A 144,179-nucleotide genomic window follows, 5' to 3' on the forward strand; every position below is an offset into this window, starting at 1 on the left:
CTAGTGACGATAGATTGAAGATAATGGGTATATATATGGAAACCCCTTTGGTTGACGATTAAACTGAGTTGGAATGAAGGTTTCCCCTTTCCTCCCCCCCCTTTTTTTTTTTTTTTTTGAAGGTAAAATTCTAAGATCAATAATTTTATTGCAACATTTTATGTTGATTATTCTTTTTTGTTTTTTTGTAAATGTGTATTGTTTTGTGGAAAATTACAATAAAAAGATATTGAAAGAGAAAAAAAGAAAAAACTGAAAAATAGGGCGTGCAAAATTATTCAGCCCCTTTACTTTCAGTGCAGCAAACTCTCTCCAGAAGTTCAGTGAGGATCTCTGAATGATCCAATGTTGACCTAAACGACTAATGATGATGATAAATAGAATCCACCTGTGTGTAATCAAGTCTCCGTATAAATGCACCTGCACTGATAGTCTCAGAGGTCCGTTTAAAGCGCAGAGAGCATCATGAAGAACAAGGAACACACCAGGCAGGTACGAGATACTGTTGTGGAGAAGTTTAAAGCCGGATTTGGATACAAAAAGATTTCCCAAGCTTTAAACATCCCAAGGAGCACTGTGCAAGCAATAATATTGAAATGGGAGTATCAGTCCACTGCAAATCTACGAAGACCTGGCCGTCCCTCTAAACTTTCAGCTCATACAAAGGAGAAGACTGATCAGAGATGCAGCCAAGAGGCCCATGATCACTCTGGATGAACTGCAGAGATCTACAGCTGAGGTGGGAGACTCTGTCCATAGGACAACAATCAGTCGTATACTGCACAAATCTGGCCTTTATGGAAGAGTGGCAAGAAGAAAGCCATTTCTTAAAGATATCCATAAAAAGTGTTGTTTAAAGTTGGCCACAAGCCACCTGGGAAACACACCAACCATATGGAAGAAGGTGCTCTGGTCAGATGAAACCAAAAGCGAACTTTTTGGCAACAATGCAAAACGTTATGTTTGGCATAAAAGCAACACCGCTCATCACCCTGAACACACCATCCCCACTGTCAAACATGGTGGTGGCAGCATCATGGTTTGGGCCTGCTTTTCTTCAGCAGGGACAGGGAAGATGGTTAAAATTGATGGGAAGATGGATGGAGCCAAATACAGGACCATTCTGGAAGAAAACCTGATGGAGTCTGCAAAAGACCTGAGACTGGGACGGAGATTTGTCTTCCAACAAGACAATGATCCAAAACATAAAGCAAAATCTACAATGGAATGGGTCACAAATAAACATATCCAGGTGTTAGAATGGCCAAGTCAAAGTCCAGACCTGAATCCAATTGAGAATCTGTGGAAAGAACTGAAAACTGCTGTTCACAAACGCTCTCCATCCAACCTCACTGAGCTCGAGTTGTTTTGCAAGGAGGAATGGGCAAAAATTTCAGTCTCTCGATGTGTAAAACGGATAGAGACATACCCCAAGCAACTTGAGCATGTGCACTCAACTTCTTTGTTCGACCATGGTGAGGCCTTTGAGTGAAACCTGTCCTGTTAAACCACTGTATGGTCGTGGTCACAGTGCTGCAGCTTAGTTTCAGGGTCTTGGCAATCTTCTTATAGCCTAGGGCCCTAGGCCATCTTTATGTAGAGCAATAATTCTTTTTTTCAGATCCTTAGAGAGTTCTTTGCCACAAGGTGCCATGTTGAACTTCCAGTAACCAGTATGAGAGAGTGAGAGCAATAACACCAAATCTAACACACCTGCTCCTTATTCACACCTGAGACCTTCTAACACTAACAAGTCACATGACACTGGGGAGGAAAAATGGCTAATTGGGCCCAATTTGGACATTTTAACTTAGGGGTGTACTCACTTTTGTTGCCAGCGGTTAAGTCATTATTGGCTGTGTGTCAAGTTATTTTGAGGGGACAGCAAATTTACACTGTTCTACAAGCTGTGCACTCACTACTTTACATTGTAGCAAAGTGTCATTTCTTCAGTGTTGTCACATGAAAAGATATAAAAAATATTTACAAAAATGTGAGGGGTGTACTGTAATCGCAGCAAAAGGTGGCACTACAAAGTATTAACTTAAGGGGGCTGAATAATTTTGCACGCCCAATTTTTCAGTTTTTTTTTTTTTTGTTAGAAAAGTTTGAAATATCCAATAAATTTCGTTCCACTTCATGATTGTGTCCAACTTGTTGATTCTTCACAAAAAATTAGTTTTAGATCTTTAGGTTTGAAGCCTGAAATGTGGCAAAAGGTTGAAAAGTTCAAGGGGGCCAAATACTATCGCAAAGCACTGTGTGTGTGTATATATATATATATATATATATATATATATATATATATATATATATATATATATATATATATATATATATATATATATATATATATATATATATATATATATATATATATATATATATATATATGTATGTATGTATGTATGTATGTATGTATGTATATATATATATATATATATATATATATATATACACACATATACATATACATATATACATACACACACACACATACTGATTTTTAATTAGTGAGCAACAAGTGTCAGAAAAAGGCTTAGTCTTTCGGTGGTTAACCTGGCCTAATTTACAGACCGAAGTTCATCCCTTTGATCTAAAAGAAAGAAAAAATGATAACTTTCTTAGTCCCCGTTCACACTGGGGCGACCTGTGAGGCGACCTGGTCGCCTCACAGGTCGCCTTCCATAGGGAAGCTGCGGACCCGTTCTAATAGGAGCGACACAAGTCGCTCCGACTTGGAAAAAGGGTCCGGAGCTTCTTTGGGGCGACCCGGAGCGACCGTCATAGACTTCAATGTTATGAAGTCCGTGCCGGCCGCTCAGAGGTCGCGGCGCGCTGCTCGCACCGCGACCTCGGAGGTCGCCCCCCCAAGTCGGATCGCCCCTGTGTGAACGGGGCTTAAATCCTCTCAGTACTGAGCAATGTTGTGATAAACTTTGCTGGCTGTTTTTTTTTTTTTTCCTTTGACAGCTGTGAGCAGAGAACGGCTCTGCACTGTTCCATGAATCGTGGAAATACCGAATTAAGATTGTGAGGGGGGGTTAAAACGAGATTGCGATTTTTATAATGATTAATCGTGCAGCTCTAATAGCAATGTTGTTCACTTTCTTATTACAGGGAACATAAGAGCCTTTTTGAGTAAAATAGTCTTTATTTTCTTCCAATATATACATTGCATTAAAAGTCAATGATGACCTCTTTCAGTAATGCACACACAGTGTACATATCGAGAACAAAAAACAAACAAACCAAGATATGCCTAGAGCTGAACTCCAGCTGACAACCATTTAATACAATAGTGTATGTACAAGAACCGGTCTTTATATAAGGTTCCTGTAGCCTTCTTCAAAGCAGGACTCAGGAGAGCCAATATTGTGAAAATAAAGATCCAATACTGGGAACTTCAGTTGCCACACCAACTGGTGTGGCAATGCTTCTGCATTGTCCAAGTAGCAGTCTTGGGTGCAGGTCGATGACCATGCTTCTAGCTTATCAGTAGTGGAGAAAAAAGGGAGGTCAATGACCTGTCTATGCGGTCAGTGTCCGGATCAAAAGATGGGCTGATTAGAATTACAAATCTTTTCTCCAAAAAGCATTTTTTGCCTACATGTGTGTGGCTGGAGGTCAGCATTAGGCTTGGATGAGACAAAAACACAGCAATATGTGAAACATACACTACGTTAAATTGTATACAATACAGATGTGGAAGACAATTTATTGACCTAAAGCAAATATATATATACATATATGTGTGTGTAATTCTGATAACAATATCAACCAACATTTCTGACCACATCTGCAAGTGTAGCGTGATCATATTTGGCCAAAAGGAATTGTTTTGTATAAAAATATATTTGTGAATAAAACCACAGGGAAAAAATAAATAAAAAAGTGCATTTTTATGGGGATATCAAAATCCCATTCAGTTGCAAATCACCTTCCTCACGTACAGAAACATGGTCAGCATAGCTTTTATTATTCATCCAAGCACATGACAGCCCAATATATACGGAAATTAAAGGAAAAGAAAATTTAAGTTTTGCCCAAATAATTTAATGCTCATTTTTATTACCAAACATGCAAACCTGGGGAGAAAAAAAAAAAAAAAAAAGATATAATAAAGTAGAATAATGGTTGGTTTTTATGGGCAACATATCTCTTTTCTTTTAAAACCCTTACTAGTCTCCTGTATAACTGTTGGCAAACAAATCTGGTCTACATCAAAGGTTGTAGTCACATAGTAAGAAGAATATACAAGCTTGGGAATTTATACAAATGCTCTTGAAACACATCACCATCCAACATGACACAATGGAACAAAACAACAAAAAAAAGAAAACACAATAACCTTAGCATGAACATAGTAGCAAGAAGAGGTAAAGACGCATGCAGAAAAATTGCCATGCACAATCATTGACTCTTTACTTTAAAAAAAAAAAAAAAAAAGAAGAAGACTAAGTGACCAGGTACCCCTCACATCTTTATTGGTGCATTTCCCTGCAGGAAGCCCAATTGTTTCCCAGTGGAGATTTCTCCTCTCTTTGTCTTTAGTTTTCCTTCGTACAAAAAGATCTCCATTGAGTAAAACTTTACCACCATTGCCAGGTCATCTCTGAAAAACATTGAAATAAACAAAAAGAATAGTTTACTAACAGATTAGGATATGCCAACTATATATAGTACAAGGAACTTGCAAAGATGCAAACTCCAGGGGTGTCCTGAGTCCCACAACCTTATGGCCTGTATGGAAGCTTCCGAGACCTTTCAGAATTTTTTGATAGGTGCATTTTGACTGGTTTGACCTGCATTAAGCAAATTTTACATTCCCACAGATTTGCAGGAGAATTCAAAAGTCATTAGAAACAAACAAAAGCCTGTCAATCTAGGCCTATAACCACTTGCCCACTGGGCACTTCTACCCCCTTCCTAACCAAGCCAATTTTCATCTTTCAGTGCGAACACACTTTGAACGACAATTACACAGTCATGCAACACTGTACCCATATAAAATGTGTCCTTTTTTTCCACACAAATACACTCCTTTTGATGATATTTAATCACCACTGGGTTTTGTTTTTTTTTGCGCAAAAAATAAATAAATAAAAGACCGAAAATTTTGTAAAAAAAAAAAATGCATTTTTTTTGTTTCGGTCATGATATTTAGCAAATTCGTAATTTTATAAATGTTGACCAAAATTTATACTGCTACATATCTTTGGTAAAAATAACCTAAATCAGTGTATATTTGATCCTTGTGAAGGGTAGAGAGTCTACAAGCTATAGAGCAATCCTTGAAAATTGATCGCACCTGATGTAATGACAGCCTATCATTTCTTGAGAAACTTATGCCTCATACAAATGATCAGATAAATCAGACGACTTATCGTTCACATTTTGTTACATGATACTAGTATCGAATTCAACAATGCATACTAAAAAAAAAAAAAAAAAAAACATGATTTTTTTCGTACGATTCTGGAAAAGCTAGATAGTGCAAAACAAAAACAATGGTAGCTTTTTCTGGGTTATTTTCGTGTTTCTGATCATGCATGGTCTTTATCTATTTTTAGCGAACGCATACTGTACTGATTAAATGACTGTCGTTCGCTAGGCTATCGTACAACAAAAGTTTTCGTGTTTGTCCCTTTGGATTTTGTTGGACGAAATATCGTGATTGGCTGTCAAAAGCTGTGTACTAACAATCAGATTATAGTGCGATCAATTCGAAATAAATTTTATTCGTACGATTATCTGATTGTGTGTACGAAGTGTGTAGAAGGGTCCTTTTACACGGCGGACTCAGTTTTGCTCAGCAGGGGATCGATCTGCAGATCCCCGCTGAGCAGGTGGATGACAGGTCCGTCTCTGCTCACTGTGCTGAGTCAGACCTGTCAGCGCCCCTCTCTCCTCTATGGGAGATCAGAGGAAAACTGACTGCCTGTCTGTTTTCATCCGATCCTCCAGGGGTATGGAAAATGGGATTTTTGTATTACCATAAAATCCATTTCTTGGATGTTAATTGACGGAAACAGCTCCTGATCTTCTTAACCATAGGGTTATCCTGCCCCCTACAGTAATAGGACACTAGGCTGGAAAAAAAAAAAAAAAAAAAAAAAAAAGCTTGGCTACACCTATGGGCAGTCCCAGGGGTTATACTCCCACTCTCAGCTACAGGCCCTCAGTTTTGTTACAAGCAGTGTCAGAAGAAAGCCAACTCCACAGAGGGGTGAGTGCTGTGTCTGTCAAAACATCAGAGAAATGGATTTTACGGTAAGTCAAAAATCTAATTTTCCCTTTCGTTCTTTGACTGACACCGCTCCTGATTCTTCTTAACCATTGAGACGTCCCAAAGCAGTGTTAAACATGAGGGGTGGGAAAAAAGCAGAAAAAAAACCATAGCCAACAAGGAGCTCAACAATAAACAACTGGAGCTCACCTGAAAAAAACAAATACACCCTCAAAAGAGGACCAGGTCCTCTCAACGGCAGCCTGCAAAAGCTTGCAGCCAAAAGGAAACATCTGCAGATGCCAAACACATTAAATTTATAAAATTTTGTAAAGGTATGCACAGATGACCAGGTGGCCGCCTCGCAAACCTGCATCACTGACACCTGATGACAGAAGGTTCAGGAGGCACCAAGCGCCCTAGTAGAGTGCGGCTTGACAGGGAAAGGAGGAACCTGACCCCTAATTGAATAGGCTTGAACCACAGTCTGTCTGATCCATCTGGAAATGGTCGCAGCAGAGGCAGACAGCGCTTGCGAGGTCCATCCATGAGGACAAATAGTAAGTCTGACTTCCTAAAAGACGCCGTAGCTGCCAGGTACACCCTAATTGCCCTAACCACATCCAAGAAATGCAAGGCAATTTCCTTAGGATGTTTTGCCCTGGGACACAGGGAAGGCAACACAATGTCTACATTCAAATGAAAATCAGACAACCTTTGGAAGGAACGACCGACAGGGGCATAGAACCACCTTATCTCTGTGAACCACCAAGTAGGATGGACAAGACAATGTCGCCAGCTCAGATACCCTGCACGCAGAAGTGATTGCCACCAAATGCACGCAGAAGTTATTGCCACCAAAAAGGCCACCTTCTGGGATAATGTAAGCAGGGGAACCCCCCTAAGATTTTCAAAAGGAGGATTCTGGAGGACTGAAAGCACCAAATTGAGGTCCCAAGGCAGCAGACCGGACCGGAGGAGCCAAGTGTCTAACAGTCAGGCTAAAATTATGAAGGAAAGTGTGGCCAATGGTCGTTGAAAGAAAACCGCCAAGGCCGAGACCTGGCTCTTGATTGTACTCAAGGACTCCAGGCCACGCACTGCTCAACCCCCCCCCCCCATTACAGGAAGGTCAAGATCCGGGGCCAACGAAAAAGGAGCGAGGATGAACCCCGAGAGACTCACACAATGCAATATACAACTTCCACGTACGGTGGTAGATTTTCCTGGTAGATTTTCTAGCTTTTAAACAGCATAGGAAATCACTGAATCAGACAAACCTCCATCTTTCGGCACCTGCCTTTTAACAGACAAGCCATTAAAGCCTGCGACTGTAAAGCAGGATGGAAGATTGGCCCCTGGGACAGCAGATCTTCCTGAGAGGATGTCTCCAAGGAACATCGGTGACCAACAGTACCAGATCGCCGTACCAAGGCCAGTGAGACCAGTCTGGAGCCACTAAGATGACCGGAATCCCTTCTGCCTCGATCCTGCGCAGAAGTCCTGGCAGAAGCTTGAGAGGGGGAAAGGTGTAAAATCAGATGATACTGGCGCCATGGGGGCCACCAGCGCGTCTGTGGCACCCGCCAGAGGGTCCCGAAAACCATGCCACAAACCTCTGCACCTTCCTGTTAAGACGAGAGGCAAACAGGTCCACATCCGGAGTACCCAACCTGAGGCACAACTGATGAAATGACCATTCCCCTGTTCCAACGCCTGTTGACTGAGGTAATCCGCCTACCAAATTTTCCACCCCCGGAATGTGTACAGCAGAGATGGCTGAATGAAACGTTCTGCCCATCTTAGAATGCCGGCTTCTTCCCGAGCCACCAGGACATTTCTTGTGCCCCCTTGGTGATTGACATAAGCCACAGCCGTGGCATTGTAGGATTGAATTTGCTCCAGACACCCCTGAAGACAATCCGCCCAATGATCCAGGCAAAAAGTCTGATCGCTCGGAGCTCCAGTACTTATCGGCAGTCTGGACTCTTTCAGTGTCCAGACCCCCTGAGCATAATCTTTTCAGAGGACGCCTCCCCACATGGACAGGATGGCATCTGTGGTGACAACTGTCCAGTACAAGGGGAGAAAGGATTTGCCCTGGCAAAGTGCCAGAGAATGAAGCCACCAGATCAGGGACCCTCGAGTACCCTGGCTTAGCCGGATCAGACTGTCTATAGACTGTGGATTCTTGTCCCATTTGACCAGACTCTCTTTGCAGATATCTCGGAACTGTGCAAACGGAACCGCCACGAAGGCAGACACCATCAGGCCCAGCACCCGCATACAAGTCCGAAGGGATGACCACCTGCTGGACAACAGAAGTTGAATTGCTTCCTGCAGTTTCTGGAGATTTTCCAGAGGAAGGAACGCTCTGGCTAAGTCCAGAGTCAGACCCAGATAGTCCAGATTTGTGGATGGAACCAGAGCAGACTTCTGAAGGTTCAGAATCCAACTAAACTCCCTCAGAGTTCACAGGGTAATTGTCCACCAGAGCAGTCAGAGACTCCTCTCACAGCCGAAGATCGTTCAGGTACCCCAGTACCGTAATCCCCCGCTGATGCAACAATGCCAGCACCGGGGCGGAGGCGAGACCAAAGGGTAACACCACAAACTGATAATGCTCCTCTCCCACGGCAAAGCGGAGGAAGAGCTGGTGACCAACACATATTGGAATGTGAAGGTAAGCGTTCTTGATGTTGATAGAAGCAAGAAGATCCCCCTGATGCAGGGATGCCACTACTGTGCGAATGGACTCCCATTCAGAACTTCTGCACCCGCACAAAGCAGTTTAGCGCCTTGAGGTCCAGAATTGGAAACACCTTGCCCTCTGTCCTGGGGAGTGTAAACAAGTTTGAATAAAAACCCATGAAATGTTCCAAAGTCGGAACCTGGACAATTACCCCTTGGCTCAGCAAGGCTTGTACTACCCCAAAGAGACCCTGTAAGCGGTCTGGGGACAGGCGCAAAGTGGAGGGAAAAAACCATTTGAGGGTAAAAATGAAACTTGATCTAGTAGCCGAAACTGTATGACTTCGTGGACCCACTTGTTTGTTCCAGGGAGTTCCACTGGTCCAGAAACCAGTAAAGACGTCCCCCCCCTCCCCACATACTTGCGAGAACGCCCCTTCATACTGAGGGAGCCTTGTCTACAGGTCTGGAGAAGCCCGGTCTTGGCTTGCCAGACTAAGTTAGTTTGGATCTTCCGGAGGCAGCCCTGAAGGGTTTTAATCCCTTGTCTTGAGACCCTAGGGGACAAAAGAAAAATGTATGAGCCGAGAAGGATAGACCACGTCTGCAACGGGGCTCCTTGCCCTTACTAGCCTGCGGAAGAAAAGGTACTCTTCCCCCCCCCCCCCTGTGAGACCCTTAATGATGTTATTCAGGGAAGCTCCAAACAGGCAATCTCCTAGGAGGGGGGGGGGGGGGGGTAGATAAGGCCTTCTTAGAAGTCTGATCCGCAGACCAGCATTTAGGCCAAATAACACGCCTAAGGACCACTGCTGAGACAGACAGCCTCACAATCAGTGGAGCTGCATCCAAAAAGGCATCACAGACACACTGCAGCCCCTGGACCAACTAGTTCGCCAGCTCAGCAAAGGCAGGGGGAAGCAGCTCCCCCTCCAGGTCCCGAACCAGCCACATTGTACATATGGTGGGCGACAGCCTCCACTTTTCTGTCAGCCGGGTCCTTAAAGGCAGGGGACTCCTCAACCGGAATCATGGTTTCTTTGTTTACCCTAGAGTCCATCACAGGTGGGACAGTCCACTCTTTAAGCAGGGAGGCCTCATAAGAGTACCACAAAGCAAAATGCTTAGGGACCACAAGGGGGCGTTTTGGACAACCCCACTGTTTTTCTTTACACATTTTTTTCAGCACTGACGGGCGCTGATGAGGATCCACTAATAGGGTGCCACTGATGAGCACTCACTGATAGGCCTCGATGAGCACTAATATGGCACTGATGAGCACTCACTGATGGGCACTGTTGTGGCGCTAATGGGCACCGATGAGCACTGTAGTGGCAACGTAGGACACTAATGAGCACTGTAGTGGCACTGATGGCCCTGTAGGGCATTAATGAGCACTGTAGGGGCACTGAGGGCACATAGGATCGTGCCAGCTCATGCTGCTGTGGTGTTTTTCTCTCCTCACACCTCTCCTTAAAAATGGGTGGAACATGTAAAATGTTCCCAAAAAGGTGAATCTATTTAACCACTTAAGCCCCGAAAGATTTTACCCCCTTCCTGACCAGGGCCTATTTTGCGATTCGGCACTGCGTGACTTTAACGGACAATTGCGCGGTCGTGCGGCGGTGTACCTAAACTAATTGGACGTCCTTTTTTCCCCACAAACCGAGCTTTCTTTTGGTGGTATTTGATCACTTGTGCGGAGGAATAAAAAAAAAAAAAAAAAAAAAAATCGCAAAAAGCGTATTTTGATTGGTTTGCGCAAAAGTTATTGTGTTTACTAACAAAGGGAAAGACTTTTGTCATAATTTTTGTTTTTTTTTTTAAAAGCGTAATGGCGGCGATCTGCGATTTTTTTGTAGGACTGCGACATTGGGGCGGACAGATCGGACCCTTGACTGACATTTTTGACACTTTTGGGGTTACCAGTGACATTACTACAGTAATCAGTGCTATACATATGCACTGTTACTGTAAAAATTACACTGGCAGTGAAGGGGTTAACTTTTTTTGAGAGGGAGGGGTTAAGTGTGTCCCTAGGGGCGTGTTTCTAACTGATTGGCTGTGGCTTGATGTGTAAGAACAGAGATCAACGGTCCTACATAGCTGAACAGTTTGATCACCATTCTTACACAGGGAAGAATGACAGACGGCTTTGTTTACATTAGCTGCCTTTCTCCCGGGGTAACGGAGATCGGGTCCGCCGGGCACACGCGCAGGAGAGTCCGTAACCGCGTGGGAGCGCGCCTCCGGCGGCGCGCGCTCCCTAGAGCCTCACAGGCTAGCGACGTAGCCCTACGTCGCTTTGCCTGTGAGGGGCTGACCGCCGCCGTAAATAGTCGTGCGGCGGACGGCAAGTGGTTAAGGCTGTCACACATGGCCCAAAATTCAAACTATGGGTACCCCTGTTGGAACCACCTGGCTCGACAAATGTCGAGTGAACAATCATCTTTTGTCAGAAGACAAAGAGTGGAAAATTGGTGGCCAAACAGCATTTGCATCTAGTCAGATGTAGGCACCGTTCAGGTATTCTGAAAGCTGCTGGAGCCTGCTGTTAGAATACAATAGCCAGCAGCAGGAAGTTTGCTCATTCAAGCTGTACAGCCAAGTGAGGCTAAATGAAAGCCCATTTAGGGTAAATAAAAAAGGTCTATAAAATGTAGGGACAACATTAGTTTGCAAGTCACTTTTCAGGAACAAACGTGTTCATATCAGGTGTACCAACAATTTTCCAGTTGCAAGCTTGTTCTGGGGTCCGTGGTTCACTGGTGAAAGAGATAAATAAGGATGAGGGCTCCAGAGCTGGCACTTTCAAGACCAAGTTAGATCTAGCAGATCCTATATTTCTATACTACATATTCCATTAAAAGGTGGACCCACGTCATCCATAGTGGGTGACTGGCCACTGTACTGTGGCATGCAGGGTGAGTGTCAGATGTTACACAGTCTGTTTACCAGGCTCAAAGAGCAAAATCGAGCAGCAAGAGAGCACTGGAAAAGCAAGTACAGGATGCATATGCTACCCCCTATAAAAGAAAACATGTTGTAACATCTAATATGGGCAAACTACAAGTGCCTTCTAAGGCTTTGTTCACATGGGCTTTCCATGGGGGCCTGTCACAAACAAAATGCCTCCTGCGCTTCAGAAAATAGCCCCTCCTGATGGTTATGTTTAAATCTTCATTACACTTGAAAGCGAAAAGCCACAGTCTTGCCGCCCTCAAAGACTTAGGGAAGTCTACAACACTGCATTCATAAAACAAACACACAGAGGGCGCAATGACCTAGAAACAAATAAATTAGTGTATTAAAAACATAGTAAGTATTCTACTCACAAAGTTGCAATTGTTAAAAGCGCATCACAGGTCTCAGCATAGTTCCATCCAATTTGAGACAACGTGTATAACAGATACAACAGAAACTGAAGACCCCCATGGTCTGACACGTTTCAAAGAATTCCTCTTCTTCAGAGCCACACAAAAAGACTACCAACACCCTTCACTTATACAGAGCAAAAATGACAAAAAAAAAAAAAAAAAAAAAAAAAAAAAAGGGTTCTAAATGTCGGTGTTACTGACCTCTTTGGCTACTGACAACAATAACTGGGCAGAAGGAAAAAAAAAAAAAATGAAAAATTATAAAAAAAAAATATATATATATGAATAGATGTGTGTATATACAAGTGCATGTGCACACCCACAGACCCAAACCTCACCCAGAGGTCTTCCCTATATAAAAATCGGTCACCATCTGAATACAGTCTACACAAATACATGCGAGTCCTGGATTCAAACATCAAATCAGCAATTATAGACCATTTGTTTCAATGTCTGAGATACCTCAACTGACGTTTTCCCCATCTAGTCCTGTAGGCCATTAGGCTGTTAAGTTGTGATCGTTCCCCCGCTGTAGCACTCCCCAGACTCGTGACATAAGTACCTCACGATTGCTGCACCCCAAAACTGTTGCAGATTCTTCCTGTTTTTTTTTGCGGCTGGACGCACGCCACGGCCGCCACCTCAGAAATGTGGACGTGCTCTGCATTCCAGCCCTTACTGGGACCGCAAACTCCGACCGACATTCCGGGAAGATGTTCCCTGCCGCATCGGATCTCAACTCCAAGAACACCAGGCAACTGGGATCCACCACACGTATAAACCCAATATTATAGGGGTTTGTACAGTGTGCCAAAAATCCTCCAAGTTCCTCATCTGTCCCATTCCAAACAATCAATATTTCATTGATGTAGCCAGAGTTGCCTGAAAGGGATTTTGTCCATAGAAATTAATCCTCCCAGTATCCCATGAACAAGTTGGCATCGCTCGGAGCAAATCTGGCTCCCAAGGCAGTGCCCCTAGTCTGCATGTAGAAATCTCCTATATAGATGTAACATCCAACGATACCCATTTGTAGGATGAACACCAAGTAAAGGGGGTAAGTATGTCCAACATGTGTGTTGAATCCCTTACATAGGATGTTCATTTTACCACCAAATCTTAGAGAAAATAGTCAATATAGCACCCCAAATTTAGGTTAGTCTGGTCCTTGTGTATTTTTGGTGTAGGATAAAAATGCGGTTTTAGAGGGTGTTCCTTAAAGCGGAGTTCCGGGCACAGAAGTAATTTTTTAACAAACATACCCCCGGGACAGTCAGGGCTAGCACATTCCACAATGGCTAGCCTCTGATCTGTCCCGGTTCGCACTTACCTTTTAGAAGAAATACTTACTTATAAATTTTCTTCCACAGCTTTTCCATCTCTCTTGTGGGCAGCTGAAGCCGGCGCGGTCCTCTTCTGTGTCTTCTTCCGCGTCTTCTTGTCCCAGAATGCGCCTGCACCGGCCCCTCTCGTCACTTCCGGTGCAGCGCCGCATTCCTAAACAGCTTCTGGGCATGCCCAGAAGCTGTTTAGCAGGGGAATGTGGCGTCGCCCGGAAGTGACGAGCGGGGCCGGTGCCGTCGCATTGATTCCTGGGAGCGATGACGTTTAGCTCCCAGGAATCATCGCAGCGCAGGAAGTGACAGCGGAGCCGCGGCGCTGAGGGAGAAAGTACCCTGAGGTAAGCATTTACGATCGTCAATTACAAGGTGAGTTTTTTAAAAAAAAAAAAACCTAACTATCCAATTCCTTTTCAGGTTATGCTGAACTAGCGGACCGGCACACAAAAAAAAAAAAAAAAAAAAAAAAAAAAAAAACTGAATTTTTGTAAAATCTTACCTGTAAAATTCCTTTCTCTGAGTCCTCCGACAGTCGCCGCCTCTTCATATTCGTCACATATGGGGTATTAAACTTTGCTCCGAAGGAGTAGCTAGGCAACAGAATATGTTAACATTAAAGCTTTTAACATATCCCACCCTCAAGGGGTGGTCCCCTCAGTCAATACCCTCCTACTTCCTGCAACCATATCTCAGTTTCAGTGGAATAGCAGTAGAGTATACAACCAAACCCCAAAAGAGGGGCAGGGGCGGCGACTGTCGGAGGACTCAGAGAAAGGAATTTTACAGGTAAGATTTTACAAAAATTCAGTTTTCTCTTACGTCCTCCGACAGTCGCCGCCTCTTCATATTCGTCACATATGGGGACGTCCCAAATCAGTGCAAACATGAGGGGTGGGAAACGCATCCGCGCCGAAAGGCAACCCAGTCTCCGCATCAAAGAAAGGAACCTTACCAAAGGAAGGAACCCAGCTGGGCAACAGGAAAAAACAAGTGCTCAACAGGAGCAACAACCCAGGAAAAGACAAATAACCAGGGGATAAAAAACTTATCCCAACAGCCAGAGGTCCCCAACAAGGGACCCTAGGGAATCGCCGCACTAAGAACCTTGCGGCCAAAGGAAGCATCCGCCGATGCCTGAACATCTACTTTGTAGAATTTTGTGAAAGTGTGCACGGTCGACCAGGTCGCCGCCTTACACACCTGGGCTACAGAAGCCCCATGACGACAGGCCCAAGACGTACTCCGAGATCTAGTAGAGTGCGCCTTCACAGGCACAGGGGGAACCTTCCCCTGCAAAGCATAGGCCTGTTCAATGGTCTGCCTGATCCATTTGGCGATGGTAGAGGCCGACGCCGCCATGCCCTTCCGAGGACCCTCTGGAAGAACAAACAAGGAATCCGTCTTTCGAAAAGACTCCGTCGATTTAAGGTAAACCCTTATCGCCCGAACAACATCCAAAGAATGTAATCTCACCTCCTTTGGATGTTTAGGCTTCGCGCACAGCGAAGGCAAGACAATATCCTCATTAAGATGGAATTCCGAAACTCGCTTCGGAAGAAAAGAAGGATTAGGTCGCAAGACCACCTTATCCAAATGAACAACCAGATACGGAGACTTGCAGGACAAAGCCGCCAGCTCCGAATCTGCGAGCCGAAGTGATCGCAACCAAAAAGGCGACCTTTTTGGACAACATTTGGACGCCCCGACGGCAGGGCGCTGCAGGGGGCCGCTTGCTGACCCACCCGACCTATGCAGCCGACACCTCGCACGGGATCCATCGGACCTCTTTCCCTTTCTATTTCTGCCTGCTCTCCCCCCCTCTTTCCCCTTGCTGCTCTGTGGTAGGCGCCCGGCCAGCTTTGCCTGCTGGCTCCTACTGTCTTCCCCTGAATCTTGCCCTGCCCTTCCTAGTCCCCCTTTCCTGGATACTCCTTTACTCACCTCTTGGCCCCTTTGTCCTCCCCTTATGTGATCCATGTCTTTTCCCAATGTGTTGTAAGCCCCCCCTTTTTTGGGTTTCTTAGTGAGAATAGTTTATTTTCAGTTATCTCCTTGTTTACATTACTCATTATCTAGCATTGCCCTGCTGTGAGATGTTCCATACTGAGTGTGGATCTACTGTAGTCTTCAAACACTTCTGAGGATCGTACTGCTTTTTAAAGAGGAAGTAAACCCTCCTCGGGAAGTTGTACCTATAGGTAAGCCTATGATAAGGCTTACCTATAGGTACTGTAAATATCTCCTAAACTTGTACTGTTTAGGAGATATTTACCTTTAATGCAGCCAGTGACGTCACTGGCGCATGCGCTCTGAAGGAACGGCTGATCGTGCCGTTCCTTCAGAGCCCCGTGCCGTGACCGTCGGCTCCCGCGCGCGGGAGTGACGTCACCGCGGCTCCGGCCAATCAGATGGCCGGATGCCGCGATCCCGGAAGACGGGCGACTGAACATGTCGCTCGTCATACAGGTGAGTGAGCGGCACGGCGAGGGCTCTTTCTAAAGGTAAGTATTGCATAATGAGCTAGTATGCGATGCATACTAGCTCATTATGTCTTTCTCTTGCAGGTTGTAAAAAAAAAAAAAAAAAATTTATACGAGTTTACAACCTCTTTAATGTCCTTTGATGACGAAAGTAGATCTGATGTTTAATGTTTTTACTGTCTGGCATTGTTATATTGCTGCACTGTAATCATCTTTCTCACTAGCCTAATGTATTTTGGTTTTGTACGCTTCAACGCGGCTATGTTTGAATGTATGTATCTTACTTGTACTCTCTTACCTTTAATAAAAACTAATTAAAAAAAAAAAAAAAAAAAAAACACAACATGATCTCCCTGATCTGTAAAAAAGGAGCACGTTGTAACACAGATAGAACGAGATTCAAGTCCCAAGGGGGCAGAGGATCCCTCCTAGGAGGAACCAGATGCCGCACTCCCTGAACAAAAGTGCCAACCAAGGAGTTGGAAGCCACGGGACGTTGAAACAGAACGGCCAGCGCAGACACCTGACCCTTTATCGTAGCCAGCGCCAAACACTGATCGACACCCGTTTGAAGGAAGGACAGCACTCGGGAAACCGAGTACGTGCGGGGTGAAAACCCCCTGGACTCACACCAGGCAAAATAGGCCTTCCAAGTACGGCAATAAACCTTCCCTGAGGAAGACTTCCTCGCGTTGATCAAAGTATGAACGACCTCTGGGGAGAGACCCTTCTCCTTCAGGACCTCGGTCTCAACAGCCAGGCCGTCAAAGCCAGCGACTGTAAAGCAGGATGGTATATCGGCTCTTGAGACAGGAGATCGTCTCGAAGAGGCAGACGCCACGGGGCGTCCGCCAGATTCACGAGGTCTGCGTACCAGGACCGGCGAGGCCAGTCCGGTGCCACAAGAATCACCGTGCTGCGTTCCGAGTGTAACCTGCGAAGGAACCTGGACAGCAACTGAATCGGTGGAAACGCATACATCAGCCTGTACTGATGCCACGGGGCCACTAACGCGTCCGACGCGTCTGCCCGAGGGTCGCGCGTCCTTGCCACGAACCTTCTCACCTGGTTGTTGAGACTAGACGCGAACAGGTCCACATCTGGAAGACCCCACTTCGCGCACAACATCTGGAAGACAGCCGGGTGGAGAGACCATTCCCCCTGATCCAGGGTCTGGCGACTCAGATAGTCCGCCTGCCAGTTCTCCACCCCTGGAATGTGAACCGCCGTTATCGCCGGGACATGAGTCTCGGCCCAAGACAGAATGTCGGCCACTTCTCGAGCCGCTCGGGCACTCCTGGTGCCCCCTTGGTGGTTGATGTAGGCCACCGCCGTGGCATTGTCCGTCTGCACCCGAACCGGGCAGCCCTGCAGCCGGTCCGTCCAGCGATGAAGACAGATTTATCGCACGCAATTCCAGAATGTTGTTTGGAAGGGAGGACTCCCCCTCCGACCAAGTCCCCTGGGCGGACAGAACGCCCAGAACACCACCCCAGCCCGACAGGCTGGCATCCGTAGTGATTACCGTCCACGAGATAGGACGAAACGACTTGCCCCCGGACACAATCGGGGACTGGAGCCACCACAGAAGGTCTCTTCTGGTGTGATGACTCAACGAGATTTGAAGATCCAGAGATTGAGGTGGCCCGTCCCACCTGAACAGGATCTCTGCTTGGAGACCCCGCGTGTGAAACTGGGCGAAGGGAATCGCCTCGAAGGCCGAGACCATCAATCCCAGACATCTCATGCACGTCCGCAGAGACGAGTGCGGAACGTCCCTGAGGGACCTGACTTCCTCCTGAAGAGTTCTGAGTTTGTCTTCCGGCAGGAAGACCTTCGCCTGCACCGAGTCCAGAATCATTCCCAGGTAGGGAAGACGAACCGACGGACTCAGTGTCGACTTTGGAAAATTTATCGTCCAACCAAACTCCTGCAGAGTTTGCATCGTGACAGACAGGTCCTTCTCCAGACCCTGGCTGGTCGCAGACCGAACCAGAATGTCGTCCAGATACCCCAGGACAGAAATGCCCTGGGCCCTCAATAATGCCAGAACCGGTGCAAGCACCTTGGTGAAGACCCGCGGAGCCGAGGCGAGACCAAAAGGCAACGCCACGAACTGGTAGTGATCCTCCGCAATGGCGAATCGAAGGTACCTCTGGTGACCCTCGAAAATGGGGGATGTGAAGATACGCATCCTTCAAATCAAAGGAGGCCATGAATTCCCCCGGAACCAGGGCAGCCACCACCGACGGCAGGGATTCCATGCGGAACTTGCGAACCCGCACAGAGCGGTTCAGAGCCTTCAAGTCCAGAATTGGACGAACCTTGCCCTCCTTTCTGGGCACGGTGAACAGATTGGAATAAAACCCCCGAAATCTGTCCCGATGAGGCACCGGAACTACCACTCCCTGAGCCCTCAGGTCCCGCACCGCCAGGTGCAGGTCCCATAAACGCTCTGGAGACAGTTGAAGATTTGAGGGAAAAAATCTGCTCTCCGGCCGAGAGAGAAACTCGATCTTGTAACCAGATCGAACGATCTCCTGAACCCATCTGTCCCGCACGCGGGCCAACCAGGGCTGAAGAAAACCGAGCAAGCGTCCCCCCACCCCAAAAACTGGGTGAGGGCGCCCCTTCAGGCCGCACTGTTATGGGCTGCGGATCCGGATTGACCGGACTTCTGTTTTCCAGACCAGGGCCTTGACCTTTGAACGGTTTGCCCTTGTAGTGCGACCGAAAGGCACGAAAGGACCCCTGAGGGGGCCGAAAATTAGCATGCTTTTTCCCCAGAAGCCCCCTTAGCCTTGGGGAAATGGGGCAAGAGAGTGCTCTTACCTCCGGTGATCCCCTTAATCAACACATCCAAGGACTCCCCAAAAAGGCGAGACCCATCATAAGGCAGATTGGCTAAGGTCTTACGTGAAGATTGGTCCACCGACCAACATTTCAACCAAACCAGGCGGCGAGACAACACCGCCACGCTGTGCACACGTGCAGCCAACTGGACTAGGTCCAAGTCCGCATCACACAGATACATGACACCCTGGTGGATTTGATCCACCATATCCAGGGTCGCCGGCGAGGCCGAAACGGCCACTAGGACGCGCCTAAGCATCTGCGTCCAACTTGCGACAGCCTGGGCCGCCATGAGAGAGGCAAACAGAGCCTTAAGCATAGAACCCGTAACAGAATAAGTATGACGGGTAAGAGACGCCAATCTCCTATCCGTGGCATCACGGAACACAGGGGAATCCTCTGCAGGAATCGCAGTGGATTTGTTTAAAACCGCAATTGCGTGATCCACTGGGGGTGGCACACACCACCTTTCATCAGTGGAAGGCGAGAAAGGATAACGCAGCTTGAACCTACTTGGTACAGCAAAAGGTTTGCGTAGATTGCGCCATTGTTCCTTAACAGCGCGCTGAAAATCATCATTGCAGGAAAAAACCTGCGGCGTCCTGCGTTTCCTCTGCGTCCCATAAGCCGCCAAGGCAGCGGGGGGGACACACTTCATCCTGCAAACGCAGCGTTTGCTTTATGGAAGCAATCAATTCATCCATGATTGCAAGCTCTTCAGGCGAGCCAGGGGGAGAATTATCAACCCCTTCAACTTCAGCCTCCACCTCGGACCCCACTAGATCCAGGGAGGAGCGGGACCCCGATAAGGAGGCCCCCGCCATAACAGCCCCATCACCTTCACCCTCAGAATCAGAGGAAAGAGAAACTCTGGGTCTTTTAGTAGATTGAGCAGCCACCAGCATCTGCACCTGAGCAGCAAGGCCAGCCACAATAGTGGCTAAATCCCCCCCTGGGGGGGAAACAGCGGTCCCCTGGCTTTCCACCAAGGCGGTAGGAAATTTGCCCTCCAGAGAATCCATTGCCCCTATTACAAATGCCGGATAATAAAGGGTTAACTGCCCCTTTAACAAGCGCGGCGAGCGCAGCCCACCGCACCACACACAAGCACAATGAGACCCCCACAGGGACAATAAAACTGACACAGGCAATGGATAAGAAGGATATAACCTGAGGAGACCCTCGCCGCTGCTGCTGCCTCGATCGGTGTTCCTGGAGAAGAGGAAGTGATGCGGCCAGGGCGCTCTATGAAAGCCTATGGGAGGCTACAAGAAAATGGCCGCCATGCATGTAGAACATGCGGCCGGAGGGAGTGTAGGCAAAATGGCGCCGTTTGGCGCCGAAACCGCCGCTCCTCAGTACAGTAATGCACACGTCATCCATGTATAAAAAAACACGTTAGATCGCCGCAGCGATCGCTGTATAGTGCCCAAACATGCCACAAAACATGCCCCACAGCACACAGCTTCTCACACTGACACACACAGGGTCACACAGCTCCCCCCCCTTGCAGCCCACAGCATGCAGCCGAGTGATAGGGAGACAAACAGTGTGAACAGAGGCAGGTTACACAGTCCCAGACTGACACCCCCCCAGACAGACAGGTCCCCACATAGATACACTTACCTCACAATGGCGTGGGGGACCCGCACAGGCGAACAAGCCGCTGCACATGAGGCAGGGAGAGTCGCATACAAGACGCACAGAATGGGGGTTAAGAAACCGCACAGCGTCCAGTGAGGTAGCCACCTCACCAATCATCCCTGCACCGAACAGGGATGGGTCGTTCACTGTGCCAGGAGCGTTACCTGGCTGAACGCTCGATGGCAGGCTGGGAAGCCACTGACCCACGACCTGCGACCAGGGGGATCAGCCCGAGACCCAGCCCGCATGATCCTCTTCATCCGAAGAACTAACTAATGCTGACAAAAAGAACAGCTAAGTAAAGGTAGAGAGAAAACTCAAACAAAAAATCAAAAAAAGAAGAAAGAGTCTGGGGCACAAAGCCCCAGCACAGAGAGAGCCAGCCACTCCTGACAAGCTAGACATTGAAACTGAGATATGGTTGCAGGAAGTAGGAGGGTATTGACTGAGGGGACCACCCCTTGAGGGTGGGATATGTTAAAAGCTTTAATGTTAACATATTCTGTTGCCTAGCTACTCCTTCGGAGCAAAGTCTAATACCCCATATGTGACGAATATGAAGAGGCGGCGACTGTCGGAGGACGTAAGAGAAATATAGATTCTGTGCCCGGAACTCCGCTTTAAGCAAAAACTGATCTTTTTTAGATCTTACTTGGTTGACCAATGCCTCATTTAGTCGTTTTTTATTACTAATAATTATTTTAACTTTATCAGGTCGCATCTGTATATCAGCCATTCGAGTCAAAAACAAATATTATGTATTGAAAAACAAGTATTAATGAATATAAGTGGCCCCTGTTGAAATCTGCCCTCCTCCATGTTAGGCTTTGTAACAGGCATAGTGAATTTTGTATGTCTGATATAAGGAAAAGCCTTATTAACAGTAGGAACTGCCTATATCTCCGGCCATCAGGGGCAGGGAGGACACGGACCAGGGCTACCATGGTGCGCACCAAGCTGAAGCGCATCACATGACCGGAATGTCGATCGGAGTCTGCGGTCCCAGTAAGGGCTGGAATGCAGAGCAGCCGCAAAAAAATAGGAAGAGAGTCTGCAGTCTTGGGGTGCAGCGGTCGTGAGGTACTTGTGTCTTGAGTCCGGAGTGTGCTACAGCGGGGGATCGATCACAGCCTAACAGCCTACAGGACTAGATGGAAAACATCAGTTGAGGTATCTCAGACATTGAAAACAAATGGTCTAAAATTGCTGATTTGATGTTCGCATCCAAGACTCGCATGTATTTGTATAGACTGTATTTAGGATGGTGACAAATAATATAGGGATGACCTCTGGTTGAGGTTTGTATATATATATATATATATATATATATATATATATATATATATATATTGTATACATACACACACACACACACACACCTATTCATTTATATTTAATAATTGTTTTTTTGTTGTGATGTTACTCGTGCCCAGGGGTTGTTGATGTCAGCAGCTACCCCACCCAAAGAGGGCGGGTCAATAACACCCACATTTAGAACCATTGGTCATTCTGCTCTGTATAAATGAAGGTTGTTAATAGTCTTTTTGCATGGCTTTAAAGAAGAGGAATTCCATTGGGGTCTTCAGTTTCTGTTCTATTCATTATCCATGTTAACACAAATTGGATAGAACTATGCTGAGATCTGGGATGAGTTTTTAAAAATTGCAACTTTGTGAGTAGAATACTATGTTTTTAATACACTAATTTATTTGTCTAAGGATAAGTCAGTTTCACCCTCTGTGTGTTTTTATATGGTTGCTTCCTTGAGGGGTTCTAGATGAAGATGAGGAGCAGCGACAGGGGACCTGAGAAGAGCAGGGTCGGGGCTGCTCAGTGCAAAACTATTGATAGGTTTGTTATTTTAGTGCAAAAAAAAAAAAAGAAAAAAAAAAAAAAAAGAAGGATGAAGGGCGAAGCTTTACAAACACTAACTCATTGCCCAACTTCAAAAGTAAGGAATAATATTTTTCTTCATACATAGAAAATTTTACTATACATACAGCTGCTGCTAAAGTGTCACTTCTGACATTCCGGGTCCATAACCTCCCTTTGATTTCATCTGATCTTGGAATGAACCACCCTATAGGTAAAAAAAATAAAATTTTAGCAAAGAAAAAAATAAACAAACCAATAAATAACAATATACATTCTAAAAATAGCTCTAAGGGCCCTTTCACACTGATCAGTTTTTCTTCCATTCTTGCCTTACAGAAAGCGGTAGCAAAATGCATGACCATTAAATCCTATGGAACTCCTCACGCACAAACCGTTGCGTTTTGTTTTTTTTTTGCATGCTGCAGTTTCGGTACGAGGGGGGGGGGGGGGGGGGGAGGGAAACACCACATACACCAAAAATTGAATGGAGGACGCAGCAAAAACATGACAAAAATGCATTAGAAATGCAGCCACAGTTGCGTTGGAGTCACGTGTCTTTTTTTGCACCAGACACGCAGCGAAAAACGCATTTATGCTTCTTACCGGGTTTTCACAATAGAGCAGTGTGAAAGAGACCCAACAGTCAATATCACCAATCACATACACCCATTTCACACAATTACCTGAATTGTCCACTTGGACTTTAACATTTTGAAGTGTTACAGTACAAAACATGTACTGGAGTAGTGCTAACGGTTCTTACACACACACACACACACACACACACACACACATATATATTACACACACATTTGTATAGTCAATTTTAGTCCAACACAAAATATTGTTTCAAAAATGTCCAGGAGTTATTTTATGCTGTTCTAGGCACAGCCCTCTGTCCCTCTGTACCAGGCAGTATCCTTATGCTAGACTGCAGTCTGTCACGGAAGTATGCATAAAACGGGTGCTGTGGGGCTCCTTGAAATCTTGCAATGCAAAAAAGTCACCCTTACAATGGAAATCAAGACCAGCAGAGAGGGGGCCAGGTGAAATGGGAGGATAAACAGAAGCAAAAGAATATGTATGTCCTACCATCAGCATATAAAATTGTTCTAAAAAGTAGGGTTTAATCTCCCTTTAAAGTGGTTGTAAAGTCTAGACATTTCTTTTACCCTAATGCAGTCGCCACTCGATCCAGCGTTGTGCCCGTATGTAGCGGCTTTCTCCTCTCTCTCTGCATTCACAGGACAGTGGTGTCAGTGGGAGCCATTGGCTGCTGCTATTGTCAACCAAATTCTGTGAAGAGCCTGCGAGGAGGGAACAGGGGGCCGGGCTGGACTGCGCTGTGTGTCTATGGATGCACACAAAAGGCAAATAACATAGAGGCTTCTGATCTCTGTTGGTCTGGATAATTATACTGGGACTCTGGCTCTTCCTGATTCACAGTAGAAGCACAAATACTGAAGGAGTCTTTGGGGGAACCCAATCTGGTCGCTAGTGGGAGGAAGTGTTTGGATGTGATCGGTCCTTCCCTGCTACAGACTTCAATATACTCTGGGCGTGTTTTGACCCTGTGGGGTCTATCAAGTTGGAGTTGTAATAGCCGGTTCCTTACTAGGACATAAGCCTTGTCGATCTCTATTGCTATACAGCATAGGGGTCACCATTGTCCGGTAAGTGAACACCCAAAGGGGGAGGTCCGGCACTGGCTCACTGCACCACAAAAGATTGCATGTTTTGTGCACTTTCTTCCTGGCACCCCAGCACCTTTGTGAGACATTTTTGGGACTGTGTACATCTTATCATCTACTGAGATCTTAAACAACTATTACATCTGGACTGGCACTTTATATTTATATATTTTAATGATATTTATATAGTATATGTTTATATGGTTTCTACACCCCATTTTTTGCACACAATTGCACGGTGCACTTTATGAGTCTTTTAAGTAGAACGTAATCACTTTACTATCATACATTATTGTTTGCGCTGTGATATATTTTTCTCGTATTTATGAATTTTGGGTTACCACTATTTATGAACAGCTGCATTCTAGAAATTTTAAATATTGTTATTAGTTATTTCACTTATCTTTGCGCTGTATTTGCACTGCACTTTATGGATGCACACAGTTAGGCTCGGGAGCAAGCCTGCAGGTGTGTCCACAAAGGAAGCGGATTCCTGTGGAAGCACAGAGAAAAGGCAGAGCTGAAAGCCCGGTGGGAGACCACAAAAAAAGGTGGTCCATTGCACAGAGCAGATAAGTAGAACATGTTTTTTTTATTTATTTTTAACGTTAACATTTACAACCACTGCCACAGCCTATGTTACCAAGGACGATTTGGTGTCGGCATTAGCCGGCCTAGAGGGTAGATTGGTGACACGATTGCAGCACCACATGGAGGAATGAAGCGTATAATGATTGGGGTCATCCTGATAGGATGTTTGTTCCTCCTTGCTGAACCCCCCAAACCTGCTTTCAGTAACTGCCTACCACCTACCGCAGCGACCACCATGGTCAAAAATCGGCTCTCAAGGGACAAAATCGGCCGCGGCCTAGTCCGGGCCACGAGGCCTCCCAAGGAGGCGCCGGACCCTCCTCACAGCCCCTGCACCCACCCGGGGAGAAGTGGGGTCGCACCGGACTGAGCTCCTCGCGGATCCCCACACCATCGGGTAAGCCTGGCACTGCACCCCCGAAACCTGTAATTTTTGATAGTCAAGGGCAGTCATGCTCATCCGCGGACGATATTCTTAGCGCTTTTCACCGGTTTTACTCTATACTTCTAATGCCCCTTATACCCCTCCTGAGCTTTAGGACTATGTGGACTATATTCCATTTCACAGCCTCAGCGCGGCCCAGAGCTTCAGTCTTGATGCACCATTCACTCTGGGAGAGGTGGAATTGGCCCTCAAGACTTTTCCCAAACATAAGACTCCGGGCCCAGACGGCTTCCCCGTGGAATGGTATTTACATCATGGGGAGCTCCTACTGCCCCGGCTTTTATTGCCCTTTAAACAATCTAGGATGGAAGTTCTCTGCCTACTTCGCTGTGCGAAGCCCTTATAGTCTTGATTCCAAAACCTAATAGGACCCGCACTATTGCGACTTCTACCGGCCCATATCGCTTATTAATGTTGAACTTAAAATCCCAACTAAAATCCTTGCGCTACGGCTTAATAAGGTGATTAGCTCTATAGTGGGGATAGATCAGATGGGTTTTATTCCGGGTCGCTTCGCATACACGAATATTCGTTGTTTGTTTACCAACCTGCAGACTCCAAATCCTTCTCCTCTGCCTAGGATGGTCCTCTCACTCGACACGCAGAAGGCTTTCGACTCTGTGGAGTGGCCATATCTGTTCCATGTACTGGAGAAGTTTAGCTTTGGGAAGGTTTTTCTTACCTGGCTTAAGATTTTGTACGATCGGCCGCTGGCCCGTATTCTGGTGAATGAGGTGGTGTCTAATCCCTTGCAAATACATAGCGGAACGCGGCAAGGTTGCCCTTTGTCCCCCCTTCTTTTTGTGCTCGCCCAAGAACCTCTTGCCCAACTGCTGAGAACCACCGGAACTCTTTTTTCCGAATCAACTTCTGTGGTGTAATCCTAGTCTACCTCATTTTTCTGCATCTCAGGATGCTGTTCAATGGGCAGCGAAGGGCCTCAAGTATACTCACCAACTGTTTGAGGAAGGGCTTTTTAAGAGGTTCCAGCAATTTTGGATGGACTCCCGGATACCCGGCTCCTGGCATTACTGTTATCTCCAATTACGGCACGCGGCCATTGCCCAATTCGGGCCTGGCACTCTCTGGAAAAGGAGTTGCTGCAGGATGTGCATACCAAATTAACTAGCTCCTACTATAGTGTTCTGATTAGCAGTGTGCCGTCTAGACTGGATGCTATTCGGATCGGGGGGATGAAAGACATCCCGGATCTCTCGGACGATGACTGGGAGGAGTTGTTGGAAGTGTATTTTAAAACTCCAATATCTGCCCGGGACCGTCTGATACAGCTACGTATTTTTCATAGAACCTACTATACACCTTATAGGTTGTTCTGGATGAAACAGAAACCCATTCCGGAGTGCCATAAATGTTGTGGCGCGCATGGGGATTTGCTTCACATGTTGTTGGGCTGCACGAAAATCAGGCCTTTTTGGTCTTCTGTTAACCACTTCATCTCCGCGTCTCTGGGCCTACCTAATGTTTGTAACCCTAAATGGTGCATATTGGGGATTCTCGGAGAAGTTGATCTTCGGACTCACCAAAAACAGTTCCTTAGACTCCTGTTTTATGCCAGGAAGACCGTGGTGATGGTGGGTACATACGGATAGGATCCCACTTGATATCTGGAAAAATCGAATTAACCAAGTTCTACCCTTATACAAACTGACATATGAGGCCAGGGGCTGCCCGAAGAAATTGACAAAGATTTTGGGTGGATGGGTTGACCAGGCCGACACCTGTAGCTCCGCTTTGGTTTAACTGAGTGGGGCGCGTGGGCACTGAGGGGTCCATTTCTAGTTCTGCACACCGCTTGGGGGAATGAGTACAGTTCTGACCACCATTTGCTATTACTGCGGAGTTTCTTGTATTGAGTTGATTGGGACGAAGATGTTGTATCATGCCACTGTCTTTATTGACTAATGTTGGTTCTCTCTTGTTTTGTTTTGTGTTTTGTTTCCTGTTTTCTACTGTTCATAGATATGCGATTTAGCTTTCATTTCACTTTTGTCATAGATTTGCATGATCTGTGGTGCTTTTTGCAGATACCGTGTACTTTGTTTTATCGTGATATATCTATGCTCCCTTGTTTGTCTGACAAAACTCAATAAAAATGAAGTTTAAAAAAAAAAAAAAAAAAAGAAAGGTGGATAGTGTCCTGTCCTGGGCAGAGAAGTTTGTGCCATGCCTGACAGCAGTGTTCATTTCAGGAATAGAGAACTGGCAGGCAGATTTTTTGAGCCAATGTTTCCGGGAGAATGGTCATTACATCCGAGATTTTTCAATTGATCTTCCTACACTTGGGGGTCCCAGACGTAGATCTGTTGGCATCAAGGTTCAACAACAAGTTGGAGAGATTTGTGTCCAGGACCAGGGATCCACTCACAGTCGGAGTGGATGCCTTGGTGACTCCTTGGGAAGAGTATTCCCTGATCTAGGTCTTTCCTCTGGTACAGCTGATATTGCGTTTGTTGCCCAGGATCCAGCTGGAGGGGAAACCAGTAATTCTGGTAGCTTTGCAGAGGAGGATTTGGTATGCACAAATCCAGAGGTTGGCAGTGATGAGACCTTGGATTCTTCCACTGCGTCCGGACTTGCTCTCTCAAGGTCCGATATTCCACCCTGCTGTAGAGTCTCTAAATTTGACGGCTTGGCTATTGAAGCCAAGGCGTGGTGAAGATGACTTGCAGAAGTTTAAATTAGAATGGGGAAGAAAGGAGATCCAGACTCAGTTCACACTTGTGCGACAGGAACCAGCGCAATTCCAGTGCGGGTTCCCGCATCGCACTCGCAGGCAGTCACACTGCTCTCTGCAAACCGCTGCGGTTGTCAATGTAATGTTAATCGGTTCGCAGAGCAAACTGTAAATGCGGACAAGAATCAAACCGCATAGGTGTGAACACCCATGCGATCCGATTCCAGTGTGGACTAAAAAAAGGGTCCTGCACAGTTTTGGTCTGAATGCGATGAGAATTCAGCCATACAAACTGTATGGCTGAATTCACATTGCACAGACATCGCATACGATCTGCACAGCAATGCAGTGCAAATCACATGCGATGTCTGTCATTACAAATGAGTATTTCAAAAACTTCGGATCTCCCGAGCCTTTCACACACACAACCATCTCTAGGGTTTACAGAGAATGGTCTGAAAAAGAGAAAATATCCAGTGAGCGGTGTTGGGAGGACAAAAAGGACTTGTTCATGTCAGAGATCAGAGGAGAAATGGTCAGACTGGTTTGAGATGATAGAAAGGCAACAATAACTCAAATAACCACTCGTTACAAACAAGGTATGCAGAATACCATCCCTGAACACACAGAACATTGAACCTTAAAGCAGATGGGCTACAGCAGCAGACGACCACACTGGGTACCACTCCTGTCAGCGAAGAACAGGAAACTGAGGCTACGATTCGCACAGGCTCACCAAAGTTGGACAATAGAAGATTAGAAAAACATTGCCTGGTCTAAAGAGTCTCGATTTCAGCTGCGACATTCAGATAGTAAGGTCAGAATTTGGCATAAACAACATGAAAGCGTGGATCCATCCTGCCTTGTATCAACAGTTCAGGCTGATAGTGGTGGTGTAATGGTGTGGGGGATATTTTTTTAGCACACTTTGGGCCCCTTGGTACCAATTGAGCATTTTTTAAATGCCACAACCTACCTGAGTATTGCTGCTGACCATGTTCATCCTTTTAGGAGTACATTGTAACCATTTTCTGGTGGCTCCTTCCGGCAGGATAATGCACTATGTCAAAGTTCAAATTATCTCACCACTGGATTCTTGAACAGGTCACTGTACTCCAATGGCCTCCACAGTCACCAGACCTCAATCCAATAGAGCACCTTTGGGATGTGGTGAAAAGGGAGATTTTCATCATGGATGTGCAGCCAACAAATCTTCAGCAACTGCGTGATGCTATCATGTCAATATAGACCAAAATCTCTGAAGAACGTTTCCAACACCTTGTTGAATTTATGCCACAAAGAATTAAGGCAGTTATGAAGGCAAAATGGGGTCCAACCCGATACTAGCCAGGTGTACTCGATAAAGTGGCCAGTAAGTGTATACTCCTGGAGTAAAAATCTAACAACATGTAGTGGGGATTAGGAAGTAAATGGGAGTCAGGGAGTGCACAGAGAACTGGTCACCACATGGTTTGCAGGGCATTGTTCCAGAACCCCCAGGGAGAGAGAGAGAAGGAGCCTGCATCTCTCAGCCAATACAGCTTGTCAGGGTGCTGAGGCTAACAGACAGGTGGAGCTTTGAGGAAAGCGGAAGTTCAGGTGGGTAAACATCCCTCCCTCACATTTTCGTTATGTTTTTGTTCGTTGGTGAAAAAATGGATTTTTGTAAGATCTTACCGTAAAATCCTTTTCTCTTAAGCTCATTGACAGACGTAGTCTTCTTGATTCTCAAGAGCTGGGTTATGTTGTCTCCGCAGGAGTAGGACTAGGCAGAAAGACAAAACGTTCTGGCTCCACCTTAGGGGCAGTCCCTGAGGGTATATCCTCCCTCTCTCTGCTACAGGGAATCAGTTCTGTTCTAAAGCAGTAACAGAGAATTTAACCCAACCCAACTCAATGATAGAGGGGCGGGTACTACGTCTGTCAATGAGCTTAAGAGAAAAGGATTTTACGGTAAGATCTTACAAAAATCCATTTTTCTCTATCGCTCATTGACAGACGTAGTCTTCTTGATTCTCAAGAGCTGGGACATCCAGAAGCAGTGCCACAAATGAGGGGTGGGATTGACAAAATCAAATCCAATCTAGAAGGCCCAACCGGTGCCAAACTAGAAGTTTTAAAGGCTCATTATAAACAAAGAATGAGACTCAAATAAAAATTCCAAACGGAAAAAACCCTCGAGGTAGACCACTGGTCTCCTCAAATGGCGGCCTGCAAAACCTTGCGGCCAAACGAGGCATCAGACGATGCCATTACATCAACTTAATAATGTTTTGTAAAGGTATGCACCGACGACCAGGTAGCTGCCTTGCACACCTGGACCACTGACGCCTGATGGCGAAAGGCCCATGACGCACTAAGTGCCCGAGTGGAGTGCGCCTTAACAGGGAACGGGGGCTCCCGACCCTTAATAGAATAAGCCTGTACTACCGTCTGTCTGATCCATCTGGAAATGGTCGCGGCAGATGCAGGCAACCCCTTTTTGGGTCCATCTGGGATCACAAAAAGTGAATCCGTCTTGCGAAACGAGTCTGTCGTTTTCAAGTATACCCTGATCGCCCGGACCACATCCAAGGAGTGTAAAGCAAACTCCCGAGGATGACTGGGCTTAGGACACAGGGAAGGTAACACAATTTCTTCATTCAGATGAAATTCTGAAACCACTTTTGGTAGGAAGGATGGATTCGGACGAAGAACCACCTTATCTCTATGAACCACCAGATATGGTGAACGACAAGATAATGCGGCCAGTTCTGACACCCTGCGTGCAGAAGTAATAGCCACCAAGAAGGCCACCTTCTGGGACAACGTAGGTAGAGGAATCTCCCTAATATCTTCAAAGGGAGGTTTCTGAAGAACCGACAACACTAAATTAAGATCCCAGGGGGGTAACGGCGCGTGCACTGGCGGAGCCAGATGTCGCACCCCCTGGATGAAATTCCGCACCAAGGAATGAGTAGCCAAAGGCTTCTGAAAGAAGATAGCTAATGCTGAGACCTGACCCTTGATAGTACTCAAGGCCAGTTTCTGCTCAACCCCTTGTTGCAGAAAAGCTAATATTCGACTAATCGAATAAGACCGAGGACGGAACCCCAAAGGTTCACACCATGCAATGTAGGACTTCCATGTGCGATGATAAATCTTTCTGGAAGTCGCTTTCCTTGCTTCAACTAGAGTAGGAATAACTGAAGCTGACAATCCCTTGTCCTTCAGCACCTGGGTCTCAATAGCCAGGCCGTTAAAGCCAGCGATCGTAAAGCAGGATGGAAGATCGGTCCCTGAGACAGTAGGTCCTCCCTGAGAGGAAGTCTCCACAGGACGTCCGCCCCAAGTCTGACCACGTCGGCGTACCAAGCTCGACGAGGCCAGTCCGGAGCTACCAGAATTACTGGAATTCCTTCCTCCTCTATCCTGCGAAGAAGTCTTGGCAGTAACGCGAGAGGAGGGAAGGCATACATTAGCTGGTATTGCCCCCACGGGGCGATCAGTGCGTCTGCGGTTTCTGCTAGAGGATCGCGGGAGCGAGCCACGAATCTCTGAACTTTCCTGTTGAATCGTGATGCCAACAGATCCACATCCGGGGTGCCCCACCGTAGGCACAACTGGTGGAAAACGTCTGGATGGAGGGACCATTCCCCCTGATCCAGAGTCTGACGGCTGAGATAATCTGCCTGCCAATTCTCCACCCCCGGAATGAACACCGCAGAGATTGCTGGAACAAATCGTTCCGCCCAGCGAAGAATGCAAGCCACTTCTTTGGCCGCTCGGACACTCTTGGTGCCCCCCTGGTGATTGACATAAGCCACGGCCGTGGCATTGTCCGACTGGATCCGAAACGGGCTGCCCTGGAGCTGCTCGGTCCAGTGAATCAGACAAAGTCTGATCGCTCTCAGTTCCAATACATTTATCGGTAACCTGGATTCTTCCGGGGACCAAAAGTCCCTGGACAGATAACTGACCGAGAATTCCTCCCCATCCGGATAGACTGGCATCCGTGGTCACTATCGTCCAATATATTGGCAGAAATGACTTTCCCTGGCTGAGCATCGGAGACCGAAGCCACCAGACCAGAGACTCTCTGGTCTGTTTGCTCAATCGGATCTGATTGTCCAGGGATTCCGGATTCCGATTCCATCTGAGAAGAATCTCTTGCTGAAGAATTCGGGTATGGGACTGGGCAAATGGGACTGCTTCGAACGAAGCCACCATCAACCCCAGAACCCTCATGCAAGTCCGAAGGGAAGACCAGCTGTTGGACAGTAACAACTGGACTGCTGATTGAATCTTTCGGAGTTTCCCTACCGGAAGAAAAACTCTTGTCCTGACTGTGTCTAGAATTAGACCCAGATATTCGAGCCTCTGGGTGGGAACCAGAAATGACTTTTGCTGGTTCACCAGCCACCCGAATTCCTGTAAAGAAATCATAGTAATTTCTATGTTTTGTAGCAAGGTCTGAGGAGACTCTGCATGAAGCAGAAGATCGTCTAGGTAACCAAGGATCGATATGCCTCTTTGGCGCAGAAGTGCCAACATTGGGGCCAACACCTTTGTGAAGACCCGCGGAGCCGTGGCGAGACCGAAAGGTAACGCCACAAACCGATAGTGGTTCTCTTCTACGGAAAAGCGTAGAAACCGCTGATGTCCTGCGAAAATGGGAATGTGAAGATATGCGTCCTTGATGTCTATGGACGCTAGGACATCCCCTGGATGCAGGAAGGCTGCTACTGTGCGAATGGACTCCATTCTGAATCTTCTTATGTTGACAAAAGAATTGAGTGCCCTTAAGTCCAGAATTGGACGCACTTTGCCCTCTTTCCTGGGTATTGTAAATAGGTTTGAATAAAACCCTTGAAACCGTTCTGTCCAAGGAACGTGGACTACCACTCCTTGTTGTAGTAAATCTGTGACTGCTCTCCGCAGATCTTCTAAACGATCCGGGGATAGTCGGATATTGGAAGGGAAGAATCGCGCCGGTGGGAGAGATCGAAACTCGATCTTGTACCCTGACCTTATGACTTCGTAAACCCATTTGTCCGGGATTCTGGAAAGCCATGGATCCGGGAACCGGCGAAGACGTCCCCCCACCCCAGTTATGGGTGGGGGCGCACCTTCAGGCTTTGGACGGTTTATCTTCAGGTCTGGAGGGGGCGGGCTTTTGCTTGCCCGACCAACGACCCCTGACGCCTCCTGCAGGAGCTTTGGAGGACTTAATTTTTTCACCCGCGGGACGAAAAAAACTCTTGTGAGCAGAAAAAGAAGGCCCTCGTCTTTGACGAGTTCCTTTACCTTTAAAATTTTGCGGTAAAAAGTTGCTCTTTCCACCCGTGAGATCCTTAATGATCTCATCTAAGTTGGCTCCAAATAGACGCTCTCCTAAAAAGGGGATATTAGCCAATGCTTTTTTGGAACCTTGGTCGGCTAACCAACCTTTTAGCCACAGTGTACGCCTGAGAACCACTGCTGAGACTGATGCTCGCGCCAAGAATGGAGTGGCGTCTAACGCCGCATCACACACAAACTGTAACCCCTGTATCATTTGTTCCAACAAATCTGATACCGCCTGAGGGACCTCTTCTAAGTCCCGGCGTAACCACTTGGTCCATTCAGTTACAGCCTGCGAAACCAGACCAATAGCTATTATAGGTCTGAAAGCTGATCCAATCAAGGAAAACATGGTGCGAGACATAGCTTCTATCTTGCGATCCACTGGATCTTTAAAAGACGGAGCGTCTTCTAGAGGAATAACCGTGGCTTTATTCAATCTAGCAATAGGTGAATCCACCACAGGTGGTTCTGTCCATTTCCTAATGAGGGTTTCCTCAAACGGATAACGCCTGTTAATGCGTTTAGAAATAGTAAAAGTGCGTTTTGGCAGACGCCATTCTTCTTCGATTGGATTGCCAAAACATTTGGGCAATGGAAAAACCTTCGCCACTTTGATGCGTTTTTTAGTCCCAAAAGGGATTTCAGTTTCAGCTATTTCCGATGGAATACCCTGTAACCTTAAGGTTTCTTGAACAGATACAATGAGTGCGTTTACCACCAACGCTTCCTCTCGGGCTATGGCTGATGCCGAAACATCCTCCTCGCTGTCTGAAGAGACAGGACCCGAGACACCAATCCCAGATGAAGTACCTGCAACTGCAGAAATAGGCTCAGAGTCTGAATCCGAGGTTTCAGATAATAAGGGGTTAGGCGGGGGTCGCTTTCTTGCGCCCTGTCCCTGACAAGCCACTTCCACCCGGGACACAAAAGTTTCCATAATAGCTGACAATGATTCAATTGTCAGTGGGGTGCTGGAGGATCCTGCAGACCCCTCGAGGGGATCCGGAGGAGATACATGAGTGGCAGGGTCCATGTTAATTCAGGACACCTTTGCCAGCAAAAACAAAAAAACTTTTTCTTTTTTTTTTTTTTTTTTTTTTTTTTTTTGTGTGTCTCCCCCTAGCGCAATAGCGCCCCTCAGAGTACCTGCTTCTCCAACTGCAGTCAGCGTCTGTCTTACACAGACTGGAAGGAGCTGTTGCTTTTTCCCGGGTAGAAGGACGTGGCTCCGCCCCCTGTGTACGCCTTCCGGCGTTCCCAGCTCTCCACGAGGTAGCTGGGCTCACGAAACATGGCCGCCCCCATAGAAGAGACATAAGACTCCAAAAACATGGTGGCCGGCGTGACCTGAGGACATACATGCACTTGGTCTACGGCAAAATGGCGGCGGACCGCCGAAATCGTTTTCCCAGCACATCCACCTGCATCTCTGCTAAGAGGCGATATATGGATCTACAGGAGATACACTACAAATAAGGTAGGATTATACCTCCTATGTCTGCTGTAATGTTACAGTCTGCTGGGTAGAGTGTTAGCTCTCAAACCAAGTCCACTTCCCACAAACACATGCTGTATTACAAGGGGGACTTATAAGTATCAGATATATACTGACCATATATGGAGGGGCCCATAATTCATACTGCCTCATAACGAGGAAAGAAAAAAAGGGAACGTTTACTCACCATACCGAACCGACAGGCACCCTCTCTTCACAATACCCTCTCCACCGGGGTGGGGGGTTGTGGACCACTCCGGACGCCTCGACTCTCTGGTTCCTGGCGTCCAAGCGAGACTTTTAACTCGCAAGGTCAGTCCCTCCACTGGGACTCCGTCGCGGCCGACCCAGCGCGGAGCTCTGGTCTGCACGCGCTCGTAGGCAGAAACCGGGGTGACCACTGGATCTCAACATCCAGCCCGTCGCCCGGCCCCGCATACTTACTTGAATGTGTCGCGGCCGACCAAGCGCAATGCCATGGTCTGCGCGCGCTCGTAGGCCGGCTGGGGTGACCACAAGTGTCGCCCAGTCCGGCATTTTTGCTTGAAGATCTCACAGGAAAAACACTGGAGAAAAACTACCTAAAAAATGTCTTTCTAAAGAAAAAAGTCTTGCCAGGACCAAAAGATCCCAGCAAGGAACTTAGGTCCTTACTCCTGACTAGACAGAAAAAAACTGATTCCCTGTAGCAGAGAGAGGGAGGATATACCCTCAGGGACTACCCCTAAGGTGGAGCCAGAACGTTTTGTCTTTCTGCCTAGTCCTACTCCTGCGGAGACAACATAACCCAGCTCTTGAGAATCAAGAAGACTACGTCTGTCAATGAGCGATAGAGAAATTGGAATTTGTGTCATCGTTTTTGTAATCTGACTTAATTCAAATTTTATTTTTGTTTAGTTTTAATCACTTAAAACATGCAGCTGACGAAAAAAAAAAATTATGATGATGAAAAGGCTGATTTTAGACTGACAGGTAACTTATTTTCTGAGAGTCTTCCAGGACAGGAAACATGTTAACCCCACCAGATAAAAGGCGGTCCTCTAGTCCTCCCCCTTCAGTTTTTCGAGAACTGTATGACGTCCCTGGAAAACCTATGCATAATACAAGACATTATCGGGTGGGAATCCGGCTGTCCTGGAAGACTCTCCTAAAAAGAGTTACTGGTAGCTCTAACTCAGCTTTTCTAATGTCATCTTCCAGGACAGCCCATGAGACGATGTACCAGAACCTACCAGTCTAGGGAGGGACAACTGCCTGGAGAACCTTTCGACCAAACGCCTGCTCCTGGGAAGAGAGGGGGTCCAGGGGGTAATGTTTAACAAAGGTTGAAAAATTAGACCAGGTGGCCGCATTACATATTGGTTCCAGTGAGGCTCCAGCCCTTTCAGCCCAGGAAGTGGACAGGGCTCTTGTTGAATGCGCATTGAAAAATGGCGGAGAAACATTCCTAAAGCTATAGGCTTCAGCAATTGTCTGCTTTAGCCACCTGGCCATGGTGGCCTTAGCCTCGATTCACACTAGCGCGACTTGTCAGCCTGACAAGTCTCGCTCCCTCGCGGTCCATTGACTGCTACAGAACCCGTTCTAATAGGAGCGACACAAGTCGCTCCAACTTAGAAAAATGGTCCTGTACTACTTCGGGGCGACCTTGGAGCGACTTGCATAGACTTCCCATTATGTGAAGTCCATGCAAGTCGCTCCGAAGTCGTGGTGCATGGGAATGCACAAGTCGCCCCCGAAGTAGTACAGAGTCGTGCCGCCCCAATGTGAACCGACTGAGAGGCTCCATTACCCTTGTGTGTCCCAGAAAAAAAAAAAAAAAAAAAAACACAAATAAGGCATCAGATTTCCTAAATGTTTTGGTAACCTCTAGGTATGCGAGAAGAAACCTTCTGACATCCAAAAAACTAAAATCCCTCTCTCTCATTTTTAGGAAAATTACTAAAGGTTGGTAGCACAATATCCTGTGATCTATAAAAAGAAGGGGCTACCTTTGGAAAAAATCCCGGGACGGTTTTTAACACCACGCTATCATCCAAAATTGAGGAAAGGCTCCCTAACTAAAAGAATACACAAAAAGGCGCAACTGTTTAGAACATTGAGTAACCCAAAAACACTATCTGCAATAGCAAGAATATGTGGGAGAAATAAAGACAAATATATACATGTCCAGTATATAAGGTTTGTTACATCTAAGGGCAGCCATCCATCCATAGGGACCAGAAGTAAAATCCCAAGAAAACTGCAGAGAAAACGGAACAGGAGGCGCCTCGAAGTGTAATCCGTAGGGTAAATGTATTACAACTGGTAATAAACTCACAGAATGTAAGAAATGGTAGGCCTATAGACTAGAAATCCTCAGTGGGTCATCTATGTACATCCAGGGGAGGCAGGCGCTATAAGGGGGGTCCGAAACCGTGATGTGTGGAGCCGGTGTAACGTGAGAATTACCTACCCAGTGAGAAAAACCTACCCCTCGTCACTTCCGGCCAGGAACAGCTGAGCAGCGCAGCAGTGCGCATGCTCACAGCCCCGGATACCTAATGGAAGAGCTGAGGATCAGACTAGTGCGCATGCGCAGTAGTCTGAAACGATCTCGGTGTCCGTTAAAAAAAACCTACCGACGCAGCGGTGACATAAAATAGCTGTGCTGCACTATGAGTCATCTCCGCTCCTGTCCCGGTCACTTCTCTGATCTTGGCTAGTAAATATAAAAGCGGCTGGCGGCTCCGTGATTTATCTTTTCATACAGCCGCCGCCGCTTTTATATTTAGTAGCCGAGAGCAGGGAAGTGACCGGGACAGGAGCGGAGATGACTCATAGTGCAGCACAGCTGTTTTAATGTAACTGCTCGCGTTACACAGACTGCCGTGAACCGGAAGTGACGGGGGTAGGTTTTTCTCACGGGTAGGCAATTCTCACGGAACACCGGCTGTACGGTGTGATAGGACGCCTGAATCGATACTTCAGATGAAATCTGAAAACGAGGCCTGAAGCGCAGAGGGCCGTCCAGGGAAGGAAGATGACATCACTGTCACGCGCCGGGTTTCCGAGCTTGCTGGCTGCGATGTGTAAACGCGTAGCGTGACAGTGACTGAAAAAAAGGTCCACCTCTGGGGAACCCCACCTAATGGCAATTTCCGCAAAAATTTTCGGGTTGAGGGACCAATTGTCCCGACACACCTGGTAGCGGCTGAGGTAATCTGCCAAACAATTCGGAGTCCCTTTCAGATGAAGTGCTGAAATGGAGGCTAGATTCACCTCGGACCAAGATAGAATCTTTTGGGCTGTGAATTGAAAAGTCTGACTTCTTGTACCCCCTTGTTTGTTGAGGTACGCCGCTGTTGCATTGTTGTCAGATGGAATCTACAGATGGGGACTGCTAATCTCTGCCTGAAAAACCTCTAAGGCCCTCTGCTCTGCCAGAAGCTTCCTTTGATTTGATGATGCTCTTGCTTCCACCAGGGGCCATTCTCCCCATGCTCTCTAGTTTTGTAGATGGGCACCCCCATCTCAGATATTGGAAACACCCATTCCAGCCCTCTGGTCAGATGAAGTTGCAACCTCCACCACCACAAGTCTAAAGCACTTGGAGACCCGTCCCAGTTCCTTAATAGAAACAACGGAAGAGGACGTTGGTGTAACCGTGCCCAAGGCACAGTCGGAAAGCAAGAGGTCATAAGTCCTATAGCTCTTGAGACATCTGAACGAGATCCACTGGTTGGTTTTCAAGGATGCCATCGTTTTGAGTCATTTTTGAAACTTTTTACCCTGGAAGGAAAATCTTTTGAGCCAGTGAGGAAATCTCATACCTGAGATATGTCACTCTTTGATAAGGCTTCAGAGAAGACTTCTTTGTTGACTATCAAGCCTAGTGACTGGAGGAACTCCTGAACTGTCTGGAGATCGCTCTCCAGTTTATGACACGACTCTGCCACCACTAGGAGGTCATCCAGGTAGGGGATGATCAGAATTCATTTTTGTCAGGATCTTTGCAAAGAAGCGTGGGGCCAATGACAACCCTAAGGTCAGCGCAGGGAACTGAAAATGCCAGATCTATTATCCCAATTTTACTGCTAGTCGTAAAAGCTTTTGGTACGCTGGGGTAATAGGGATGTACAAGCAGGCATCCGTTAAGTCCAGCGTTGCCATAAAAGCACCCTGGGTAAAGCAGATTCCTTATGGAAAATATTGATTCCATGCAAAAGCATTTGATCGAGAGATTTAGAGAACGAGGGTTCAATATCAGGCGGTATTTCCCCAGAGTGCTTTTTTATGACAAAGATATGGGAGTAAAGACCCCTGCTCTGCCCTGCCCTCGGAACCGGGACCAGAACGTTCTGATCTACCAAGTCTCCTATCTGGCAACAAAAGGCAGTTGCTTTACTCGATCTCTGGGCAGCCTGGCGACTAGGAGAAAAGACAGACAAAAAAAAAAAAAAAAGAAGAAGAGGGCGCACCAACCTAGTGCATCACTGCTAAAACCATTTATTAAAATATTAAAAAGTATACAAAATACTCACAAGGCAGGTGTGATAATACACACATCAACATTGCATATACAATCTCTAAGGTAGCCAAGGTCCCATATGTAGCAAATAGGCATGCAGAGTGTCGCATGGGGCTGCTGTTGCTGGGCTGACGCGTTTCAGGGGTGAACCCCCTTCCTCAGAGCCAGAAAAATTGCTGATCCTGAGGGGGCAGCAAGACCATTGGCTCTTTTACCATCTGAGTCTGAAGTGCACCTCTCTCTACTCCGTCAGATTCTACTTGAGCGCAGGAGATTTGCATTACAGCCTGGTGACTAACAAGCTCTCTGGCGGCTGGGAATCGATTTCCAGTCTGTGCCCCCTGGTCACCAGATCCAAAATGAAAGGGCTTGAAGTGATCCCCACTGTGGGAGGAAGGCCCCTAATCTTCCTCCCACTCTGCGGCAGGAGTCGTAGTTTGGCAGGCTGTTGAGGAGGGTTAACAAACCCCCCCCCCCCACCTCTGCGCCCAGTACAATGCTGCTTGGGTCTGGTCTCCTTCTCTTGCAGACCTGTTGTCTGCCCCCTGCCCTCAAAAAACTTTTGGGGAGTCAGATTATTTTTCTTTTCTGGGAACGACTTTTCTGTCAGCCATACGCTCCAGAGCATCTTGTAACCCAGGGCCAAAGAAATGGTCGCCTGTTAGAAGTCATCTCCTGACCAGGTCTTAAGTCAGAGACTTCTTCTGGTCGAATTGATCAAAGCCAAGGTCCTAGCTGCCATCCTAACCAGCTTAGCGAGGAATCAGCCAGAAAACCTACCACCCAGAAGAGAAGTGGGAAAGATTTAATGAGCTGATCCCTTGGTATCCCGGCAGACAAGCGAGTCTATCGGTGAAAGCCATAACTCAAGGTTCCTGGCTACACAAGTAGACGCTAAGGCCGGTTTAAGACTAATAATGGATGCCTCCCAGGCCCCACGCAACAGGATATCCCCTCTCTTATCTATGGGGTCTATAAGTGAACCCATGTCATCAAAGGCTAGATCCATATTCTTGGAAATTTTTGAAAGAGGCGCATCCAACTTAGGATACTTATTCTAAGGCTGCGCCGTGTCATCAAAAGGAAACCACCTTTTCAGGTTGCTGGAAAAAAAGGTTTCCTCTCAGAATTCTCCCATTCTAATCGAATTGTATCTAGAAGGGAGCTGTGCAAAAGAAAAACCTTGGCCGCCTTCTAATGCATTCCTTCATACACAAGATGATGTTTTAATTAATTGAACCTTCTGCTCTTCAATTTCAAGCGTGACAGACAGCTTTTAAACAAATCAATATTTTCCAGCGACAATTTGTACCTAGAGCCCCTGACGGATTCCCTATTCTCAGGCTCTTCCCCCCCCCCCCCCCCCCCGATCCCTCCTGTGAGGAATGGGGAGACCTAGTCTCTTCTTGTGGATCCTCACTTTCGCACTCGGCGGCAGAGCTCCAGCCTCGGTCCTATCTTAGGCCTGACTGAGTGGGAATCTGCATCTTGCCAATCAGGGTCTTGAAGGAACTAAAGGTAGAGGAAAGCTCATCTCTAACTGAAGTGAGCATCTTTTGAGAGGATATAGTTGGGTCATCCTTCACTAAACTGTCTATGCATGTGTGGCGGACAACACTACTGCCCGCAAACTGCACATTTCCTCTTGGGTGGTTGCGCCTGGACATTGTCCAGAGCCTTGGTCTGCAAACAGAACATAAAAGAAAACCTAGTTTGAGAATCAGGCCACTCAGATCTCCAAACACACCCCAGTGAAGGATAGGGGAAAGGTGCTCCTTCACCATGCCCCACAAAGCTTAAGATGGAGAAGAAAAAAAAAGCCCCACAAGATATGCAAGAGGGAAGAGTCCCCAGGCTTAACTGAGAGGTGTTGGTGCCAGAGCCTGCATCTGCTGCTTGAGCAGTAGCTGCAGAAACCCATCCTGCTCTTTTTTGTGTTCCACAGCCTCTGCTGGGTGTCACAAACTACACCAACCACCCAGCAGTCCCCTGTTCGTGCCTTTAAAGGAGACTGGAACCAGTGTCTCTGGCGTCCACCAAGGACGTCACCGCCATTTCCTCTGGGCCAGTGTAGAACCCAGGAGCTCCGCCCCTTCCACCCTACAAGCCGCTGGTTTGGCAAATGTGCTCTCCCCCCCCCCCCCCCCGCTTGGCTAGCCATACTGCCGGCAAGGAAACCGCCATTCCGGGATGCATTCATCTAAGGCGGACAGAGACCATCCCTCCTGCCCCCCTGACATCACCAGCGGTCTTGGCCCTCCCCAGGCACTGGGGACAGGAGATAGGCAGCCACAACAAACCTGCAGGTATGAGGTATCACACTGGGCAGGAGAAGGCTGTATAGGATTCTCTACCAAGTCTCCATAGGACAGACCATGAGACCCAAAGAACCAGGTTCCAGGAACATGTTAACCCCCTGTCCGGAGGAAACACTTATACTGAATGGGAGGGGGGGGGGGGGAACCAGAGGACCGCCTTTTATCTGGTGGGGTTAACATGTTTCCTGTCCTGGTAGGAGTAGTCCTAGGTCTCATGGGCTGTCCTGGAAGACGACTTGAGAAATATTTTTTCAACTAAATTAACACTGCTAAATAGCTTATAAAATATAATTCCCTATCCACATAGACCAAGTTTCTGTATATTTCTGACCAAGCAGTCAGAAGCAGCAGTGCCTTTAGTTCTACACAGCAAATATACAGCAATGAAGCTACAGACAGAGAAGTGCCTATGCACACTTACATACCAGCAAATGCACTGCTAATTTTTAGAAGGAAAACAAGACCCATTTTTAGAAAAAAATTTTTGGAAGATTTTTTTTCCTTTTTTCTTATAAAATAAACAGGTTATACTTACCCAGGGTCGATCCTGGGTGAGTGCGCGGGGTGCACCGCACCCAGGCACCTCCAAACTGATGAAAAGGGGGGGCACCAGCCGAAGCTGCCTCCATAGTGATTGGCAGCAGGCAGTGTGGCTCCTTCGTTCAGCCTGGGGCTGTGTGTGTGTGTGTGTTTCATTCTCCAGTGAGCAGCTCCCCCCCCTCCAGGAATGGGAGAGGCTGCATCTGCTCTGCCTTCTCCCGCCCTCAGTCTTTCCCTGTGCCCGCCCACACACAGTGCAGCCCGTGCTGCTGTATGTGAAGGAGCCGGCAGCTACATGGTGAACTGAGTGAGCAACTGTGACCGGACTTACTCCTCCCTACCCTCTCACCCCCCCCCCTGTCCCTGTCATCCCCCCCCCTGTACCTGTCACTCACTCTCCCCGTCACCCCCCGTCCCTGTCATTCCCCCCATCCCTGTCACACACCCCGTCACCTCCTGTTTCTCCCCGTCTCCCTCCCCCCCACTCTGTCCCTGTCATCCCCCCCACCCTGCCCCTGTGACCCCCCTCCCCCACTCTGCCCCTGTCATTCCCACCCCCCACTCTGCCCCCGTCACGCCCCCTTTCTCCCTCTCCCCGTCACGCCCCCTTTCTCCCTCTCCCCGTCACGCCCCCTTTCTCCCTCTCACGCCCCCTTTCTCCCTCTCCCCGTCACGCCCCCCTTCCCCCTCTCCCCGTCACGCCCCCCTTCCCCCTCTCCCCGTCACGCCCCCCTTCCCCCTCTCCCCGTCACGCCCCCCTTCCCCCTCTCCCCGTCACGCCCCCCTTCCCCCTCTCCCCGTCACGCCCCCCTTCCCCCTCTCCCCGTCACGCCCCCCTTCCCCCTCTCCCCGTCACGCCCCCCTTCCCTCTCTCCCCGTCACGCCCCCCTTCCCTCTCTCCCCGTCAGCCCCCCTTCCCTCTCTCCCCGTCAGCCCCCCTTCCCTCTCTCCCCGTCAGCCCCCCTTCCCTCTCTCCCCGTCAGCCCCTCTCTCTTTCGAACCCAATACAGCTTCTCGCCAAGGGTGCTTGAGACCCTAGGTACGCCTCTGCACCCCCATCCCCCCCTCCGGCACCGCGCGGTTTAAAGCCTGAAGAGAGAAAGTGGCGCCTGACCTCGGCCTCAAGTTCAAGCTCAGCCTTGGCCTCAGCGACACGAAAACCACAGCGCTGCCTACCTGCCACCACAGCTGCACAGCACATTATAGGCGAGTCTAAGGTAGCTATATATGATATGCATTTGGTCATAGGTAGCAAGGCATCCATACATTTTTTTCTTCTTTTTTTGTGTGGTACTGGTAAAATGGTGCCTGCTTTTTTTGTTAATAGAACTCTCCTGGTTACAGTTACATTTGATCTCTTTCTCTCTTGACAATACCCCACAGGTTCTCTATGGGGTTTAGGTTAGGCGAGTTTGCTGGCCAATCAAGCACAGTTATACCTTGATCATTAAACCAGGTATTTGTACCTGTAGTTATTGCTTTTCTGCTACCTAATTTTCTGTTCAAAAGTTAAATATTGTTATGTTCATATTTATATTCCAAGATTTTTGTGCTACAGCTATTTGATTTACATGCACTTTACAGAATTGTCAGTAAATTAAACATTTATTTTGACTTGTCAAAGCTGATGACTAAATTATTGTCCGAGCATTAAGATTACAAAGTGGTGGGGCTTAAAGATGGAGAGGTGGAGTTGTTGCCATAGAAACATTTTACAGGGGAGGAGTTAGTAAGATGACCACACCCATGTGGGGGCGTCAAAAATATTTCTGCACCCAGGCACCTGTGACCCCAGGATTGGTCCTGTACTTACCTGTTCTGTGCAATAATTTTGCAGAGTAGCCCCGATACTCCTCTTCTTAGGTCCCCCGCTGGTGCTCACAGCTGCTCCTACTGACAAGTGCCCCATAGCAAGCCGCTGGCTATGGGGGCACTTCTGCATGCTTGCTCCAGCGCCCCGCTCAGTGTGTTAATAAGACAGCCCTGCTCCCATGTCACTCTCTGTATGACAGCAGCAGGAGCCCATGGCACGCATTGCTGTATCAGAGCGAAAGATAAGGGAGAGAGCCTTGGCTCTTGTGCATATTGCTGGATCAAGATTGGGTTCAGGTATGTATTTAGGGGGGACTGGGGGAAAGCTGCATGCAGAAGGTTTTTCACAATACTGCAAAGAACACAGTAGGATAAACAAAACCTTCTGCCTTTACATCCACTTTACCATCTCTGAATGTTCATCTTTACTCCCCCATTCAGGTCAACTTTAAGGGCTACTATTCAAGAAAAATGATAACCATAATTAATAATGGTCCAATCCATCCACACGCATTGGTAGGATTTTTGAGTCAGGACAGACTATACAGGGCCATGGCAAGGGAATCTCTCCTTGCTCCTATGGACTATCAAAGCCAAGATAGCTCTAAAAAAAGTAGCTGCAGTACTTTGCTTACCATTGAAAACCCAGCATTGGCTTCCCCTGATCCTACGTGAGCAGTATGGACAAAATTCTTTGGCTCTCCAATCATGCTTCTGTCAATCCGTCGTCGCCTCTATGAAATCAGAAAAGCACATACTGTAAAATCATGAAAACCAACATGCTAAATATATAGTCATACAGAACAAACCACGCCAGTATTTGCCAAAATCTCAGTTCCGCCATTTTTTTTTGGGCATTTACTTTTTGGTACAAGAAAATTTGGTGCCACTATCATACTGGATGCCATTCCATCATGATCTCTTTTCACAGTTAAAATACTAGGAATTACTATTTTACCAGGATTATTTTAGAAGTTTTTTTTTTTTTTTTTAATATTTCCCCAATGAGGGTAACGCCTACCAGTCCATGGTAGTGCTTGCTGCATTTATCTATTTATTTTGGATGCATTCTGAGTTATGTCATGTCCTCAAGGGCTGGCGACGGGCTTTGGGGACCCCATACACTAAAGGGCGCTGGCATACTTAAGAGTTCTTCTCACACACAAATACGTTTTGTTTGCATCAATTTACTGCATACAAATACATGTTTGCATCGATTTATTGCTGAGAAGTGTTATTTTTTACATCATAAGACATCTCCATCTTTGTACTTTAATTTGGTAAAACTTCAAGCGTCTCAGACTGGGCTATTCCACTTCTTTCTTCTCTCTTATCTACTATGATATCTATAGTTGGCTCATTATTTCTTTTGTTTGATTTATATAGGAGGTGGGCAAGTTTCTTGGGCTGGTAGGCATTACCCTCATTGGAGACATTTTAAACCTTTTTTTTTTTTTTTTTTTTTTTTTTTGTTGATGGCATATATGGCCGTTATCAATCACCATTACAGGTATGATTTATATCCAATACACCAATCATTGACTCAATATAACTGCTGTTCCCATCTGGGTTTACTAATCTATTAGACATTGAGGGCCCTCGGTAGAAGTCCGTGTGACGAAACATGTAAGGGCGTGAGCACGCATCCATCAGCTGTCACGCAGAGTCGGTGCGCTGGAGCTCTGGCTTTCCCTAAACAGATAGCGGTGAGTTTACCAGCACACGACGGACTCCACATTTATTCTACATGCTACTATTCAATTTTAACATTGTGAGTGTATCCTATATGGGGGATTGGGAATTCTAATAAAGTGTTGTTTATGGAATCACACTATGGGTCCTCCCCCTTTCTTTTCCCATACATGTTCTGAGGTGTCTGGTGCAGTTTATGCTGAATTGAAATCCTGATTTGATATCATTTTGGGCAATCCGGAGAGTGTTTACCTGGAATTCGTGTACCACATTGTGGAATTATACCCCATACAAGGCGTTTCTGTTCCCATCCTGTGGTGAGTTTTTACTACCTAGGGGGGCACGTTTTTTTGTTGAGGTGTGGTGACGGTGGTCCATCTAAACAGGAAGTGACACTGAGGGTTCACGGGCTTGCACTCCAGGATCCTATTCAATATAAGAACTTTATCCTTCAGCATTTGCGGATATCACCTTGAATGGACATTTATTTGCAGAGAATAATTTTTTGATTCATTGTTTCTATATACAAGTTATTTTAATTAGCGCTGCTAGTGTGTGTGAGCCTCCTTCCAATTTTGCAGAAACAACAATATTTTTCACATTTTTTTTTTATTTGAAATTCCCCAAAAAAAATGTAAAAATCAAAATTTAACATTTTAGGCCAATTTGTTTTATGCTACATAGGTTTGGTAAAAAAAAAAAAAAAAATTGCAAAAAGCTTATTTTGATTGGTTTGCCCAAAAGTTATGTGTTTACTAACAAAGGGAAAGATTTGTCATTTTTGGTGTTTTTTTTTTTAACGCGTTATGGCGGCGATCTGCGATTTTTTTGCGGTACTGCGACATTGCGGCGGACAGATCGGACCCTTGACTGACATTTTTGGGGTTACCAGTGACATTGCTACAGTAATCAGTGCTATATATATGCACTGTTACTGCAAAATGACACTGGCAGGGAAGGGGTTAACTTTATTGGGGAAGGAGGGGTTAAGTGTGTCCCTAGGGGCGTGCTTCTAACTGTGATTGGACATGGCTACTGGTGTAGGAACAGTGATAGACGGTCCTACATAGTAGAACCGTATGATCACTATTCCTACACAGGGGAGAATGACAGGCGGCTTGTTTAAATTAGCCGCCTGCCTTTATCTCTCTTCACCGACGATCGCCGAGTGACCGGCGGACATCGGGTCCGCCGGTCACACGCACGGACTTCCGAGGGAACGAGCCGGGGCCGGCGCTCGCCCGCTATTGGCTCACAAACTAGTGACAGGCAAGTGACGTACCGGTATGTCACTTTGCCTGGCCGGGGCTGACCGCCGCAGTATATGTACTTGCGGCGGTCGGCAACCGGTTAGTGACCAGGCCCTATGTTGCCATTCGGCACTGCATTATTTTAACGGACAATTGCGCGGTTGTGCGACGTTGTACCCAAATAAAATTGCGGCGGACAGATTGGACCCCTGACATTTTTGACACTTTTGGGGGTACCAGTGACATTACTACAGTAATCAGTGCTAAAAATATTAACTGTTACTGTAATAATGACACTGATCAAGGGGTTAAACGTAAGCCTAGGGAAGCGATTCTAACGGGGGGCGTGGCTTCTGAAATGACTATAGAGACATGTGATCCTATATAGAAGGATCACATGGGCTCTGTGGTCATTGCAGGGAGAAGAACGGGGAGCGATCGCGGTGGTCAGGCTGCAATCGGAGCCGCCTGACACACGCATCGGATTCTCTGCTGCCAAGTGGGGGCGGGAGCGCGCCGCAGGCGGTGCGCGCTCGCCCCCTTGCTTCCCATGTGCGACCTATGTAGGTATATGTCGGTTTGCGCAGGAGAACCACCCTGCCACAGTAAATAGGCGGCGGGTGGTCGGGAAGTGCTTAAAAAGGGTGTTCCTAATCTCAGCTTGTTACCTGTATAAAAGACACCTGTCCACTGAAGCAAACAATCAGATTCCAATCTCTCCTCTCCACCATGGACCTGACCAAGCAGCTTGGTGAGAGGGTGAAAACAGTTGGTGCGATTATTTGCAAATGGAAGAAAAAAAAATAACCCGTCAATCTCCCTCGGACTGGGGCTCCATGCAAAATCTCACCTTGTGGAGTTTCAATAATGAGAAAGGTGAGGAATCAGCCCAGAACTACATGGGAGAATCTTGTCAAAGATCTCAAGGCAGCTGGGACCATAGTCACCAAGAAAACAATTGAGAACACACTATGCTGTGAAAGAATGGAATCTTGCCGCACCCGCAAGGTCCCCCTGCTCAAGAAAGCACATTTACAAGCCCATCTAATGTTTTCTAATGAACATCTGAATGAAACAGTGGAGAACTGGGTGAAAGTGTTGTGTGCAGATGAGACCAAAATCAAAGTATTTGACATCAACTCTACTCGTTGTGTTTGGAGGAGGAGGAATGCTGCCTAAGACACAAGAGGACACCGTTTTAAACTAGAGGGGCAAAGGTTTAAAAGTAATATGAGGAAGTATTACTTTACTGAGAGAGTAGTGGATGCATGGAATAACCTTCCTGCAGAAGTGGTAGCTGCAAATACAGTGAAGGAGTTTAAGCATGCATGGGATAGGCATAAGGCTATCCTTCATATAAGATAGGGCCAAGGACTATTCATAGGATTCAGATATATTGGGCAGACTAGATGGGCCAAATGGTTCTTATCTGCCGACACATTCTATGTTTCTATGTTTCTATGTAAGACCCCAAGAACACTATCCCCACCATCAAACATGGAGGTGGAAATATGCTTTGGGGGCGTTTTTCTGCTAAGGGGACAGGACAACTTCACCGCATCAAAGGGACGATACACTGGGCCATGTACTGTCAAATCTTGGATGAGAACCTCCTTGCCTCAGCCAGGGCATTAAAAATGGGTCGTAGATGCATATTGCAGCATGACAATAACCCAAAATACATGCCCAATGCAATAAAGGAGTGGCTCAAAAAGAAGCACATTAAAAAGGTCCTGGAGTGGCCTAGCCATTCTCCAGACCTTGATCCCATACAAAATATGTGGAGGGAGCTGAAGGTTTGAGTTACCAAACGTCAGCCTCGAAACCTTAATGATTTGGAGAGGATCTTCAAAAGAGGAGTGGGACAAAATCGTTCCTGAACTACAAGAAACGTCTGACCTCTGATTGCCAACAAGGGCATTGCCACCAAGTACTAAGTCATGTTTTGCAAAGGGGTCAAATACTCATTTCACCCATTAAAATGCAAATCAATTTATTACTTTTTTCAAATGCGTTTTTCTGGATATTTTTGTTGTTATTCTGCCGCTCACTGTTAAAATAAACCTACCATTAAAATTATAGACTGATCATTTCTTTGTCAGTGGGCAAATGTACAAAATCAGTAGGGGATCAAATACTTTTTCCCCTCACTTTATATTCACTTATTTTGCGGTTTTCTTTTCTCATTTATTTTCAAAAAAGCAAAAAGCATTAACCAAGCTACTATTGAACATATACATGAGATTCAAGCTCTTTACCAAAAAATTTACCTTGATGCTCTATACTGTATGGTATACGTATCTGTTTTTAATGTCCTTTATTTTTAAATATAGCAACATATAGGAGTTGCCACTTAAGTCACTAACCTGGAACAAGGTCACTTTTGGTGCCGACACCTTGTACGCCCATGCTTCTCCCGAATCAGTGGCTTAAAAGAGAAGTATGGGAATATTTTTTTTTTATTCATAGTTACCCAAGTGCATGCAGTATCAGTCCAATGCTGCATCTGTCCCCCGCCTGTTCCAAGGCGGAGACCCAAGCGATCAAAAACCGCCGATCGCTCAGTTCTCAGAGCTCCCTGAGCAGAGAGCTGGTGACTGTCAGTCGGCGGTCAGCTCAGGCTCTCAGCAGCTCACTAAGAGACTGAGCCAGGTGACGGTCCAGGAACCAAATGGTGGGAAAATTTTCCCGAGCCTGGACCGCCTTTGTGGCTTCAGCCCGCTGTCTGCTGAAAATGGGCCACAGGAGTGCAAAACGATGCCCTGCACTGATCCAGAGGAGATGCACAGCCAAAAGCGCTTTGGCTGTACTTCTTAAAACCAAAAAAAAAAAAAAAACAGCCCTAGATTATGGGCAATAAACAAGTTGGCGGAGGCAGTTCCCATATTTGAGTCTCGACATTTCCTTTTAAAAACAGAAAACCTTCACACTAGCAACTAGTGACTAGAGGTTAGAATGCTTTATTAAATCTCCCGTGGACCCTATCCACATAACACTTGTTAAAATCAGGGCTATGGCTTGGAATTAAAAATGCCGGGTTTGTTTACCGTCAGTACTGACTGTTGTTCCACCCTGGGCAGAAGACCAAATAAGTGGTGGTGGTACAGGCAGCACTGAAGCCGCAGTCACCTCTCAAGCCTGCAGTCCTTCTTGCCATGCTGTGCCTCCTCTGCTCTATTTGTACAAATCGGCTGAGCCCACAACCTCCCACAGTCTTCTCTCTATTCTGCAAACATGCCTCCTCTGCTACTGATCTATCACCATGCCATTTTTCACAGCTGCCAGCTTGGGTTGATTGAATCACAGCGGCTGCTCATTAACAAAAACACAAGCAAACAGCACATTCCTACAACTCAGGGTGGATAAAAATGGCAAATGAAAAAAAAAAAAAAAAAAGTTGGATTTTTTTTTTATCAAATTTATTTTAATAAAAATGCTTTTGGAGTAAAAATCTATCTAAAAGATAGTTTTCTATTTAACCACCTGCCTACTGTGCATTTTAACCCCCTTCCTGCCCATCCAATTTTCAGCTTTCAGTACGGTCACAATTTGAAGGACAATTGCTCGGTCATGCAACACTGTACCCAAATGACATTTTTATTATTTTTTTTTGACACACAAGGTTTCTTTTGGGGCTAAAAAAATAAATAAAGTTTCTTTGTTTCTGTCAGTAATCAGAGGCGGTACTGAAGGGCACCGATTAGGTGTCACCAATATGCAGCACTTATGGGTGGATCTGAAGGGCAGGCACTGACTGGCATCACTAATGGGCACTGATTGGGGCTGTACTGTAATCAGTGCCCTGATTACCTGTACATGTCTCCCCTGCGAGGAGATGCCGCTAATCGGCTCTCCTTGCCACTCTGTTAGTGTTAGCGGGGGAGAGCCGATAAACGGCACTTACTTGTTTACATGTGACCAGCTTTGATTGGACACAGCCAGTGTGTGTGGGCGGAGCAGCAGCAACTGCGAGCAGCAAGCACGAGTGAGCTGTGTGGAGGAAGAGCCGCGGGTGATACGTGCGGGGGGAGCCGCACTAGGATACCGGAAGGCGGGCGCGGGTGCAGAGGACCTCAATGACCGGTACAGAGATCGGCAGCGGAGGACGGACACTGCACGGTACTGTGGAGAGAGGAGGAGAGCGTTCTGGAAGCAGGGGAGGAGGAGTGGAGGAGGAGACCGTTCCCAGTGTGTGAGGCAGCAGCAGCAAGCAAGGCGGGGGGAGAGAGCTGTGTGACCGTGCTCTGCGACTGATAGCGATCTGGGACTGACTAACCATGCTCTGTGACTAATAGTGAGCTGTGACCGACTGACCGTGCTCTGTGACCGACTGACCATGCTCGGTGACCGACTGACAGTGTTCTGCGACTGAGCGTGCTCTGCGACCGGCTGCAACTGACGGTGCCCTGCGACTGACGGTGCCCTGCGATCGACTGAGCGTGCCCTGCGACTGAGTGCCTGGGAGGACTGGTAAGTATCTTAGCGACTGGTGAGTATCTTAGCGACTGGTGAGTATCTTAGCGACTGGTGAGTATCTTAGCGACTGGTGAGTACCCCAGGTTTAGTACTAGGGGAGATAGAGGTAGTGTAGGTAAGGAATAGCAGGTAGTTACCATTAGAGTAGTGGGTAATAATGTCCGACAGGATTGGGGATGCCACTCAGTGCACTTCTTGCTCCATGTATGCGTTCCTTGATGAACCAATCGAGGGCGAATACTGCTGTGCAAGATGTGTGCGACTTCTTTCTCTGGAAGCCCAGATCCATGATCTAGAAAACATAGTGGCAACACTGCGTAGCATCAACAACCTGGAAAGGAGCTTGGACATTACCCATCAGGCGCTGGCAGGAGCTGGCATAGAGGGAGGAATAGAGGAGACGCAGGCATCAGAGGTAGGCAGTTGGGTGACCGTTAGGTAGGGTAGAGGGATGAGTGCCAGGGAGTCCAGTCCTGAGTTGGTACACCCTAACAAATTTGCCAAGTTGCAGGTTGAGGGGGGATATCAGCTCAGGGGTGGTAGTGCTGGAGCAGGCGCCCTACCCCAGCTGCCAGGGGAGTGGCGGCTCCAGGAAGAAGGGGGGCCGAGATTCAGGAAAGGTTAGACAGGTTGTGGTAGTTAGGGACTCAAGAGGACAGAGAGGGCAATCTGTCGAAAAGATCGCGGTAGCCGGACAGTACGTTATTTACCGGGCGCTCGAGTTCGGCACATCGCGGATCAGGTAGACAGATTATTGGGCGGGGCTGGGGGATGACCCAGTGGTCATGGTGCATGTGGGCACTAATGACCAAGTAAGAGGAAGGTGGAGGATCCTAAAGAAAGATTTCAGGGACTTCGGGAATAGATTGAGGAATAGGACCTCCAAGGTGGTTTTCTCTGAAATACTGCCGGTACCTCGAGCCACACAGGAAAGGCAGAAGGAGCTTAGGGAACTTAACAAGTGGCTGAGGAATTTGTGTAGGAAGGAGGGGTTTGGGTTCCTGGAGAACTGGGCTGACTTCAGTCGGCTACCGGCTCATTAGTAAAGATGGGCTGCACCTTAATGGGGATGGTACAGCTCTTTTGGGGAGAAAGATACCCACCAAGTTGGAGGGGCTTTTAAACTAGGAGACGGGGGGGGGGGGGGGGGGAGGGCTCAGAAGTAGAGTCAGGAGGGAGGGAGCAGAGGACAGAAGGCAGTAGTAGAGTAAGCAGCGACAGTAGTTCCATAACGTCAATTGGGGGGTCTGTGCGGGAAAACCTCAGACCAAACAGGAATAAACATAATCCCCATTCACTATCAACTTCCACAAAACTAAGAGGGGTATATGCTAATGCCAGGAGCCTAGCTAATAAAATGGATGAGTTGGAAATGTTAGTACATGAGGAGGGCATAGACCTTGTGGGAATAACGGAAACTTGGTTCGACCCCTCACATGACTGGCTGGCCAATATCCAAGGGTATTTGGTGTACTGCAAGGACAGTGTAGGGAAAAAAGAGGGGGAGGGGTATGTCTCTATGTCAAGAATAATGTAAGGGTGATAGAGAGGAGTGGTATTATGGAACGGATGAGTATGGAGTTAGAATCCGTGTGGGTAGAACTCCATAGGGAAGAAAAAAAGGGAAAAGTAATTGTGGGGGTTTGCTATAGGCCACCCAACCAAAGGGAGGAGGTAGAGGTGGAATTTATAGCACTGTTGGGTAAAGTGGCAAAACTGGGATCAGTCATCATATTGGGGGGACTTCAATTATCCCGACATTGACTGGGAAGAGGGGACTGCACACTTACAGAAGGCCCGTCTATTCATGGGAACCTTACAGGACAACTACATGTCACAGTTGGTGGATTCTCCTACTAGAGAAAATGCAGTCCTGGATCTATTGATCACTAATGACCCAGAGCTAATCTCGGAGGTAGGAGTCCAGGACAACCTGGGCTCTAGCGATCACAGGATGATCACATTTAGCGTAAACTATATAACAAGGCAAGTTGGGAACATAAGAGCCCTCAACTTCAGAAGGTCAAACTTTCCAAAATTGTGCTCAATGATGGAAAGGGTAAACTGGGACCAAACCCTGGGAACACGGACCATGGAGGAAAAATGGGAATGCTTTAGGAACATATTAAACAAATGCATATTGCAGTGCATTCAATGGGAAATAAATTTAGAAGAGACAAAGCCAAACCTGGCTGGCTAAACCGTAATGTTAAAACTTATTCGGGGAAAAAAAAATGGCATCCAAGAAATATAAATCAGAGGGCACAGTATCGGCTTTCAAGCAATACAAGGAGGCAAATAAGAAAAGTAAATACGAAATCAAAATGGCTAAAATCAACTGAGACAAATAGCAGAGGATAGTAAAAAGAATCCAAAGAAATTCTTTAAATATATCAACAGCAAAAAAGCTAGGGCAGAGCATATTGCATACATTATTAACGATGATGGGAGGATGGTTACAGAGGACACTGAAAAAGCAACCGTGCTGAACGCTTTTTTCTCGTCAGTCTTTACACAGGAAAAGGGGGGGTACACTGACCACGACTATATGGTTAGTAGTAATACACAGGGCTTGCCGCTATGGCTAACAGAGGGTGAAATCAGGGAAAAGCTGGATAAAATTAACACAAATAAATCAAGAGGCCCGGATGGCGTACATCCAAGAGTACTCAAAGAACTTAGTAAGATTATATCTAGACCACTGTTCCTGATCTTTGCTGACAGTATTATGACAGGAAATGTACCAGGGGATTGGAGGAAAGCTAACGTGATACCGATATTCAAAAAGGGCAGAGGCATGTCCCAGAAAATTATAGGCCTGTCAGTCTGACATCGATAGTATGTAAACTTCTGGAGGGGATGATAAGGGACTATATCGTAGAGTTTGCTAAAGACAACAACATAATCAGCAGTAATCAGCACAGGTTTACAAATGGGCGATCTTGTCAAACCAATCTCTTAACATTCTACAAGAAGGTGAGCTGCGAGCTAGATAGGGGGAGACCAGTGGATGTGGTGTACCTGGATTTCGCTAAGGCTATTGATACAGTTCCCCACAAGCGCTTAATTTATAAAATAAGGTCTGCAGGCATCGACCGCAGGGTTTGCTCTTGGATATGTAACTGGCTAAAAGGGCGTGTCATGAGGGTAGTAATAAACAGCGCATACTCAGACTGGTCTGAGGTGGTAAGCGGGGTCCCCCAAGGCTCAGTCCTAGGACCAACCTTGTTCAATTTATTCATAAACAGCATTGAGGACGGGATCAGTAGTTCTTTATCAGTTTTTGCAGATGACACAAAATTGGGAATGGCAATAACTGCACAGCATGAAGCAGATATCCTACAGAATGACCTGGACAAAATAACAGAGTGGGCAACGACATGGCAAATGAGGTTTAATGTGGAGAAGTGTAAGGTTTTGCACTTGGGAACTAAAAACATAAAAGCACAATACACTTTAGTGGGGGGAACCCTTGGGGGAATCAAAAATGGAGAAAGATCTGGGAGTCTTGGTAGAGGAAAGACTAGGCAATAGCATGCAATGTCAAGCGGCAGCTGCCAAAGCCAGCAGAATATTAGCATGCATAAAGAAAGGGATGTATTCCAGAGATAAGACTATAATCCTTCCACTTTATAAAACTCTGGTCCGACCACATCTGGAGTATTCTGTCCAGTTCTGCTCGCCAGTCCTCAGGAGGGATGTGTTGGAGCTGGAGGGAGTCCAGAGAAGAGAAACTAAACTAATTAGGGGATTGGAGGACCTTAATTATGAAGAGCGTCTGCAATCACTTGATTTATTCTCCCTGAAGAAGAGACGCCTAAGAGGGGACATGATAGCAATTTATAAATATCTCAATGGTGATCTCGGCATAGAAAAAAAGCTATTCAGTCGAGGGGATTGCATGAGGACTCAAGGGCATACAATGCGATTAGAGGAGAAGCGTTTTAACCTCAGGCAACGTGGGGGGTTCTTTACTGTTAGGGCTACAAGATTGTGGAATTCTCTGCCACAAGAGATGGTTTCTGCGAGAAGTGTGGTGGCTTTCAAAAGACTCTTAGACGTACATCTCATGGATCAGAACATTTAGGGGAACATTTAGGGATATGAGAGATGATTACGGCCACACACACCTACACAGGTTGAATGGACTATTGTCTTTATTCAACCTCACCTACTATGCATCTATGCCTCATCGGCTCTTTACCGAGATCGGGGTCCCGCCGTGTCCTAGGAAAACGGCGCGACCGCTGCGCTGCGTGCCGGTTCTGGGGTGCTGTCATAGGACGCCATCCCAGAAAGAGAGTGCATCCTGCCTGCCATCATTTATCTATACGGTGGGTGGGAAGTGGTTAAGATACATTAATAATTTAGTTTAATCAGTACGAAATGGAGCTTCGTTATGTAGCATGAGGCTGTATATTCTGCAATATTTACATTTTTGGTAAACTCATTCATTGAATCCAAGCTCTGCAAGCTGAGATAACATAGGCTGCATTGATGTATATACATATGCTAGATAACACAATTGCATTCACACAATTTCACCCTAACTACCAGCAAGAATGAGTCCTTTCATTTAAAGAGAACCTGTCATTTCAGATCCATCATGGCAGCGCCTGTTAGCGGGCATCCACTCCCCTGCTGCCGCCAACATCCCTCACCTTGTTGAGTCACTGCCGCATCACCAGCCGTCCCCAAAAGTGAATGGGATTATTGATGAGTCAATAGCGGGTCAGAGGAGCAGCCGCTGCGAAACAGATGACAGTTGCTCTTTAAAAATTATGATTTAAAAATCAAGCTGATTTAAATCAAGCTCACCCTGCTGCAGCTACTACATTTGTCAGCGGTAGACTAGTATAGTAGTTGCTGGCATGTGCCTTTTATTTGTACAAATGAAGCAGAAGAGGCACACGGGTGCATGGCAAGCAAGGCTGCAGATGTTCTGTTTGTTTAGGTCTCCAACATTACCTCTCCTCTGTGCCGTCAGTAAGAACGTTGTCTCCTTTAAGCTGGGTTCACACTTATATTGGATGCGGCTCACAGCAGGGGTCCGCTGCGTCCCTGTTCTCCATTTCAGGGATTAATCAGGCCCGATTTTTTGCCTGAATTCGGAGCAGAAGACACACAGGACCCCTATGCAAATTGCTCCGAAGCCGTTCCGGAGATGTGTGAACTAGCTCCATTAAGAGTTGGTTACACTCTCCTGTCATGCGAATTGGATGCTGAAAAACCTGCATCCAATTCACATAGGTGTGAACCCAGCCTCATCCAGTGTTGTTGGATAGCAGCAAGTTGTAAGAAGGGCTAGCTATCCAACAATGCTGCTTAGAAACTGTGGCACCAATTTTAACAGTGACAAGTGCTATGTGCACAGGGTCCCCTTAGGGGATTTAACAAGTCTTACGTGATTCTGGGGAGACTTCTTTAAAGTAGAATGCAAGCCCAACACTAACTAATCATAAAAAATGTCCTCCTCCTGCCTCCCTCCTATCCTGCCCACCCAGTGCAAAAAAGTTTTTTTACTCTGGTCCAGTCATCTGATCCCACAGCGAGCTCCCATTACCCAGCCGTTGTTGGCCCTCTTTTCTCCTGCAGCCACGATCCCCAACACAGAAGACTTGAAGCTGCAGGATCACGTGTCTGGTCCGCATTAAAAAAAAAAAAAAAAAAAAAAAAAAAAAAGGCGAGCATACATACTATATATATATATATATATATATATATATATATATATATATATATATATATATATATATATATATTATATATATATATATAAAAAATAAACACAGGGTAGGCAGGATAGGTACGAGAAATTCTCCACTCCAGAACAGGGGTGTGTCTAGCCTTGCACCAAATGGCCACTAAAAATGAATCTTTATTAAAATGTGTGAGAAAAACTTGTGTGTTTATACTTGTAGGGTGGGGGCATGAAGACTCCGGAGCAAAAAAAAAAAAAAAAAAAAAAAAAAAAAGAAGAAGGGGGGATTGATTGTAAAGTCATTTTTTTATCTAATAAAATAACAAACATATATTATACCCAGTACCTACCTCTTCTGTGCAGTTGGTTTTGTGCAGGACAGCCCAGATCCTCCTCTTCTCGGTACCCTGGCTGGAGCTCCTGGCTCCTCCCTCCTGTTGAGTGCCCCCACAGCAAGCAGCTTGCTATGAGGGCACCCGAGCCAAGCTGCAGCTCTGTGTATCAATGCAGATATGAAGCTGCCATTTGGCCCTGCCCCCTCTCTCGCCGATTGGCTGTTTGACAGCCGCAGGAGCCAATGGCACCCCCAACTGCATCGCAACCAACCAGGAGAGAGTGTCCCGGATGGCTGAAGCACTCATGGACATCGCTGGATAGAGATAGGGCTCAGGTAAGTGTTAGAAGGGCTGCTGCACACAGAAGGCTTTTTATCTAACACATAGAATGCATTAAGATAAAAAAACGTTCTGACTTCACAACCCCTAAAGCAGGGGACTCCAAAAAATGGCCTTCTAGTTGTTCAAGAACTACAATTCCCATCATGCCTTGTCATGTCTATGAATGTCAGAGTTTTACAATGCTTCATGGGACATGTAGTTTTGATACAGCTGGAGGGCCGTATTGGAGATCTCTGCCCTAAAGGAAGGAAAAAGAAATCTAGATTTTCTCTATCCGAGATACCTTCCCCAAACCATACAGTGGTCTATAAATGCAACTGAAATTCCCCCCCCCCCCCCCCCAACTGCAGCTTAGTACAAAAAGACTATCATTCTGCAGTATGGAGGCAATATAAAACAGGACTCCAAATCAATGTTCCTATACAGTTGATTTTGGTGGTGGTATCAACTGGACTTATTTCACTCAAAAAAAGACTTAAGCCAGTAAAAGAGGCTACCTTAGATCAGCCTCTCTCAACCCTTTTCAAACACAGAGGAACCCTTGAAATAATTTTTAGGTCTCGGGGATCCCCTGCTAAAAATGATTAAATTTACAACTCATGACACATTAGTGTGATGGTCAGTGGGATGAATGGTGGTTACTCTTGTGGACATTGGGAAGAATTACCTTCTTCCAGACAGCTAAAAAGTTCAATGGTGTCAGGGGAACTTATCTAAGAGGCAGAAATTGGTCATTGCTCAAGGAACCCCCTGGCAACCTCTGGAGGAACCCTGGTTGAGAACCACTACCTTAGATGAAATGATCAAAAAAAAAAAAAAAAATAGGTTCAGTGACCTCAAGGGGAAATATATGTCTTAAGTGGGGTACACACTAGTAGAAAATCTGCCGAAAATTCCCGCCCGCCGATGTGAAAACGTCCGATTTTCGCCTAGTGTGTACACAACTTTGACATTTTCAACGAAAAAAGACGGAGGGACAAACACCAAAATTTTTTTCGTCTGTCCCCAGACAACCGATTATTGTTTAATGTGTATGCAGTACGTCCGTGAAAAATTGGATACGAAAGACCGCGCATGATCTGAAGTTGCTGACAACCCGGAAGTCTAGGAACAAATGTGCCAAAAAAAAAGAAAAATCGGACGAGAAATTTTGAGAACATTTATGCACTGTCGACTAAAAACGGTATTGAACGCTGAGAAGAGAGAAAAATCAGATGATATTTCGTCCGATTTTCGTCAAGTGTGTACAGCCCTTTAATCCCCCTGCATACTGTCTCCACTCAACCAACTCAACCCCAACTTTGTTGCAAGCCGCCCCCAGCAATCATTTAACAGAGTCATCTGCCAACTCCAATAATAAGTGCCGGTTCACACTAGGGCGACCTGTGAGGCGACCTGGTCGCCTTACAGGTCGCCTCCCATAGGGAAGCTGCGGACCCGTTCTAATAGGAGCGACACAAGTCGCTCCGACTTAGAAAAAGGGTCCGGAGCTTCTTTGGGGCGACCCGGAGGCGACCGCCATAGACTTCAATGTTATGAAGTCCGTGGCGGCCGCTCCGAGGTCGCGGCGCGCTGCTCGCACCGCGACCTCGGAGGCAATGTGAACCGGCGATTAACCAAGTGTGCAAAAAAAAAAAAAAATTAAAAAAAAATGCTACTAAAAAGAAATGCCCTACATGTTTTGCTCTAAAAAGAGCTGTCAGGGATGCAAAGTAACCAAAAAAGAAGGCCAAAACTAAAATAAAATGATTCAATGAATAGCCTATCCTTACATGGCAAATTCTGAGCAAAAAAACACGTATGCCATTGCTTCTACAGTTTCCGGTTTTATTTTCAAGCCTGAAGTTCAAGCAATTACAGCAGACTATTTGAGATGGTTTGCTCAAATATACTGAACCTAACAACTAAAAACAGTGCACAGCAGCAACATAGGTGGGTTTGCTTGTTTTTTTTTCTACAGTATAAAAAGAAAAAAGCACCACATTTTTCCTCCATGAAAGCCATTTATTCACATACCATGTTTGACAATAAAAAGAAAAAACCTTTACATAAAAGTGTCACCATTCACATGTGCCCAATGTGTGCTTCTCTAAATCCAGCAATGGACAGCATATTCAGCACAGCCACAAAAGTGCTGACTACACCGCGTTGTGCAAGAGTGTGTGGGTGAGTATTTAGAGATTAACGTTTCAAACGTCCAGTTCTAGAAACATGTATTCCTGCTTAATATATCTGGAAGCCCAGTTTAACATTTTAAATATCGATAGGTTAAAATTGCAAAAAGCAGTACACTTACCGGCTGTGGCTGCTCTCCAATGCAGCAACTGAAGCAGAAGAGAAATTCAGTCATTTTCTTAAGGGTTAAATGGAAGCCAGCCTCTCTCTACAGAACAAGATAAAAAAAAGAACTGTTTTCTTCCTCCCAACCACTGATGGGGCCACCACAAAAACGTATCCGGAAGACACACTCCGGAAAGTGAATCAATGAAGATGCTTGTCACCCTTCAAAAGAAACGATCAAAGAAAAAAAAAAAAGATCCAAAAGCTTAAGTTACAACATCAGCAATCTACTGTTTCTTTCCAACTGCCTCACAGCAAAAATGCTGTAAAAAAACACACGCACTTTTGCAGAATTTCCGATGCATTTTCTGGTTACCCGACATCAGCATGCGCCTGCGAAATATAGACATGGGACTTAAAAAATGCACCAAAAACGCAACCACAGGTGCGTTTTTAAAGCATTTTCAATTCTTTTGAATAGGGAGGTATGTTTTTGCGGTTTTAAAAATGCACCAAAAATGCAGCAAAGCAGGACTTAAGAACGCAACTGACTGGTATGAAGAGTTCCATAGGATTTTAGGCAGGGGTGCTAAACCTTTGTAGAGTAAGGGCCACTTAAAGCCAGGGTGGATTGGATTTAAATCATTAGTAAAAAGACCCATTTTAAATCATAGTTTTTAACCTGCTGCCATCCTATATACGGCTGCAGCGCGGACTCAAATTTTCGGGAGGCCGTTTTTAAACGGCCTCCAGTGACACGCCCCCCCGCGCGCTCCCGCGAGCGCGCAGCGGGGAAAATCTGTGTCGGCAGTGTCCCTTGGACACGGCCGATCACAGATCGTGGTGAATGGCCAATCACAGCGGCCATTCACCACGTGATCAGGCCGTCCAATGAGCGATGATCTCATATGTAAACATATGAGATCATCTCTCATCGCCGGCGCTCCTTCCTCACACAGAGCCTGCAGTGTGAGGAAGGAGGGGGAGCCTCACAGCGCCGGGGACACACAGCGATGTAATCAGGGCACTGATCACCAGTGCCCTGATTACTAAAAAGGTAAAAACATACACACAGTGCCCCCCATCAGTGCCCACAGTGCCCACAATCAGTGCCCATAGTGGTGCCAGTCAGTGCCCATCAGTGCCTGCTCATCTAGGCACTGATTAGCACTGACTGGCAGCACTATGGGCACTGAGTGTGGGTACTGATGGTGCTGCCCATCAGTGCCGCTCATCAGTGCCACCCGTCAGTGTCCAGTGCCATCCGCCAGTGCCCATCAGTGCCGCCTATCAGTGCCCAGCAGTGCCGCCTCTCAGTGCCCAGCAGTGCCACCTCTCAGTGCGGCATATTAGTACCTCCTCATCAGTGCCCATAAGTGCCACCTCATCAGTGCCCATAAGTGCAGCCTATCAGTGCCGCCTCATCAGCGCACATCAGTGAAGGAGAAAAATTTATTTTCAAAATTTACTCGCAGAAAATAAGAAAAACTTTTTTTTTTTTTCAAAATTTTCTGTCTTTATTCTTTTTTTTTGTAAGAAATAAAAAACCCAGAGGTGATTACATACCACCAAAAGAAAGCTCTATTTGTGTGAAAAAAATGATAAAAATTTCATATGGGTACAGTGTAGCATGACCGCGCAATTGTCATTCAAAGTGTGACAGCGCTGAAAGCTGAAAATTGGCCTGGATGGGAAGGGTGTTTAAGTGCACAGTAGGCAAGTGGTTAAAGAGTAACTGTCATCTGTCTTGCAGCGGCTCCTTCTCTAGCTGCCGACTCACCGACAGTCTCATTCACTTTAATGTGATGGCTGGTGATGCGGCAGTGACAAGGTGAGGGATGTGGCGGCAGCATGTGAGTGGCTGCCCGCTAACAGGCGTTGCCATGATGGATCTGAAAGGACAGGTGCTCTTTAAATGTAAGGACTTCTTCTTGCTGGCAGTTACAGTGCCTTGCGAAAGTATTCGGCCCCCTTGAACTTTGCGACCTTTTGCCACATTTCAGGCTTCAAACCTAAAAAGATATAAAACTAATTTTTTGTGAAGAATTAACAGCAAGTGGGACACAATCATGAAGGGAAACGAAATTTATTGGATATTTCAAACTTTGTTAACAAATAAAAACTGAAAAATTGGGCGTGTAAAATTATTCAGCCCCTTTACTTTCAGTGCAGCAAACTCTCTCCAGAAGTTCAGTGAGGATCTCTGAATGATCCAATGTTGACCTAAATGACTAATGATGATAAATAGAATCCACCTGTGTGTAATCAAGTCTCTGTATAAATGCACATGCACTGCGATAGTCTCAGAGGTCCGTTTAAAGCGCAGAGAGCATCATGAAGAACAAGGAACACACCAGGCAGGTCCGAGATACTGTTTGAGAAGTTTAAAGCCGGATTTGGATACAAAAAGATTTCCCAAGCTTTAAACATGCCAAGGAGCACTGTGCAAGCGATAATATTGAAATGGAAGGAGTATCAGACCAATGCAAATCTACGAAGACCTGGTCGTCCCTCTAAACTTTCAGCTCATACAAGGAGAAGACTGATCAGAGATGCAGCCAAGAGGCCCATGATCACTCTGGATGAACTGCAGAGATCTACAGCTGAGGTGGGAGACTCTGTCCATAGGACAACAATTAGTCGTGTACTGCACAAATCTGGCCTTTATGGAAGAGTGGCAAGAAGAAAGCCATTACTTAAAAGATATCCATAAAAAGTGTTGTTTAAAGTTTGCCACAAGCCACCTGGGAGACACACCAAACATGTGGAAGAAGGTGCTCTGGTCAGATGAAACCAAAAATCTAACTTTTTGGCAACAATGAAAAATGTTATGTTTGGCGTAAAAGCAACACAGCTCATCACCCTGAACACACCATCCCCACTGTCAAACATAGTGGTGGCAGCATCATGGTTTGGGCCTGCTTTTCTTCAGCAGGGACAGGGAAGATGGTTGGAGCCAAATACAGGACCATTCTGGAAGAAAACCTGATGGAGTCTGCAAAAGACCTGAGACTGGGACGGAGATTTGTCTTCCAACAAGACAATGATCCAAAAAAAGCAAAATCTACAATGGAATGGTTCACAAATAAACATATCCAGGTGTTAGAATGGCCAAGTCAAAGTCCAGACTTGAATCCAATCGAGATTCTGTGTGAACAGCAGTTTTCAGTTCTTTACAAAACGCTCTCCATCCAACCTCACTGAGCTCGAGCTGTTTTGCAAGTCTCTCGATGTGCAAAACTGATCGAGACATACCCCAAGCGACTTACAGCTGTAATCGCAGCAAAAGGTGGCGCTACAAAGTATTAACTTAAGGGGGCTGAATCATTTTGCACACCCAATTTTTCAGTTTTTTTTATTTGTTAAAAAAGTTTGAAATATCCAATAAATTTCGTTCCATTTCATGATTGTGTCCCACTTGTTGTTGATTCTTCACAAAAAATTACAGTTTTATATCTTTATGTTTGAAGCCTGAAATGTGGCAAAAGGTCGAAACGTTCAAGGGGGCCGAATACTTTCACAAGGCACTGTAGTGTGAAATTGAGTGAATGCATCAATGCAGTGCATGTAATCTCAGCTTGGATTCATTGAATGAGTTTACCAAAAATTTAAATATTGCAGATGATACACACTGCATGTATACATGCTAGATAACATCCCATGCTGAATAAACAACATTATTATTATTATATCTTAAAGGAGTTGTAAAGTCAGGTTTTTTTTATCTTGATGTATTCTATACATTAAAATGAAAAACATTCGGTGTGTAGCAGTCACCCCTAATACTTACCTGAACCCAATCTCTTTCCAGCGATGTCCCTCGGCCGTCCGGGACTCTACCCCCCCTCCCCCAATTGGCTGAGGCACAGCGGGGAGGAGGGGCGGGGTGGAGACAGAGAGACCGTGTCTGAATGGATAGATGGAGCTGCAGCTCGGCTGTCCCCATAGCAAGCTGTTTGCTGTGGGGGCACTCGATAGGAGGGAGGGGCCAGGAGCAGCAACAAGGAACCTGAGAAGAGGAGAATTGGGGCTGCTCTGTGCAAATCCAATGCAACAGAGCAGGTAAGTATGTGAAAGTTTTTTACTCCAAAAGCATTTTATTGAAAGAAAAAAAAAAAAATAAAAATTTTTTTTTTTTTTTTAAATCAATTTTTATCCACCCTGCTTAACCACTTCTGGACCGGAAGGATTTGCCCCTTAATGACCAGGCGATTTTTTGCAATTCGGCACTGCATTACTTTAACTGACAACTGCGCGGTCGTGCGACGCTGTACCCAGATAAAATTGACATCCTTTTTTTCCCCCCACAAAACAGGGCTGTTTTTTTTGATGGTATTTGATCACCTCTGGTTTTTTGATTATGCGCTATAAAAACAAAAAAAGGAGCGACAATTTTGAAAAAAAAAAATAAAATCAAATTTCTTCATCATTTTTGGCCAATTTATATTTTGCCACATATTTTTGGTAAAAAAAAAAAAAAAACAATAAGTGTATTTTGGTTGGTTTGCACAAAAGTTATCGCATCTACAAAACTGGGGGAAAGATTTGTCAGTTTTATTTATTTGCATTTTTTACTAGTAATGGCGGCGATTTTTAGCGGGACTGTGAGATTGCGGTGGACAGATCGGACCCCTAACTGAGGACACTTTTGGGGGGGGGGGGGGGGGGAAGACCAGTGACATTACAACAGTAATCAGTGTTAAAAATATACACTGTTACTGTAATAATGACACTGGCAGGGAAGTTAAAACCAGGGCCGATCAAAGGGTTAAATGTGTACCTAGGGGGTGATTCTAATTGTGTGGGGGCCAGACTTGGTGGATGGAAACAGGGCTCTTGTGTTCTGAAATAACACGAGCCCTGTTTCAATCAGTGATAGATGAGCGGCATGCCGTGTTTACAACGGCACACTGCCTTCTGTCAGTCCCTTCAGCGATCGCCGGGTTCCCAGCAGCCTTTGCGGCCGCCGGACTCGTTGCTTAGCTGCAGTGCTAGAGAGTGGGCACACCCATACAGCGGTTTTCACAGGAGAGCCAGCCTGCCGCAGCAGCTGGTCTTTAAGTGCTTATCCGCTTCAGATCGGCCTTATAGCAGTTTTACTGCTACAGGGCGGCACCTATGCTACTTGTGGGTGGGGGGGCGGTCATGTGTGCCGCCAGGGGCTTGCTCCCACTGTGATTACACACAGTTGCAGCCAATCAGCGGGTGCACAATACCAAATGTCCGCCAGCACCCCCCGATCGTTAGGCAGAGAGCCAGAACTGCGATCTGCTTATGTAAACAAGGCAGATCGCCATTCTGACAGGAGGGAAGGGATGGAATTTGTGTCCCTGCCAAGCAGGGAAAAAAAAAAAAAAAAAAAAAAAAAATCTCTTCCCCTAGTAAAAAGCAGCACACAGTATAGTAAAACACTGGCTAGGCACACGGTTAACCCTTTGATCGTCCATGATTTTAACCCCTTGCCAGCCACTGTCAGTATAGTGAAAGTGCATATTTAGCCCTGTATTAGTGTCAATTATCCCCAAAAAGTGTCAGTTAGAATAAGAAGGTCCGCCACAATATCACAATCCCTCTATTAAGTTGCTGATCACCGCCATTACTAGTAATGAATAAATAGATAAACAAAAATACCCCAAAAAGTTTGTAGACGCGATTAAACTTTTGTGCAAACCAAATCATCTGCTTATTGGGATTTTTCTTTACCAAAAATATGTAGCAGAATACACATTGGCCTAAATTTATGAAGGCATTTGATTTTTTCAATTTTTTATTGCATATGTTTTATAGCAGAAAGCAAAAAAATAAAAAAGTAAATCCATTTCTCTGATGTTCATTGACGGACACAGCTCCTGATCTTCATAACCATTGGGTTATACTCAGTGGTGTATTTAGGTTTTGTGCTGCCCTAGGCCTGACTAAATTTGTGCACCCCCTAATTTAAATATGACCCTCCCCTTCCTGGAAAGGCCACACCCCTTCCTGTTTATGACCCACCCTATCATCTGTAAACCACAGACCATAACCACCGTCTATCAGTGCCCATCAGCATAGCTTCATCAGTTCCCATAAGTTCAGCCTCATCAGTGCCGCCTCTTTACTGCCCATCAGTGCAGCATATCAGTGTGGCCTCATCAGTGGCCACCAGTGCAGCCATATCAGTGACCATTAGTACAGCCTTATGTCACGGGATTAGTAAAATTACTCTAAGATATTTGGACTTTTGTTTGCTGACACGGATTGTAATTTTAGGATTATTTCACTTGTATAATAAATAGGAAGTCCATAGTCATTTTACAAATAATGACATTTTTTTTTTGCTGCCCCCCCTGCAAAGTGCCGCCCTAGGCTCGGGCCTTGTTGGCCTAGGCCAGGATACAGCACTGGTTATACTGCCCCCTACACAAGTAGGACACTAGGCAGAAAAAAAAAAAAAATCTGGCTACGCCTATGGCCAGTCCCAGGCGGGTATACCCCCTCTCCCTGCTATTAGGTATTCAGTTTAGTTACAAACAGGGTCAGAAGAACTCCACAGAGGGATGGGTTCTGTGTCCGTCAATGAACATCAGAGAAATGGATTTTACGGTCAAAATTACCATTTTCTCTTTCGTTCATTGACAGACACAGCTCCTGATCTTCATAACCATTGGGACGTTGCAAAGCAGTGTCAAAAATGAGGGGTGGGAACAGCAAAAAAAAAAATCCCCCAGGCTAAAACAGGAGCTCAACCAAAACAACTGGAGCCCACCTGAAAAAAAAAAAAAAAAACAAAAAAAACAAATACACCCTTAACCGGTTGCCAACCGCCGCACGACTATATACTGCGGCGGTCAGCCCCGGCCAGGCAGAGTGACGTAGGGGTACGTCACTCGCCTGTCACGACTTGTGAGCCAATTGCGGGCGCATGCCTGCCCCGGCTCGTTCACTGACAAGTCAGTGCATGTGACCGGCAGACCTGATCGTCCGCCGGTCACTCACGATCGCTCCGGTGAAGGGAGAAAGGCAGGCGGCTAATGTAAACAAGCCGCCTGTCATTCTCCCTGGTGTAAAAATGAAGATCAGACGGTTCTACTATGTAGGACCGTTGATCTCTGTTTTTACACCAATAGCCATGTCCCTTTACAGTTAGAATCACGCCCCTAGGACACACTTAACCCCTCTGTTCTCCAATACAGTTAACCCCTTCCCTGCCAGTGTCATTTTTACAGTAACAGTGCATATGTATAGCACTGATTACTGCAGTAATGTCACTGGTAACCCCAAAAGTGTCTATCAAGGGTCCGATCTGTCCGCCGCAATACCGCAAAAGAAAAAAAAAAAATATTATATATATATATATATATATATATATATATATATATATATATATATATATATATATATATATATATATATATATATATATATATATATATATATATATATATATATATATATATATATATATATATATATATATATATATAATTTTTTTGGGAATTTCATATAAAAAAAAAAAAAAAAAAAGTGAAAAATATTTTTGCAAAATGGACGCTCTCCCTTTGTTTATAGCGCATGATCAAAAAATTGCACAGGTGATCAAATACCACCAAAACAAAGCTCTGTTTGTGGGAAAAAAAGGACGTCAAATTAGTTTAGGTACAGCGACGCACGACCGCGCAATTGTCCGTTAAAAGTCACGCAGTAAAAAAAAAAAAAAAAACGCAAAAAACCCCCTGGTCAGGAAGGGGGTAAAATCTTCCGGGGCTTAAGTGGTTAAAGAGGATCAAGTCCTCTAAACCGCAGCCTGCAAAACCTTACGGCCAAAAGAAACATCCGCAGATGCCAACACATCCACTCTACTCTATAGATTTTTGTGAAAGTGTGCACCGACGACCAGATGGCCGCCTTACAAACCTCACTGACGCCTGATGACGGAAGGCCCAGAAGGCACTGAGCCTCCGAGCGGAGTGTGTCTTGACAGGGAAAGAAGGAACCTGACCATTGATGGAATAGACCTGAAATCACCGTCTGTCTGATCCATTTGGAAATGGTCCCAGAGGAAGCGGACAACCCTTTCCGAAGGCCCAAAAATGCCACCTTCTGAGACATAATCAAGGGGATCTCCCAAAGATGCCCAAAAGGAGGCTTATGGAGGACCAAAAGCACCAAATTGAGGTCCCAAGATGGCAACGGAGACCGCACTGGAGGAACCAAATTCCGGACATCCTGACGAAAGGTACGCACCAGAGAATGTGTGGCCAAGGGTCGTTGGAAGAAGATCGCAAAAGCCAACACCTGGCCTTTGATGGTTCTCAAGGCTAATTTCTGTTCAACACCCCCCCGTTGAAAGAAGTTCAAAATCCAAGCCACAGAGAAGGAGGATGAACCCCAAGAGACTCACACCACCACGCAATGGACATCTTCCACATACGGTGGTAGATCTTCCTAGAAGTAGATTTCCTAGCTTTTAACAGCATTCGAATCAGTGACTCAGATAAACCTCTATCCATCAGCACCTACCGCTCACCAGCCAAGCCGTCAAGGCCAGTGACTGTAAAGCAGGATGGAAGATGGTTTCTTGGGACAGCAGATTCTCCCTGAGAGAGGAAGCTTCCGAGGAACGTCAGCGACCAGCCACACCACATCAGCGCACCAAGCCCGGTGAGGCCAGTCCGGAGTCACTAAGATGACCGGAATCCCTTCTGCCTTGATCATGCATAGGAGTCCTAGCAGAAGCTTGAGGGAAGGCATAAATCAGACGATACCACCAGCGCGTCTTTAGCGTCTGCCAGAGGATCCCAAGACCGAGTCACAAACCTCTGCACGAATTCTGTTGAGCCGAGACACCAACAGATCCACCTTGGGGATGCCCCACCAGAGAAACAACTGATGAAACACTTCCGGAGAAAGGACCACTCCTCTTGGTCCAACATCTGCCAACTGAGGCAATCCGCCTGCCAGTTTTCCACCCCGGTAATGTATACGACAAAAAGGGCTGTAACGAACCGTTCTGCCCACCTTAGAATGCCGGCTATCTCCCGATCGGCCAGGACACTTTGTGTCCCCTTGGTGATTGACACATACCACAGCCGTGGCATTGTATGATTGAATGCGCACTGGACATCCCTAAAAGACGATCCATCCAATGGTCTAGGCACAGTCTGATCGCTCGGAGTTCCAAGACATTGATCGGTAGTCTGGACTCTTCCAGTGTCCAGATCCTAAGAAGAATTTTTGACGAGGACGCCTCCACAGCCGGACAGGCTGGCATCCGTAGTGACCACTGTCCAATACAAGGGGAGGAAGGATTTGCCCAGCCGAAGCGCCAGATCTGAGACTGCGGAGTCTTGTAGCATTTGGCCAGAATCTCCCTTTGCAGGGACCTCACATGGAACTGTGCAAACGGAACTGACTCGAAGGTAGACACCATCAGGCCCAGCACCCACATGCAAGTCCGGAGGGATGATCATCTGCTGGACAGCAGGAGACAAATTGCAGCCTGCAATTTCTGGAGTTTGTCCAGAGGAAGGAGCACTGAGGCCAAGGCCAAGATAGTCCCGCTATGTGGACTGAACCAGAGAAGACTTCTGAAAAATTCATAATCCAGCCAAACTCCTTCAGAGTTCATATGGTGATTTCCAGGTTTTCCACCAGAGCAGTAGGTGACCCTGCTCACAGAAGGAGGTCGTCCAAGTAGCCCAGTACCGCGATCCCCCATTGGCTTAACAACGTTATTCACTGAGGCTAACACTTTTGTGAAGACCCGAGGAGCAGAGGCGAGACCAAAGGGTAATGCCACAAACTGATAATGCTCCTCTCCCACGGCAAAGCGGAGTAAGCGCTGGTGACCAGCAGACATCGGAATGTGAAGGTAAGCATCCTTGATGTGGATAAAGTCAAGAAAATCCCCCTGATGCAGTAATGCCACCACCGTGTGAATGGACACGATCCAGAACTTCTGCACCTGCACAAAAAGCAGTTCAGCGCCTTGAGGTCCAGAATTGGAAGCACCTTGCCTTCCTTCCTGGAAACTAGACAGGTTTGGGTAAAAAGTAGAGGTCGACCGATTATCGGCAACCCCGATATATCGGGGGCCGATATGCACTTTCCCCGATATATCAAAATCGGCCTTTGGATTTACGGATATTGCCAAAATTTCCGTGACGTGATCGCGTATGTTACGCCATGCGCCTCCGCCCACTGGGCAGCTCTTAGACCGCCTCCCTCAGCCTCGTTACAGCGTCTTTTACCCGCCACGGCCACACTGGAGTCTGCATGCTGCATAGGTGGTCAGACAGGACAGTGAGTTCTTCTACATCTAGTGAGTGAACAGTGACTAACAGTCTGACAGATGTTCTGGATCTGTTCTGTAACACAGCCGCCATGGCCACCCACAGCTTCCAGATGCCAGCCAGCAACCCAGTCCCACACACCCACTGTGTACCAGCCAGCCACAGGCCCTGCCTGAGTCCTGACTGTACAACTACAAGCTAGCCAGCCACAGGCCCTGGGCCTGTACGTGCCAGGCCCGCCATCACACAGGGTGCCAGCCACCCACCACAGGGTGCCAGCCAGCCACCCACCACAGGGTGCCAGCCAGCCATTTTGTTTAGGCCTATATTAGTGTCTGACTCTCTCTTGTTTTAATGGAGATGGATGGAGATAGAAAAATTAAACGTGTGGTCTGAGACTATTTCTCTTCCCCATCTCCAGGAAAATCAGCAGCACTGTGCAAAACTTGCAAAAACAATTTCATTTGGGTACAGTGTCGCACGACCGCGCAATTGTCCGTTAAAGTCACGCAGTGCCGAATTGCAAAATAGGCCCTGGTCAGGAAGGGGTAAAATCTTCCGGGGCTTAAGTGATTAAATGCACCTATAGCACTTCACATTGATACTCCATTCACAACACAGGAGTCACAACTGTTTTATGTGCAGTCCTATCACTGCACCTTTGTTGCACTATTAGCACCTTTTATTGTCACCTTGCCTACAGCATATAAGTCACGACTGTTTTATCTACCTATGAACTGTAGTTTACCATTTGATTGATTATTTATACATTACGGATAAGCGCAGCTTCAATACTGTACCAAAAAAAAAAAAAAAGACGGCCGATCGGTCGGCCAACAATCGGTGCGTGTGTACGAGGCTTTAGCCTCCAAAAATAGCCGATTTAAGCCACCTAGCAATTGACCCTTTTCGATGCCTGGTGGCCCTTTTTGTTGCCTGAAAAAAAAAAAAAAAAAAAACCAGAGTCCGAAGACCATAAAGCTTCTTGTTACCTCCAGGTATTATAACAGGATTCTTCTTACATCTACTGTAGATTGTGAAAAATTATCTTTAGCCCCTGAAGGGTTAGGACAAAATGTCAGCAGGACAACATCCTGAGACCAATTTTAAACTGACGCTACCTTTGGCAGAAAACCTGGATCCGTTCTGAGTATAATTCTAGATGGACCAGAAAGGCTCATTAAAGGATAGTGCGTTCAAGTTCACTGATTCTTCTTGAGGATGTAATCGAAACTAGAAAAATACAGGCTTAAAAGGAAAGATTCCTCAAAGAAATAGATTCTAAAAGGTTCAAAAGGCTCCTTTTTGAAGGCTTGTGGAACCACTGATAAATCCCAATTAGGAAACTTTTTAGCAGGTACTGGTCTGGAAAGAGAAAGTGCCCTAAAAAAAATATTGCGACAAAGGCTTCTGAAGAAATTTGCCTCTCCATGAATACTCCTAAAAGGCGGCCATGAATACTCCTAAAAGGCGGCCACTTGCACCTTAAGGCTCCGTTCACATGTGAGCGTATGGATCGCGGGCAGAACCGCCGCGGTTCCACCCGCGATCCGGAGATTTATTGCAAATCGCGGGACGCCTAGCGTTGCCCGTTGATTTGCAATAGCCCCCCAAACGCCGAGCGATGTTGCCGCGATTTCCGCCTGCCGAATCGCGGCAACATCGCGCAAACAAAATCGCGGGACGCAATACGCTCCAAAGAAGTACAAGAGCTTCTTTGGAGCGTATTGCGTCCCGCGATTTTGTTTGCGCGATGTTGCCGCGATTCGGGAGGCGGAAATCGCGGCAACATCGCTCGGCGTTTGGGGGGCTATTGCAAATCAACGGGCAACGCTAGGCGTCCCGCGATTTGCAATAAATCTCCGGATCGTGGGCGGAACCGCGGCGGTTCTGCCCGCGATCCAAACGCTGACATGTGAATGCAGCCTAAGAGTAGTAACTGCCAGACCTTTATCTGCACCATTCTGTAGGAATTCCATTACGGACACAATATCTTCCAAGGTTTGATTTGTTGAATTACACAAGACATTATAGACCTTCCAAACCTTAGCGTAAATAGCTCTAGTTACTTTCTTCCTACTGGTAAGCAAAGTGTTTACTAGATGTTCTGAAAATCCCCTTATTCTTTAATAGCTGCTCTTTAGATACATGGCAGTGAGACTTAGTCTGGTTACATCCGGGTGACATACTGGGCCTTCAAGTAGTAAATCCTGTTTTAGAGGAAGCTGTCAGAATGGATTGACTGCTATCTGTAGAATGACTGAGAACCAAGCTCTCTTTAGCCAGAATGGAGTACTCAGAATTACCGACTCTTTCTGTATCTTCCTTAACCGCTTGCCGACCGCCGCAAGTAGATTTACTGCGGCGGTCAGCCCCGGCCAGGCAGAGTGACGTTAATTAACGTCACTAGCCTGGGAGGGTCTGGGGAGCTCCTGCGCGGTCACGGACCCCCCCCCCCCCCCCGCGCGTGTGACTGGCGGACCCGATGTCCGCCGGTCACTCGGCGATCGTCGGGGGAGAGGGAGAAAGTCAGGCGGCTTGTGTAAACAAGCCACCTGTCATTCTCCTCGGTGTAAAAACACTGATCACACGGATCTACTATGTAGATCCGTTGATCAGTGTCCTTACAGCTCAAGCCACAGCCAATCACAGTAGAAAGCACGCCCCTAGGGACACACACAGCCCCTCCCTCCCAAATAAAGTTAACCCCTTCACTACCAGTGTATTTTTACAGTAACAGTGCATATATATAGCACTGATTACTGTAGAAATGTCACTGGTAACCCCAAAAGTGTCAAAAATGTCAGTCAAGGGACCGATCTGTCCGCCGCAATGTCGCAGTACCGCAAAAAAAAAAAAAAAAAAAAAAAAACACACAACAAAAATCTTTCCCTTTGTTAGTAAACGCGATAACTTTTGCGCAAACCAATAAAAATACGCTTTTTGCGATTTTTTTTACCAAACATAGGTAGGATAAAACAAATTGGCCGAAAATGTTAAAAAAAAAATTTAGATTTTTACATTTTTTTTTTTGTTTGTGGGGAAAAAAAGGACGTCAAATTCGTTTAGGTACAGCGTCGCACAACCGTGCAATTGTCCGTTAAAGTCACGCAGTGCCGAATCGCAAAATACCCCCTGGTCGTTTAGCAGCCAAATCCTCCGGGGCTTAAGTGGTTAATACCAGTGGAATTAGCTGAAAAAAGGGGGGGGTAAGCGTAACCCAGGTGAAAGTTCCAAGGATGTGCTAAGGCATCTATCCCCAGAGAACCGTTGTCTCGGTGGAGGGAAAAGAATTGAGGGAGCTGTGCGTTCTCTTAATGCAAAGCAAGTCCACCTGTGGATGCCCCAAGTCCTGGTGATTAATGCAAAGACTTCTGGATTCAGGCACAAATCTGCTTCCTGAATTTTCCATCTGCTCAAAAAATCTGCCACATCGTTTAACGTGCCTTTGAGATGGACCGCCGACAAGGAAAGCAAGTGAATTTCTGCCCACTCCAGGATTTCTGTTGACAGCAACTGAAGGGCCTTGCTTCTTGTGCCCCCTTGTTTAACCACTTGCCGACCGCCCACAGTATTTTTACTGTGGCAGTCAGCCCCTCCTGGGCAAAGTGACGTAGTACTACGTTGCTCGCCCAGGAGCCTTGCCCATAGAATAACTGGCATAGATGAAGTTAGGGTCCCTAGGGCTGACATAACCTGACAGGCATCGGAGGAGGAGGAGGGAGGAGGTCATCCAGATATGGGATTACTGAGACTCCTTGAAAGGGGGGGGGGGGAGGAGCAAGGCATTCTGCCATTACCTTCATAAAAATCTGAGGGGTAGATGAAAGGCAAAAAGAGAGGGCATTGAATTGTAGATGTATGTAGGACTTCCTTCTCCATATCCACTGCCAACCTCAGGAACTTTTGGGACTGAGGGGCTATAGGAAAATATAGGTAAGCATCTCTTAAAATCGATCGGTGCCATGAAGCATCCTTTGGGCAACAGATTGAGTCCATACAAAATCCTCTGTAAAGGACTGACCTGTTCAACGTTTTTAAGTGGAGGATAAAGACGAAAACTCCCAGATGGCTTCCTTACCAGAAAGATATGGGTATAGAATCCCTGATGTCGTTCTTCTGGTGGCACTTGACTCACAACCCTCTGTCACATCAGGTCCTTCATAGCCAGGGCTTTTGTTGTGTCCTGTGGAAGGTTTGTGACAAAATATCTTTCTGGAGGAGGATCCGAAAATTCTATTTGGTAACCCTGGGACAGCATGGCTAGAATATATTGATTTTCTGTCAAAGCTGCCCAGTGGAGGAGGAATTTTGGATGTCTTCCTCCCACAGGCAACAAGTCGTCATTGTGTTTTGTTGGCTGATGTAGGAGGATGGAAAAGGACACTTCCTTTTCCTTTAGCCATTTGCACTAACCAATTCTTCCTCTTCCCCTGGGGCTTGCCATCTTGCTCCTGAGCCCTTTGAGGTCGAAAAAGCCATTTAGCTGGTTGTTCTCTCTTAACAGGTGGTCTTTTTTTGTTGGCTGTCCTGTCTAAAACAGAGTCTAAATCAGGACCGAACAGCAGAGCCCCCATAAACGGAATACCACAAAGTTGGCTTTGGATGCCGCATCACCTGGCCAGGTCTTCAACCACACAGCTCTTTTGGCTGAGTTAGCCAGGGCTGCAGATCTTATTGTCATCCTTACGGATTCTGCTGATGCATCCGCAATGTAGGCTACGGCCATTGACAGAGTGGAAAAAAAGAGTCAAGGATCTTTTGTTTGGGCGAATCTGCGAAAATATGTGCTTTGAGTTGATTTAAGCAGTACTCCAGATTTCTAGATACGCAAGTAGTGGCCATAGCCGGCTTAGGATTGTCAAAGTTGTTGATCCATTCTTTTGTCCATGGGATCTTTTAATTTCCCCCATGTCCTCAAATGCCAGGTCAGTTGACTTGGAAACTAGGGGAAAGGCTGAATCAAGCTTAGGTACTTTATTCCAAAGTGCCTCTGGGTCTTCCTCAAAAAAGAAAACACATTTAATGAAAAAAGTTCTCTCTGGTTCTGTCCATTCTTTTTTTAATGGCCTCAGAGATTACTGAATGTACAGGAAAGGTGCGACCTTTAGGCTCACCCAGACCTGCATACATCCAATCATTTCAAAAAAGATAGGTGCTGGACAGCACCCCCTTTCCTGCGCTCGGAACCTGGTCCTCAGGCTGTTTCAATCCTGGAACTCGTACTGGTATTAGGCATCCATGATGGCTAGGCTTTGCTGCCCCTTACGACCAGGGTGGTCGACCAGACACTGAAAATACAAAGCAAAAGAAGGGCGCACCAGCCTAGCGCATTATCCTCAGCAAGTTTATTTGGATAAAATTGTTTAAAATCAAATACTCACAAACAAACAAGAAGTTTCAGGCACATCAATTCCATACACCTGCCTCCTACCAGAGGATCAACGTCTTTACTGGAAGCAGAGGGCTGACGCGTTTCGAGGCTGTGCCTCTTCCTCAAAGCCCCTGGCTTTGAGGAAGAGGCACAGCCTCGAAACGCGTCAGCCCTCTGCTTCCAGTAAAGACGTTGATCCTCTGGTAGGAGGCAGGTGTATGGAATTGATGTGCCTGAAACTTCTTGTTTGTTTGTGAGTATTTGATTTTAAACAATTTTATCCAAATAAACTTGCTGAGGATAATGCGCTAGGCTGGTGCGCCCTTCTTTTGCTTTGTATTTTCAATACATCCAATCATGCAGAGATAATGCTTTTTTCGCTCTTCTCCCAAGCCCAAAGTAAAACTGCCTTCTACAAACCATCAACTTGATCTAAAGACAGCTTGTAATTTGAGTGTATATTTTCTACCCCTTCCTCCTCTGAATCTTCTTTGGAATGAGAGAGGGGCGGGGGAAGAGTCCCTCTTGGGTAGGAGGACCTATCTCAACCTCCACCGCAGGGATTAACTGTGAGCCCTGAGAGGATTGTGAGGTAGATGGCTGACTTAAGAGTGGATTTGTTAGCGAAGAGCGAAATGCAGGAGACGCTTCCTCTTTAACCAGGGAGTCAATGCATGTCTGACAGCGTTTTCTTCTAACCTTCAGGTAACTTTGCTTTGCACGAAGGGCATTTCTTGTTAACCACCAGGTCAGATCTCATAACCTGCCATAACGAGGAAAAAAAAAGAAGGACAAACCATCCCAGTGAGTCAACATATTTCTCATCAGGATCAACCCAGGTGCACAGGAAGCATTAACAAAACTCCATGTGGCCAGAAAGACCCCCAGCCGGCGAGGAAGGGGGGGGGGGGTGGAGTAGGAGAGAGACCCAACAGTAATCAGGGCAAGATGAAAAATCCACCCCTTACCTGGGCCATGCTGGTGCCTGTGCCTGTCTCACTTGCTGTCGTGTCCACACGTAGATAGGAATACCGGTTCCAAACTCCAATAGCGTTGCTGTGCAGGACCGGAAATATGCACCAGCTCTGTTCCTCCCCGCCACGACGCCGCCCCTCCCCGGATACCTCACTTCCGCCCGGGCGAGTCACTACTAGCATCCGAAAAGTTGACGGCGACACCTGTACAAACAGACTGGTGGGCGGGACTAAGAAAAAAAAAAAAAAAGTCCACCGCCGGTGTCACCGCCACCAAGGGGCGGTGCTCACCTGAGCAGTACAGGCTCTCACTGAGAACCGAAGAGGGAGAGGGAGCCCATCCAAACAGCAGTTTGTGCTGTACGGGAGGAACGGATTTTCTAAGGAAAAAAGTAGGTATGGTGGAACAGGAAGCCTGGTCTCAGGACAGCACCTAAGAGCTCCTGACTCCCCACTAGGTGTTCCTCCGGTGGTGTGCAAATAAACCTTTTTACAGTACTTCACTACGAGCATTATTCTGTCTTATAAAGTCTGAAGGATAATATAGCCGCCCCAAGAATAATATTGGTGGGAACCATCCGTAAACGCCCAGAGGTCGTTATCCACACCACCAGACAAGTTTTGACTGACCCCCAGACTGAAAAGCTGTGGGTCCATTTTTTCAGGTGAGTGGGGATAAGAGAGGGGAGTGTGGCACACTTCACAGCATGTTTTACATGAAGCACTTCAGCACCTTATAAATGGAGTTTGGAGCACCTGAGCACTTTATTTGAGAACTTTGAATGACTTTATATTACATATGTTTTTCACATTTATTTATTTTTTGAGCACAGTATGATTTCATGTTGTATGCGCAAGCGCTGTTTTAGAATTATTACAAATTTTAAACAAACTTCTTTCACGTAGTCATTATGGGGTATTGTTTGTAGAATTTTGAGGAAAATAATTTAATCAATTTTGGAATAAGGAGTGAAGCGCTGGGAATACTTTCCGGATGCACTGTATACCTTTTTATTAAAGCAAAACTAAACCCTCCTATCCTTTACAGACAAGGAAGCTGCCATCTTATTCTCTGTTGGATCTGCAGATGCCATGGTAATGCACATGTGATCAGTTATAACAGCTATTTGATGGATTGACAATGTAGCTGTTAGCACAAGCAACTGACTTCATGGCATGCTTCGAATGCAACTCTTTTGGGAAACCATATTTAGAAATAGACGGGCACACAGTGATGACATTTTTAAAAAAAAAAAAATTACTGAACCAACCAGCACTATATAAAAAGAAGAGGTCTCAACCTACAGATCTCCCTTCTGATGCATTTAATCCTTATAGACTGAAGCCCCGTACACACGTACCGATTGTCGGCTGTAAATATTCGGCCGACGACCGATTGGCCGATTGTAGGCTTGTTAGTATAATGCTTCCGACAGGGCATTTTCGGCCAAAGAGAATCTGTCGTGCAGGCATTAAAATTTTTGTTGGCCAACACCAGAACGGCCGATTGTTCGCCAGTCAGTACAGATTTCAACCGACAGACAGCAGATTAGCAAGACTGGGCATGCTCAGAAAAGAAAAAAGACAAGGAAAGTTAACCATCACATGACATCACTTCTGCAGTCGGCTGTTGTTGGCCGATAAAATTTGTGTGCAGTCTTGTGCAGTTTTCAACAGACAGGTAAGCCCTGGACAAAAGACGGCCGATCGTTCGGCCGACGATCGGTACGTGTGTACGGGGCTTTAAGCCTCATACAAACGATCAGATTATCAAACGACCTTGCGTCCGATATTTGTTTGTTGCATGCTAGTCTCATAACGAAAGCGAAGAGGTTACTTTCATGCGAAAATTCCCATACGACAGAATTCAACTTCAGAAGTGATGTCGTGTTCTTTCGTTTCTGAGCATGCCTAGTCTTGCTCTTACGTTTTTTTTCCCCAGACGAAAACTGTACTAATTAAAGCGGAGTTCCGGGCACAAAATCGACCTTTTTTTTGTGCCCGTCCGCTTGGTCTCCTTAAGCTGAAAAGGAATTGGATAGTTAGGTATTTTTTTTTTTTTTTATACTTATTGTACCTTGTAATTGGAGATCGAATATACTCACATATCCTTCACTTCCTCCCTCAGCGCTGCGGCTCCGCCGTCACTTTCTGTCTTGCGATGATTCCTGGGAGCTGAACGTCATCGCTCCCAGGAATCAATGCAACGGCACCGGCCCCACTCGTCACTTCCGGGGCGACGCCGCATTCCCTTCTAAACAGCTTCTGGGCATGCCCAGAAGCTGTGGAGGAATGCGGCGCAGCACCGGAAGTGACGAGAGGGGCCGATGCAGTCGCATTCTGGGAGATGAGGACGCGGAAGAGGACGCCGAAGAGGATCGCGCCGGCTTCAGCTGCCCACAAGAGAGATGGCAACGCTCTTGAAGAAATTTTATAAGTCTAAAAGGTAAGTGCGAACCGGGACAGATCAGAGGCTATCCATTGTGGAATGTACTAGCCCTGACTGTCCCGGGGGTATGTTTACTGAAAAAGGTTTTCTGTGCCCGGAACTCCGCTTTAAAACAAAAATCGGACGTTGTGTTGACGTACAATAAAAATTTTATAGCCTGCACATCCAGATTTTGTCGTCCGAAAATTCGTAATCGGCTGTCGAAAGCACTTTGCTAACAATCCGAAAATCGGCAGATCGTTCGTCGGACGAAATTTTACTTCCGATTTTCGTTTCGTGTGTACAGGTCTTTAGTTGTAGAGATATAAGGGCAGCCTGTAAGTAGGGACTTTTTTTGTGGCAGCGTTGGCTCTTAGTTTTTTCAAAAGTGACTTTTTTTGGTTTGTAGACATTTCTTTCCCATGTGTATGCCATATGGAGCATGAACGGGCTTGCACCCAATGAGCATGGAGCAATGACCAGAGAGGAGCTTGTGGAGCTTCACAGCAAAGCCTGTTCACTTTAAAGTCTGCTAAACGGTGTTTTGGGAGAGTGTTTATTCCCACATTCACTGCTTTTTACTAGGGACAAGTTTGAGTTTGGGCTGAACGTTTGCCAAACACCTGAATTTGCAGGGTGTTCGGCCCGACAAACACCCTGCAATGCACTGAGCGCTGCACAGTGCACTTTATGCCCTGTTTGGGCAAAGCTTTGTCCAATCAGGGCGCAGTGTAAGCTGGTTAAGGAGCTGGACTAGAAAGCTGGCCGCTGCATCTTTAACAGCTGAGGAGTCATCAGCTTTTAATTAGTTTCCCCGCTGACAGCTGAATTAAAAGTAAAAAAATAAAATAAATTAATAATAAAGAAAAAAAAAAAAAAAAAACGGCGTGGGCCGCCCCCCCCACCACCAAAATCCATACCAGACCCTTATCTGAGCATACAGGTCAGGAAAGGGGAGGGGGCCAGTGAGCGCACCCCCCCTCCTGAACCATACCAGGCCACATGCCTTCAACATGGGGGGGGTGGGCGCTTTGCCCCCCCCCCCCACCTCAAAGCACCTTGTCCCCACGTTGATGGGGACAAGGGCCTCTTTGCAACAACCCTGGGTTGTGGTTGTCAAGGTCTGCGGGTGGAGGGGGCTAATCGGGATCTATAAGGGGGCCCCAGATCGTGCCCCTCATGTGAATGGGTATCAGGTACATGGTACCCCTACCTATTCACAAAAAAAAAAAATAAAAAAAAAAAGTGTCAAAAAGTAATAACCAGAGGAAACTTTTTGGCAAGTCCTTTATTGAAAAATAACGTAAATCCATCTTCAATCACGACGCCCGATGGACCTGAAAAATAGAACAAATAAAAAATGAACTCCCTCCTGGGAGGCCTCCCACCATATGCCTGGTCTGAGCTTTGACATTTTGACATAACATCAGGGCCTGGTATGGACTGGGGGGGGGGGCCACGCCATTTTTTTATTCATTTTTTCAATAGCCAAGTGCTGTCAATTGTAGCCGCGGGTCATTTTAAATGCGATTTGACTCTTATTTTTTCCTCTTTAGAAATGTAATTTTTACTGTAGCATGTTTTATGTATGCTACAGATGCGCCACATTAGGTGGACCACCCCTCAGGCACTATATTTATATAGAATTTTTTATTTTTGCACTTAAAGCATAATTAAAGTAACTACGCCTAGAAAAAAAAAAAAAAGTTTATTGATACATGTTCCCCAGGGCAGTACCCAGACCCCCATACCTCTAATATTGCCAAGTACTTGCATAAAAGCCTTCAAAATAGGCATTTTTTTATTTTTCCTGTTCGGCTCCCATTGACTTCAATGGGGTTTGCCGTTCTGGTTAGAACATTTCCCCTGTTCGGGAGTTCTGCTGTGACCCAAACAGGAGGATGTTCGGCCCATCCCTACTTGTTACTAACTGAATCTGTTCCTTTGGACCCAGCACCCTACAATCGTTTTCCTTCTACCCTGTTCATACCATATATGTGTGAAAGATGCAGCTCAATGGACAAAAATCCAGAAAATCACATTGTATGTTTTTTAAATAATTAATTTACATTTTATTGCACGACATAAGTATTTGATCACCTACCAACCAGTAAGAATTCCGACTCTCACACATCTGTTATTTTTTTCTTTAAGGCCCCTTTCACACAGGCGGACCGTTCAGATCCGCCTGTTCGTTTTTTGGTGGATCTGAACGGTCCCCCCATGCATTCTTATGGAGCATCGAATGTCAGCGGAGACATGTCCGCTGACATCCGACTCGATAAATCTGGACGGATGGAAACCCTATTTTCCATCCGTCCAGCGGATCGGATGAGAACGGACCGACGGTCCGTTCCCATCCGATTTCCCCCATAGAGATGCATGGCGAACTGACAGCTGTGTCTCCACACACAGCGCGGAGACACAGCTGTCATCCTCCTGCTCAGTGGGTGATGGGGGGATCGATCCCCCGCTGAGAAAAGCGGAGTCCGTTTGACGGACTACAAGTGTGAAAGAGCCCTAAAGCCCCGTACACACGCACAGATCGTCGTCATACAAACGTCGGCGGACGAAAGATCTGCCGATTGTACGCGTGTTAGTATGGTGCCTCCGACAGCTGTCTGCACACAATCCGCGGACAAGAGTCTTTCTTGCAAACATGAAAATTTTTGTCTGCAGACACCAGAACGGACGATTGTTCGCCTGTCAGTACAGAAATCAGCCGACAGACCGCAGATTTGCAAGACTGGGCATGCTCAGAAAATAAAAAACACAGGGAAAGTTAACCATCACATGACATCACTTCTGCAGTCAGCTGAAGTCTGCGGACAAAATTCTTGTGCTGTCCTTGTGCTGTCTTTGCACTTTTCAACAGACACTGACATCCCGGGGAGAAAAGACGAACATTTGTATGACGACGATCTGTGTGTGTGTACGGGGCTTAAGAAGCCCTCCTGTTCTCCACTCATTACCTGTATTAACTGCACCTGTTTGAACTCGTTACCTGTATAAAATACACCTCTCCACAATGGCCAAGACCAGAGAGCTGTGTAAGGACATCAGGGATAAAATTGTAGACCTGCACAAGGCTGGGATGGGCTACAGGACAATAGGCAAGCAGCTTAGTGAGAAGGCAACAACTGTTGGCGCAATTATTAGAAAATGGAAGAAGTTCAAGATGACGGTCAATCTCCCTCAGTCTGGGACTCCATGCAAGAGCTCACCTCGTTGTGCATCAATGATCATGAGAAAGGCGAGGGATCAGCCAAGAACTACACAGCAGGACCTGGTCAATGACCTGAAGAGAGCTGGGAGCACAGTCTCAAATAAAACCATAGTAACACACTACGCCGCCATGGATTAAAATACTGCAGCGCACACAAGGTCCCCCTGTTCAAGCCAGCGCCTGTCCAGCCCCGTCTGAAGTTTGCCAATGACCATCTGGATGATCCAGAGAAGGAATGGGAGAAGGTTATGTGGTCTGATGAGACAAAAATAGAGCTTTTTGGTCTAAACTCCACTCGCCGTGTTTGGAGGAAGAAGGATGAGTACTACCCCAAGAACACCATCCCAACTGTGAAGCATGGAGGTGGAAACCTCATTATTTGGGGATGCTTTTCATCAGAGGGGACAGGACGACTGCACCCTGTTGAGGGGAGGATGGATGGGGCCATGTATTGCGAGATCTTGGCCAACAACCTCCTTCCCTCAGTAAGAGCATTGAAGATGGGCCGTGGCTGCGTCTTCCAGCAAGACAACGACCCGAACACAGCCAGGGCAACTAAGGAGTGGCTCCGTAAGAAGCATCTCAAGGTCTTGGAGTGGCCTAGCCAGTCTCCAGACCTGAACCCAATAGCAAATCTTTGGGAGAGAGCTGAAAGTTCATATTGCCCAGTGACAGCCCTGAAATCTGAAGGATCTAGAGGAGTGGGCCAAAATCCCTGCTGCAGTGTGTGCAAAAGTTGTCAAGAGCTACAGGAAACGTATGATCTCTGTAATTGCAAACAAAGGTTTCTGTACCAAACATTACGTTCTGCTTTTCTGATGTATCACTTATGTCATGCAATAAAATGCAAATTAATTACCTAAAAATCATACAATGTGATTTTTCTGGATTTTTGTTTTAGATTCCGTCTCTCACAGTTGAAGAGTACCTATGATAAAAATTACAGACCTCTACATACTTTTGTAAGTATGAAAACCTGCAATACCAGCAGTGTATCAAATACTTGTCCGCCCCACTGTAGATGGCTTCTTTCACATTTGCAGTGCTGCTTAACACCCTCTGAAAAGTGAGTCACGATCGATCACTTTTCAAAGAGCAATATAGCAGTGGCTGGCAGGTGTTCTAAAGGCGATACTACTAAACTTTTTTTTTTTTTTAATTTTATTTTTAAATTGTTGAATGTGGGACTGTGCTGCAACTGTGAAACGAGCGTTCGCCTTGCAGTTATGTTGCGGCCCCATTGAACTCAATGGTTTGGTTTGCAGCCTATCAAACTCTGCACCCCTAGCTAAAAATGCTGTGGCTGCAAAGGCTGTGTACAGCCCCAGATGGCTATATTGTCACAATTCAGGTGGATAGCCATGGGGGCAATAAAACCACGGCTCAGTCACCCTTACCACCCCCCAAATCTGAAAAAGCCCTATGCCTGCTTTCACACTGATTAATTTTTACCATTACCATGCTAAGACACAAGAAAAAAAATGTTTTCGGTTTAAACCTTATGGGACTCTTCACACCAGTGCATTTTAGAAAGTCTTGCTTGCTGCATCTTTGGTGCGCTTTTCAAAACTGCACCAAATTTAAAATGAATGGAAGACAGGGCAAAAAAACATCAAAAACCACGTTTGCATTTTTGGTGCCTTTTTTTTTTTTTTTTTTTTTTTTGAGTCTCATGTCCATTTCTCACAGGCGACCAGGAAACGCACCAGAAATGCAGCATTTTTTTAACGGCGTTTTTGCAATGGAGCAGTGTGAAAGCTACCCAAATTACCTACCCAAATTCAAAAAAAATCAACACAATGTTTTTGGAATCCAGGGTTAGGAAAGAGCTCTTCTGCAATCATCTAATGTTCGGCCTCATGCACACAGCAGTTTAAGGCATCCGGCGTAAATTGCGCGTGTATTTCTGTGCCTGGAAGAGGCAGCTGCAATGTACAGTAATAGTAATGAATGGCTGCATGCTAGTATATACTGTGCAGGGGGGTGTAGATCCTGGAGTTTATGGATGCAGAATGCATTTCCATGGACAGCTATATGGGGGGGGGGGGGGTGGCTGTATGATGCAGCTGTAGCTCTGGGGCGCAGAAATACAGCGGCAATTTGCACATGCCATAAACTGCCTATGTGATCACATGAAGTCTGCAATGTGAATTAGGTTACATCATCATTAGGCGGAGAGAAAAAAAAAAAAAAAAAAGACACAAATCCATCCATGTCTATAAAACACATTTACACGGGGATTCCCCCTTACTACAGCCGATTGACGTCATAGCTCACTCTGCACAGGGGGGGGGGGGGGGATTTACTACAATTGCACTGTGCAAAATCTGGTGCAGCTCTGCAAAGAGCCAATCAGCATCCAGGTTTTATTTTCAAAGCTTAATTAAACATGCTGAAGGTAAAACCTGATTGGCTACCATGCACAGCTGCACCAGATCCTAAGTGAATTTCCCCTACAGCAGCTCTGGGAGGATTTCTAATAACAGCAAAGTTTGGTGGAGTTGGTGGGATGCAATCACCCATTATTATAACATTACAGGAAGCTCCCCCTGGAAATAGATCCTCCAATAATTACATGGACAGAGCCAGGACAAGGGAGAGATGTATTAAGCAGCAAATAGATCCCAGCATCACCGGCACATCTCTTACCTGCAGCCCGCACTCCGCTCATCACAGCACACTGCAGCACAGCCAGAGCCCAGCTTCTGCAGCAATCTCCATTAACTCCGCCCCCGACCCGGCCGCTGTTTGACCAGCCTACCGCTGTCAACGTACAACGATCCGGAGAGAAACAAGCTCCGCCCCGTGCCTGATTGAAATCAGGCATAAGCCACGCCCCCTGTGTCTTGTTTGAGCAGTTGTAAGGCCCACCGCAGCCTGATTGGAGCAGGCTCGCCGTGGATAGGTAGTGGGCGGAGTCTGGACGAGAAGTAATAGTTGTAAGATTTGTGGCAGTGTATAATCGGTGCAATGATCGGGGACAGTGGTAGTGGTCACCGTCTGATCGCCCGTGAATGAACACAACCTCTGACAGTGAAGGGGGGGGGGGGGGTGTTGTGTGATCTGTGACAGTTATAATAAATAGATAATATAATCTAATAAAAATGTATTTATAGGTGTGCGCAGGGCTGCTGTTAGAATTCACCGGGTACCCTACAACCTACAGGTCCTTTCACACAGGCTTTCTGCCCAGCGGACTCCGTTTTGCTCAGCGGGGATCAATCCACCAATCCCCGCTGAGCAGGTGGATGACAGGTCCGACTCTGCTTACTTTGCAGACACAGACCTGTCAGAGCACCGCTCTCCTCTATGGGAGTCGGAGATCGGATGAAAATGGACCGCCTGTCCACTTTCAGGATCGGATGGAAAATAGGGTTTCCATCCGTCTGGATTTCAAGGACAGGATCAGATGGGATAGCTGTTAGAAATCGCGGGGCCCAGTACAGACTACCTGGCAGGGCCCCCCAAGAAAATATTAAAGATATATTTAGCTAAAATTACAACAAAATCACTATTAGCAGACACGAATATAACAAAACTCACATAATTCCTGCTAAATCTAGAAAAAAAAAAACAATGTTAAATAAAAATGAAGATGAGAAAAATATACAGGCTAGGCAGTTGGAGCTCAGTGATCAGAGAGACAGAGAGAGAGAAACAAAGTTACAAATAAACTCCTGAGCAGAGATAACATTAGAGTCAGTGCTGGGAGGGGGATTAGTGAGAGACAACTGTCTCTTTCTCAGCAGATAAAAGCTGATAGCAGGGAGAGGAACAGATCAGATTCAGGTGCTGGAGGAATATTTCTGTATTTGTTGTCCATCACTAATCCCCCTCTATGTGTGGGCCCCCCTGTGTGCTTGGGCCCCCTACAAGAGGGCTGGTGGTCCCCCCCTATCAGCGGCCCTGGTCAGGGGACATGTCACCGCTGACATTCGCTGCTCCATAGGGGTGCATGGAGCATCCAATCAGGTCCAGCTGAAAAACTGACAGGCGGACCTGATCAGAAAGCCCGTGTGAAAGGGGCCTACCTGACAGGGCCCCCCTTCCTTGCCAAAAGTGACTGAGGACATAGATTTATCAGTTCCTTTCTTCTCAGCTGTACAGATGAATGAATAGGAAATGCTTTGAGGCTTCTTGCTCCTTTACAAACTAAAGCATACAGTTTGGGGGGGGGGGCGTGGCTAGCGGCTGGGATGTGAGCAGCACAGAGGCAAGGCTCCGGCGGCATTTATAGATCCTGAAGTGATCGTAGCACGGATCCTTTGGCTACTTACCTCTCCTGGGACCCCGTTTGCCACCTGCTACCACTGACCTCATGGTGAAGATCGGCTCCCAAGGGCCGAAATCCTCGGGGACTTCCAGACCCGGACCAGGCCGCAAGGCCTTCCAAGATGGCGCCGGCACTTCCAGCAGGTACTCCCGCCCCGGGAGAAGCAGGGGCGCACACCGCAGGCTAACACCCGGATCCCCACGCCATCTAACAGGTCAGGTGCCACCTCTTCTAAGCCCCGACCCCCCGCCACTATTAAGGACCAATTTACAGACTGTCCCGCGTCCTCTTGCGGACCCCCCCCCCCCCACGGCACCACCAGGCCTTGTGGAAGACCCTGACCCCTGGGAGGCTGAGGGGACGTGGTATGAGGGGGTGCTGACTATTCCTAGTGCTCAGGAGGGGGGGGGACAGATGATGAAGGGTCTGCAGGAGGAGACCTCACACTCCAGCATATTATGGAGGCTATCCACACTTGGCAGGCTGCCCTAACCTCTCAAATAGAGACTGTCAGGCTTGATCTCTCTATTGTAAAGCATGACATGCACAAGATTCCTGCTAGGATTTCTACGGCCGAGCAGCGTATAAGTAATGTAGAGGATACTGTCACCCCTCTGGCTGCTGACTGTTTTTCCTTGGTTTTCTCCTATAGTACTCCTTTATGCAGAGATGGTCTCTTTTATTTTCAACTATATAACAGCGGTCATGCGGTCCAGGTGGGTCCTCCTGGGATGTTCCTTGCTCACATGCTCCTCCTACATTGGTATGTATACACCTGTTGGGGGTGGTTGGGCTCTGCTGGGGGATACCAGCGGAAAGTGATATTCTGCCTCTCCATTTTTTGCCTTCTGATGTCCTGTCATTAAAACTGTTAACCTGGAATGTTAGGGGCCTGAACAGTGGCGTCACTAGGGTGGGGCCAGAGGGGGCCATGGCCCCTCCAAAATTAGTCTGTGCCCCACCATGTGCCCCCCCAATTAATTATGAACACAACATACTGTACACACTGCACTGACTTTACACACAAATCGTCCCGCCGCAGCCGCCGCTCAGCGCCTCTAACACACAGGAGGAGCAGGACGGCGAGCGGGCTGGGCGGACCGGTGCCCCGATGAGCGAGCGGAGGGGGCGGTGCACAGCGGAGCGGCTCAGCGGCATGACATCAGGGGATCAGTGCGCACCAGCCCGCCCCAGCCTGGCCAAGCGCGCGCGGGAGTGGCGTGACTGGCGGCGGGCTGTCCAGTGTGTCTGTGTCCTGTCGGGGAACGGGAGAGACGGGGACGGTCGGGAGTCGGGACTCGCCGCTCGGGGGACCACTGACCAGACGCCTGTGACGGTGAGGCCGCGAGGCGCGGAGGCGGCCGAAGGCAAGACACTCACAGTGGCGTGGCGTCTGAGTCTCTCTGGAGTCTGGAGTGGACCACTGGACCAGGACTGGCAACCAGCCAGCAAGCATAGGCCTAAGGCCTAGGCCAGCCCAGCAGAGTCAGCAAGAGCAAGCCAAGGGGGCCAAGCACTGGCACTGCAGAGGAGGAGTGGAGGATTCTTCAGACTGAGGAGCAGTGGAGCACGCAGGAGGAGTGACTGAGGACTGGAGCCGACTGAGGAGCCAGCCAGACCATTTGTGAGGTGAGTCAATGCCCAGCCCTGCAGCCCAGCCATTTGTAATGCATGCATGGTACCACCCTCAAGCACATCCAACAATTGTCAATGTGGAGGGACAGTGCTTGACTTGCCAAGCTGACAGAATTTTACAGCTGAACAATGCTGTAAAATTCTGTCAGCATGTCACTGTCAGCCCACATTGTCATTTTCAGGGGTATGAGGGTGGTTTGAGATGCAAATGTGCAATGGACTCACATTGAGTCCACTGCACATTTGCATCTCATACCACCCTCACACCCCTGAAAATGACAATGTGGGCTGACATGCTGACCGAATTTATTTTACAGCTGAGCTGAACTGCTCCACTAGAGCCACCTCTAAAACCGATGTCCCCGGGCCTGTTTCTTGTGTGCTCGCTCGCTGTGTCTGGTTCCATTGCTGCGTACTGCTGCCTCGCCTTACAGGTGACTCCGCTAAGGCTGTCCGCATGCTCTGGGCCTTCAAATATATAAACATGAAATATTCGTGACTGATGACCATTGTCATGAATATTTCAGGTTTGTCTTTATTTGGCCAATTTTTCACAAATGTTTCATGTTTTATGCTATTGAAGGCCCAGAGTGGGTGGACAACGTCAGTGGAGTCACCGGTAAGGTGAGGCAGCAGCACGCAGCAGAGGAGCCAGACACAGCCAGCACACAGGGAGCAGGCCCGGGGACATCGGTTTTAGAGGTGGCAGGTAAGTGGAGCAGTGAGTCCACTGCACATTTCCTTTCTCGTACCGCCCTCACACCCCTGAAAATGACAATGTGGACTGACCCGCTGACAGAACTTTACAGTTGAACATGGCAAACATGTATAATACATGTCTGTAAGTTTGCTCTGTCCAGCTGTAAAATTCTGCGTGTCAGTCCACATTGTCATTTAATGTTTATGTTTTTATTATCCATTTTCAGTAATATTTCATGTTTATGCTTTTGATGCCCATATTGGGGGGTCTAATATATATATATATATATATATATATATATATATATAATGTGTGTATATGTTTATATATGTATCTGTGTGTGTGTGTGTGTGTGTGTATGTATTATATATATATATATATATATATATATATATATAATGTGTGTGTGTGTACCTTAGATTTTAAGCTCCTTGCGGGCAGGGACTGATGTGAATGTGCAATGTAGATATAAATTGACAGCGCCATATAAGAACCTGAAATAAATAAATAAATGTGTATATGAGAGATATTTGATAAAAACCACCAGAAAAATGTAACTTGCCCATTATCGCAAATCCCTATACACATTTTGACAACTGGAGGTTTTGTAGCATCACTATATTAACACTAAGGCTACGTTCACATCTAGGCGTTGCTATTTTATAGGTTTTTTTTTTTTTCTTCAGGCGTTTTATAGGCGTTTTTGTGCAGGCGTTTTTAGGTTGACAAGTGACCAATGTCGGTAGATAAATGTTCCAACGACTAAGTTTTTTGTACTTCCGACTCCCCGACTCCTCTATTAATATGTATTAATCTTTCAATAGATGGATAGATAGCTAGTATGTGTGTGTGTGTGTGTGTATATATATATATATATAATATAAATTGCGTTTTATAGTTGGCCCCCCTACTTTTGTCCCTGTCCCCCCATGTGCCCCCCCTAAATATGAAAGCTGGAGACGCCACTGGGCCTGAACTCCAAAATCAAACGTTCCCTGGTATTTGATCAGTGGCGGCTAGTGCTCAAAATGTTTGGGGGGGGGGGCGCAAAAAGAAAAATGTAATAGGTATTGATTTGCGCCAAAAAACGCAGTAAAAAATTGCGTGACTTTGAAGTCATGGTAGAGGCATGGCACAGGTGATGGTATAGGCATGGCATAGGTGATGGTACAGGAGATGGTATAGGCATGGCACAGATATGGTATAGGCATGGCACAGATATGGTATAGGCATGTCACAGGTCATGGTACAGGAGATGATATATGCCCCCTTTCAATGCAGAGACCAGCGTACATGCCCCCTTTCAATGCAGAGACCAGCGTACATGCCCCCTTTCAATGCAGAGACCAGCGTGCGTGCCCCCTTTAATGCAGAGATCAGCGTGCGTGCCCCCTTTAATGCAGAGATCAGCGTGCGTGCCCCCTTCAATGCAGAGATCAGCGTGCGTGCCCCCTTCAATGCAATGAACACTGTGCTGTGCCCCCTTCGATGCAATGAACACTGTGCTATGCCCCCTTCAATGCAATAAACACTGTGCTGTGCCCCCTTCAATGCAATAAACACTGTGCTGTGCCCCCTTCAATGCAATGAACAATGTTCTGTGCCCCCTTCAATGCAATAAACACTGTGCTGTGACCCATTCAATGCAATAAACACTGTGCTGTGCCCCCTTCAATGCAATAAACACTGTGCTGTGCCCCCTTCAATGCAACTGTGCTGTGCCCCCTTCAATGCAATGAACAATGTGCTGTGCCCCCTTCAATGCAATAAACACTGTGCTGTGACCCCTTCAATGCAATAAACACTGTGCTGTGCCCCCTTCAATGCAATAAACACTGTGCTGTGCCCCCTTCAATGCAATGAACACTGTGCTGTGCCCCCACAATGCAGAGTTCAGTGTGCGTGCCCCCTTCAATGCAACTGTGCTGTGCCCCCTTCAATGCAATGAACACTGTGCTGTGCCCCCATCAATGCAGAGTTCAGTGTGCGAGCCCCTTTCAATGCAGAGCGCCACAGCATTGTCCCCAATCACTGCAGAGCGCCACAGCATTGTCCCCAATCACTGCAGAGCGCCACAGCATTGTCCCCAATCACTGCAGAGCGCCACAGCATTGTACCCCAATGATTGCAGAGTACCCACAGCATTGTACCCCAATGAGTGCAGAGTGCCCACAGCATTGTACTCCAATGATTGCAGAGTGCCCACAGGATTATACCCCAATGATTGCAGAGGCCACAGCATTGTACCCCAATGATTGCAGTGTCACAGCATTGTACCCCAATGATTGCAGAGTGCCCACAGCATTGTACCCCAATGATTGCAGAGTGCCCACAGCATTGTACCCCAATGATTGCAGAGTGTCACAGCATTGTACCCCAATGATTGCAGAGTGCCCACAGCATTGTACCCCAATGATTGCAGAGTGCCCACAGCATTGTACCCCAATCAATGCAGAGACCAGTGTGCGTGCTCCCTTCAATTTAATGCACTTACCTGGCGGTGGCTCGGCTCCCGGCGGCGGGTTCTCCCCTCCTCGATCCTTCGTCCTCTTCTGCGGCGGCGGTAAGGTGAGCGGCTTCTCCCTCGTCCTCTTCTGCGGCAGGAACCGGCGGGAAGGTGAGCGGCGGTGACGGTGAGTGACTGACGCACGCACCGGAAACGCCCCCATTGCGACGTCAGCGATCGGACGTCCTGGATGATGATTGGTCCAGGCTGGAGACTGGACCAATCACAGCCAGGATATCAGGAAGGGGTGGCCAAGCGCTCTTTCCTGCGCCCAGGTTACGCCCCCAGAAGGCAGCCAATCGGCGCCTTTCTGGGTCGTAAACCCCACCCCCCCTTTAGCCACCACATAGGCCGGCGAACCGATTTTTTTTTTCTATAACTTTATTGTTCTTTTTTGTCCTTTTTTTTTTTTCTTTTTTTTAAGGGGGGTGGCGCCCTGGCGCCCCCTATGCACGGGCCGCCACTGTATTTGATTATGTTAAGCGCACAAAGGCCAACATCCTCCTTCTGCAGGAAACCCATTTGATGGATCCCAGAACGAGGGCGTTGAAAAGACCCCGCATAGCTCATGCTTTCCATGCCACATATTCTTCCTACTCCAGGGGGGTGTCTACTCTGATTACTAGGGAATGCCCTGTGCAGATTGTGGAGGTCAAGACTGATCGCTCTGAGTGTTATGTTACAGTGGTCTTGTCCTATCTGGACCAATTGTTCACGATTGTGAATGTGTATCTCCCTCCGCCTGTTGAAGCACAGCGCCTGGACGTCTGTATGAAGGATGTCCTTTCGGTAGCTCAAGGACATATTATCATGGGGGGAGATTTTAACGCGGTGTTGAACCCCTCCCTGGACAGATTGCATGGTTCTGTGCGCCCCTCGCTGTCCCTTATGGATTGGGCGCTGGCATACAACCTCCTTGATGCCTGGCGCTGGAAATATCCCACGCAGAGGGAGTACTCTTGTTATTCTAGCTCTCATGGTACCTTTTCTAGGCTGCAAATGTTTTTTGTGGCCCCAGACCTCTTACCCAAGGTGACCACTGTGCGTTACCTACCTAGGGCGATCTCTGATCACTCTCCCCTGGAGTTGGATCTCTTGGTGGCCAGACCAGACCGGTCTGGCGCATGAGCTCCAACTGGTTGGTGGAACCTGTGGTATCAGCGGAGTGCACGACTGCCATGTCCCACTTCTGGGATGAGAATGTCGGGGACACTTCGGATTTAGTCCGATAGGATGCCTTTAAGGCGGTCCTGAGAGGGGCCTATATGAAGGGCGTTGCAGGTTTCAAGAAAGCCATTGCGGCAATTGTTGAGGACGCGACAGATGCTTTAAGTAGATCGGAACGGACCTATTTATTGGACCCTACTCCTGAAAATTACCAGTTATGGCGCTCTTCCCAGAGAGCCTATGAACTCGTCCTCACTGATAAGACCCAAAAGAGGCTTCTGTACCAATCCCAACGCATCTTTGAATCGGGCGACAAGAACGGACGACTTCTTGCTTTTCTGGCAAGAACCGTTCCGGACCCCGTTACTATACCCCTGGTATATGATAGACATGATCGGCCGTGCTCCTCTACAGAGGAGATACTCCAAGCATTTATTTCGTATTACTCAGACCTTTATACATCCAGAGCCCACTATACACCTCCCGAACTATATGAGTATGTGGATTCGATCCCATTCCGTAGCCTGACACGCACCCAAAGCTCCAGTCTAGATGAGCCGATCACTGTGGAGGAGATAGAGCTCGCACTTAAAACTTTTCCTAAACACAAAACCCCGGGGGCCTGATAGTAGAATGGTATTTGCACCATGGGGAACTGTTGTTACCACGTCTTTTGGCCCTTTATAAATCTATATACGATGCAGGTCGCTTGCCAGAATCGTTACGTGAAGCCCTTATAGTCCTGTTCCCTAAGCCGCATAAAGATTTGAAGTATTGTGATTCTTACCACCCTATATCTTTATTTAACGTGGAACTCAAGATTTTATCCAAGATTCTTGCTTTGAGACTTATTAAGGTGGTCAGAACCATAGTGGGGGTGGATCAAACGGGCTTTATTCTGGGATGCTCCGTGTATACTAATATTCTTCGCTTGTTTACCAACCTTCAGGTCCCGTCCTCTTCTCCCCTGCCTAGAGTGGTGCTGTTGCTCGATACACAGAAAGCGTTCGATTCGGTTGAGTGGCCATACTTGTTCTATGTACTGAAGAAGTTTGGTTTCGGGAAGCTATTCCTCACCTGGGTGAGGATTCTCTATGACCAGCCACTGGCACGTATTTGGGTGAATGGCTCGGTGTCGCCGTCGCTACACATTCATAGGGGTACGCGGCAGGGCTGCCCTTTATCCCCACTCCTTTTTGCGATTGCTATAGAACCTCTGGCACAACTCCTCCGTAACTCCACGGAGATCCAAGGAATGCGTATAGGCATCGTGGAGGAACGTGTGTCACTTTATGCTGATGACATGTTGCTCTACCTATCGGATCCATATAACACACTGATGAAGGTCCTGGGTCTTATTCAAGACTTTGGGGCCTTCTCAGGTATTAAGGTCAACTGCTCCAAGTCCAGTCTGTTCCCGGTGGATCCGGACATTCCTCTCTCTTTACCCACCATGTGCCCGTTAAGGGTTACCATGTCTTTCCGATATCTGGGTGTTGTGGTACAGCAGCCTCTCTTTATGTATGTACCTAATATTCTCCCTTGCCTGGCCCTATTTAAATCTAAAGTGGAACACTGGATGCATCTGCCGCTGACTCTGACCGGAAGAGTAAACTTGTTTAAAATGATCATGCTCCCTAAATTCTTATATATCCTGGCGAATTGCCCTCTCTTTATCACGAACCACTTCTTTAAGGAAGTGGATTCTATCATCTCTGCGTTCCTGTGGTACCCTAAGACGCCCAGGCTTTCGATTAACATGCTCCAACAACCGGTATCCCTAGGAGGCCTGGCCTTGCCGAACCTGCGCCTTTATTATTATGCTGCGCAATTGGTGCATGTCCATGGGTGGCTCTTCCCGCAGAGGGGCAACGTGGCCACGGCCACCGAGGTGGCAGTGATGTCCTCCTTTGAGACTCTGACAAATCTTATTTACCGCCGTTCTGTTGCTCCCTTTGAGGGTACGGCCCTCCTGGAGTCCCCCCTTAAAATTTATGTTAGGTGTACCTCCTTGGTGCAGGAACCTGGGGTGCTGTTTTCGCCTAGTCAACCTCTGTGGTGTAATCCCAGTCTTCCTCATTTTTGTGACTTTCAGGATGCTACTGCATGGGGGGGGGGGCGGGGTCTTAAATATGCCAACCAGTTGTTCTCCGATGGAGTCTTTAAAACATTCCGGCAGGTTCAGCTGGACTTTCAGGCGCCTGGCTCTTGGCACTACCGATACTTGCAATTGCAATCAGCGGCCCTGGGTGTGCGCAGCCTATTCCATTAGGATGTGCACCCCAATCGGTAGAACAGTGTACATGTCAGTAAGGCAGTGGATGTGTCTGGGGGAGGAGCTTTGGTGAAATATCAGGAATCTAAACAGACTCCTGCTGTCTCACTTTTAAGACAGAGAAAGGAACCGAGGACAGAGATTCCCCAGTCCCTTTCTCTGCAACCTCAGCTGCACTGGACAGTGAATGAACGGGAAGTGCTCTGTACATTCACAAATTTAAGTATATTAAATATAGTTCATTATGCTTCAGTTATGAATGGACAAAGAAGTGATCAGTACCAATCACTCACTGTGTTCATTCAGAAAAGGAAGGGGCCGATAAATTACATATTTACTGGTCATTTCCCTGCTATCCATCCTGAAATAATGGGGACGGGGCCCAGGGAAGCACACAGGGGGGCTTCAGGAGCAGAATAAAGAGGGACCGGAGAGGCATGGGGAGAAGCAGGAGTGGATTGGTTCTACCAGATTAGGGTGTGCACACCTGGTACACCCCCTGCACACCCCTATGTAAATAATACATTAACCACTTCAATACTGGACACTTATAGATCCTTCCTGCCTTGGCCAATTTTCAGCTTTTAGCCCTCTCACTCTTTGAATGACAATTGCGCTGTCGTGCAATACTATACCCATATGACATTTTTATCATTTGTTTCACTAGTTTTCTTTAAGTGGTATTTAATCACTGCTGTTTTTTTATTTTTTGCTAAATAAACAAAAAAAGATCAAAGGTTTTGAGGAAAAAAAAAAACGTAGTTTCTGTTATAAAATTTGGCAAACAGGTAATTTTTCTTCTTCAATGATGTGCGCTGATGAAGCTGCACTGATGGGCACTGATAGGCTACACTGATGGGCACTGATAAGCTGCACTGATGAGGCTGCACTGATAAGCTGCACTGATGGGCACTGGTAGGCTGCACTGATGAAGCTGCACTGATATGCGGCACTGATGGGCACTAATAGGCTGCACTAATGAGGTTGTACTGATGGGCACTAATAAAGAGGAACTGATGAGGCGGCACTGATGCGGAGGAACTGATGAGGCAGCACTGATGGACACTGATAGGCGACATTGATGAGGGGGCACTGACTTGCAGCACTGATGGGCACTGATTGCTAGCACTGATAGGCACTGTTGGGGCTGCACTAATAATCAGGACACCAATGATCAGTGCCCTGATTATCAGTGTAGATGTCCCCTTTCACACTTGCCAGTTACTGACTCTCCTTTCCTCACAATGTGACAGCGCATGGGGAAATTAATGCTGATAACCGCCAAGTGTGTTTACATTGTCATCAGCTGTGATTGGCCCTTTACCCCGATCTATGATCAGTTGTGTCCTAAGGATACAGCGACCACAGAGCGCGCTAGATGCACGCCGCAGCAGGCGCATGGGGGGCGTGGTTCTAGGAGGACGTCAATAGACGCCCCTGCCAGAACTGGACAACCGCACTGTAGCCATCATTCGGCTATAGCACAGTCAGCAAGTGATTAAATAATAAATAAATAAAATAAAGGGTCAGTTCACCACTACTTAGTTCTCCCAAACACCTCCTAGTCCACAAAGCATGCTCAGGTCTTTTCTTCTCCCTTAAGGTGACCCTACACCCTCCAAGGTGACCATACACGATACAATCTATCAGATGTATAAAATATTTATCAGATATGTATCTATATATCTATAGATATTTTTTAAATCCCAACCACAGCTCTATCTGCCTGAAGTTTGCATGTTCTCTCTGTGCCTGCGTGGGTTTCCTACAGGTACTCCGGTTTTCTTCTACACTCCAAAGACATGCTGGTAGGTTAATTGGATCCTGTCTAAATTGGCCTTAGTATGTGCATGTATGAATGGGAGTTAGGGACCTTAGATTGTAAGCTCCTTGAGGATTGGGGACTGATGTGAATGTACATATAGAAAGCGCTGCGTAAATTGACCATGCTATATACAGTAGTACTTGAACTGAAATAAATAAAAAATAAATATATGTGTGTATACTTATTTAAATTTGTTTCTATATTATGTATATATTCTTTATATATTTATTTTTATTGTATTTTTAGCCAACAGTACTTCCAAGATAATTCAGAAAGCAGAAGAGTGCCAGCTTGATGGAGACGAGGAAAAAGCTTCATGTTTTCTACATTACATTTTTATTTGTATTTGAACTAATTAAAAAGAGGTCAGATTTCAAGCAAAACCAGATACAGTGTTCTATCAGATTACCGCTACCCAACAGATTGTGTAACGGAAGTGATGTTCCAAAAAAAAAAAATACTTACTGCGCATGGGCTATGCGTTCCATTGCACTATGCGTTCCAAATGCTTCATGATCTGAGGGGTAGCAGTAATCTGATAGAACACACATGCAGACATCTTTCTACACCCAGCTACATCTTGAATTTCAGAGTAATTTTAGCAATAAAGTGAGCGTATATATAAATATATATAGTATATTGCTATCTGTGATGAGGGGTGTACCAACATGGCCACCGCCACCTTCCAACTGTTGGCGTCCAGCTTCTTTCAAAATGTAACATCAAAACAGCATCACTAATGTCAATATAATATATTTATATACACTCACTTTATTGCTCAAATTACTCTGGAATTCAAGATGTAGCTGGGTGTAGTAAGATGTCCGCATGGGTGTTCTATCAGATTACCGGTACCCATCATGGAACGCATAGCGCATGCGCAGTAAGTGTTTGTTGTTGGAACGTCACTTCCGTTACACAATCTGATGGGCAGCGGTAAGCTGACAGAACAACGGTACTCAGTTTGTTTTGTTTTCCTCTTTACAAGTTATTTAATAATGTTAATTTTGTACTTTTAACATAATTTAACCTGTTGGATTTAAGATTGTGCTGGTATGTAATCTGTAGCTGAGAAGAGGAATCCATTGGCTAATACCAGAAAAGTCTTAAAGTGGAGCTTCATCCAAAAGGGGAGGTTATGCTTGTTTGCACCCTCTCCCCCTCCACTTCCACATTTGGGACTTTTTTTTGGGGGGGTAAGGGGGAGCGGGTACCTGGTTTTGAAAGGTTCTTGCACCCACTTCTAGGTAAGATCGCTAATCGGCGATCTCCGACATTTCTGCCCCCCCTTCCTCCTCCTCCCTACGCCTTCTGGAACACACACAGGTCCCAGAAGACGGCAGGACTATTCAGAAAGCGCAGCGTGACTCGTACTTCACTGCCGGTTTCCCTTACACTATTGATGAATTGTCTCAGGGTGCCGACATCACAGAATCTCTGGACAAGGTAAGGGTCATATTAAAGGTCAGCAGCTACAGAATTTGTAGCTACTGACTTATATATATATATTTTTTTTTTTTACAGGCTGGAGCACCTCTTTACAGTAACTTCACAATAGACTATAGCTGTTAAATTGCAGTGATATACTGTATATTAGGGATCGACCGATTATCGGCACCACCGATATATCGGGGACCGATATGCACTTTCCCCGATATATCGGAATCGGCCCCTGAGGTTACCGATATTGCTGATATTTTGGGAAAGTGCTGTACCAGAGTGATGCCTGCAGCTAGAGGCATCACCCCAGTATCGGCCTCCATAGCCGACGGTCGGCTGTCTTGTAATGACAACCGATGCGGCTGAATAGCCGCTCAGCTGTCATTACAAGGAGCGGGAGGGGACGCCTCCCGCCGCCTTCCGTGGCTCGTCTGGGTCTCCCGTCCCACCAGGAGACCCGGGCATCCTACCTGCACGGCCGCCGAAGACCTGATCAAAGCCACATTCGGCTCTGATCAGGTCTCCATGTAAAAAACCCGGAAGTGTATAGCATTAGGTGCCACTACGTATGCTAGGTCTGCAGAGGTTTACCTTACCATGATCTACCACTTACCTGTAACACATACTTTGCAGCATTCCGATCTGTTCGGGTATATTGTCTAACTCAGAGTCCCACGGTAATCCCCCTCCACGGTGGGGTTCGTATCTGATATCCTCAATTCATACCTAGTAGATTCTCTTGTACCTATGTTTCTGTGCCGGTTTGTTTGTATTACATTTTGCTTTACATTTGCTTGTGGACTATGTACAGTGGAAGTTCTGTATATATTCGGTTGTTGTTATTCTCTGCCTGATTGAATAAAATAAAATATTTGGAAAAAAAAAAAACCCGGAAGTGATGTCATGACATCACTTCCGGGTACTCGGCGCCAAATTAAAAAAACTGACAGCATTCAAAACAGCCAAACTTGGCGTTTTGAATGCTTTTTAGTACAGAGGAGGGGTTTGGGGTCTTTTAGACCCCCAAATCCCTCCACAAGGAGAACCTGTGAAAAAAAACGGTATCGGCATTAAAAAAACAATATCGGTCGATCACTACTGTAAATGTTAATAGGTAATAGTTCATTTTGTGCTTTTTATGTGTCCATGATTACTTCAAAGCCCTGATTGGTCCTAGTACAATAGTAGAAGAAGCTGAAAAACTTTCAAAATGTCATAAAAATCGGTCAGTACAAGTTTACATTTCTTTATTGTTCCCTCTTATGAAGAAAAATAATGGAGAGGTTAGTCATTTCATTGATGATTTGTTGGCAATACTGTCTTTTTAACATGAGTGATTACATTTTATAATGAATGGTAAAGGCTTTCTAATTTTGAAGTGTAGCTTTACCAGTGTCAGATGCGGGCTGCTTCTCCTCTCATTCCAGTACTTGTAGTCTAGAAAATGTCTCCACTGTTCAAAAACCAGGTGTCTGTTGCCACTATCCTAGGTTAAATGGAAAAAACGAGAACTCCCAAAAGTACAGGACATTGTAGACAACCAGCACAACAATTTTGTTTGTTTAAAATATGTACATTGTAAGCTGGGGAACAGGTAGCAGGTGCAAAGCTCCCTGGGATAAGCAGTTTTTCAGGCACAGATACCAAATCCAGTGAGGTAGTGACAAACAGTGCGGTGTTTATTGGTGTTATATACAAGTCTATATACAGGTGCTGTACAGTGCCTTTTTAGAAAACAAGCAGTAATAATAATAATAAACAAAAGCCTAGCCGTGTCCCGGCGCTTATTACACACAATGCAGTCCCTAACTAACACAGACTGAGCAAGCCTACAGCTTGTCAGCTTCCAAAAACACACACAGGTAGTTTTACTGACCTTCCACTCTCATAGACAAACGTTGTCTGTGTTCCCAGGCTGAGAGAGAGCCCTGCTGTCTGTCTCAGGTGAGATTAAATTGGCCTGGTGAAGAGGACGAAGATCCGAACTGGATCATGGCTCAGAGATCCCTAAAGGTATACGAGAGATGCCTGGGTGATGTATAAACCCCGAACAGGACTTTTCCTGACTCTCTCTGGGACACTCTGCTACAACATTTTTTGATTCACAATAAAAAAATCCATAATTGAGAGAATATGTATATACAAAGTAAAATCCCCGGCTCACATTACATGCATCTTGTGAAGTTGTACATATGAAATCATGTCTCCACTTTACCCAACACGTTTCAGGTGAGAACCTTTCTTCAGGGGTATGGCGGGGAGATACATGTACTCAAAATTTCACCTAAGATGATCAAAATATTATATGGCTATGTGTAGATAAAAATGGGGCGCAACTTTGCCTCTGCCAAGATGGAGGAATCAGCCAAGCGTCACTGCCAAAGGGCCCTAATCACCCCAACTGAGGTCCCTAAAGCAGGGAGCCGCTATCATCCGGACACTAGAGGGTCAATATGTTCTTGAATTAAAGGTGTTGAATTAGGATCCAGATGGCACCTGGAAATGCGTTGGGTAGAGTGGAGACATAATGATTTCATATGTACAACTTCACAAGATGCATGTAATCTGAGCCGTGGATTTTACTTTGTATATCCTGTACATATTCTCTCAATTATGGAATTTTTTAACATGAATTAATAAATGTACGTATTTTAAACAAACAAAATTGGTGTACTGAGTATAAGTGCTGCCTGTGCTTAAAAAAAGAAACTCCACATTCTGTGTCTATATCAGTGGGTTTGGGGAATAACCCACTAAACTCTGCGTGATAATAGGAAGGTGTAAATTGGGATGAAGTTTCAATACCACAAAATAAGCAGTAAATTACTTAACAGTGCATACTAGTGAATAATGCTTATATCAACAAAATATAGCGCTTCCAGTATTATAGTGCATACAAAACCTTGTTGAAAGGTGCTGCAGTGCTAAATACAGTGCAAAACAGTGCAATAATGCAAAAATGCTTATGTGCAACCAATTAGCAACAAAGTGAAAGATGTCGGCAGTCTTTTCCTTAAGCCCAATGTGTAAACAGGAGGGCTTATGCCCAGGGGTCCCTCTGACCCTTATATACAGGCCGTGCTGCCTGTAATAGTCCGTGTGTGGTGGACAGGTGCCCTTAAGCAGGATACAAATGTTCCAGTAGTGAAACTTTTTTGGTGAGCCTGACTTCCTGGAACACAGCCCCCAGTAAGTGCTGGTTAGTGTCTCCCCCCCCTCAGGGTAAACAGCCAACTGGGTAAGAAAAAAGCTCAACCAGTAACAGGAGCTTACCCACAAACTGTAACGCTCCTGCGTTTTATGTATGATGTGGATTTTCAGCTGCAGAAATATTCCACTTCAGTAGTCATGTAGAGAAACGCTGAGACACCAATCCCAACTCCCAATGACTCATCATGTGTGGATGATCTCAATTCAGCAAGTAAATACACACACTCAATAAGATGTTTCCTAGAGTGACTTATGTATATAGTAACACAGTGATGATAGGCTGAAGAGACAGGTTGGGTAGAGATGGTAGATGACAGACACTTGAAAGGAAATGTTCTTGAAAGTAAGATAGTAGCAGATGGGATGCAGATAGGTTTAGCAATCATGTATGGTAGCAGATGACAGAGTAGCAGGTGGACATACAAGAGAGATCAACCCAGTGCAAGAACAGGTGGTAGTAGGCTCAAGAGCTAGCAATCTTAGATAATGCAGATGTAGTAATAGTCCTTAGTATGCAGAGCTAGATAGTGTAAGCTTTAGTATGAAGGTTATAGAGGTTTCCCCTGTGGGGTACTTATCACTAATAGCAATGTAGCAGAGGAGAGGTTCGGCAAGAGCGGATGATTCGGTAGCGGGATACAGGGATCAGCGCAGCGTGGTTCAGACAGCGAGGTATGCTTGCAAGCATGAGAGCTTCAAGACAGGTTAGCATCAAGGCACAAAGCAGTTTGAACGAACACATGTGAGTGAGAGCCGGCGATCTAAATAGCCATCCAGTCCGGCGCTCAGTGATGACAGCATCAGTCTTAAAGGTGTATGCGCACCTTACCAAAAGAGAATGGTGGGGCGCATACACTTATGAAAGAGTAATTAGGGTACCCAAAGGTACCAGAACATTACAGTACCCCCCCTTAAGGCCGGCTCCTGAAGGCCTCTGGAGCTGGTTTGTCTGGGTAATTTGCATGAAAATTGCGGATTAATCTAGAGGCATGTATGTCAGAGGTGTTTAGCCAGGTGTCGTCTTGGGGCCCATAGTTCTTCCATCGAACCAAGTACTGAAGTCTTCCTCTGTGGATACGAGAATCCAGAATCTCTTTTATCTCATATTCTTCTCCACCTTCAACTTGTACAGGAGGAGGAGGTGGGATAGTAGGCCTTATTCCTTGGTCAGGAACATGGGGCTTCAGTATTGACACATGGAAAATGGGATGTATTTTGAGGTCTATTGGCAATGTAAGCTGTACTGCAGCTTTTCCAATAAGTTTCTTGATTGGGAAAGGTCCCAAGAACAGAGCTCCAAGCTTTTTGCTAGGGATTTTCAGTCTTAAATTTTTTGTTGAGAGCCAAACGAGGTCCCCGATAGCGTACTGAGGAGAAGGTCTTCTGCGAAGATCATAGTACTTCTTTTGTTGACTATGAGCGTGTGCAATGGTAGTATTAAGCAAACCCAGAGAGTCCTTTATTTGGGTAAGATAGTCTGAGGCTACTGGGTTATTTGAAGGAAGGATGCGTGGTGGAAGAATAGAGGGATGAAACCCATAGTTCAAGTAGAACGGACTCTGCTTGGTCGTACTGTGGGTTGCGTTGTTGTAGGCAAATTCTGCCAGAGGGAGAAGATCCACCCAATCATCCTGTTGGTAAGAAGTGTAACAATGTAAATATTGCTCGATGCATTGGTTGACTCTTTCAGTCTGTCCGTTGGTCTGCGGATGGTAAGGAGAAGTGAGCTTCCGCTCGATCCGTAGTATGTGACATAGTTCTTGCCAGAACTTGGAAATAAATTGTGATCCACGGTCAGACAGAAGAGTTTTTGGGATACCATGTAACTTAAAGACATGTTTCATCAGGAGTTCTGCCGTTTGTTTGGACGAAGGTAGTCTGCGAATAGCAATGAAATGTGCCATTTTTGTCAGATGGTCCACTGACACTAAGATGGTATTAAATCCTTTGGAAGGAGGCAATTCCACTATAAAGTCCAAGGACACAACTTCCCATGGAGTTTGGGGTATTGGTAGACTGCATAGTAGACCGGATGGTCTCGTAGTGTCAATTTTGGACCTGGCACAGACATTGCATGAAGAGACGAATTTTTATATAGATGTTTTCATGTCAGGCCACCAGAATTGCCTGGTAATCAGATTAAGAGTCTTTGTCATACCCATATGTCCTGCCATAGGCACATCATGCGATAATTCCAAGATCTTGGTGCGTATGGTAGGTGGTATGTAAAGTTTGTCGTTGTAGTAGAGGAAGCCTTCTGCATCAGTATTTAGTTGTGGTGGGGGTGAATCCAAACTTATACCATGCAAAACCTCTTCCTTCAAGGAACGGACAACTCCAATAATGCGTTTGTGAGGTATTATAGGAACGGAAGGGATTTCGAAGTAGTTTTCTTCAGTTAGTCGTGATAGTGCATCCGCATTTTTGTTCTTATCTGCAGGTGTGTAGGTCACTAGGAAGTTAAACCTTAGAAAGAATAGTGACCATCGTACCTGTCGGTGAGAGAGAGTTTTGTTAGTCTGAAGATATTGGAGATTTTTATGGTCCGTGTATATAAGTATTGGTAATTGGGTGCCTTCGAGTAGATGTCGCCAATTCTCCAGAGCCAATTTTATAGCAAGCAGTTCCTTTTCACCCACGGGGTAATTTATCTCTGGACTGCTTAGGGATTTAGAAAAAAAGGCGACTGGATGAAGTGGTGAAGTGTGAGTTGGTCGTTGGGAGAGTATTGCTCCTACTGCCATGTTTGACGCATCTACTTCCAGAATGTATTGGAGGGATGGGTCTGGATGGCGTAGTATGGGAGCAGAAGTAAACCTTGTCTTTAACAGGTGAAAAGCTTTATTTGCTTCATCTGACCACTTGAATGGTTTTTTAATGCTAGTGAGCTGTGTGAGGGGTCTCACAATGGCAGAGAAGTTTCTGATGAACTTCCTGTAGAAATTCGAAAATCCAAGGAATCGCTGTAGCGCCTTGCGTGTGGTTGGTGTAGGCCAATCCTGAATGCAGGATATCTTACTCATGTCCATCTCGATTCCTGTTTTGGATATGATGTAGCCTAGAAACAGTACCTCTTCTTTATGAAACAAGCATTTTTTCAGTTTCACATAAAGGTTGTGTGCAAGCAATCTCGATAATACTAGTCTTACATGTCTTGTGTGTTCAGACAGGGATCGTGAATATATAAGTATATCGTCCAGATATACCACAACACAAACATCTAGTAAGTCTCTGAAAATATCGTTTATAAATCGTTGAAAAACTGCAGGGGCGTTGCATAGCCTGAATGGCATTACAAGATATTCGAACAATCCGTATCTGGTTCTGAATGCAGTCTTCCACTCGTGTCCATCACGGATTCGAATGAGATTGTATGCTCCTTTCAGGTCCAATTTTGAAAAATAGGTAGCTCCACGCACCTGCTCAATGAGCTCAGGGATAAGCGGTAGAGGATAGCGATCTTTTATTGTAATAGCATTCAATTGCCTATAGTCGATGATAGGCCTGAGACTTGAGTCCTTATTGCGGACAAAAAAGAGTCCTGCTGCTGTGGAAGAAGTGGAAGGTCTAAACCTTTCTTCAAATTCTCATCCAAATAGTCTTTGAGATGGGAAAGTTCATCCTGTGAAAGAGGATAAACATGACCGAACAGCAATTTGCTATTTGGGAGTAGATCAATGCTACAATAATAGTCTCGATGGGGAGGTAGTGCTTGAGCATTTTTCTCAAGAAAAACCTCAGAGAGATCCTGATAACATAGTGGTGCAATCTCATCTGTCACCACAGACAGGATCTTCCCGAAAGACGGGAGGTTACACGTACCCTCGCAATAGCAAGAGAGGAAGGCCAGGGTCCGTTCCTTCCAATCTATGGTTGGTTGATGTGTGTGCAACCAGGGAAGTCCCAACACAATGGGAAAGTGGGGTGAAGGTATTAGATCGAAGGTAGTGGTCTCCATATGAGACCCGTTAGTAGTGACTAGGAGTGCCTGTGTCTGATCAGTGATCGGACCAGAGGATAAAGGAACACCGTTAATAAGACTCACTGAGACAGGTTTAAAGCGGAGTTCCACCCAAAAGTGGAACTTCCGCTTTAGGGAGTCCTGACCCCCCGACATGCCACATTTGGCATGTCATTTTTTGGGGGGGGGAGCGGGTACCTAGTTTTGACAGGTACCCGCTCCCACTTCCGCTCGGAGCGCCGCGGCGCCCTGAGCGGAAGTTCTCCTCTCCCCCTCCCTCCCTGCAATCTTCTGGGACACGTCAGAGGTCCCAGAAGATTTCCGGCCAATCACGGCGCGCAGCGCGACTCGCGCATGCGCAGTGGGTACCCGGCTGTGAAGCCGCAAACTGTAACAGCCGGGTGCCCACAGCAGTGATGCCGGCGCCGAGGGAGAGGATCGAGGCTTCCGGCGGCCACATCGCTGGACCGTTGGACAGGTGAGTGAATGGCTGGAACTCCGCTTTAAGTTTAGAAATAATAGGAACTTTATTTAAAGCAGCAAAACGTATGTCAATATAATTTCCACAAGATCCTGTGTCAATCATGGCTTTAGTAGTAATCCTGTTCTGGTCCCACTGTAATGTTAAGCAAACAGAAAGATAAGGGTTAGTGATTGAAGTTGTTAATCCCCCTAGGAGGACATGTGAACACTCACCCTTCTTTTTGTAGACTAGGGGACAGACGTTTATCTTGTGATCCGGGGATGCACAGTACAAGCAGAGATTACCAGATCGTCTTTTGGCTCTTTCCATAGTTGATAGAGGTGGGCGTATGGTTCCTACCTCCATAGGAACGGGGTCAACGGCCGAAATCCGAGAAGAACTGGATAATGGCATTCCCATTTTCTCAGCCTTTCTTTCTCGTAGTCTTCTATCTATGGTGATACTGAGTTGTATCAATGCATCCAGGGTTTTTGGCAGATCCGCTCGGGCGAGCTCGTCTTTAACGGCCTCTGATAGGCCAAGCCTAAATTGGGTTTTCAGAGATGCATCATTCCATTCTGAATCAAGGGTCCATCTCTTGAATTCTGCGACAAAGTCTTCTACAGGTCTCCTACCTTGTTTCAAGGATCTTAATTGAAGATCGGCAGTACTCTGCCTATTGGGATCATCATATAGGCTAGTGAGTTCTGCTAGGAACAAGGCATAGGAGTTGAGAAGCTGGTCGCTTTTCTCAAAAAGAGAGTCTGCCCAGGCCCGAGGATCGCCTGTTAGGTAAGAAATAATAGTACAAACCTTAATGTGATCAGTAAGGTAGGTACGGGGTTTTAGCAAGAAAAGTAACTCACATGCGTTTTTAAATTCGCGAAATTTTTTGCGATCGCCTGTAAATACCAAAGGAGGATTTATTTTGGGTTCAGGGGACTGAGCAGTGGTAAGTTGTGTCAGTCTAATTACCTGCTGCGACAGAGCCTGATTGTCTTCTTTTAATTCAGCAAGTGCGTGTATTAACGCAGTTACTTGCTGTTTTAATTGTGTCATCTGAGTGGTTATTTCTGCTGAATCCATTTGTGGTTCGTTCAATCTGTAACGCTCCTGCGTTTTATGTATGATGTGGATTTTCAGCTGCAGAAATATTCCACTTCAGTAGTCATGTAGAGAAACGCTGAGACACCAATCCCAACTCCCAATGACTCATCATGTGTGGATGATCTCAATTCAGCAAGTAAATACACACACTCAATAAGATGTTTCCTAGAGTGACTTATGTATATAGTAACACAGTGATGATAGGCTAAAGAGACAGGTTGGGTAGAGATGGTAGATGACAGACACTTGAAAGGAAATGTTCTTGAAAGTAAGATAGTAGCAGATGGGATGCAGATAGGTTTAGCAATCATGTATGGTAGCAGATGACAGAGTAGCAGGTGGACATACAAGAGAGATCAACCCAGTGCAAGAACAGGTGGTAGTAGGCTCAAGAGCTAGCAATCTTAGATAATGCAGATGTAGTAATAGTCCTTAGTATGCAGAGCTAGATAGTGTAAGCTTTAGTATGAAGGTTATAGAGGTTTCCCCTGTGGGGTACTTATCACTAATAGCAATGTAGCAGAGGAGAGGTTCGGCAAGAGCGGATGATCCGGTAGCGGGATACAGGGATCAGCGCAGCGTGGTTCCGACAGCGAGGTATGCTTGCAAGCATGAGAGCTTCAAGACAGGTTAGCATCAAGGCACAAAGCAGTTTGAACGAACACATGTGAGTGAGAGCCGGCGATCTAAATAGCCATCCAGTCCGCCGCTCAGTGATGACAGCATCAGTCTTAAAGGTGTATGCGCACCTTACCAAAAGAGAATGGTGGGGCGCATACACTTATGAAAGAGTAATTAGGGTACCCAAAGGTACCAGAACATTACACAAACAAAGTTCGACCCCTTAAAGAGAAAAAAGCAAGTCACTTTAAACAGCAGCCTGCAAAACCTTGCGGCCAAAAGAGGCATCCGAAGATGCCAATAAATCAATCTTGTAGAACAGGGGTGGGGATCCTCCGGCCCGCGGGCCGCATGCGGCCCGCACTATCCTTCCGTCCGGCCCCCCGTGCCGCTGTGTCAGAAGGAGCCGATGGCTCCGTTCTGACACTGTGAATTCTCCGAAAAGGGTGGACCCGAAGCGCAGAGCAGTGCGCCTCGAGCCCGCCCATTTGTGTGACAATAGCGAATGAAAATTCGCTACTGTCTCACGGATCCGCCTCCTCCTCGGCCAATGTCATTGGCCGAGGAGGAGGCAGGAGGAGGCAGGAGGCGGGACGTGGGAGGACTCGAAGAGACGAAGAGAGGAAGCCACCCGTCGCTAGAACAGGTAAGTCAAGTGCACTGGGGCTTGGCACGCTGTTCACTCTGCATTGTGGTCAGTCACTCCGCATTGAAAGGGGGCACGCTCTGGGCACTCCGCATTGAAAGGGGGGCACGCTCTGGGCACTCCGCATTGAAAGGGGGGCACGCTCTGGGCACTCCACATTGAAAGGGGGGCACGCTCTGGGCACTCCGCATTGAAAGGGGGGCACGCTCTGGGCACTCCGCATTGAAAGGGGACACGCTCTGGGCACTCCGCATTGAAAGGGGGCACTCTGCATTGAAAGGGGGCACGCTCTGGGCACTCCGCATTGAAAGGGGGCACGCTGTGGGCACTCCGCATTGAAAGGGGGCACGCTGTGGGCACTCCGCATTGAAAGGTGACACGCTCTGGGCACTCCGCATTGAAAGGGGGGCACGCTCTGGGCACTCCGCATTGAAAGGGGGCACGCTCTGGGCACTCCGCATTGAAAGGGGACACGCTCTGGGCACTCCGCATTGAAAGGGGACACGCTCTGGGCACTCCGCATTGAAAGGGGGCACTCTGCATTGAAAGGGGGCACGCCGCATTGAAAGGGGGCACTCCGCAATGAAAGGGGGCACGCTGTGGGCACTCCGCATTGAAAGGGGGCACGCTGTGGTCACTCCGCATTGAAAGGGGGCATGCTATGGGCACTCCGCATTGAAAGGGGGCACACTCTGGGCACTCCGCATTGAAAGGGGGGCACGCTCTTGGGCACTCCGCATTGAAAGGGGGGCACGCTCTGGGCACTCCGCATTGAAAGGGGGGCACGCTCTGGGCACTCCGCATTGAAAGGGGACACGCTCTGGGCATTCCGCATTGAAAGGGGACACGCTCTGGGCACTCCGCATTGAAAGGGGACACGCTCTGGGCACTTCGCATTGAAAGGGGGCACTCTGCATTGAAAGGGGGCACGCTCTGGGCACTCCGCATTGAAAGGGGGCACTCCGCATTGAAAGGGGGCACGTTGTGGGCACTCCGCATTGAAAGGGGGCACGCTGTGGGCACTCCGCATTGAAAGGGGGCACGCTCTGGGCACTCCGCATTGAAAGGGGGGCACGCTCTGGGCACTCCGCATTGAAAGGGGGCACGCTCTGGGCACTCCGCATTGAAAGGGGACACGCTCTGGGCACTCCGCATTGAAAGGGGGCACTCTGCATTGAAAGGGGGCACGCCGCATTGAAAGGGGGCACTCCGCATTGAAAGGGGGCACGCTGTGGGCACCCCGCATTGAAAGGGGGCACGCTGTGGTCACTCCGCATTGAAAGGGGGCATGCTCTGGGCACTCCGCATTGAAAGGGGGCACACTCTGGGCACTCCGCATTGAAAGGGGGCACACTCTGGGCACTCCGCATTGAAAGGGGGCACACTCTGGGCACTCCGCATTGAAAGGGGGGCACGCTGTGGTCACTCCGCATTGAAAGGGGGGCACGCTGTGGTCACTCCGCATTGAAAGGGGGGCACGCTGTGGTCACTCCGCATTGAAAGGGGGCACGCTGTGGTCAGTCTGCATTGAAAGGGGGGCACGCTGTGGTCACTCCGCATTGAAAGGGGGCACGCTGTGGTCAGTCTGCATTGAAAGGGGGCATGCTGTGGTCACTCTGCATTGAAAGGGGGGCACGCTGTGGTCACTCCGCATTAAAAGGGGGCACGCTGTGGTCAGTCTGCATTGAAAGGGGGCACGCTGTGGTCACTCTGCATTGAAAGGGGGGCACGCTGTGGTCACTCCACATTGAAAGGGGGGCACGCTGTGGTCACTCCGCATTGAAAGGGGGGCACGCTGTGGTCACTTCGCATTGAAAGGGGGGCACGCTGTGGTCACTCTGCATTGAAAGGGGGGCACGCTGTGGTCAGTCTGCATTGAAAGGGGGCACACTATACCTTGATTACTGAAGGCCCCTTTCACACTATTGTGACCTCAAAGTCACGCAATTTTTTACAGCGTTTTTTGCCGCAAAGCAATGCCTATTACATTTATGCATACATTTTGTACGGCCCCCGAATGATGTTACAAAAATCCAAATGGCCCTTGGTAGAAAAAAGGTTCCCCACCCCTGTTGTAGAATTTTGTAAAAGTATGCACAGACGACCAAGTCGCTGCCTTACACACATGAGCAACACATGCCTGATGACAAAAGGCCCAAGAGGCACTTAAAAGAATAAAAAACTGAGACCGAAGTCCCAGCAGGAAACCTACTCCTTCACTAGGCAGCATGAAACTGATTTGAGAGCACAGTTTGTGGGGGGTTTTGCCGAGTAGGACAGCCCCTATAGGCGTGTCAGTGAATTTTTTTCACTGCCTAGTCTACTCCTGTAGATGGCGCATAACCCAAGGGTAAAGAAGCATTGCTGCTGCGTCTGTCAATGGATGATAGAGAAATATCATTTAAGTGACAACTTTGTTTAACCACTTAAGCCCCGGAGGATTTGGCTGCTAAAGGACCAGACCCCTTTTTTCAACTTGGCACTTCGTGACTTTAACTGATAATTGCTCGGTCATGCAATGCTTTACCTAAACAAAATTTACGTCCTTTTTTTCCCACAAACAGAGCTTTCTTTTGGTGGCATTTGATCACCTCTGCGCTTTTTATTTTTTGCGATATTAATAAAAAAAGAGCGAAAATTTTGCAAAAAAATGACATTTTCAACTTTGTCTTTTAAAAAATATCCAATATACTCAATTTATGTCATTTTTTTTGGCCAAAATATATTTAGCTACATGTCTTTGACAAAAAAAAAATCAATGAGCGTATTTTTATTGGTTTGCGCAAAAGTTATAGCGTCTACAAACTATGGTGTAAATACTGAAATTTACGAAGCTTTAATTTCTGACTGCCTATCTCATTTCATGAAGTGCTAAAATGGCGGGGCAGTACAAAACCCCCCCCAAACTACCACTTTTTGGAAAGTAGACATCCTAAGGAATGTTCTGAGAGGCATGTTGAGCTCATTGAATATTTTATTTTTTTGTCACAGGTGTTTGAAAAATGACTAAAAAAATTTTTTTTTTTTTTTTTTACACAAAGTTGTCATTGAAATGATATATTGCTCACACATGCCATGGGTATATGTGTAATTACACCCCAAAATATATTCTGCTGCTTCTCCTGAGTACAGGGATACCACATATGTGAGACTTTTTGGGAGCGTAGCTGTGTACGGGAGCCGGAAAACAAATCACCACCATCAGAATTTCAAAGGGCGTACATTTTTCATTGCATTTTCTCACTACCTATAACGGTTTAGGAGGCCCTGAAATGTCAAGATACCACAAAACCCCCCCAAATGACCCCATTTTGGAAAGTAGACACCCCAAGCTGTTTGCTGAGAGGCATGGTGAGTCCATGGAATATTTTATATTTTGCCACAAGTTTCGGGAATATTACAATTTTTTTTTTTAATTTTGTTTTTTTACACAACGTTGTCACTAAAAGATAAATTTCTCACACATGACATGGGTATATGTGGAATGACACCCCAAAATACATTCTGCCGCTTCTCCTGAGTATGGGGATGCCCCATGTGTGAGACTTTTTGGGAGCCTAGCTGTGTACAGGACCGCGAAAACCAATCAACACTCTCAGGTTTTCTAATGGCGTAAATTGTTCATGTCACCTCTGCACTACCTGTCGCAGTTTCGGAGGCCCTAAAATTCCAAGATAGCACAAAACCCCCCCAAATGACCCCATTTTGGAAAGTAGACACCCCAAGCTATTTGCTGAGAGGCATGGTGAGTCCATGGAATATTTTATATTTTGCCACAAGTTCCGGGAAATATATAACGGAAAATTTATATCAAATACTTACCGTAATTTTCCTTTCCTGATGGACTCCATGGCAGCATACGTTTGGGTAGTCCCGCCTCCACTCCTACCCTATAGGACCCCACTCCCATAAATCCTTGCTCCCTTTCAGCATTCGTGTTCTGTAACTAGCCTACTCAGGAACTGGGAGGGGACTCCTGCTGCCATGGAGTCCATCAGGAAAGGAAAATTACGGTAAGTATTTGATATAAATTTTCCGTTTTCCTGACAGACTCCATGGCAGCATACGTTTGGGAAATAACTCGCCAAAACACAATTGGGTGGGCAGATGCTGATAAATTTAATTAACACCTGCAACAGATAACACTTGAGTACCAAAACCAACAGAAGAAAGAGCCGCCGGCTCAACACAATAATGTGACATAAATGTGTGAATGGACGACCAAGACGCTGCTCTGCAGACCACATCCGGAGCGACATGTCTTGAAGCTGCCCATGAAGTAGCGACACCACGAGTAGAATGCGCAGTCACCGCTTTAGGAGGAACCAAGCCCTTCTCTCTATAAGCCCACTGAATCGTCTCTACTATCCAGGAGGCAATTGATCTTGAAGAGGCACGCATACCTTTGTTCTTCCCAGACAACAAGACAAATAGATAATCCGTCTTCCGGAAAGATGCTGTAGCTTCCAAGTACTGTTTGAGAGTGTTGCCCACATCCAGAGGATGGACTTCCGGAGGTTCGGCCGACGAATTGAAAGTAGGAAGAACAATTTCCTGGTTCTCATGAAAAACCGACGTGACTTTAGGCCTTGCTCCCAGCATTGGAATGAGGACAACTCTGTCCGGGAAAAAAGTCAGAAAGGGTTCCTTACTTCCTAGACTTTGGATCTCTGACACCCTTTTTGCAGATGTGATGGCCACCAGAAAGACCGTCTTGAGGGTGAGAGGTTTCATAGATATAGAATCTTCAAGACTTGAGCCAACTGAGGATAAGAAATCCAGGACCAAAGGCATGTCCCACTTGGGGAATCTCAACTTCTTCTGTGGCCTTAGCCTTACTGCCCCTTTGAAAAATTGCCTGATCAAAGGATGTGCAGCCCAGGAAATGCCTGTGAAGGCGGACATGGCTGATACTTGGACTCGCAAAGCGCTCACTGAAAGAGGCAACTCCAATCCCGACTGAAGAAAAGAAAGGATATCTTGCACGGACGGAGATGACCAGGACTTTCCTTTGGACTCTAGGAAAGAAGTAAACCTAGCCCAAATCCTTTCATAGGTCTTATTCGTGCTTTGTCTTCTAGCACTCAAAAGCGTTGGTATGGCTACTTCCGGACATCCTAACGCTTCCAGCCTTCCCCTTTCAAAAACCAGACCCGAAGGTGCAGACGGGCTGGGCATGGGTGAAGGATGGAGCCCTGGGACAGCAGATCCGTCCTGAGAGGAAGAGGGACTGGGTCGCGGTAGCTCAGTTGAAACAGTAGGGGAAACCACGGTCTGTTGGGCCAGAACGGGATTACTGCAACCACTTTGACTAATTCCATCTGTACTCTCCGCAGGAATTGAAAGATGACTGGTACTGGGGGAAAGGCATAGGCCTTGTGAAACCTCCAGCAATCTGTCAGGGCATCCACCCCGAATGCTCTGGGATCTCTGTCCCTCGAGTAAAACTTCTGCAACTTCCTGTTGTTGAAGGAGGCAAATAGATCCACCTCTGGGATGAACTCCAAGGACAGGATCCAGCTGAAGACATCCTCGTGGAGAGACCACTCGTTGTTGCTGAGTTGTGTTCTCGAGAGGAAATCTGCTTGAGTGTTCTGAGCCCCTGGTATGTAAACTGCCGACAGATTGACCAGGTTTTCCTGAGCCCAGGTCATTATTGGCTCTACTTCCCGAAGCAGGGATGCACTGCGAGTTCCACCTTGTTTCCTCACATAGGCTACTGCAGTCGTGTTGTCTAACCTCAGCATGACTGAGGTGCCCCGAATGAGGTGGCTGAAGGCTAGTAGCACTTGAAAGGCCGCTCGTAGTTCCAAGATGTTGGACACTGTCTGGCGAGACCGAAAGTCCCATTTCCCTTGTGCCATCTCTGTTCCGCAATGACCGCCCCATCCGGTGTTGCTGGCGTCTGATGTCACTATCACCCAAGATATGGGGGTTATGGAGTGACAATTGCTCAAATTCTTCAGCTGTAGCCACCACGGAAGCCAACTCTTCATTGTTGTGGTTATCACAATTCGTTGGGAATTGCTGACTCCGTTCCACTGCTGAAGGAAACCCCTCTGAAAAGGTCTCATCCTCCAGAGAGCCCACTTCACCATAGGGGCTGCCGACACCATGGTGCCAATTACCCTTAGGCATTGTTTTGCTGTGAGACGGGATGCTGACAAAGCTAGAGACACTCTGTCCCTGATTACCGGAATCTTTTCTTCTGGCAGAGAGATGGTACTGTTCTTGGTGTTGAACAGCGCGCCCAAAAAGACCAGGGACTGAGTGGGAATCAGATGGCTCTTCTCCCTGTTCAGGATCCAGCCAAACCTCTCTAGAGACGAGATGACCAGAGCTAGATGCTTCAGGATGACAGACTTGTCTTGGGCCAGAAGAAGGAGGTCGTCCAGGTAGTGATAAAGACGGACCTCTCTCAGTCTTATCAAGGCTACCACCGCTAATAAGACCTTCGAAAAGGTACGAGGCGACGTGGAAAGCCCGAAGGGGAGACATACAAATTGTAGATGACGCTGGCCGACCGAGAATCTCAGATATCGTTGAAACTCTGTTGACACTGGTACGTGGAAGTATGCATCCTTCAGGTCTACCGAGACCATCCAATCTCCTGGTTGAACGGCTTGCTGAATGGAGAATAGAGTCTCCATCTTGAATTTTTCGCCTTTGATGAAGCGATTCAGATGCGTCAGATCTATCACTGGTCTCCAGGCGCCGCTCTTCTTGCGCACCATGAACAGAGGAGAGTACACTCCGAGTCTTCTTTCGGACTCTGGCACTGGAACCACTGCTCCTTGAGTGACTAGCGAGTCTACGTAGGACAAGAGAATCTCTCTTTTGTCGCCTGACCGAGGAAGGGAGGTAGGAAAAAATCTGTCTCCGGGAATACTGGTGAAGGTCCAAGAATGACCTGCAGAGACCGTGTTGACGACCCAAGTATCCCGGATTGAGGCCGCCCAGACCTGCCGAAAGTGAAGGAGACGACCTCCCACCCGACCGGCCTGAGCGGGCCCAATCTCAAAAGGACTTTGTCGTGTCTCTATCCCCAGACGTATTGGTCTTGGGGCCTTTCCGAAAGGAAGACTGCCTGGATTTCCAGTTTCTTCCAAACTCCCTCCCTGGCCTATAACTGCGTGCCTCCCTGGCACGATCAGAATTTTGTCTTCTAAGAGGTGGCCTTTTTTGACCCAGAAGACGCCTATCCTGGGGGAGAAAGCCCGACTTACCGCCAGTAGCCTTGGAAATGGCGCTATCTAATTTATTCCCAAAGAGGGACGAACCCTCAAAGGGAATACGGCACCACACCTGCTTAGAAGCAGGATCAGCCAACCAAGGGCGCAACCAAAGTGCACGCTTCGCCGTAACGGATGATAGCATTCCCCGGGCTAACAGGCGAATAACATCAATAGACGCCTCCCCCAGAAAAGCTGAGGCCAGTTTCAACTCCTGGATAGGAGAATTCTTAGCTGCATCCTCGGAGAAGCTTCTGAGGGAATCATCCACGTTGTCCACCCACACTTCCATGGCTTTGGACAGAGAAGCCAGGGCCAAAACCGGTTTACAGGCAGCACCCACCGAAAGATAGACACGCTTCAAATCCGTGTCGATTTTCCTGTCAAGCGGGTCTTTGAAGGAAACAGTATCCTCAAGAGGTAAAGTTACATGCTTCACTAGTCTCATGACAGCCGCATCTACCAGAGGAGGAGTTTCCAGATGTCTGACTTCCTCTTCCTTGAATGGATAGAGCTTGGCCAATTTTGAGATCATAGAATTCTTTTTCTCCACCTTACTCCATTCTTCCGTTATAATTTCTCCTAATTCAGGAATAAACGGGAAATTCAGCCGCTCCTTGCTCAGCTGTTTAAAGAGTTTCCTCTGCTTTGGAGCCGAGACTACTGGATCTTCCCAGTTCAACGTTTCTCTGACGGCCTTTACTAAAGGTGGAACCAAATTGAAAGAGAATCCTAAACTTGGTTCATCCTGATCCGAATCGCTATCAGACTCGAATACCGAGGGATGGCTAGGCTCAGAGGATTCAAGGGCTCTTCCGCTAGTGGTCTCTCTAACTGGAGATACAGATGGCTCTGGCGCTGGGGATTGCCGTCTATTGAAATCAGCCAGGGAGTCCTTGACTATGCGTTTGACCATGGACTCAAGATGTTGGTCAGAGCTTCCCCTTTCACCCGCTGCCCGGGAATAACAGGAGTCGCACAGCGATCTACCATCCAGTAGACGGATACCACAGCCCCAGCACTTAGTCTCGCTGGATTGGCGTGAAGACCTGGGAGGTGACCGGTCTTTACTACGGTATCTGGACTTAGATGAAGAGCCGTGTTTGGAGGAAGAACGGTGATGCTGGGGGTTAGCATGGTGGTCTTCCCGCGTGCCCTTAGGCTGTTCTGACCTAGAGGAGGAGCTGCAAAGGAAACACATAAGCAATAAAGTAATGCGGACCCCCATCCGTACGTCCCGCTCCCCCCCTTCAATGCAGCCCTACACTTACCTAAGAGAGGGCTGGTCACAGGGGAGCGGTGACGCATCCATAGGGAAGCAGCAATGACCACTAGAAAAGGCAATACAGTGCTTAGAATAGGTACAGCAAGCAGTAATGCATTAGGAGAAAGCCCCCAAGAAGGAGACCCACATACCTTGTGAAAGAAGTGCCAGCTCTTGGGACCGCCGTATACTACAGTCAGTTCCACCGCCTGTGGAACTGACAGCCGTTTAAATTCGGCGCCGGCCGTGACGTCACGGCCGCGGCGTACCGCGCATGCGCGAGTATCGGCAATCGCCGCTACTGCGCATGCGCGAGCCAAGCCTCGTTCTCGGTCAGCCGGCGCGCATGCGCAGAGCGACCGAGGACGCCGAGGATGGAACGCAGAGCGTTCCACTGCATCCACAGAGCCTCCCGGACCACCAGGAAGAGTATGGACGCAACGGAGAGCCGCACACTGGACCACCATGGAACGCTAGACCACCAGGTACATAAAAGAACAATAAGGAAAGGAAAAACACACTTACCCTTCCCACTAGACACCAGGGACACATTTAGAGCCAGACACCAGGACATCCAATCCAGCGTTGGGGCAATACAATGAGGTCCCCTACCGCAGCTGGGTCATCGGCCATGCCTTAATTAGCCTGCTTTGCCAGGCATTTTCTCGGCTCCTCTTCAACTTGCCCATCCCATACCCCGCAGCAGCAAGGGCTTATTGGGAAACCAGGTCCTGCCGACTCTCAATGACCCTGCGTCATTTAAAACGACCATACTTGTAGGAATTCGGCACCAAACAGGTGCATGGAGGAGGACAAAAAAAGAACACGAATGCTGAAAGGGAGCAAGGATTTATGGGAGTGGGGTCCTATAGGGTAGGAGTGGAGGCGGGACTACCCAAACGTATGCTGCCATGGAGTCTGTCAGGAAATATATATATATATATATTTTTTTTTTTTACACAAAGCTGTCAGTAAATGATATATTGCTCACACATGCCATGGGTATATGTGAAATGACACCCCAAAATACATTCTGCTGCTTCTCCTGAGTACAGGGATACCCCATGTGTGAGACTTTTTTGCAGTCTAGCCGAGTACAGGACCCCGAAAACCAACCTCCACTTTCAGGCTTTCCAAAGGCGTAAATTGTTGATTTCACTCCTGACTACCTATCACAGTTTCGGAGGCCCTAAAATTCCAAGATAGCACAAAACCCCCCCAAATTACCCCATTTTGGAAAGTAGACACCCCAAGCTGTTTGCTGAGAGGCATGGTGAGTCCATGGAATATTTTATATTTTGCCACAAGTTCCGGGAAATATATATATATATATATATATTTTTTTTTTTTTTTACACAAAGCTGTCAGTAAATGATATATTGCTCACACATGCCATGTGTATATGTGAAATGACACCCCAAAATACATTCTGCTGCTTCTCCTGAGTACAGGGATACCCCATGTGTGAGACTTTTTTGCAGTCTAGCCGAGTACAGGACCCCGAAAACCAACCTCCACTTTCAGGCTTTCCAAAGGCGTAAATTGTTGATTTCACTCCTGACTACCTATCACAGTTTCGGAGGCCCTAAAATTCGGAGGCCCTAAAATTCCAAGATAGCACAAAACCCCCCCAAATGACCCCATTTTGGAAAGTAGACACCCCAAGCTGCTTTGTGTTAAAAAAAAAAAAAAAATTATTTTCCCGAAACTTGTGGCAAAATATAAACTATTCCATGGACTCACCATGCTTCTCAGCCAATAGCTTGGAGTGTCTACTTTGCAAAATGGGGTCATTTGGGGGAGTTTTGTGCTATCTTGAAATTTCAGGGCCTCTGAAACTGTGACAGGTAGTCAGGGGTAAAATCAGCAATTTACGCCATTAGAAAACCTGAAGATGTGGATTGGTTTTCGGGGGCGCGTACACAGCTACGCTGCCAAAAAGTCTCACACATGGGGTATCCCTGTACTCAGGAGAAGCAGCAGAATGTATTTTGGGGTGTCATTTCACATATACACATGGCATGTGTGAGCAATATATCATTTAGTGACAACTTTCTGTAAAAAAACAACAAAAAAAAAAAGAAATAATAATTTTCCCGACACTTGTAGCAAAATATAAAATATTCCATGGACTCACCATGCCTCTCAGCAAATAGCTTTGGGTGTCTACTTTTATGCTCAATCTTATCCACACATCACCCACTCTTCTAACCACTTGAAAACCAAGCCTTTTCTGTGCCTTTTTGTTTACATGAAAAAATATTTTTTTTTTACTAGAAAATTACTTTGAACCCCCAAACATTATATATTTCTTTAAAGCAGAGGCCCTATAGAATAAAATGGGGGATGTTGCAAATTTTTTTGTCACACGGTATTTGCGCACAGATTTTCCAAACGCAATTTTTGCGAAAAAAATACATTTTTTTTTAAATTTATTGCACAAATACACTATATAATTCCAATTTTTTTGGTAAAATTTAAAAGATGATCTTATGCCGAGTTCATAGACACCTGACATGACATGCTTTAAAAATTGCGCACGCCTGCGCAGCGGCAACAACGTACGTACATTTTTAAAAACTTTAAAAGTCTCTACAGGTTACCACTTTAGACTTACAGAGGAGGTCTACTGCAAAAATTACTGCACTCGATCTGGCGATCGTGGCGATACCTCACATGCATGCTGAAATTGCGGTTTACATATGACACTAGACCAACGCTTGCGTGTGCCATTGCGTGCAAGCACGGGGGGAAAGGGGGGGGCTCAATTTTTTTTTTTTTTTTTTTTTTGCTTTTTTTATGTTATTTTGACACCTTTCCTTTAATTTTTTTTTTAAATCATTTTTATTGTTATCACAGTGAATTTAGATATCCCCTATGATAGCAATCGGTAGTGACAGGTACTCTTTTTTAAAAAAATTGGGGTCTTTTATACTCTAGATCTCTCCTCTGACCTTAATGTATCTGACCACGCCAAAATTGGTGTGATAAAATACTTTCCCAATTTCCCAATGGCCCTGTTTATTTCTGGCGAAAAAGAAGTCATGAAATGCTCGTAGCCTCCGGCATCTTAGGCCATAGAGATGATTGGAGCCATTCTAATCTTCAATTAGCTCTATGGTTAGATAACTGAACCACCGGCTGCACTCTCGGGTTAACCGGTGGGACAGGAGAGCCCGAGAAAAACCACGGAAGGCTGCGGAAGGCGGCGGTGGGGGGGGGGGAGACCCTTCCCACTGCATGTAAAAGCAGTCTAGCGGCCAATTACCTGCTAGGATTGCTTTTACATGTTAGCCGACCGCTGGCTGTAAAAAACGATACCAAGATGATGCCTAAATCTGCAGGCATCATCCTGGTACAACCACTCAAAGTCCAGCAACGTACCAGTACATTGCTGGTCCTTGTTTGGCATATAGGTTTTTTTTTTTCATGCAGCCTGTGGGCTGAACGGAAAAAAAGAGAACCTATCAGAAATCAGCACAGGAATAATGCGTAGTATTACTCATCATTAACCGCCCAAACAACCACCCACTGAATTTAATGATGGGTATACACGACACTATCCACGTATACCAAAATAGGATTTTAACTGCAGTGCTGAAATCAGAAAATCACCACAGCTGCTATCAGCAAAGGTATCCATATATGCTGAGCGCAAACACTGTTTGTGTCAGAATATATAAAATCAATGCGTGGTAGCCGACGAGTACCTGCAAGAGAAACAGGTCACAAAAGAATGAAAAAACAAACAAAGTACATTAAAAAAAAGTACATTAGGAAGAGTAGGACATATAAAATGACTGACACAACAAAAGTTTTTGGATTCTCATCATTAACCGCCCAAACAACCACCCACTGAATTTAATGATGGGTATACACGGCGCTATCCACGTATACCAAAATAGGATTTTAACTGCAGTGCTGAAATCAGAAAATCACCACAGCTGCTATCAGCAAAGGTATCCATATATGCTGAGCGCAAACGCTGTTTGTGTCAGAATATATAAAATCAATGCGTGGTAGCCGACAATTACCTGCAAGAGAAACAGGTCACAAAAGAATGAAAAAACAAACAAAGTACATTAAAAAAAAGTACATTAGGAAGAGTAGGACATATAAAATGACTGACACAACAAAAGTTTTTGGATTCTCATCATTAACCGCCCAAACAACCACCCACTGAATTTAATGATGGGTATACACGGCACTATCCACGTATACCAAAATAAGATTTTAACTGCAGTGCTGAAATCAGAAAATCACCACAGCTGCTATCAGCAAAGGTATCCATATATGCTGAGCGCAAACGCTGTTTGTGTCAGAATATATAAAATCAATGCGTGGTAGTCGACAATTACCTGCAAGAGAAACAGGTCACAAAAGAATGAAAAAACAAACAAAGGACATTGAAAAAAGTATAGTAGGAAGGAGTAGAAGGACATATAAAATGACTGACACCACAACAGTTTTTGGATCCTTTTATTTTACTTTCTAACTGTTCCTTTATTTCTTGATTTGGGAGGGAGTGCGATCTTCTGCGATCTTCTCTTCCAGCTTGGGTCTCTCAAAATGTCGATGGACATCCAACATCCTTCGAGACCCTGTGTTTGTGTGCCCTACACTGTGTCGTGCTGTACCCTACACTAATACTCCACTAGTGTATGGTAGCGCTCAAAACATTCCCCGATGCAGAGACCAGGTTGGTCAGGACATTTGGGACAATAATAACGGGTGTCACGCCTAAATCCGCGCCTGCTACAGACACGACATCGTCTTTGGGGTCGTATTTGGGTAGGGGTACTCGGGAGGGCATAAGGAAAATGCCTCTCATGCAGCCGGCTCACTGCATCTGGAAGGGGAAGTTGGGCAGGTATGCCTCCTGGGTACAGGTAGGCAAGGATGACCGCTTCCTGGAATTCCCGGAAGGGTCCAGTTCGTCCTGACGCCCTGTATAGGACAAAGGCGTTCAGCATAGCCAATTGGAAAAGGTAAACAGACACTTTTTTGTACCAGCGTCTGGCTTTACGGGCAACTAAATACGGCGCCAAAAGCTGGTCGTTAAGGTCCACCCCTCCCATGTTAAGGTTATATTCGTGGACACAGAGGGGTTTCTCCATAACGCCAGTTGCCGTAGGGATTTGGACTGTCGTGTCTGCGTGAAGGGAGGACAGAACATAAACATCCCGTGTATCCTTCCACTTCACCGCAAGCAATTTGTCCGTTTTCAAGCAGGCTCTCGCCCCCCGACTAAGACGGGAATTTACAAGCCGTTGGGGGAAGCCCCGGCGATTAGGTCGCACGGTGCCACATGCGCCAATTTGTAAATCAAGCAGGTGACTAAATAGTGGCACGCTTGTGTAAAAATTGTCCACGTACAAATGGTACCCCTTTCCGGATAAGGGTGACACCAAGTCCCAAACAATCTTACCGCTGCTCCCTATGTAGTCTGGGCAGTTCGGGGGCTCCACAGTGCTATCTTTTCCCTCATAGACACGGAAATTAACTGTATAGCCTGTGGCCCTGTCACAGAGCTTATACAACTTGACCCCGTATCTGGCACGCTTGCTGGGGAGGTACTGTTTGATAGCAAGACGGCCAGTAAATTTAATCAGGGACTCGTCAATGCAGACAACTTGTTCGGGGGTAAACAAGGCTGCAAACCGCTGATTGAAGTGGTCTATGAGGGGCCGAATTTTGTGGAGCCGATCGTATGCAGGGTCTCCCCGAGGACGACAGATTTCATTGTCGCTGAAATGCATAAATCGCAGAATTTGCTCGTATCTCCCCCTGGACATGGAGGCAGAGTACATGCGCATATGGTGAGCTGGGCTAGTGGACCAATATAGCCGCAATTCACTTTGTTTAGTTATGCCCATGTGGAGGGAAAGGCCCAGAAAGATCTTAAATTCGGAAACCGTTATAGGATTCCAGCCGAATCGTCTGGCAAGGTGCGAATTTGGGTTGGCGGCGATAAATTGTTGAGCATATAAATTTGATTGATCCACAATAGATCTGAAAAGATCTTCCGTGAAGAACAGCTCAAAAAAGTTCAGGGGCGTAAAACCAGCTGTCTCCACGTGGATTCCAGGTTGGGCGGTGAATGGGGGAAGTACTGGCGCTGTAGAATCAGTGGGTTGCCAATTGGGATATGCCAGCGCATCAGGGAGGGCACTATGGGCTCTACGGGCCTGTCTTCGAATACGCGGTGGCTGCGGGCCACTACTTGTGCTAGCCACCGCACCAGCTTCAACTGCACTTAGGGGACTCGCCACGTCACCAGGTCTTACTGCAGTGCTGGTTGTACTAGGTCCAGGTTGTACTAGGCCGCTGGCGCTTGCCAGGTCGCCAGAAAAATGAGCGGCACTAGTACCCACACTCTGCTCCATACGAGCACCCTGCGATTCCTGCATTTCAACAACACCAGAATGGGGTCGGGTACGCCTGGGTCTAACAGGGACCCATCTGTCGTCGGAGCTGTCTGTCAGGGAGCCGCTGCTGTCATCTGGTTCGTATACTGACCCTGATTCTGCCGGTGAGGCTTCCCCATCGCTCTCACCTGACATGGTCATTATACTGTAAATAGCTTCATCACTGTACGAACGTTTAGACATTTTGGTAACTAAATTTACCCGTACAGTGATGCGACTCACAGGTAATAAAAGCACCTGGTTGTCGAAGACTATTTCAAGCGCTACCAAAAAAACTGCTAATGCTAGCAGGGATCAGGCCTGACTCTGCTAACACAGCGGTTTTGTGTCTTGTGTTTTTTGTAAGTGACAGTAATCTATTGATTACTACACTTACCTGGGTGAAAGGGTTAAACGCAGGTGCTGGCCGGAATCAGTGCTGATCGTGCAAACACCGCGTTTTGGGAACCCTAAACTATGGGGGCGCTAGTATAGCTCTGATCAGATCAGATATTGATCTGTTCAAACACTATACTAGAAATGGAAGTGTAGGTGCGTGCGTGCGTGTGTGGTAATCAAGGGGTTATTTCTAAACTATGCGCCAGGGATCTGGGGGGGGGTGGCGGGGACCCTAAACCTCCTTTGGGAAAGAAACTAGCTAGCTAGAGCAACCTCAAGTCACAATGACACTAATACAAAATACAGTAAAAACAGTATATTATGTGTGTATTAGTGCTAATGTGACAGAGGGTGTAGGGGTTAACGGGATGTGATCAGGGGGGGATCAGGGGTTTAAATCTTTATTGGAAGAGACTGGCGGGTATCCTAAGGATAAAAGGAACGGTGGCAAGCGCTAAACCTGGTCACAAGTCACACTTATACGGGTATACAGTGGGTACGGAAAGTATTCAGACCCCCTTAAATTTTTCACTCTTTGTTATATTGCAGCCATTTGCTAAAATCATTTAAGTTCATTCTTCTTCCTCATGAATGTACACATAGCACCCCATACTGACAGAAAAACACAGAATTGTTGACATTGTTGCAGATTTATTAAAAAAGAAAAACTGAAATATCACATGGTCCTAAGTATTCAGACCCTTTGCTCAGTATTTAGTAGAAGCCCCCTTTTGATCTAATACAGCCAGGAGTCTTTTTGGGAAAGATGCAACAAGTCTTTCACACCTGGATTTGGGGATCCTCTGCCATTCCTCCTTGCAGATCCTCTCCAGTTCTGTCAGGTTGGATGGTAAATGTTGGTGGACAGCCATTTTTAGGTCTCTCCAGAGATGCTCAATTGGGTTTAAGTCAGGGCTCTGGCTGGGCCATTCAAGAACAGTCACGGAGTTGTTGTGAAGCCACTCCTTCGTTATTTTAGCTGTGTGCTTAGGGTCATTGTCTTGTTGGAAGGTAAACCTTCGGCCCAGTCTGAGGTCCAGAGCACTCTGGAGAAGGTTTTTGTCCAGGATATCCCTGTACTTGGCCGCATTCATCTTTCCCTCGATTGCAACCAGTCGTCCTGTCCCTGCAGCTGAAAAACACCCCCACAGCATGATGCTGCCACCACCATGCTTCACTGTTGGGACTGTGTTGGACAGGTGATGAGCAGTGCCTGGTTTTCTCCACACATACCGCTTAGAATTAAGGCCAAAAAGTTCTATTTTGGTCTCATCAGACCAGAGAATCTTATTTCTCACCATCTTAGAGTCCTTCAGGTGTTTTTTAGCAAACTCCATGCGGGCTTTCATGTGTCTTACACTGAGGAGAGGCTTCCGTCGGGCCACTCTGCCATAAAGCCCCGACTGGTGGAGGGCTGCAGTGATGGTTGACTTTCTACAACTTTCTCCCATCTCCTGACTGCATCTCTGGAGCTCAGCCACAGTGATCTTTGGGTTCTTCTTTACCTCTCTCACCAAGGCTCTTCTCCCCCGATAGCTCAGTTTGGCTGGACGGCCAGCTCTAGAAAGGATTCTGGTCGTCCCAAACGTCTTCCATTTGAGGATTATGGAGGTCACTGTGCTCTTAGGAACCTTAAGTGCAGCAGAAATCTTTTTGTAACCTTGGCCAGATCTGTGCCTTGCCACAATTCTGTCTCTGAGCTCTTCAGGCAGTCCCTTTAACCTCATGATTCTCATTTGCTCTGACATGCATTGTGATCTGGAAGGTCTTATATAGACAGGTGTGTGGCTTTCCTAATCAAGTCCAATCAGTATAATCAAACACAGCTGGACTCAAATGAAGGTGTAGAACCATCTCAAGGATGATCAGAAGAAATGGAAAGCACCTGAGTTAAATATATGAGTGTCACAGCAAAGGGTCTGAATACTTAGGACCATGTGATATTTCAGTTTTTCTTTTTTAATAAATCTGCAACAATGTCAACAATTCTGTGTTTTTCTGTCAGTATGGGGTGCTATGTGTACATTCATGAGGAAGAAGAATGAACCTAAATGATTTTAGCAAATGGCTGCAATATAACAAAGAGTGAAAAATTTAAGGGGGTCTGAATACTTTCCGTACCCACTGTATAGAAAATGCTATATACTGTATACAGTGTGCGTTGTGGCAGGGGGTGTAGGGGTGATCAGGGGGGGATCAGGGGATTAAATCTTTATTGGGCGGGTGGCGGGGACCCTAAACCTCCTTGGGACACAAACTTAGTCGCCTGCGCTAATTCTGATCACAATCACACTAATACAAAAATACAAAAACACAGTATATTACGTTTGTATTAGTGCTGATGTGACAGAGGGTGTAGGGGTTAACTAGCGGTGATCAGGGGGGGGGGTCAGGGGAGATCAGGGGCTCAAATCTTTATTAGGGGGGGGTGGCGGGTAATTCAAGTGGAAAAAAGGGGGTCGCAAGCGCTAGACCTGACCACAAATCACACTTATACGGGTATATAGCAAAATGCTATATACTGTATACGGTGTGTGTTATGGCAGGGGGTGTAGGGGTGATCAGGGGGGGTCAGGGGCTTAAATCTTTATTGGGCGGGTGGCGGGGACCCTAAACCTTCTTGGGACAGAAACTTGCGTCGCCTGCGCTAATTCTGATCACAATGACACTAATACAAAAATACAATAACACCGTATATTGCGTTTGTATTAGTGCTGATGTGACAGAGGGTGTAGGGGTTAACGGCGGTGATCAGGGGGGGGTCAGGGGAGATCAGTGGGTTAAATCTTTATTAGGGGGGGGTGGGGGGTAATTTGAGTGGAAAAGGGGGGGTCGCAAGGGCTACACCTGTTCACAAATCACACTTATACAGGTATATAGGTATATGCTATATGCTGTATATAGTGTGTGTTGTGTCAGGTGCTGTAGGGGTTAATTGGGGGGGCGATCGGGGGTGAAATGTGCCTATCTAAGTGTGTATGTACGTGCTTGGTGCTGTACTTACAATTAGATGTGCTCTCCTCTCACGCTGGATCCAAAAAGACCGTTGGGAGGGGAGGGCACATCTCCTCTAAGCCTGTGTTTACATTTCACAGGCTTAGAGGGAGATCTGATTGGGCAGGACCGATCAACAGGTCCAGACCAAAAATGATTGGCCTGGACCTGATGACTGATCGGTTCTGAACCCAATCGAGTCATCGGCGGGACCGCGGGTGCGCGCGCGCGCGCACCAGAGCGGCGAAGGCTAGTGACGTACCGCTACGTCACTCTGCCTGGCCGGGGCTGACCGCCGCAGTATATAGTCGTGCGGCGGTCGGCAACCGGTTAAACAAAAAAATATATATTTTTTTTGTCATTTTCCAGAAACTTGCGGCAAAACATAAAATATTCCATAGACTCAACATGTCTCTTAGCAAATAGCTTGGGGTGTCTAGTTCCCAAAAAGGGGTCATTTGGGGGTGTTTGAACTGTCCTGGCATTTTATAGCAAACATTAGACGCTTATGCCACATATCACCCACTCTTCTAACCACTTGAAGACCAAGCCTTTTCTGTTACGTTTTGTTCACATTAAAACATTTTTTTTTGTGGTAGAAAATTATGTATTTTTTTAATGCAGAGGCCCTACAGAATAAAATGGTGGGTGTTGCAATTTTTTTTGTCACACAATATTTGCGTAGCAATTTTCCAAACACAATTTTTTTGAAAAAAAAAAAAAACTTTTTTGAATCTTAATGCACAAAAATACAATCTATTGCCCAATTGTTTGGTAAATTATAAAAGATGATCTTATGCTGAGTATATAGATATCAAACATGAAATGTTTTAAAATTGCGCATGCCCATGCAGCAGCGACAAACTACGTACATTTTTAAAAGCCTTTACCACTTTAGATTTACATAAGTGGTCTACTGCTAGAATTACTGCCCTCAATCTAACATTCGCTGTGATACCTCACATGCTTGGTGCATGGTGCACAGGCATGGTGCAACATGGTGCAACACGAGACCAATGCTTGCGTTCGCATTTGCACGCAAGCACAGGGGACAGGGGTGCTTTCATTTTCATTTCATTTTTTTTATTATTATTTATTTTGTTTTTTTATTCTATTTTTACACTGTCCCTTTCATTTTTTTTTTTATCACTTTTATTGTTATTACAGGTAATGTAAATATCCCCTATAATAGCAATAGGTAGTGACAAATACTCTTTTTTTTTTTTTTAAATGTGGGATCTATTAGATCTCTCTCTCTGCCCTTAAAGCGTTTGACCACACCAAGATTGGTGTGATAAGATGCTTTCCCAATTTAAAAATGGCTCTGTTTATATCCAGCATAACTGAAGTAATGAAATTCTCGTAGCTTCCATTATCTTAGGCCATAGAGATGATTGAAGCCATTCTGGTCTCCGATCAGCTCTATGGTTAGCTGGCAGAACCACTGGCTGCATTCTTGGGTTACCCGGTGGGACAGGAGAGCCAGAGAAAACCGTGTAAGGTGGTGGGGGGGGATTCCCTTCCCACTGCTTGTAAAAGCAGTCTAATGGCTAAATTAGCTGCTATTGCTTTTACATGAAAGCCAACTGCCGGCTGAAAAAACTGTACCAAAATAATGGCCTAAACCTGCAGGCATCATCCTGGTATAACCACTCAAAGTCCAGTGACGTACCAGTACATTGCTGATCCTTGTTGGGCATATAGTGTAGGGTTCTTTTTTTTTTCATGCAGCCTGTGGGCTGAACGAAAAAAGAGAACCTAACAGATTCCTCCATTTACATCGATTAATATGGATGAAGAAATCTCTGCCAGAAAGTGTGTGGTATGCCAACCATTAGACCGCCCAGCATCCACCCACTTCTAATGATGGGCATACATGCAATAACAGTTTCCTCCATTCACATTGATCGATGAAGATGAGTCGATGAAGAAATCTCTGCCAAGAAAAGTGTAAAAAAATATATGGCGAAGTATAGGGGAGATCCGCCCTCTGTCCTCCCTATTCGTTATGCTTCATATCTGTTCATCATATATGCTCTTTTTTTCCACTGCGGTGGTGAAATCACCTCCTACAACGCTGCAATAATTGATTTAAGTATGCTGAAAGCAAATGCTGTTGATGTCAGAATAAACAATTCAGTGCTGCAGCTGATGGGCGTATCTGCAAAGCAAACAATGGTTAACAATAAAACACAGTAACAATAAAACATTTTAATATAACAGTATAGTATACAGTACAGTAAAACAGTAGAATAGCAGTATCTGCAAGGCAAACAATGGTTAACAATCAAAAACAGGGTATATTATTTGGTCTGTGTGAAAGTTATACAGTCTAGAAGCTATGGTGCCAATCACTGAAAATTGATCACACCTGATGTACTGACTGCCTATCTCCTTTCTTGAGGCCCTAACATATAAAGACAGTACAAATACCCCCCAACTTACCCATTTTTGGAAAGTAGACAGTCCAGGGTATATAATAAGAGGCACAATTCTTTGGAAAATTAAGAAATTATTATTTTTTTTTTTTTTTACAAAAATGTCATAATTACAAGTTTTTTCTCACACACGGCATTGACATATTTGCAACTACACTCCAAAACACATTCTGCTACTCCTCCTGAGTATGGCAATACCACATGTGTGAGATTTTTTCATAGCCGGCCACATAGATAAGCGCAAATAGCACCTTCAGCCATAATCCACTTTAAGACCAGGCCTTCTTCTGACCCTTTTTGTTTACAAGTAAAAATACATTTTCTGTATTTTTAGTATTCAATAGTTTTTATTAAGTTTTTACAAAACAGTAAAACAACAGAAAGGGGTAGCATACAGAAAAGTGCCACACACCACAACAGTGTGTTCAAGCATATAAAATATTGGCACATCGGTATCAGATAATGCAACATTTTCTGTATTTTTGCTAGAAAATGACTTAGAACCCCCAAACATTACATATTTTTTTTTTGTAGCAGAGGCCCTGGAGAATAAAATGGTGGGTTTATCAAATTTTCATGTCACGCGGTATTTGCGCAGCGTTTTTTTCTAGCGGGTAACTATAGGCCGGTCAGCCTAACACCAGTAGTCGGGTAACTATAGGCCAGTTAGCCTAACATCAGTAGTCGGGTAATTATAGGCTGGTCAGCCTAACATCAGTAGTCGGTTAACTATAGGCCGGTCAGCCTAACATCAGTAGTCTGAAAGATTTTGGAGGGGATTTTAAGAGACTACATACAAGACTTTAGTAATGAGAACAGTATTATTAATAGTAATCAGCATGGATTCATGAAGAATCGTTCTGGCCAGACCAATCTATTAACCTTCTACGATGAAGTGAGCTGCCATCTAGACAAAGGAAAGCCTGTGGATGTGGTGTATCTGGACTTTGCAAAGGCATTTGACACAGTTCCCCACAAACGCCTACTGTACAAACTAAGGTGCATAGGTATGGACCATAGTGTGAGTACCTGGATAGAGAACTGGCTCCAGGGGAGAGTCCAGAGGGTGGTGATAAATGGGGAATACTCGGATTGGGCAGGTGTGGAAAGTGGGGTCCCCCAAGGTTCTGTCCTGGGACCAATCCTATTTAATTTATTCATAAACGACCTAGAGGAGGGGATATCTAGCACAATCTCAGTATTTGTGGATAATACTAAACTAAGCATGCCAATATCTTTATGCAGGATGTGGATACCTTACAAGCGGATCTGAACATAATAATGGGGTGGGCAACTACATGGCAGCTGAGGTTTGAAAAATGTAAAGTAATGCACTTGGGCGACAGAAACACGAAAGCAAGCTACTCACTAGGGGGGGAACCTCTGGGTGAATCTAAGATGGAAAAGGACCTGGGGGTCCTAGTGGACAACAGGCTTGGCAGTGGCATGCAATGCCAAGCCGCTGCAAGCAAAGCCAACAAAATACTGGCATGTATAAAAAAGGGGATTCACTCCAGATATAAAGAGATTATTCTCCCACTTTACAAGACTCTGGTCTGGCCACATCTGGAGTATTCCTTCCAGTTCTGGGCACCGGTTCTCAGGAAGGATGTGCTGGAACTGGAAGAGTCCAGAGAAGGGCAACAAAAATAATTAGGGGAATGGAGGACATCCGCTAGGAGGAAAGACTACAAGCACTGAACTTATTCTCTCTGGAGAAGAGACGCCTGAGGGGGGGATATGATATCAATGTACAAATACTGTACTGGCGACCCTAGCATAAGGAACAAACTTTTCAGAGAAAGGGAATACAATAAGACACGTGGCCACTCACTAAAACTAAAGGAAAAACGGTTTAACCTTAAAATACGTAAGGGGTTCTTTACTGTCAGAGCAATAAGGATGTGGAATTCTCTTCCACAAGCAGTAGTATCAGCAGGGAGCATCGATAGTTACAAAAAACTAGGGAACACTTTTAATCCTTTTATCACCCCAGATGTTAACCCCTTCCCTGTCAATGTCATTAGTATAGTGACAGTGCATTTTTGTTAGCATTGATCACTGTATCGGTGTCACTGGAACCCAAAAAGGGTCACTCAGGTTCAGATTTGTCCGCTGCATTGTCGCAGTCCCACTAAAAATCGCAGATCGCCGCTCTTACTAGTAAAAAGAATCAATAATTCCATAAATCTATCCCACAGTATGTAGACGTTATAACTTTTGCGCAAACCAATCAATATTAAAACTTATTGGGATTTTTTTTTACTAAAAACATGTAGGAGAATACATACTGGCCTAAATTGATGAAGAAATTAGATTTTTTACTTTGTATGTTTTATAGCAGAAAGTAATAATTATTGTTTTTTTTTTTCAAAATAGTTGGTCTTTTTTTGTTTATATAAAACAAATGAACCCAGTGGTGATCAAATACCGTACCACAAAAAGAAAGCTCTATTTGTGGGAAAAAAAGGATATCAATTTTATTTTGGTACAGTGTCGCATGACCGCGCAATTGTCAGTTAACACCTTCCCGACCGCCCGCCGTAGATTTACTGCGGCAGGCTGGCTCTCCTGCGTGAACCGACGTAGCCTTACATCGGTCGCGCGTGTGGTGTTCCGGGGGGAGCGTGCGCCACACTTCTGCCCCCACTAGGCAGCAGGGATGCCAATCAACGGACCGGTGGTCGCGATTGCCCATCCCCCATACAGTTGGTAAACACTCCACTAGGCTCACACTTAACCCTTTGATCACCCCTAGGTTAACACCTTTCCTGCCAATGTCTTTATTACAGTAACAGTGCATATTTGTAGCACTGATTACTGTAGTAATGTCACTGGTCTCCTCAAAAGTATCAAAAATGTCAGTTAGGGGTCCGATCTGTCTGCCGCAATGTCGCAGTCCCGCTAAAAATCGCAGATCGCCGCCATTACTAGTAAAAAAATAAATAAATAAAAATGACATAAATCTTTCCCCTAGTTTGTAGACGTGATAACTTTTGTGCAAACCAATCAAAATATGCTTATTGCAATTTTTTTTACCAAAAATATGAAGCAGAATACAAATTGGCCTAAAAGGATAAAAAATTTTGATTTTTAAATTTTTTTTGGGAACGTTATATAGCAGAATGTGAAAAATATATATTTTTTGTTTTTTTCAGAATTTGTCGCTCTTTTTTTGTTTATAGCACAAAAAATAAAAATTGCAGAGGTGATCAAATACCACCAAAAGAAAGCTCTATTTGTGGGGAAAAAAAGCAGATCAATTTTATTTCGATAGAGTGTCGCACCATTTTCCGTTAAAGTAACGCAGTGCCGAATCGCAAAAAATGGCCTGGCCATGAAGGGGGATAAACCTTTCAGGGCTGAAGTGGTTAAGCACGAAAAAAAAATGAGTTAAATAAATATTGTAGGCCCAATAAAAACTGTAAGACCATATACTGCACACAAAATTCAGATATAACAGTATAGGCATATCCCACTTTAAGTACACAATGGGACCAGAGCATGTATGTAAAACAAAAATGTACTTAAAGTGAAGCAATACCTTTTTTCACTTCTCAATGCATGTAAATACACTAGCTCTATGGGAAATCTTGGTCAAATTGACATGGCACTGCTCCCGAACCATAAGTGACAGGGACATCAAACTTGGGGAGCACATTAAGGGGACACAGGACTACGGCATGGTAGATTACCTAGGCAAGCTGGCCAATGCCAAAATAGGATATGTTTTAGTCCTGGGTCCCCTCTCAGTGCTCCCCAAGTTTGGTATCCCTGTCAATTTTGGTCCAGGAGCAGTGCCATGTCAAGCTGACCAAGATTTCCCATACATGCCAAGGTTAAAAACCGGGAGCAGTGCCATGTCAAGCTGACCAAGATTTCCCATAGGCGCCAATGTGTCTGTACTCGCGAGTGTACGTAAAGTGAAGGTACGTAAAGCGTAAATGCCTGTGTCCCCCCCGGGGAGCGGAGAGATACAGTAGATCTTTGTACCATATAAATCCTAAAAATAAATGAAAGTGGTTGAATCCTTGGGCCTGTGAGTAGAATATCTATGGTTGCCAATTCTGTAACATTTGGAATGAGAATCTGCCAGGATAGCTGTAAGTTTTTTGTTATAACTATAATCCTGTTTTTAACTTTCTTAAAACGCAAGGTTGGGGTTGCCATGCTCTGGCTGCGGTTTATCTGGTGGCATTGAAGATACAAGAGATCAGGGCACGCTCTGAAAGAAAGACATTTGATATAGGTTTGTTTAAACACTTGCCCCCCACCCGCTATAGGCAAAGCGATATACCCATGTGTCACTGCCTACTTTCATTCACCCCCGCCCCTGCCGGTATTGTACATAGCAGGAGCCTGTCAGCAAGACCTGGCCAATGATTCACAGCCGGGACCTGCTGATCAGCTGTGTGCAATCACAGTGCAGAGCTCTGTGTTGGTAAACAACACAGAGCTCTGTACAGAGGGAGCGATCTGTCAGTTTGGGATGAGAAACTTAGAGATCAGTTAGTAAAAGCAGCAACTGTACACATATTTCACATTGTTAGGCACATATTTAACCCCTTGATCACAAAAGATGTTAACCTCTTCCCAGTACAGTGACAGTGTATAGTATTATCCCTGATCACTGTATTAGTGTCACTGGTGATGTCAGTAGCAGTTAGTCAGTTCCCCCCCAGGGTCAGTTAGAGTCAGATTGACCGCTGCACTATCACAGTCTCATTATAAGTTGTTGATTGCCGCCATTACTAGTATAAAATAAAAATCCCAGTATACAGTGCAACCAGAAAGTATTCACAGCGCTTCACTTTTTCCACATTTTGTTATGTTACAGCCTTATTCCAAAATGGATTAAATTCATTATTTTCCTCAAAATTCTACAAACAATACCCCATAATGATAACATGAAAGAAGTTTGTTTGAAATCTTGGCAAATGTAATCAAAATAAAAAGCGAAAAATTAAGCTCAGGTGTATCCTGTGTCCAATTATCTTCCTTGAGCAGTTTCTACAACTTGATTGGAGTCCACCTGTGCTAAATTCAGTTGATTGGCCATTATTTGGAAAGGCAAACACGTGTCTATATAAGGTCCCACAGTTAGTGCATGTCAGAGCACAAATCAAGCCATGAAGTCCAATGAATTGTCTGAAGATCTCCAAGACAGGATTGTATCGAGGCACAGATCTGGGGAAGGGTACAGAAAAATGTCTGCAGCATTGAAGGTCCCAATGAGCACAGTGGCCTCCATCATCCATAAATGGAAGAAGTCCTCGGCCAAACTGAGCGGTCAGGGGAGAAGGGCCTTAGTCAGGGAGGTGACCAAAAACCCGATGGTCACTCTGACAGAGCTCCAGAATTTCTCAGTGGAGAGAGGAGAACCTTCCAGAAGATTAACCATCTCTGCAGCACTCCACCAATCACCAATCAGGCGTGTATGGTATAGTGGCCAGACAGAAGCCACGCCTCAGTAAAAGGCATATGACAGCCCACCTGGAGTTTGCCAGAAGGCCCCCTGAAGGACTCTCAGACCATGAGAAACAAAATTCTCTGGTCTGATGAAACAAAGATTTAACTCTTTGGCCTCAATGGCAAGCGTCATGTCTGGAGGAAACCAGGCATTGCTCATCACCTTGCTAATACCATACCTACAGTGAAGCATGGTGGTGGCAGCATGTGGGGATGTTTTTCAGCAGCAGGAATGGAAAGACTAGTCAGGATCAAAGGAAAGATGACTGCAGCAATGTACAGAGACATCCTTGATGAAAACCTCTGGACCTCTGACTGGGGCAAAGATTCATCTTCCAACAGGACAACGACCCTAAGCACACAGCCAAGATAACAAAAGCAGTGGCTATGGGACAACTTTGTGAATGTCCTTGAGAGGACCAGCCAGAGCCCAGACTTGAACACGATGAACATCTCTGGAGGGATCTGAAAATGGCTGTGCACCGACGCTCCCCATCTAACCAGGTGGAGCTTGAGAGGTCCTGCAAAGAAGAATGGGACCCAAAATAGGTGTGCCAAGCTTGTAGCATCATACTCAAAAATACTTAAGGCTGTAATTGGTGACAGAGGTGCTTCAACAAAGTATTAGGCAAAGGCTGTGAATACATGTGATTTTTTCCTTTTTTTATTTTTAATAAATTTGCAAAGATTTCAAACATCTTTCACGTTATCATTATGGGTTATTGTTTGTAAAGTTTTGAGGAAAATAATGAATTTAATCCATTTTGAAATAAGGATGCAACATAACAAAAGGTGGAAGTGAAGTGCTCCCCGCGGGGTCATGAATTGATGCCAGTCAGTGCCCATCAGTGCCGCCAGTCAGTGCCCACCAGTGCCCTCTATCAGTGCCTCCTATCAGTGCCCATCAGTGCTGCCTATCAGTGCCACCTATCAGTGCAGCATATTAGTTCCCCCTCATCAGTGCCAACTCCTCAGTGCCCATAAGGTGCCACCTTATCAGTGCCCATCAGTGCAGCCCATTAGTGCCGCCTCATCAGCGCACATCAGTGAAGGAGAAAAGTTATTTATTTACAAAATTTACTGACAGAAACTAAGAAAAACTTATTTTTTTATTTTTTATTTTCTGTCTATTTTCTTTTTTCTTTTTTCTTTTTTTGTGATTAAATACCACCAAAGGAAAGCCCTATTTGTGTGAAAAAAAATGATAACATTTTCCTTTGGGTATAGCATTGCATGACTACACAATTGTCATTCAAAGTGTGACAGTGCTGAAAGCTAAAAATTGGTCTGGGCAGGAAGGTGGTGAAAGTGCCCTGTATTGAAGTGGTTAATAGAATGCCCAAATTTCTAGGTAGCAAAACATTGGATTTTTGACTTAACATAAAAACAATTTCTCTGATGTTCATTGACCGACATAGCTTCTGATTCTCATTAACCATTGGGTTATACTGCCCCCTACAGGAGTAGAACACTAGGCCGGAAAAAGCTTGCTTACATCCACTCTAAGCTATAGGCACTACGTTTTGTTACAGGCAGTGTCAGAAGAAAGCCAACACCACAGAGGGGTGGGTGCTATGTCCATCAATGGACATCAGAGAAATGGATTTTGCAGTAAGTCAAAAATCCCATTTTCCCTTTCGTTCATTGACGAACACAGCTCCTGATTCTTCTTAACCATTGGGACATCCCAAAGCAGTGTTAAACATGAGGGGTGGGAAAACAACAGAAAAAAAAAATCCGAAAGCTAACCATAGCCAACCAGGTAACATAGAGCTCAACCATAAACAACTGGAGCTCACCTGAAAAACAATACACCCTCAAAAGAGGACCATGTCCTCTAAACAGAAGCAAACAAAACCTTCCGGCCAAAAGAAGTATCCACAGATACCAACACATCCACTTTACAAAAAACTTTGTTAAAGTGTGCACCAACGACTTGCAAACCTGTGTCACTGACACTTGAAGCCGAAAAGCCCAGGAGACACTAAGCGCCCTAGTAGAGTGCGCCTAAACAGGGAAAGGTGGAACCTGATGCAATAGGCCTGAACCACCATCTGATCTATGTGGAAATGGTCGCAGAATAAGTGGACAACCCTTTGTGAGGTCTGTCCGTGAGCACAAATAGAGAGTCTGACTTCTTAAAAGACTCCATAGCTGCCAGGTACACCCTAAATGCCTGGGCCACATCCAAGACAAGCAAGGCAATTTCCTTCAGATTCCTACACAATCTCTGCATTCAAATGACAGTCAGAGACCACCATTGGAATGAATGACGGACAGAGGCAAAGCACCACCTTATCCTTGTGAATCAGCAAGGTGAACGACCGGATAACGCCATCAGTTCTGACACCCTGCATGCAGAGGTGATAGCCACAACAGAAGGCCACCTTCTGGGGCAGCGTAAGCAGGGAACCTCCCGAATATTTTCAAAGAGAAGCTTCAGTAGAGCTGAAAACACCCCATTAAGATTTCAGGGCGGCAACGGAGCCTGCACTGAAGGAACCAAATGTCAGGCACCCTGAAGAAAAGGTACGCACCAGGGAGTGTGTGGCCAAAGGTCATTGGAAAAAGACAGCGAAAACCCGATACCTGGCCCTTGATGGTACTCAAGGCCAATTTCTGTTCAACCCCTCCTTGAAGGAAGGTTAAGATTCGATCCACCGAGAAGTAGCGAGGATGAAACCCAAGAGACTCACACCACACAATGTACATCTTCCACGGACGATGGTAGATCTTCCTAGAGGCAGATTTCCTAGCTTTTAACAGCGTAGGAATCACTGATTCAAATAAACTTTCATCCTTCAGCACCTGACATTCAACAGCCAAGCCGTTTATAGCCAGTGGCTGCAAAGCAGGATGGAAGATTGGTCCTTGGAACAGCAGATTCTCCCAAAGAGGAAGTCCCCATGGAGCATCGGCGGCCAGCCGTACCAGATCCCTTCTGCCTGAATCTTGCACAGGAGTCGTGGCAGAAGTTTGAGAGGGCTGGAATGAATCAGTTAGCCCACCTTAGAATGCTTGCTACATACCAAGCCACCAGGACACTTCTTGTGCCCCCTTGATGGTTGACATAGACCACAGCTGTAGCATTGTCCAAAATAATTTGTACGGGACACCCCTAAAGACGGTTGTCCAATGAGCAAGACAAAGTCTGATCGCTCGGAGTTCCAGTACACTAATCGGCAGTATGGGCTCTGCCAGAGTCCAGACCCCCTGGGCACGTCTGTGCTGAGGACACCTCCCCACCCGGACAGGCTCGCATCTGTGGAGACAACCGTCAAGTACAGAGGGAGAAGGATTTTCCCTGTCGAAGTGCCGGAGAGCAAAGCCACCGCTAGAGACCGTGGATCCCTGACCCATTTCACCAGAATCTCTTTAGCAGAGATCTTGTGTGGAACTGTGCAAACAGACTGCCTTGAAGGTGGACACCATCAGCCCCAGCACGCGCATGCAAGCCCGGAGGGATGATCTTCTGCTGAACAACAGAAGCTGAATTGCCTCCTGCAATGTCTGGAGTTTTTCCCGAGGAAGAAACACTCTGGCTGAGGCCAAGTCCAGAATCAGACCCAGATAGTCCAGTTTTTCTGGACAGAACCAAAGCAGACTCCTAAATGTTCAGGATCCAACTGAACTCCCTCAGAGTGCGCAGAACAATCTCCAATAGTCCATTAAAGCAGACTGAGACTCCGCTCGCAGAAGATCGTCCAGGTACCCCAGTACTGTGATCCCCCGATGACTCAAACAATGGCAGCACCGGGGCCAACACTCCTGTGAAGACCCAAGATGCGGAGGTGAGACCAAAGGTCAGCACCACAAACTGATAACGCTCCTCGTCCACAGCAAAACGGAGGAAGCGCTGGCAACCAGCACATATTAGAACGTGCAGGTAGGTGTCTTTGATGTCGATAGAAGCAACAAGAAAAATCCCTGAAGAAGGGACGCCACTACCATGTGAATGGACTCCATGTGGAACTTCTGTACTTGCACAAAGCAGCTTAGTGCCTTGAGGTCCAGAATTGGATGTACCTTGCCTTCCTTCCTGGGGACTGTAAAGAGGTTTGAGTAAAAACCCCTGAAAATGTTCAGAAGTTGAAATTGGAACTATCGGCCCTTGAAGTAACAAGTCTTGCACTGCCCCAAAGAGACCCCAGAAGCAATCTGGGCACAAGTGCAGGTTTGAAGGGAAAAAACCTTTCTGGATGACAAGACCAAACTTAATCTCGTAGTCTGACCAAAACACTTTGTGTACCCACTTGACCTGTACCAGGGAGGTCCATGTATCCAAGAACCAGCGAAGACGTCCCCCCTTCCGAGATACGAGCGAGGGCGCCCCTACATGCAGAGGCAGCCTTGTCCACAGGTCTGGCAGAGCCCACTCGTGGCTTGCCAGACCAGAACCTCTTGGAACCTCTGGTGGAGGCCCTGACTTTTGATCCCTAATCTTGAGACCCTAAGAGACAAAGAGACGGCTTAGGAGAATGGCCCACGTCTATGACGGGGCTCCTTGCCCCTGGTAGCCTGCAGAAGAAGAGTACTCTTCCCCCTGTGAGACACTTATTGATGTCTGTCACGTACCTGGTAGGTAGAGCCTGAATGTGCGGAGGAAGGCCTCTCTTACACCTCTGACTCAGAGCCCCTGATAGAGTGAACAGGAAGCACAGAGTGCAGAGTCGCACGAGTGCCAGTGGACATGCAGGCTGCAGGACTGCTGGTGGCGTAGAGTTCCAGATGGAGGCAGGTGTCCTGGGAGTAGTTGGATCAATGCAGCAGCTAGGGAGCCTCGAGGAATACTGGAAGATAAGCAGAGTCAGACAAGCTGGGTCATACACAGAGAGATCAGATCAGGTACAAGTGGAGAGACTGGAGAATGGTCAAAGAACAAGCTAGGGTCGGTGCAGGCAGAGAACTAGAGTAGTCAAAGGCAAGCCGGGTCAAGATCTCAGGAGCAACACAGGTAACAGGAAGCAGGACTGGCACGGAATGCTGTAGACGAGACAGCACTGATCCTGGGAGCAGGTCTAGCTTAAATAGGCCTCTTGATGCCTAACTGTCATCAGGTGCGCAGCACACTCAATTCACATGCTGGGGCTTTCACATTTGCCAATTAGCCAGTTAGCTTTGGGAAATTCAAGGAGCAGGGCCTTGCCTGCGATTGCCAACTTGTCTCCTGGCAGGACCTTCCTGACATGGCCCCCTCCCAATGGGCAGCCTCCGGATGCCCAACTGGGCCATCTTATCCGGATGGGACCGTTTAAACGTCTGAAGGAGTCTGGCGTGGATGTTGTTTTCGGGTTCCCAAGAATTGTCCTCAGGGCCATATCCCTTCCATTTGATCAGGAACTGGATTTGATTACCTCTTTTCCTGCAGTCCATAATTGCCTCAATTTCATATTCCTCTTCTCCCCCTACTATTGTTGGCTCGGGTGGGGCAGAGTTTTCGTTCCGGGAAGGGGTTGGCAGAGGCAGGTTCCAGAAGGGTCACATGAAAGACCAGGTGGATCCTAAAGGAGGCTGGTAATTCCAGTTCGTAAGCCACATTATTGATCCTTCTCTTTACAAAGAATGGCCCCACAAACTTAGGTCCCAGTTTCCCTGATGGACATGCTAATTTTAAGTTGGTGGTGGATAACCACACTTGATCGCCAGGTTCCAGAATTAATTCGCCACGCTCTTTCCTATCAAACTTTCTTTTGTTGTACTCCTGTGCCTTGGTTATTGTTTCCTGTAGTAGCTTGTTGTTGGCTTCCAGGAAGGTTACGGTTTCTAGCACAGCTGGAACAGAGCTTTCCGGGATCGTGCTGGGTAGAAAAGATGGGTGGAAGCCATAGTTGGCAAAGAATGGGGATTGTTTGGTAGCAGAGTGGTTGGAATTGTTGTAGGCAAATTCAGCTAGAGGAAGTAATGATATCCAGTCATCTTGGGAAAAGGAAGAAAAGCAGCGCAGGTATTGCTCCAGAGTTTGGTTGGTCCTTTCCGTCTGGCCATTAGTTTGGGGGTGATAGGCTGAAGAGAAGGATAGGTCAATTTCCAGGGTTCTTGAGAGGGCTTTCCAAAACCTTGAGGTGAATTGAACCCCTCAATCAGATACAATGTTAGCTGGGATTCCATGGAGCCTCTCTATCTCCTTGATAAAAATCTGTGCTGTCTCTAGAGCAGATGGTGTGCCTTTCATAGGAAGAAAATGTGCCATTTTGGACAGCCGATCAATGACTACATAAATGGTTGTGTACCCTTCTGAAGGAGGGAGTTCCACGATGAAATCCATTGAGATCATTCTCCATGTCCTGTCCGGGATTGGCAGTGGTTGAAGCAGACCCCATGCTTTGGTCCTGTTACCCTTGTTTCGGGCACAAGTGGTGCATGTCTCCACATACTTTCTGCAGTCCTTATCCAGATAAGGCCACCAGAAGGTACGCTGGACCAGCTCAATTGTCTTACTAGCTCCAAAGTGACCTGCTAATGCGTGGTCGTGGCATAAGCTTAAGACAGGGACACGTACTTCTTCTGGGACAAAGATTTTGTCTTGATGCCATAAAAGTCCATTCCTTACTTGCAAGGGTGTTTCGGAAGAAGCGGAGACTCCTACCGAAGATTGCCTGATTTGGGAGAAGATGTCCTCTTGCAATAAGAGAAAGTTTCCAGAGGAAAGAATGGTGTCAGGAAGCTCTATTTCCTCAGGTTCACCAAACATGCGGGAAAGAGCGTCGGGTTTAGTATTCTTCGACCCAGGCCTGAAGGTTATGTGGAAGGAAAATCTTTAAAAGAACAATGCCCACCGGGCTTGACGTGGTCTCAGACGTTTTGCTGTCCTCGAGTACTCAAGATTTTTATGGTCTGTAAAAATGAGTATGGGGTGAGCTGCCCCTTCCAAGAGATATCTCCATTCCTCTAGTGCAGTGGTTCTCAATTCCGGTCCTCGGGACCCACTAACAGGCCAGATTTTAAGTATTACCTTGGGGGATGCAGACTAGAATACTGCAATCACTGAGCAGCAAATGAGATCACCTGTGATGTAATTTAGTTATCTTGCAAACCTGGCCTGTTGGTGGGTCCCGAGGACCGGAATTGAGAACCACTGCTCTAGTGCAGCCTTTATTGCAAGAAGTTCACGGTCCCCTACGTCATAATTCTTTTCTGCCGATGACAGTTTACGAGAAAAGAATGCAACTGGGTGCAGAAGGGCTTTGGCCCCCCGGCGTTGAGAGAGTACTGCTCCTACTGCCGATTCTGATGCGTCAACCTCCAACACGTATGGTAAGGTTGGATCGGGATGTTTAAGAATAGGTGCAGATGTGAACAGTTGCTTGAGAGTCTCGAAAGCGGATTGGGCTTCGGGAGTCCAGGAAAACCGGTTGCTATGCTTGGTCAACTGTGTGATGGGAGAAATGATGGCCGAGAACCCCTTTATGAATTTTCTGTAGAAGTTTGCGAATCCTACAAAGCGTTGTACTCCCTTCTTATCTGTGGGAGCTGGCCAATACAGAATGGCTGTGACCTTTTGAGGATGCATCTTTATACCCTCTGTGGAGATTATTAATCCCAGGAACTGGATGCTTTGGCGCTCGAACTCACATTTCTTTGGTTTGGCGTACAGGCCATGTTGTCGAAGGCGGGTCAGTGTAATGTAATGAGTGTGTGTATTTACTTGCTGAATTGAGATCATCCACACATGATGAGTCATTGAGAGTTGGGAATGGTGTCTCAGCGTTTCTCTACATGACTACTGAAGTGGAATATTTCTGCAGCTGAAAATCCACATCATACGTAAAACGCAGGAGCGTTACAGATTGAACGAACCACAAATGGATTCAGCAGAAATAACCACTCAGATGACACAATTAAAACAGCAAGTAACTGCGTTAATACACGCACTTGCTGAATTAAAAGAAGACAATCAGGCTCTGTCGCAGCAGGTAATTAGACTGACACAACTTACCACTGCTCAGTCCCCTGAACCCAAAATAAATCCTCCTTTGGTATTTACAGGCGATCGCAAAAAATTTCGCGAATTTAAAAACGCATGTGAGTTACTTTTCTTGCTAAAACCCCGTACCTACCTTACTGATCACATTAAGGTTTGTACTATTATTTCTTACCTAACAGGCGATCCTCGGGCCTGGGCAGACTCTCTTTTTGAGAAAAACGACCAGCTTCTCAACTCCTATAGGCAATTGAATGCTATTACAATAAAAGATCGCTATCCCCTACCGCTTATCCCTGAGCTCATTGAGCAGGTGCGTGGAGCTACCTATTTTTCAAAATTGGATCTGAAAGGAGCATACAATCTCATTCGAATCCGTGCTGGACACGAGTGGAAGACTGCATTCAGAACCAGATACGGATTGTTCGAATATCTTGTAATGCCATTCGGGCTATGCAACGCCCCTGCAGTTTTTCAACGATTTATAAACGATATTTTCAGAGACTTACTAGATGTCTGTGTTGTGGTATATCTGGACGATATACTTATATATTCACGATCCCTGTCTGAACACATAAGACATGTAAGACTAGTATTATCGAGATTGCTTGCACACAACCTTTATGTGAAACTGAAAAAATGCTTGTTTCATAAAGAAGAGGTACTGTTTCTAGGCTACATCATATCCAAAACAGGAATCGAGATGGACATGAGTAAGATATCCTGCATTCAGGATTGGCCTACACCAACCACACGCAAGGCGCTACAGCGATTCCTTGGATTTTTGAATTTCTACAGGAAGTTCATCAGAAACTTCTCTGCCATTGTGAGACCCCTCACACAGCTCACTAGCATTAAAAAACCATTCAAATGGTCAGATGAAGCAAATAAAGCTTTTCACCTGTTAAAGACAAGGTTTACTTCTGCTCCCATATTACGCCATCCAGACCCATCCCTCCAATACATTCTGGAAGTAGATGCATCAAACATGGCAGTAGGAGCAATACTCTCCCAACGACCAACTCACACTTCACCACTTCATCCAGTCGCCTTTTTTTCTAAATCCCTAAGCAGTCCAGAGATAAATTACCCCGTGGGTGAAAAGGAACTGCTTGCTATAAAATTGGCTCTGGAGAATTGGCGACATCTACTCGAAGGCACCCAATTACCAATACTTATATACACGGACCATAAAAATCTCCAATATCTTCAGACTAACAAAACTCTCTCTCACCGACAGGTACGATGGTCACTATTCTTTCTAAGGTTTAACTTCCTAGTGACCTACACACCTGCAGATAAGAACAAAAAGGCGGATGCACTATCACGACTAACTGAAGAAAACTACTTCGAAATCCCTTCCGTTCCTATAATACCTCACAAACGCATTATTGGAGTTGTCCGTTCCTTGAAGGAAGAGGTTTTGCATGGTATAAGTTTGGATTCACCCCCAGCACAACTAAATACTGATGCAGAAGGCTTCCTCTACTACAACGACAAACTTTATATACCACCTACCATACGCACCAAGATCTTGGAATTATCGCATGATGTGCCTATGGCAGGACATATGGGTATGACAAAGACCCTTAATCTGATTACCAGGCAATTCTGGTGGCCTGACATGAAAACATCTATACAAAAATTCGTCTCCTCATGCAATGTCTGTGCCAGGTCCAAAATTGACATTACGAGACCATCCGGTCTACTATGCAGTCTACCAATACCCCAAACTCCATGGGAAGTTGTGTCCTTGGACTTTATAGTGGAATTGCCTCCTTCCAAAGGATTTAATACCATCTTAGTGTCAGTGGACCATCTGACAAAAATGGCACATTTCATTGCTATTCGCAGACTACCTTCGTCCAAACAAACGGCAGAACTCCTGATGAAACATGTCTTAAAGTTACATGGTATCCCAAAAACTCTTCTGTCTGACCGTGGATCACAATTTATTTCCAAGTTC

At 46.3% G+C, this 144,179-nt stretch overlaps 1 protein-coding gene across 1 annotated transcript; it reads right to left on the reverse strand.

Moving 5' to 3' along the window:
• Positions 1-22,570: 22,570 nt before the first annotated feature.
• LOC309553143 (CDC42 small effector protein 2-B) lies at positions 22,571-84,989 on the reverse strand. Its single transcript, XM_082254050.1, has 4 exons — positions 84,910-84,989; positions 60,004-60,092; positions 44,547-44,645; positions 22,571-22,694 (listed from the first exon to the last, which is right to left on the reverse strand). Exons 1-4 carry the CDS (start codon positions 84,929-84,931, stop codon positions 22,623-22,625), a joined length of 282 nt encoding a protein of 93 aa, XP_082110176.1. The 5' UTR covers positions 84,932-84,989; the 3' UTR covers positions 22,571-22,622.
• Positions 84,990-144,179: the final 59,190 nt, after the last annotated feature.

Source organism: Pelophylax lessonae (genome assembly GCF_965119305.1).
Source record: "Pelophylax lessonae genome assembly, chromosome: 4".
Classification (NCBI taxonomy): domain Eukaryota; kingdom Metazoa; phylum Chordata; class Amphibia; order Anura; family Ranidae; genus Pelophylax; species Pelophylax lessonae.

Excerpts from the sequence above, each read along its gene's own strand:
- LOC309553143 (XM_082254050.1), bottom strand. The coding sequence starts at position 84,931 with ATGAGCGGAGTGCGGGCTGCAG. Across the intron at positions 60,093-84,909 it reads GAGCGGAGTGCGGGCTGCAG|AGAGAGAGGCTGGCTTCCAT; the intron begins GTAAGAGATGTG and ends ATCTTGTTCTGT. Across the intron at positions 22,695-44,546 it reads CCAATGCTGGGTTTTCAATG|GGTGGTTCATTCCAAGATCA; the intron begins GTAAGCAAAGTA and ends TTTTACCTATAG.